The sequence below is a fragment of the Nomascus leucogenys genome, chromosome 3 (genome assembly GCF_006542625.1).
Source record: "Nomascus leucogenys isolate Asia chromosome 3, Asia_NLE_v1, whole genome shotgun sequence".
In the NCBI taxonomy this organism is placed as follows: Eukaryota; Metazoa; Chordata; class Mammalia; order Primates; family Hylobatidae; genus Nomascus; species Nomascus leucogenys.
Genome location: NC_044383.1, coordinates 136,127,171 through 136,271,349, shown reverse-complemented (window position 1 = coordinate 136,271,349; position 144,179 = coordinate 136,127,171). Strand labels below are relative to the sequence as shown.

General features: G+C 44.0%; 1 protein-coding gene and 1 non-coding gene across 2 annotated transcripts; both read right to left on the bottom strand.

Moving 5' to 3' along the window:
• Window positions 1–28,858: 28,858 nt before the first annotated feature.
• On the bottom strand, window positions 28,859–139,078 carry PPP1R14C (protein phosphatase 1 regulatory inhibitor subunit 14C). The gene is made up of 4 exons (XM_030809832.1): window positions 138,130–139,078; window positions 70,779–70,862; window positions 68,730–68,762; window positions 28,859–30,504 (listed from the first exon to the last, which is right to left on the bottom strand). Exons 1-4 carry the CDS (start codon window positions 138,433–138,435, stop codon window positions 30,430–30,432), a joined length of 498 nt encoding a protein of 165 aa, XP_030665692.1. The 5' UTR covers window positions 138,436–139,078; the 3' UTR covers window positions 28,859–30,429.
• On the bottom strand, window positions 118,778–118,880 carry LOC115834577. Its single transcript, XR_004029517.1, has one exon. It is a non-coding gene; the product is annotated as a small nucleolar RNA U13 (small nucleolar RNA).
• Window positions 139,079–144,179: the final 5,101 nt, after the last annotated feature.

The window sequence follows — 144,179 nt, the reverse complement described above, 5'->3', positions numbered from 1 at the left end:
GAGGTTACAGTTAGCTGAGACAGCACAACTGTACTCCAGCCTGGGTGACAGAGGGAGACTCTGTCTCAAAAAAAAAAAAAAAAGAAAAGAAAAAGGAAAAAAATGAGGAATTCTGCGATCTACAGTCTTTAGCAAAATCTCCTCAGGAGTTGGAAGTGAATGCCTCAGACTCACTCACCACCTCTTCTTTTGTTCTCTATAGTTTAAAGTCTTTGGAAAAGCTGGTAATACAAAATAAAATAAAATGTTCTAGTACAGCACAGAGGGTAGCACTCTAGAGGCTGTCAACTTATGGCAGCATCGCTGCGATTTATTGTGTGCAGGCAGCAGAGAACAGCGCTGAGGGTGTCATGTGGGCTCTTTCCCAACTACTATGCAGTTACTGTGGAAAGCAGCTGTGAACAACATGTAAACAAATGAGCGTGATCTGTGTTCCACTAAATATTTATGGACTTTGGAATCTGAATTTCATATCATTTTTACATGTCACAAAATGCCATCATTCTTTTGCTCTCCCCCCACAATCATTTAAAAAAGGAAAAATGATTCTTAGCTTCAGGACTCTACACAAACAGACAGTGGGCTGTATTAAAGGATGATTTTTTTTTTTTTGACATGGAATCTTGCTCTGTCACCCAGGCTGGAGTACAGTGGTACGATCTCAGCTCACTGCAGCCTCCGCCTCCCAGGTTCAAGCAATTCTCCTGCCTCAGTCTCCCAAATAGCTGGGATTACAGGCATGCAGCACCACACCTGGCTAATTTTTTTTTTTTTTTTTTTTTTGTATTTTTAGTAGAGACAGGGTTTCACCATGTTGGCCAGGCTAATCTCGAAGTCCTGACCTCAGATGATCCACCCGCTTCAGCCTACCAAAGTGCTGGGATTACAGGTGTGAGCCACCGTGCCTGGCCCTAAGGATGATTTTAAATAAGCAGCTGTATCAAGACATTAGCAAATTGCATACCTAAAGCATCCCTATGTCTTGTAGAGCTCCTGGTGACATCATCTCTGCATAGATCAGCAAGGGTTTAGGGAAGCCGTTTGGTCTCCTCTAATCCTCCCCTTTCCTGGTGCAGTTTGCAGCATTTCACCCCCGCCCTTCAATCTTGGCTGCTGTTTCAGACAGCAGTAGGGTGAAATTCAGAAATACTCTTAATCACTCTAAACTGAGGCAGTTCTGGGCTCCTGCCACCATTAAGACAAAGCTTCTTTTTAGCTTCCTGGCTGTTGCCAGAACTTGAAGAGCTCAATTCAGTTGCTATAATTCACTTCTCTGGCACCTTCCAACTATGCAGGTCTTTGCAGTAAAGGAATCTGTAAGCTCCCAGCCTCACAGAAAGGGACTTATTATACACTGTGCTTGAGGAGAGTGGCATGTAAACAACTGAGAATAGAATACCATATAGTAATGGCATGCTCACAATTAAAATCAATTTTGATTTTGTAATTGGGTCACTTTACATGTTAAAACAGGAGTTTTGAGCCGGGCGCGGTGGCTCACGCTTGTAATCCCAGCACTTTGGGAGGCCGAGGCAGGCAGATCACGAGGTCAGGAGATCGAGACCACGGTGAAACCCCGTCTCTACTAAAAATACAAAAAATTAGCTGGGCGTGGTGGTGGGCGCCTGTAGTCCCAGCTACTCGGAGAGGCTGAGGCAGGAGAATGGCGTGAACCCGGGAGGCGGAGCTTGCAGTGAGCCGAGATCTGGCCACTGCACTCCAGCCTGGGCGACAGAGCGAGACTCCGTCTCAAAAAAAAAAAAAAACAGGAGTTTTGAAATTAATAATAATAACCACAGGTGCTGCAGTTCACAAGCTGATGCAAAAATGAGGACCAGGTGCTGGAGGAAAAGAGGGAGAAAAAAGAGAAAGGAAACGGGAACCCACACTCCTTCATTAGTACAGAGCCCCAGAAATGATCTGGAAGGTCAGTCCATTTCGCAGAGCAGGAGACGAGACCAGGGAGGCCAGTGGTTGCCCAAAGTTTATAGCTAAGTAGCGGCAGCGCAAAGGCTGGCCCCTCAGCCTCCCCTGGGCTGAGAATTACATGGCAGAAAAATACATCTCTCCTCACTCCTCTTATCAAACTGGCCAGAGCCACAGGGTTTATCTTCATTTACACTGACAATCTCATGTTTCTTCTCTTAAGAAAGTGGGCGTTAGATTGAGTGCCCAGGACAGTCTGGTATACATTTTTATTCAATTCAACTGCATCCTTTTCACTCTCAACATTATGTGGTTTGAATAATTATATGGTCATCCTAGGGTTTAGCCTGTCAAACAGGGTGAAGGAGTGAAAGTGCGGGGCAGGACTGCTAGCATCTGCTGGGCCTCAGGGACAAATACAAGCTAAGGTGTTTCAGGATCTGCTTTAAGACTGCAGGTCCGCATTCGATGGCTTGAAACGTGTTAATAATGCACTGGTCTGGCCGGGCGCGGTGGTTCACACCTGTAATCCCAGCACTTTGGGAGGCCAAGGCGGGCGGATCACAAGGTTAGGAGATCGAGACCATCCTGGCTAACAGGGTGAAACCCCGTCTCTACTAAAAGTACAAAAAATTAGCCAGGTGTGGTGGCGGGCGCCTGTAGTCCCAGCTACTCGGGAGGCTGAGGCAGGAGAATGGCGTGAACCCAGGAGGTGGAGCTTGCAGTGAGCCGAGATTGTGCCACTGCACTCCAGCCTGGGCAACAGTGCAAGACTCTTTCTCAAAAAAAAAAAAAAAGCACTGGTTTTATTCTCTAAGCCATTGCCATAGGTATCGATGAAGTTCAAAGGGTCTTTTGTCATTTGAACTCTGCAGTGATTTTCTCTGTGCACACAAGGCTCAGTGCTGGTTTCCAGTCCGAGCAGCTCAGCAGCAGCCTCAGGGCATGAGCTGGCACCTTCAGCACATCTGTACCCACCACTCTAACAGCCTCAGGGCCCAGAGACAGTGATGCTGCATGGTCTAGAGAAAACCCTTGCCCCCTCGGAGGTATGGCTTTGAAATGAATTGTTCTGTGAGAAAAAGAAAGGCTAGAAATGTCTACTCGGTGCTGAAAAACAAGGATCTAAGTCTCACGAGAAGACTTACCCCACACACTCTTGAGTGTGACTCCAAGCATTTTAACATCTACTTAATAAAAGCAGGAAAGAGGAGGAGGGACACATTGTGAGCAGATTTCCAAAAGCGTGCCCTGGGGATGGGGTGGGGACAGGGGCTGGTGAAATGCAGATTCCTGATCACCACCTGAGATCCCCTGGTCTTCGAGGTGGCATCCGTACAGAGAAGTCCAGGTGATTCCAGCACACACCGCACATTTGGGAGACTGACTGAGGAACGTTTTTCAACATACTCTGACCATTCCTGTCTCTTCCTGCCTTCTTTACTGCCTTGTGGTTGCTTAATGGGCTTTCTTCCCAGAGCTGAAGGTGAGATCCTTGAGGACAGATTTGATTAATGAAAGAAAGAATCAATCAACCAAAGAAGGGCAAAAAAGGAGCAAGGAAGGAAGGAATCAATTACGTGAACATGGATCCCGAGAAGAATTTCAAGCTGCTCTCGCTCAACAGCTTCCCCACTTTCCTCCTTAGGTGATGCAGGAAATTCACATGCATCCTGGGTTCACATGATCCGGAATCACACGTCTCCACCCTACATTCTCCCAATAGGTTCCAAGTCGAATCTCTCTGTGGCCTCGCCGTCTATCTGCAGCCTTGTCCATATAATTCCATAGCACCTTCAGATGTCTTTTTCCACATGTGCCATGAAGTGGAAATTAGGAAACACCAAGATTATTCTGCCACAGACATATTTGCTAGCCTTCTCTTTAATTGGTTGACGTGGGGGAAAGTGCTTTCAGTTAGCTTGCTATAGAGTGGGACAAGAAAGCCAGGTAGTCATAAACACGTGCCTTTTAAAAATCAAATCCTACAATCAGTACGAGCCTGATGGATGCAACATCAGCGACTGCTCAATGGCTTCTCTCTGGAAGGTGCTTTGTGTCCCCAGGCGGCTGAAGGTCATAGCATTAATCTGTTCTCCAAACCCTCAATCTTAGGCCCCTCTCCTCTCTTCCAGTTTCTTTCTTTCCCGGCTCTGTTTCCTGGATGCTCTGACTGTCAGCAATAACAAGGACAAAGGTAAGGCAGGGGACCTAACAGGATGAAGGGGTGTGGAGGAGGAGGAGAAGCGCTGGGGTGGCTGTTTCACCTTCAGCACTCACTCCAGGCTGCTCTGATGGAAAGACCCAGGAAGGCCATTCACTGCAGACTTTTCTCACCCTGCCAAGTTGGACAGCTTGAGAACAGGCCATGGAAGTGGTTTCTCCCCTGAGACCTTCATTTCAAGACCTATTTGCCCTTTGAGGCTACCCACGTGTGACCCTGGAAGATGTGTGTGGCTATATTTCACCTCAAACCCTAACCTCAGCAGCTGTGCTGTTTGGTTGCTCAGCCGAGGAGCAGCGGGCGGCCTTCTGCTGTTACCCATGAAGGGGTCAAGCTAGGCCAGGCCTGCTGGGAGCCCAGTGAAGATTTACTGACAGTGATGCCTCCAACACTTCTTTTTCCAGAGCGAGAGCAACAGCAGGTAAGGCAGCCATGCCCAGCCTGTCACTTTTCCTCGGGGAAAGAGAAAGGAAGCCATATGCTGACCTTCTGTGTGCAGAAGTAGCACAGTCAGAGCATATGTCCAGGAGATGCAGAGACGGTGTACGCATAGCACAGCCTTTGTCCAAACACTTTTCCAAGAACAAAAAGACTTCATTAATGCAGTGCACTCCCTCACGCCCCCCAGACGCCGGCTAGCCTCTTGATGATTTTACCAGCCAGTTTCTTTGTTGTCTGGAGAAGGTTGTGGGCTCTTCTGTCTATCTTCCAGATAGTGGAGGCCAGATGGGCAATAGACTAAGAATAGGGGCTAGCACTGCAGCGGTTTTGTTAAGTTAGCTATACAAAATAGAACTTTCTGGCTGGACACAGTGGCTCACGCCTGTAATCCCAGCACTTTGGGAGGCCAAGGCTGGAGGATTGCTTGAGCTCAGGAGCTTGAGACCAGCCTGAGCAATAAAGCGAGGCCTCCATCTTTACAAAAAAAGAAAAAGAAAAAAAAATTAGCTGGGCATGGTGATGCATACTTGTGATCCCAGCTACTAAGAAGGCCGAGGCAGGAGGATCACTTGAGCCCAGGAGTTGGGGTTGTAGTGAGCCATGATTGCACCACTGCACTCCAGCCTGTGAAACAGGGCGAGACTCTGTCTCAAAAGAATAAGAAATAAAAATTTGCTGATGGAATAATGAATATTGCGGTGGAAAGTAATGATGTTGTCCAAGGTTGAGTCTCCGCAAGAGAATAGATCTGTATCTGCAAGATGAGGACCTCGATACCATGTATGTAGATGTGGACAGACAGGCTGACTCATGCTTAGGGTGTTTTTAAACGCCTGTGGCTTTAGGGGGAAAAAGACAAAAAGAAGAAAAAGTGCCCAGATTTGACAGTGTGTGGTACAAGTTTAGGTGAGTTTTTTCTTTCTTCCTACAGGATAGATTTTCCAATATTCCTATAGGATAGATTTTTCCAGTCTCCTATGGCAAGCATTTGTTACCATCATAATCAGAAAGAAGATGACACAGTGTCCCAACACTGGATATACTAATAGTCTACACCATGCAAATGAATTAACTCAGTGTCAGATGCCTCATCAAAGGTGGGGGAGAACAGGCATGGTGGAGTCATTCCCACAAATCAAGCAGTTGGAATCCATGAAGAAACTCTTCCACAGCATCAGAGCACCTTCCACCAGGAATGTGCCTGAACCCACCTGGCCCTGGAGGTAAAGTTTAGAAGCAGAGACTGGTTAGGAACCAACCAGCCACACTGAGACACCAGCTAAACGCGGGTTTCCAGAAACCTCTTTAGGAGCTTAGGAACTTCAATTTTATTCACCACCAACCATCCAGTCTTAGATAAAGGGTCAGGGAGCAACATTTGAAGAGGAAGAAAGGGAGATGAATGGGCTCCCTCTGGCCCATCCGATTCTGTGCCTCTGACCCAGAAAACTGGTCATTGTCAGCTCTTCTCTTGGGGCTTGCCCCAGCCTGGATTAGCAAATCATTTCTGCAAACTGTGAATGCCTTGAGTACAGATTTGCTGGGATGTGGGGTTTAGGGAGGAAGGTAGAGTAGAGGATGCATGCTCAGACCTTTCTAGGTAAATATATTAAATCATGTCTACTTAAAATAGAAAGCTAGTGAGAATGTTCCCTCTTGCCAGCTTCCAGCATTGATCTTTAACGGCCCACACTAAACAAGGAATATCTAGGTCTTCTTCAGGGCAGCCAGTATTGTTACCAGGGCAGCCCTGATGAAGTCACTGGGGAAATTCCTTTTTCTGTTTTCTTTTAGTCCCTTTATCTACAGGCACAGCTGCTTAATGAAACTAGAAGGCCTGGGATGGCACCAGAGCTTACTGACCGTTGACTAAAGAGCAGAGGAAGATAAGACCCCACAAAACCAGCACAAACCGGAATAGATGACCCTTAGTTGCCTTCAGATCATTAACATATCATTATAATGCTAAAATGTCCTCCCCCAAAAGAAAATCTCCACCATTTTGTGTACAGGTGATATATGAACATATATATTTATGAATTAGGCATATCTGGAGTCCCGCCCTGCACATGCAAACACGCTTCTCCCACCCTGCACCTGGTGCTTAAAACCCCACACCTTCTATTGTTTGGGAAGAAGCTACCTTTCGAGTGAGAGCTGGCTTCTGCATTCCTTGGCTAGTGAATAAAGCCTGATTGCTTTTTCCAGCTGGATGTTCTTTTTTTGTGACTGACACAAAGTGGTGAAAGAACCCAGTTTATCAGTGACAATATGGTAGCTCTTTATCTATCCCAACCTTCTCCTAAGGGCTTTCTTATATTGCAAACTGAATATCCCAGACTCTCTTGCAGCTGAGGTTTCCTTGTGATTGTGAATGGCCACCCAAAGGCACTCATGCAGCCTTGAATTAGGAACTCTTTTAAGTGGAAAGGGAGGCTGGGCTCACAGGAGGATTTGTAGCCAACAGGTTTGGTGTTAGCTTTTGATCCCTGGATCACAGCTGGGGCAGCGTGTTCCTGGAACCAGCATTTGCAATGGCTTATTCCTGGTTGGTCCTTGGAGTGTGGCTAAGGAGTAGGACCCTGGAGCCCTGCAATGGTGCAGTGGCTTGCTGATCCCCAGATTTCTGGAGTTCCTGGTCACTACACCACTGGGAAAACTAATCTGCCTCTCTTCCTCTAGAGAGCTCAGAAAAATAAAATAGTTCTCTTGGGAGCAAAGTGGGGCTCAGAAGGCTTTGAGATATATATTTAATCCACTCAAGGTCTATGTTTCCTCATATAGAGTAGTGTATTTGACCAATGAAAAGGCCTTGTCAGCAGCTGATCTGAATATACTATGAACATGGATAAATATTAATACCAAACTAGTGCAGGGAGACACATGGCTCTTAAATGAATGGAGATTTTTCTAGTTGGAATTCAACGGGCCTTGCTTTTAAAACAGACTCCTCTCTCATGCACCTGTGAGTCTCTCCCAGGGACTCTTCTTAGACGTCGTTTACTCATCTGGATGCTCCCAAGACAGAAACGCCAGGCACATGGGGAAAGCATTGTTAGATCAAGTTTAGCCTAAAGCTTCCTCCTTACATTTTTAAGTTCAGCCAGGTCTCTCTGTACATGGGGAACTGTAATCTAGCTGGCTGTACACAACTATAACCTTTGTGCCAAGCGCTGAGTTTCAGCCAGTCACAGGTGGCCAAGTGTTTGAACCACGTTCAAATAAGGCAAATGCAGAGCTGTAACCCATCCTGCTGTTTCTGTACCTCACTTCCGTTTTCTGTTTATCACTTTTCTTTCTCTGTTCATAAATCTTCTTTGACCATGTGGCTGGGCCAGAGCCTCTCTGAATCTATTCTCGTTCAGGGGCTGCCCAATTTGTGGTTTGTTCTTTGCTCAATGAAACTCTGTTAAACTTAATCTGTCTAAGGTTTTCCTTTTAACAGCATCGCAACTCTCTGATGCCATCAGACAGTCATTCATCGCATTCTGCCGATTGTCAGCCTTCAGAGGAGAAGGATGTCGTGGACTTGCTTGTGTGCCAAGGCTGAGGTAGGCCCCATGCCCACTGCCCCTTTAGATGTCCAGCATGCCTCCCCTTACACAGCACTCAACACACCCAGGGGAGTCTCACGACCATCCCAGGCACATCACTTCCCTCATTTTTCTAATGGAAAAAAGAAACGAACTAACCAAACAACAGCAAAACCCAAGTCCAGAGTTAAATACCTTGGCCAAGATCACACGGCCAGGTACATTCAGAATCTGTCAACTCTTTAGCAGCCCCCACTTCCTGCAGGATAAAGTCGTACCACTTAACTTGTGTGCAAAGCACTTCATGATCCAACCATCCAGCTTCCCCTCCCCATCACTGGCCCCCTCCCTGCAGGCTCCAGCCCTTGCTGGAGTCACTGATGTCTGAGACTCACTGTGCCCATTCTCAGCCAGACGCTTGACTCATGCCATTACCTTTGCTACATCATCCTCCTCCCACCTCCAACTCCACCTATGCCTCCTCATGACTCATGCCGCTCAGCCTTCGGGTCCCAGCACCTCATTACATTCATTGGTCAGTCCATCCACAGGCATTCTGCTAGGCTTATTCTGTGTGCACGGTACCAGGTGCGGGGAAGGCAGCAGTGAATGAGCAGACCTGCCCCTAAACCACCAGAGCTTCCAGCTCAGTAGGAGATGCAGTTAAACGGGCAGTGCTGAGATGCTGTAACAGGCATTGTGATAGAATAAGAACAGGGTGTGCACAAGTTGTACCCTCTCCAGGGTAACAACCAATAGGAGGTGTGTGTGTGCAAATAAAGCGATTCATTATAAGGAATTGGTTCACATAATTATAAAGGTGGGCAGGTCCCAAGATCTGCAGAGGGAGTCTGCAAGCTGGAGACCCAGGAAGAGCAGAGTGGATGCTTCAGTTCGAGTCTGAAGGTAGAAAAAAAAGCTGATGTCCCAGATTGAAAGCAGCCAGGCAAGAGGTCTTTTACTCACAGGAGGTTCAGCCTTCTATTCTCTTCAGGCCTTCAGCTGATTGGGCAAGGCCCACCTGCATTGGGGAGGGCAATCAGCTGTCCTCAGTCTCTTAATTTAGATGTTAAACTTGTCCAAAATCATCCTCACAGAAATACCCAGAATAACATTGACCAAATATCTGGGCATCCCATGTCCCAATCAAGTTAACATAACATTAACCATCATAGGGTGCTGGGGGGACACACAGCTAGAACTCCAACTTTGGAAATGCTTTCATGATCTCCCTGCCCCCACAAGACTCCATCCAGTGTCTTTTCCTTGTTTCCATAGCCTCATCACAGGCCATATGATATCATTTCATTGTATCATATCACATCATCATACCATATCATATCATATCATCATACCATACCACATCATCATATATCACCATACCATATCATATATCATCATACCAAATCATATCATACGTATCATCATATATCATATGTCATCATATATCATCATACCATATCATAGCATATCCTATATCATACTACACCACATCATCATATATCATACCATAGCATATCATATATCATACCATACCATCATATATCATACTATATCATATAATATATCATATATCATCATACCATATCATATCATACATCATATCATCATATATCATATGTCATCATATATCATCATACCATATTATCATATCATATCATACCATTTTATCATATATCATACTATATCATACCATACATCATACCATATCATATCATTACATATCTATCATACCATATCATATCATCATGTATAATCATACCATGTCATATCATGTATATCATCATACATCATACCATACCATCATATCATATCATATATCATCATTCCATACCATTTCATCATATATCATACTATATCATACCACATCATATCATCATATATTATCATACCATATTATATCATATACCATATCATATCATCATATATCATCATAAGTCATTATACCATATCATATTATATCATATATCATCATTCCATACCATTTCATCATATATCATACTATATCATACCATATATTATACCATATCATATCATCATATACCTTACCATATCATATTATCATATCATCATACCATATCATATCATCATATACCATTATACCAGATCATATCATATATCATATCACATTATCATATCATACCATCATATCATGTCATATAATCCCAGCTGGCTTGTCTCTCTCTCCCACTGCACCGTGAACTCCTTGATGTCTTTGCAGACAGACCGACCTCGGAATCAGACCAACTCTGATTCCAAGACCTGAAGACCTTACTCTGGAATCAGACCAACTGGCTAACATCCTGGCTCTCCTGCTCTTAGCTGTATACTTAAGCAACTTCTTTATGTCCTGGAGCCTCAGTTTCCTTCTCTGTGAAAAGGGACAGTAGCAGTACTAGTACCCACCAGCCTCACTGGAATGTTGTGGGAATTAAATGAAGTAATGTGTATGAAGCACTTAGTGCTGGGCTGGCACATTGTAGCTCCTCAGGAAATAGAAGCAATTCCTCTCATTCCCCGCTGAACTCCAGCCTCAGCACACCTCCCTGCCTAACAGAATCTTGATTAAATGCCCACAGCACTACTCTGTCCTGCCAGTAACTGGATGTGTCTGTACCCAACAGAGACTCAGCACTTCATCCTTCCAGAACTCTGCTGGCACTGCACAGTTCCCTACAGACAGGCTCAGGGGAAGGGAATGTGTCTGATCATGTCTGCAGGAAGAGGGTGACAAGATGGTCAGACATTTGTGGAAAGCTGGCGGGGGACTTAGAGCAGCTGGCCCAAGAACTGTTCCCAGCAGGGACAGAACCAGTCGTCTTTAGTGACCTGCACCATCTGGCTTGATCTTTAGTTAATGGCAAGGCTGACTTCAATCAGGCAATTGATTTCTGGCCAATCTCTTTCAAAAGGAGGAGACCTCAGGACAACTCGTGGTCAGGCATTTGATCTCACTTCAAGGAGAAACATTGCAGAATGGATCCACAGTGGGTAACTCCATCTTTTCCCACCATTAAGGATTTTGCTATCTTTCTGAGAACTTTGGAACCAGCTCCTTGAACACTCTGAACTCAGTATTGTACACATGGAAGGGTTCTATTGTTCTCCCACGCTCTTCCACCAGAGGCCATGGCACAAACAGGCCCTGCCTCTTACTAGCCTCTAGGCTCTGTGTATCTCAGTAACTGCATCTACTTGATATAGTGACAGTTGCCTCCCTATACATTTCAGGGTGATATCTCAGGAAATGATGTTTCATCCAACGGAGCCATGTGTGAAGATGTGTGGGCGGGCATGCAGCATTCCATAAGTGCTGAGCTGGAGTGTTGCACCGAGGGACTCAGCCCGAAGTCCTTGTATAACCCAAAGTCAGTTTTACACGGAAATAAATGTAAGGAAAGGAAATAACTTCTCAGAGCGTGTACATCAACCACCATGTAATAATGCTTTGTAAAAATTATTTTGGCACTGTCTCTGATATTTCACGGAGCCTCCTCTCCTCTGTAATAGCATAGTGTCTGTCATGCCGTTGGCCTTCATCATAGCTTTTTATTTCTAGTTTTATTTCCAACCCATATTTTCCCACTAGCATCACCAACTAAATGAGGGCTTATTGTAAGATATAAAAAAGATATTGAAATATAACAACAGTAAATGTTAAAATAACAGCACATGGCCCTTAACATTAGTCAGCTGGAGTTCCTCTGCACATAAACACCTTGAAACCAGGAATTTATTCGTCAGTTAAAGGGCATTACTTTGGGGCCAAGATATAAGTACAGTTTACAGTTCACTGGGCCCAGTATGAAAGCAGGGTGTTATAGGTTGAACTGGGTGCCCCCAAAAGATGTTGAAGTTCTAACCCCCAGCACCTGTGAATAGGACCTTAATTTGAACATAGTGTCTTTACAGATGATCAAGTTAAGATGAAGTCATCAGGAAGACTCTAATCCAGTATGACTGGCATCCTTATAAGAAGGGGAAATTTGGACATAGAGACAGACACTCATGGAGGAAAGACGATGTGAAGACACAGGGAGAAGACAGCTCTCTGCAAGCCATGGAACGCCTGAGGCTAGAACTCAGAGAGAGGCATGGAACAGATTTTCCCTCAGAGCGCTCCAGGGGAACTAACCCTGCCAACATCTTAATCTTGGGCTCTGGCCTCCTGGACTATGAGACAATAAATTTCTGTTGTTTAAGCCACCCAGTTTTTGGTACTTCGTTTATGGCAGCCTGCAAACTAATACACTAGGCTACTCATGATTGTTTTACTTTGGAGGGATTCTTTTCCAGAAGGCAGACTCTTATTAATTATATATTTATCAATCTACTTCCAATGTGTACAATTATTCCTGGTAACCCAGGAATCTGGAAAATATCTAAGGAAGAACAATCTGTGAAGTCTGGATTTCCTCCAAGTGAAGAATGCGGGGCTCAACACAAAAGAATTTAGGGCATATGTGTACATAATAATAGGAATAATAGCTTACATTTATTGGGTATTTCTATGTGCCAGGCACTGAGTGAGTTAAGTACCTCATATGAATCAACTCATTCAATTTGCACAACCGCCCTATGTAGAAACAATGATCACCTCCATTTTTCAAATGAAGGAAATGGAGCACAGAGAGGGTTAGGTACTCGCCTAAGGTGGCACAGCTGGAAAATGGAGAGGCTACACTTGGAACCAGACAGTCAGTTCCAGAGCACATCTCTTATGGCTGGAAAGGCCTGGCAGCCACTGTTTTATAAGTTATGGTTAATTCTATGATGAGCATCTGTGAGATAATAAGGTGGGCTTAGACATATTCCTTGGACACATGGTTACTGATGACCTACCATAGCCAGGCACTGTGCTGGGTGCTGGGATCCAAGGCTGAATGTGATGCAGACCCACCTTCAAGGGACACATTGTCAATGGAATACAGACCACTGCAGAAATTTTTAGTTTCACTTTTATCCCTCTATGTGTTCATTCTTACTTCTGCCAGCCACAAAATTGAGACTTTTTTTTTTTTTTTTTTGAGATAGAGTCTCACTTAGTCACCCAGGCTGAAGTGCAATGGTGTGATCTCGGCTCACTGAAATCTCCACCTCCTGGGTGAAAGCAATTCTCCAGCCTCAGCCTCCCAAGTAGCTGGGATTACAGGCACCCGCCATCATGCCCAGCTAATTTTTGTATTTTTGGAGACAGGGTTTCGCCATGTTGGCCAGGCTGGTCTTGAACTCTTGACCTCAGGTGATCCACCTGCCTCAGCCTCTCAAAGCGCTGGGATTACAGGTGTGAGCCACCATGCCTGGCAAAAATTGAGACTTTTACTAGGAGAATTTCTATGGTGTAGTTGTGGTGGTTAGCTTTATGAATCAACTTGGCTAGGCTATAGTACCCAATCATTTAATCAAACACTAATCTAGGTATTGCTGAGAAAGGACTTTGTAGATATAGTTAACGTCTATAATCAGTCAACTTTAAGTAAAGGAGATTAATCTCAATGACGTTGGTGGGTAGGCCTCATCCAAACAGTTGAAGGTCTTAAAAGCAAAAACTAAAGTTTCCCACAAAAGAGAAATTCTGCATCAAAACAGCATCATTAGCTCTTACCTGAGTTTCCAGCCTCCCAGCCTGCCCTACAGATTTTGGACTTTCCAGTCCCCACACTCACATGAGCCAATTCCTTAAAATAATACATTTTTATAAATACACATAAATGTGTGTCTGTGTGTGTGTGTGTGTGTGTGTGTGTATATGTGTCCTGTTGGTTCTGTTTCTCTGGAGAACCCCGACCAATACAACCCATAGTCTAGTTAAAAAAAAAAAAATCATAGGATTAAGTAATTTTTAAGATTTGGGCCTGAGTCTCAGATTTATCACGTACCAGCTCTAGGCCCTTCAAAAATTTCAGGAAGGCCTAAAATTGTCTTTGAGCTTTAAATTCTTCATCTATAAGGGGATAATAAATTTAAAAAAAAACAATATTTGCTTCACCTGCTTCACAGAGTTGATGAGAATATCAAATGACTTTTAAAAAATTAAAACAATGAAATGCCACACTAATGTCAGTTATTAAATGTCAAAGGTATGTTTTTTTACAGATGATAGCCAAGGATTTCTTTTCCTTTCAGAGTTTGCAAAATTGGCCTCCAAGTGGAACAATAAAATGAGGTGCTCATCTTCAGGTGGACTGAATGCAGACCATGCCCAGCTCGCGGACACTGTGGGCCAGCTCAGGAGGTAGTCACTATACTGCCACTGCCTGGGCTGTCCTTGCCCCTGGCACATGGAGGACTAAGGAAGACAGATACAGGGACCCATTCCTGTTAGCTCACTGCTGGCATGGAGACAGAAGGAAAGGAAGTATTTTCCATTTGTCCTGCAACGTCTTTAGGAGGTGAGTGACCCGAGTCATCATGGCTACTCCTCAGTCCTGTGGTGGAACTGTGTCCAAAACTGTGGCTGCACAGAATATGTGTCTGGGGCTGTTCCTTCCCAGCAGCTGAGCAGGCCACTGAGTGATTTGAGAGGCAAGGAAGGAACCACCTGCACCTTCCACATATCCTGAAACAGGCCTTCAGAGATGTGCATGCTGTTTGCTGAGGTAGGCACAGTGTCATTTGGGAGAATTGGTACCCAAATGGTGCCTCCTTGTAGAGGAAAAGATGTGGGGAAAGTCAGAGGCAGATCCAGAGCACAGAACGCCAGTGGAGTCAGCAGAGTATGTGCCTGTGAGTGTGGCATCCTATGCATACAGCATCCTGTTCACACAGAATTCAGTGCACAAAGCATCCTGTGCATGCGGCATCCTGTGCATGCGGCATCCTGTGCATGCGGTATCCTGTGCATGCGGTAACCTGTGTATGTGGTATCCTGTGCATGCGGTATCCTGTGCATGCGGCATCCTGTGCATGCGGCATCCTGTGCATGCGGCATCCTGTGCATGCGGGTATCCTGTGCATGTGGTTATCCTGGTGGCATGTGTGGTATCCTGTGCATGTGGCATCCTGTGTATGTGGCATCCTGTGCATGCGGCATGCTGTTCATGCCCCATCCTGTGCACATGGCATCCTGTGCATGCTCCATCTTGTGCATACATGCGGGGGTGCAAGATAGAAGGGGTTGGGTGTAGGCCAGTTGTGTAAAGCTGTCAGGCAGCAAGCAGCCCTCCTTGCTGTGTCTGGGACTTGCTCTAGTTATCTCCTTGTTTACACGACCCAGAGGCCAAAACTGCCGATTTCGCCAAGTTCCTCTGGTTGTCTGGTGGTGACTTTCCTGTTTGCTCCCACCTCATGCAGTACAGGGAGCTCAGCGGCCATTGTTGTCAGAAGCCTTTGTGGTAGCAGCCTCCAGTCTACCCCTTTGCCTTAATGAAACCAATGACAACACACCTGTGGGGCCACGGGGCCATGCCACATTTCCCTGGTCTTCCAGGATTCCAGGCTTTATTCAAGCCAACAACTTGATTTTGAGAACAAAGTGCTTTCTTCTCTAATCCAAACAGAGCCAACTCATTCCCCTCCTGTTATTCTAACTTAAACATTGTCCAGTGTGACTGGCATGAGCTTGTTGGAGGCCCCACTGCCAACGACCTGGATTATTTCATTTTTTGAAAGTTCCTGACTATATATTTTTCCTTACAAATAGTGATGCTTTATTCATGGCTTTGTCAACATTTCCTTTTTTTTCAGGACTGCCTCCATTGCCCATACATTTTCTACCCTAGATAATCATAAAAACCAGAAGCCTTAATTAGCATCTCCCAAAAATATGCCAAGGAATTCCAGCATGCCGTGGCTATGTGTTCAGTGAGAGCTGTCTGTCACATCTGTCCTGATAACGGCATCTGTTCTGGAGCTGAAACTCCTGGGGGGAGCACAGTTCCCACACTGGACAGCCTGACAAGGCCACACAGGTTTCTGGAAGCAGTGATGAGCTCATTGTAGAAGGATTTTTTTTTTTTTTTTTGACATGGAGTCTTGCTCTGTCATCCAGGCTGGAGTGCAGTGGCACAATCTCGGCTCACTGCAACCTCTGACTCCCCGGTTCAAGCAATTCTCCTGCCTCAGCCTCCCAAGTAGCGGGATTACAGGCACCTGCCACCACACCCAGCTAATTTTTGTATTTTTAGTAGAGATGGGGTTTCACCATGTTGGCCAGGATGGTCTCGATCTCCTGACCTCATGATCTGCCTGCCTCGGCCTCCCAAAGTGCTGGAATTACAGGTGTGAGTCACCATGTCCAGCCCATAGAAGGATTTTATAAGGAGAGAGTGACTGGCATGCTGCTCCTCAAACATAATCAATAAAAATCTGAGTTCAGGCAAGAAGTGCTTATACTATAAAGAAATGGTGCAATGGGCAAACTGCATATCAAAAAAAGGCAGAGAGCAGTGGGAAAAGTGGTCACAGACGACCAGGAAGAAGAGGCAGGTGACAAACTTTGCAGCTATAAAATCACCTGGGGGTATCTGACAATATCTAGTCAATGTACGGACATGGAGTGTCTCACCTCAGCAATTCCCAGAGCAGGGTGAGCACACCGTGCCGGCCCGATCCAGCCAGCAGCCTGTCTTTGTATAGCACTACAGTTAAGAATGACTTTTTAATATTTTACAGGGTTGTGAAGAAGGAGGGTGGGGAAGGGGTGACAGAGCTCGGATGAGACCAAAAGCTTAAAATATTTACCATCTGGCCTTTTACAGAAAGTATTTGCTGTGGAGTTTCCCAAACTTGCAAGGTCATCTTAAGACTCACCTGTGGGCACTGAATGGCTCGTGGGTGGTGGATCTACCACGGAGTAGGCTCAGGGATCTGCGTTTTTAACAATGCCCCTCCCCACCCCCACCACAGGGGTCCTAGGATCAGGTGACTTTGGGAAGCACTGCCAGAAGGCAAATTCTCACTGCTGTGGACACAAGGCATCCCGGAGGCCCGTCCTAGCATGGTGTTAGAAGAGGCCAATGCATCCATCCGGGAGAGATTAGGCCTCTCCCTTAGAACAGAGAAGGTGGTCACAATGTACAACACAGAAGACTCACATGTAAAAAGCAAGGTGCTCGGGCACATAGAGTATGATACTATTTTATGAAGTTTCAAATGCATAGGTATGGACCCTTCAGAAGGAGTTAAAAAAAAAAAAGATGCATGGTAAGGATTCATATCAACTTCAGGTTAATAGTTACCTCTATGGAGAGAGAGGAAAGGGTCAGGGACAGGTACCAAGAGGCTTCTGTCTCATCTCTAATGTTTCATTTCTTAAGTGAAATGTCAAGTAGAGAGAAATAGAGACATCTTTGAATATTATTTCCTAGATTTTTCTGTACATCAAAAATATTTTATTATAATAATTTTTTAAAAATTACTGCTTGCCAGGCACAGTGGCTGTAGTCCCAGCACTTTGAGAAGCTGAGGTGGGAGGACTGCTGGAGCCTAGGAGTTCGAGACCAGCCTGGGCAACACAGCCAGACCTAACCTCTAAAAAAAACATTTTTAAATTGGCCAGGTGTGGTAACATGTGACTGTAGTCCCAGCTACTCAGGAGGCTGAGGGGGGGAGAATTGCTTGAGCTCAGGAGTTTGAGGCTACAGCGAGCCATGATCATACCACTGCACTCTGGGCAAAAGACCAAGACCCTATCTCAAAAAAAAAAAAAAATTACTGAGTAATTTTTAGCTGTTAATTGCAGGAAGCTGGAGTCTTTTAGGGGTAATATGTGGATTGCTGGAAAGAAGCTCCACATTTTCTGGTGTCTTTTTAAATGATTATGCATGAAGTGATGAAGATTTTTTTAAATCAACTGACTTTTGCTAATTGACTTGGAGGAAGGATCAACGGGGGAAGCATCCTCTATCTCCTCTGCAAGACCTCCTCTTAGATTATAGGAGGGAGCATCACTTCCATAAGGTTCTGGAGGACCGGGAAATGCCAGTCAGCATCTTTATGAAATACCATGGACAGGTGGAGGCAGATTCAGGGGAATGGTAGAATATCCAGGGGTGGTGAGAAGCAGGCGGTGGTGATTTAAGAGAGAAAGCAGGCTCTGCTCCTAGTAGCAATCTCAACAACAAAGACACATCAAGAAAGGAAAAAAATATGCACCCTGAGACAGCACGGGAAGAAACAGTAGAGCAGGTACTTCCAGACAAAATTGAGCAGATTACAGCTACCAAAGAATGGTGAGACCTGCAAATAAAGCCTCAGGGCCAGGAGCAAGGATTCTGCTAATTGGAATACAGAATTTAAGAGGTGAACACAGCACACAGCCCCAAAGGGACTGACTGCAGGTTTAATTAAAGATGATCTTCCATAACCTTGTCCTTGATTTAACAAACAGTGTCTCTGAGAAATGCTTGAAAAAAAAAACACATGTGCCTCCGTAGGTGGGTTTCTTGTCCTCTGAATCTTAGATATGGTGGGCCATTTTCCCACCTATAATTTGGCCCTCTGGGATGGCTATTGGATTTAGGATTCTCGCTCAACTACCATTCCCGCTCCCTGGCCAAATATGACCCCAAGAGGGAGAAACAATAAAAACACATTTCAATATCAAAAAGTAGAAAGTGTAACACGCAGACAACAAAGATACTTAAAAAAATTTTATTTTTCCAGATCCTTCAAACTCTTGACTATGGAATGTGAGAGCTTGAGAATTCTGGGATAACGACATCTGTCCTAGGGGACAGATGCTCTAGTCCTATTTCTAGAGACATCTAATCATGGCGTCACAGACTTAAGGTGTGCCATCAGCTTCACTGAACTTCTGCTGGTTTCACACTCATGGTTTATCAGATCAGATGAATGACAGAAACAGCCCCAGAAGGACGAACAGGAGAAAAAGGAAGAAGGTACTTAGTAGTCATTACTTTTCAAACTGGATATGAGCAAGAAAAGTATTCTAAGTAACTGCATGCAGGATCTTCCTAATTATGTAAGAGTAGTAAGGTGCTTTATGTATCTATGCACTTATATACACATGAACTCTAATCTTGCTGTTGTTTACATTTTACAGATGAAGAAAACAAGGGGCAGATACCTAAGTCAGCACTGGGAACCACACAGAAAGTAAAAGCAGAGCTGGAGCTAGATTCAGATTTTTTTTTTTTTTTTAAAGATAGGGTCTCACTCTGTTGCCCAGGCCAGAGGGCAATGGCATGATCTCAGCTCACTGCAACTTCCACCTTCTGAGCTCAAGTGATTCTCCTGACTTAACCTCCCCAGTAGCTAGAACTGCAGCTGTGCGCCATGGTGCCTGGCTAATGTTTGTATTTTTGGTAGAGATGGGGTTTCACCATGTTGCTCAGGCTGGTCTCAAACTCTTGACCTCAGGTGATCCACCTAAGCCTCCCAAAGTGCTGGGATTACAGGTGTGAGCTACCTCGTCCAGCCCTAGATTCAGATTTCAAGATCACTGCTCTTGACTGACTGACTGACTGACTGATCGACTGATTCATCAATTGGCACCACATCTTTGTAGCTACTTAAGTTTCCAAACTAATGAACATGACCTTTCCCCTGTATGTGTTTACACTGTGCCAAACCTTTTCACATTAATTGCTCATTTGAGCTCTTCTACCCTGTGGAATTGTCAGGGTAAGTGTTCTTAAGTTTATAGATAAAGAGAATACCAAGAAGGCCAAACATATTAAATCACTTGCTCAGACAACAGGCTGGGCTATAATAGGCCCAAGTATTCTTTTCACTCTGTCAGTCTCCTGTAGTCCACTAGAGGCCCACAGAAAATCACAATGAAGACAATACCCTACTCCCCTGCCCCTAACTCCCTTGCAATGTGCTCTGGGCAAGACCCTTCCCTGCAATATATTTGCATGGCTTGATTAATGTGTTCTGTGGAGGAAGTATTCAGATCAGTGTACCCGAACCACAGACTGCTTAATCTAGCACCTAATTTAGGGCTTGCCTTAATACATATATGTTTTATGGTTTGGCTGTGTCCCCACCTAAATCTCATCTTGAATTCCCACGTGTTGTGGGAGGGACCTGGTTGGAGGTAATTTCATAGAAGCAGGTCTTTACTGTGCTGTTCTCGTGATAGTGAATAAGTCCCATGTGCTCTGATGGTTCTGTAAGGGGCAGTTTCCCTGCACAAGCTCTCTCTTTGCCTGCTGACATCCACATAAGACGTGACTTGCTCCTCCTTCCCTTCTGCCATGATTGTGAGGCTTCTCCAGCCACGTGGAACTGTAAGTCCATTAAACCTTTTTTTCTGTATAAATTACCTGGTCTCAGGTATGTCTTTCTCAGCAGCATGAAAACAGACTAATACAATATACATATCACAAGATAAGAGGCAAAAGACATGATCACCCATGCCTCCCTATCCCAGGTAACAGTCTAACTTGGAGTCTAAGTTCCATGTATAAGCACTAGCTATACACAGTTTAGCAGAATTGGCTTTGTAATCAGATTGCCAGCCTTGAAATAGAAGCTTTATCATCTGCTGAATGTATGACCTTACAGTACTTACTCTCTCCAAGCCTCAGTTTCCTTATCTATATAGTGGGAATGACAATCCCCTCCTGAGGCAAGTGTAACTATGAAGATTCTGTGGACAATAAACTCAAGTGCATGGTACGTGGCACGGTAAGAACTCAATAAAAGGTAGCTGATGGCCCCAATACTTGCAGCTTGAGCTTGCAGATTCTTTTCTCTTTTCTTTTCCTTTTTCTTTTCTTCTTTTCTTTTTCTTTCATTCTTTTTTTTTTTTTTTTTGACAGGCTGTCTCTCATGCAGGCTGGAGTGCAGTGGCATGATCACAGCTCACTGCAGCCTCAACCACCGGGCTGAGGTGATCCTCCTAGCACAGCCTCCCAGGTAGCTGGGATTATAGACACACACCACCATGCTGGTTAATATTTCGTATTTTTTTTGTAGAGAAGGGGTCTCGCCATGTTGCCCAGGCTGGTCTCAAACTCTTGAGCTCAAGAAATCTGCCCACCTCAGCCTCCCAAAGTGTGGGACTATAGGTGTACACCACTGCCCCCGGCTGGGAGGAGATTCTTGATTAAACCTGTGTGTAGTCATGTGAGCTGGACAGGCTGAATGGGCGCTGCATGGGGTCATCCAAAATTAATAGTAAGAGGGAGACCCCGGCCCTTCCTGGGCCTGTTCTTGCCACAACTGCTTTGGACCATTCTGTGGAGAAAAACCAAACCCGGCCCTTTTGTCAATATATTACAGAGGGAAGCCAGTTCCACCCCAGCCCCTCATTCTTCAACATATTTTTATGGGTGTATTTACCACTCCATGCTGTCAAGGGCCACCCTGATCCTTCCTGCTGGGGCTAGATAGTATATTTGTCCTATTTTTTCACATTCCCCAGATCCACCCTTGTAGATCAAGAGATTGGGTTCCCAGAGGCTGCGCCTCAAGCCCTGTGGCTACTAAAACCTCATCCTGTGGGGGCCTGCTGACTTCATCACTTCTAATAACCTGAGCTCATTTCCTCAATGAGGAAAGTCAGTGGCACTACAGCTTGGCCTTGGGACCACAATTTAAAAAGAGTCGGGGCCAGCACTTTGGGAGGCCAAGGCAGGCAGGATTGCCTGAGTCCAACAGTGAGACCAGTCTGGGCAACATGGTGAAACCCTGTCTCTACAAAAAATACAAAAATTAGCCAGCATAGTGGTGCACGCCTGTAGTCCCAGCTACTCAGGAGGCTGAGGTGGGAGGATTGCCTGAACCTGGGAGGCAGAGGTTACAGTGAGCCATGATTGCACATTTGCACTCCAGCCTGGGTGACAGAATGAGACTCCATCTCAAGAAAATAAAAAAATAAATAAATAAAAAGGGTCAGGGGAGAGATGGGGCTGCCACAGCGTTATTACAAAAACCTGGAATGCAGCATCATGGGCAAGCTTCATCCATCTCCTTGAGAAGACTCCTCTCTGACAGCTACAGGTAATTTGAAAGCTTTTATGAAGCCTTGGCTGGAAAACCAATGAAACTTCCAAACTCAGGCAATGCAATAGACGCGTCTGAACAGTTAGTCATAAAACATTCTTTCCTAATCCACAGAAGACATTAACGTTTATTTTTCCAATTACCAATGAATAATCCTCAAGGGCTTTTCCCTAAAACTGACAACACAAAAATAATTACTCTCTTAGTAATGAAGTGAGTATCCGAGGGAGACGGTTGGGTTGATGAATGATGATCATTTTAAAGCTCCTTCATTTCTGCGTGGTTTTTGCCGGATTAATTGTCATTGAACGAACACTGAGTTTATTTGTTGTTGGCAACAAAATGGGAAATTCAGCTCTTGAAGGGTTTCTGCCTTCAGGCTCTGGCCTCATTAGAAACATGGCTTTGTCTGTTTCATCATATGGTTGAGTCATTCTTCATCTCAGGTGGTGAAAGGGTGAGCGGTACTTAAGCAACAGCAGTTTCTGTTCCTAAGGTTAAATGTGCAACCTACTTTCTCTGTACAATAGCCCTAAGAAGTATCTTTAGTGTTTCTTCCAAATAAAAAGCCCAAGTTAAGGAGCAGTATCTTGGATCAAATGACTCTCATGATAAGACACGAGGAAAAAGAGGAAAAAGAGCAATTGCCTTCCTTCTAAAAGTTATATTTTAAGGATTTTACACTTCCAGCCCAAATAAAATGCAATAGCTTTGTTTCCTTGCACTGCTATGATGCAATAAAAGAATGCACGAAGTGTTTTGTTAAGGAACAGGGCATCATTCTTACTCTTCCCGCCTTCATTGTTTCCTGGGGATAAGACGACAAAGTATGGGCTTTCCTCCCACCCATTGCTCTGTGTTGCGCAGCAGTATTCACATGTCTGTCTTCATTTGTTTGTCTGAAGCCTAAACAACATGATGGAAGCACAAGGGAGTGGGTTAGGGCATTGGCAATTGAAGTTGACGTGATGCTGAACGGGTTGGAGGCAAAGTTACACCAAGGGCTTGTAAGCATGAGAACCCACAGGCGAAGCAACCCAACATGGAGTGCAGGGAGGAAGGAGGGAGCTGGAACCCACCTCCTGAACAAGCCAGTGTGTGCCTGTGAGCGGGTGGGGATGGGCCCGTGCAAGGCTCCCTGCCAGGCAGGCTGTTACTTGCTGCTGGGGCGGTGTCCTGGGGAGAAGTGATCATCTATGGAAGGAATTCAGCGGAGTGGATGATGTGGGAAGGAAGGAGACCAGGAAATCCAATCAAGGTGAAGGCTGAGGCTGAGGATGGGAGGCAGAACTTGACCCTGGCTATTCCTGGGACGCCCGAGCCCTGGCTCCCTGGGTGGCTGCAGTCTCCTGTGGGCCTGGGCTCCAAGGCTCTGGGTCCTGGCTCTTCACCTGTTCCAGGTATGGACACTTTGAGACCCCAATGTGGCATGGACCCTCCCACACATGTTCATGCCTGTCTGCTGCTCTCTGGCTCTCTTCCTTCCAGCATCCTGTCTTGGGATCACCATCTCTCTCTGTTGCTCTATGTGTGGCTCACCTCAATCTGTCTCTCCTTTCTCTCTCTGTAAGTTCCATCTCCTACACAGTTTCAGAGATTATGAGGACCTCACTAAGTCCACATGAACTATAATTTTAAGACCTCCTAGATTAAAGATTTAAGTAGGGAGTTTCCCAGCTCTCAAATAAGCACAGATGTTTGAGATAGAAAATAAGATTAGGAGAAAAAACTATGCTTTTTTTTTTTAAATCAGTTTGAGAGGTTTTGGTTAATTCTCTCATCACCAATTACAGAAAGAGGTGATTCTCTATGGCTCTGGGGTATTCTGTGAGGACGAAACACTATAGATTACACATATTGATTCCCCATGTTGAGATTACAGCCAAAAAGAGCAAGGTGCTATCCTAAGTGCTGTAGAAAGATATTTAAGAAAAGACAAATAAGCTTATTTGTCCCTTATCCATGAGCTATCAGAAAGGAGGTCTGAGTTAGAAATGTTCCCTTTTAAAAATCTAATCAACACCAAAGGAGTAATTTTGTGCTACTAACAACAGAAAACCAAATAGTAAATCATTCACCCTCAAGCGTCTTGTGACCCCGAGGGTGTGTTGGGTTACACTTTATGTGAATCATTTAGCAACTTGAATAGAATCAATCTGGTAGCCTCAGATATTCCCTGACTTCAATTTCTATTTTTGGTAACCACTGGGCGGGCTGTGATACTGCAAATAAGTTCACAAAACTGCTTCTAGAGATTAACTGGGGAACTTCAAAATAGCCAGTGATGATGCACCACTCATATTATGTAGATACATATTCTAAACAGAAAGATTCGAGGCAAGAATCTTTGCTTGTCTTGTCTGCCTCAGTCTACGGGGTACTTTGCTGTAAACTCCCAGGACAGTCCAACTGTCCATCTCTCTTTCATGAGCCTTTTCACCCCAGGTAACATTCGCTTCACGTTGCTAACAAGGAGGAAAAGAAAAGGTGGCTTTTGTGAAATTAAATTCCTTCCACAGAACAACCACTTCCAGGCATGAAATCTCTTCAAAGGGAACTTCCGACCCTATGCATTTGAAAATGATTAATCAATCAGAGTCTAAATATAAGAAAATGTCTATTAATTACAAAAATGATTCAAGTCCTATTAAAAGAGACCAAGACAACTGACCATTGTCAAGACTTGTGTAGAGTCTAAAGTTTTACACTACTGTAAGCTAACAAATTAGCCTGTCAGTTTCATAGATGCTGGTAGAAGACGCTACACTCCTGAGTTAGAGAGGAAGGACAGTTATAGCAATAGCAGTGGCTAGAGTAGTGGCACTTCTCGAGCCCCACTTCTCCTAGGGTGTTGCAAAGAAGGACAGATGACACCTGCGCACGCAGTGGGTCGCATCCCAGGAAAGGGGCTTGACACTTAGGGAACCCAAATCTTTTATAATAGACAGCTTTGCTCTGCATGGAGACACTATCTCTAATTTCTAAGGTTGTTTGCTATACATATAAACATTCTTGGAAAGAGGGTCTGGAACAAAGGCAGTCTCTACTCACAAGACATGCAGAAACATGAGACCCATGTAGAAATGTCTCCTAACAACTTGAACACTGAATTACGACTAAGTCTATACAGCGCCTAAGTTTAGAATGCACTCTTCTTTACCCTCTGTGCTTGCTGGAACTAATTACCTCCTAGAACCCACTGGAACAAGGTGAGCCCAAAGAAGGCCACCCCGCTAGTTTCATTTACACCCCACCTAGGAGACTTGAGTGTGAAGGAAACACACACCAGACACTAATCTGCCCTTATTTATCCAATTGACTCAATAAAACAACAGAAAAGCAGGTTTCTCAAGGACTTCATTTGTAGCTGTTCTAGTATTAGTACCTTATTGAAATGTCTGCTAATGTGTTGTGATGGGAACACCCAGAGAGTCACGGGAGGTAGAGAACAATCCAGTCTTAAAAGAACAATCCATCCCCAGGCAAGATGTGCCAGTCAACAAGAGAGAACTGGCTGGCCTTCATGGCCGCACAAGAAGGCTATTGGTGAAGCATTTCCAGCATTTGTTTCTGAGTGGGGTTGGGTGGGAACTCCATGAAGCTTGCACTGTTCTTTCTCACTCATAGAAGACTGAGAAGCCACTCCATTTTTCACAGGCAAATTACAAACACGCAGTGGGTTGTACCCCAAGCCCTCAAAGAAATGAGACTAGTTCTGAGGAATAATTCTCCAGGACTATTTTGGTTAAAATCAATTCAAGCAAAGAGAAACCAGTAGGGGAAAATAGTGGTATGCTTGTGTCCAATTTGAAAATGGCTTTCAGAAAGTTCCAACTACCCGATAGGAGTTTTGTTTTCTTAGACAACAGACAAGGGTCCCTGCCACCCACAGCACTTCTCTCTTAGGTTATGTAGCAGCGTTGAAGGGTGCTGAGTCCTTGACTCTGAGCACCCAAAGACAAGAGTCAAAGGAAGTAGATAGGGGCCATAGAGGGACAGATATGACTCACGACTACACAGGCTCACTCTCAAAGTGGCTAGATTCCAGGGAAGGTTCCCAGGAAGCAGAGGGAAGCCCCAGAACCTCTCACTCAGAGGCAAAAATGGGGTGGGAGAGTAGGGATGGGGATGTGTCCAGTAGCTGTGGGCCTGCCACTCTCTTGCTAAACAGCAGTCATGTCAAAAACAGCTTAGGTTTCCAAAAGCTGATTTTGCACGCACACAATCTTTTATGGAGACTTTAGTTGATTGTCTTAGGCTGTTTGTGTTACTATAAAGAAGTACTTGAGGGCAGGTAATTTATACAGAAAAGAGGTTTATTTGGCTTGTGGTTCTGCAGTCTGTATAGGAAGCATGGCACCAGCATCTGCTTTTAGTGAGGACCTCAGAAGTTTCCAACCACGGCAGAAGGAGAGCCAGCTTGTTACAGGGCAAGAGAGGAAGTAAGACAGAGAGGGAAGGAGGTGCCAGGCTCTTTTTAACAACCAGATCTAGAGGGAACTAAGAGTAAGTACTCACTCAATCCCAGGAGAATAGCAACAAGCCATTCATGAGGGATCTGCCCCCATGACCCAAACACCTCTCACCTCCAACACCGGAGATCAAATTTCAAAATAGGATTTGGAGAGGACAAATATCCAAACTATGTCAGTGATAAATAAGTAAAAACCTGTTTAATTCCTGCGTTTCAGGAATTGAAAATCGCCTTGTCCTGAGCTGCTCTTTCTCAGGAAACCGATGTCTGGTCCTTGCTCAGCTGCTAAGCCCAAGTCCAGGAGCTTTATGTTATGGGGAAAAGGCAAGAGGACTCTGGAGAAGGAGGGCCAGCATCACAGGGCCTGGCTGCACTGCAGACAGGGAGCAGGGAGCCCCTCAGTTCCCAGGAGTGAGGAAGAGCCCCACATGTGGCTGGGACCTCCTCCATCCACAAAACCTCCACAGCCACCCTACCAGCTCAGGGACCTGGCTCACTTTAAATGTGGCTTCTGGGGTTCACTCTTGTGAGTGGGACTAAGAGTAACTCTCTAAGAGTGGCAAGAAAGCCTTATGGTTATGGGACTTTGGAGTCAAATAGATTTGGGTTTGAATCTCAGTGTTGTAGCTGTGTGGACTTAGGTAAGCTGCTAAGCCTGAGTTTATTTTCTTATCTGTAAAATGAGAATAATGCCACCTGCCTCATAAGGTTAAGGTCAGGATTAAATGAGGTAAAGCATGCACTCAGAACAGTGCTTTTATTATGATCATTATAAATGGAAGCCACTCCATGAAGTTTACATTGAGATTTCCCAATGTTCAAGTGAGCGCGGCACTAGAAGTTGGATAATTTGGAGCCATTGCCCTAGTGAGAAGACTCTGTATGAGAAATAGCAAATGTGCTAACGTCACAGCTGCCACCTGCTGTAATAGCATAAACATGGAGAGCTGAGGTCAAGCTAATGCATCTGGCCATCCAACGGCACAAGAGTGACCCAATGGCCCAGTGATGCACAAGCTGGAGAGCTTGAAAACAAACACCCCAGCTCTTGTCCTGGAGACACTGATTTAACTGGTCAGAATTGACTGAGGCCCAGGCTTCCATTGTTTTTAAAGCTTCCCAGGTGATTCAAATGTACACTCAGATCTAAGAACCACAACTCTAGCTGGGAAGAAAACAGTGGAGTTTTCTTGAATCTGTTGCCATTTTCATTCAATTGGCAAACACAATCTCTTTGATGGGCCCAGCCTAGGACCAGATGCTTGGTGAAGTCCAGATCCCAGCCTCAAGGATCCTAGATTCTAACAGAAGACACCAACAAATGGATAGACAATAATGATACTGTGGATGCGTCTACAATGGGGTATAGGCTGGAGCTGAGGGGGAACACACCTAGGAGGGGATCTAACCCAGCTCTCTGGATAGAGCCTGTTGGCAGAGGGGGTGTTCCGGGCCAAGGCAACAGATTTTACAAAGCAGCAGAGAACACATAGAACACGCCAGAAACTCCAAGGAATTTGGCAGAACTGGGCACGAGTACAAGGCCAAAAGACGAGGTGGGAGAGGCAGAGACAACATTTCTCATAAGGTATGCAGAGGGTTTGGGTTTCAAGCAGGGGGTGGAGTTATCAGACTATTCTGGCAACTGGGTGGAGGATGGATCAGAGGGAGACAAGCCTGGACATGGAGAATCTGATCCCAAGGTGGTGGCAGCCATCCAGGAAAGTTGGACACAGGATAGATTTGAGAAGTATTCACAGAGGACAAGCTGGGTGACTGGGAGCATACTGGGGAGTCAAGAAAGAGGCCCAAACTTCTGGCTGGCGCACTCACGAGAATCAGGGCAGGAGGAAAGGTGGGGAGGGGGTGTGTGGTGGGAGCAGAGGCCTTTGGAGGGGGTGTGTAGTGGGAGCAGAGGCCTTTGGAGGAAAAGTCAATTCTTACTTCATCTGAGACCATCACATGGGCTGGTCAATTAAGCCTAACAGAAATCCTGCCCATTCTGTATTTTTCTGACTTCCATGGTGCAAGGCATTCTAACAGTAAGTGGAATCGTTCACTAATTTGAAATGTTTTTGAGGGTTCTTGTCAGACGGCAAAGGGGAGTTTTAATTAAATGAAAGGAGCATGGCCTAGGAGAGTGCCAGGCTGAGCACACAGAGCTCGTCTTCTTTTTCAGCCCAAGAATGTGGCCTAGCTCCTTCGCTTTCACCACCTGATCTGAAGATGCCTGAGGAGAGAGCCAGGATTACATGCCTAGAAATACCTTGAAAATGAAATGAAATGAGGTGAGGTGCTTGGTCCTCGCCTCTGCAGAGAAACTGACAAAGCAAAACCATCAGGTTAACGTGTTGTGCAAGCCACACATGTCAACAGGCTTGTAAGCAGCTCCATTTATTTGAGTAAATATCTTGTAAATAAATCATTGGTAAACAATACAAAATTAAATACATTTTCAAAAGCTTGCCAGTATACGCAAAATTCACAAACAGTTTTTTTAAAAAATAAAATATGTTCAGAGCACCCTTGATATAAAATGCCTGACCCCCATCCTTGGACAAGGCCACCTGGAGACATCTTACGGTAGGTGGGTTTCTGTGGGAGGCAGCAGGGGCCTCCTGGAGGGAAGGAAGAGTTTCTACTCTCACCTATTACCCATCCCACATCCCATCTGAATTTTGATCCTTCTCCAAAGAGCTGGTAACTGAGAGGGCTAGAGCACGCCACCAGGCCTAGCTCCAAGCACGGGGATCAGGGTGCACAATTAGGGCCAGGAGCACCCAGAGTCCTCAACACAAGCCATTGAGAGAAGCCAGAAATGCAATCTCCACACTTCCAAACCAGCAACATCAGCTCCTAGAGCGACTGTCTAGAGAGAATGTGAGGCTTTCTCACCCTGACACTTAACACACGGTTTACTCCCACTAGTCTGATGCTACCCAGGCACAGAAGCTACCAGAACCTATTTCTAAGGAAGAAGACACCCAATCTGCTAACTTTCTTTTGATCTGCTTTCCTGGAGAGAGAATAATACACAGTACTCGGTGGAATGCAGACAATTCATTGCTACACAGTGCTTCCTTTTTCCAATGCAAAATGCCACTCAGATAGTGTGGATATTTCTCTAGAAATCAAGTTAGTTCTTCAAAGTAAGGGTTCATACAACTTTAAAAGACTACAAATGAGACAATAAGCACATGACCTGGCAAAGCATCCCAACCAATGAAATAATAGAAATTCCATAAATTAAGCCCTTGACCAACTTAACATTTCTGTAGTGTAGCGCATTAAAATAACGGATACACTGAATTCTTTCACTTTGGTGCGTAAAGTGAGTGTTGAAGTCAGCAGCACTCAATGAAGAATGCCTAGTGGCCTCTTGAAAACACATGTGCTGGGACCTCCAGTTAAAGGACGACCACAAGTTTATTCCATCCATGTGAAATAAAACTCACATCAACATTTTAACTTAGTTGTGTGTAGATATATACAAGTATGAGAAATTTGACAGCTGAGTCAAATATACAACTTAAGAAAAAAATATTACCAAACTACTTGTAAGAAAACTATCTTCCCTGTATCATAAGGTACTGAACATCTGAGTCCTTGCAGAAAACGCAGCCTGGCGCGGCCCTTCCTTGAGTGTCCACCTCTTTTGATAATCCTTGGTTAGGCTGTGGCTAGAGTCATGATATCTTTGCTATTAAAATATTACATTAACAAAACCTTTAAAACCAAAAAAGGAACACTCTTGAATAAATGTCTAATAGAGCCCCCCACCTTCACACCAAAAAAAGAAAAAAAAAAAAAAAAACGTTGCTCATAAGGACACCTATTCTTTCACAAAAGTCTTCATGAAGTACAAATCCCAGGACCTTTCTTCGTCTCTGGGAGAGTTTCACCCTGTGCCAGAATCATACACTCTTCTTCTGCGGAGGGCTCAGTTTCCTCATGCCTCTTATCCGAGAAAGCAGCTCTTTGATAAATTCCTAAAAGAGATCAGAAGAAGTTAATATGAGGGTCACTATTAAAATTATGTGTTTAAAAATCTGCTTAAAGTAATTAATGTCAACTGCAGTTAACCTTAGTTGATGAATTTGGTTGAATGTGTTAACCCCCACTGGTGTAATACAGGATTTTTTTAAACAAATCAAGAATACTAAAACTTCACACCACAATGCCTTCTTATTGTTCTACTTTCTTTTTTTTTATTTTTTTATTATTATACTTTAGGTTTTAGGGTACATGTGCACAACGTGCAGGTTTGTTACATATGTATCCATGTGCCATGTTGTTTTGCTGCACCCATTAACTCGTCATTTAGCATTAGGTATATCTCCTAATGCTGTCCCTCCCCCCTCCCCCCACCCCACAACACTCCCCGGAGTGTGATGTTCCCCTTCCTGTGTCCATGAGTTCTCATTGTTCAATTCCCACCTATGAGTGAGAACATGCGGTGTTTGGTTTTTTGTCCTTGGGACAGTTTACTGAGAATGATGTTTTCCAGTTTCATCCATGTCCCTACAAAGGACATGAACTCATCATTTTTTGTGGCTGCATAGTATTCCATGGTGTATATGTGCCACATTTTCTTAATCTAGTCTATTGTTGTTGGACATTTGGGTTGGTTCCAACTCTTTGCTATTGTGAATAGTGCCGCAATAAACATACGTGTGCATGTGTCTTTATAGCAGCATGATTTATAGTCCTTTGGGTATATACCCAGTAATGGGATGGCTGGGTCAAATGGTATTTCTAGTTCTAGATCCCTGAGGAATATTCTGCTTTCTTTAGGGGGGAAACCAGGCTACTTTCACTACTGACATGACCTACTTGGCCCCTGAGGCATTTGTGTTGAGATCAGAGCTATTTAACATTACCATGCAAATAAATTACCTGGTGATCTCACAGACTCTGAGTGAGCCTGTCCAGGTTGGGGTCTGAGATTCTGCATTTCCAACTAGCTCACAGGTGATGCCAGTATTAGTCCCTGAACCTCACCAAGAATGGCAAGGCTGGACTAGTGTGCCTCAAATTTGAGTGTGCATCAGAATCACCAGAAGGACTGCTATGGTTTCAATGTGTCCTCCAAATTTCATGTATTGGAAACTTAATCCTCAAATTAATATGTTGATGGCATTTGGAGGTAGGGCCTCTGGGAGGTAGTTTGGATTAGATAAGGTCATCCGAGTAGGGCCCCCAAGTTGGGACTGGTGACTTTATAAGAAGAAGAAAGTCCTGAGCTGGCACACACTTGTCCTTTCACCATGTGATAATCTCCACCATGACATGATGCAGCCAAAAGGCCCTCTCCAGATGCCAGTGCCATGCTCTTGGACTTCCCAGCCTCCAGAACAGTGAGCTAAATAAACCTCTATTATAATAAAATACCCAGCCTGTGATATTCTCTTATAGCAACAGAAAATGGACTAAGACAGGGACTCATTAAAGGACCACACAGTGCTGGGACCCACCACCAGTGTTTGTGATTCAGTAGATCTGGGTAGGTCCCAATAAGGTGCATTTCTGACAAGCTCCCAGGTGACACTAATGCTACTTATCACTGGAGAATACTGCACACCACTGGTGTAGATCACACTAAGAGTCTTTGGACTTTTTTGACAGCAAACTATAGATAAAAAAAGCAAAACAAAACAAAAACACACTTTATGTTACAATCCAGTACCTACAAACACACATCTGAAATTAAAACTTACAGGATACTTACTACATGCCATGCACTCTGGTGTTTCTATTCTACTCTAATTTCATTTACAAAGTAATGCTAGGGAAGACTCACTAAAAGGATTTCATGACCTGTAAATTGATCAGAACCTAAAGATTGAAAAATGATCCAGAATGGTTCCCACTTTACACAATCAGGAATCTGTCATTGTTGCCTCCTGTTTTAAAATGTTGGGCCACCAAATAAGTCATATTTATTAGGTAACAACTACCTGGTCTTCCTGTTTTATATTTGTCAAATACAAAGCTAACAGCCAGTCAGACTTTCTGATCAACAAGTGACAGATAGTAAGCGACAGAACTGAGCACATCAGGGACTATCTGAGAGCAAAAACACCAAGAAACTTTGCTGTCCATGGAGCCATCTGAAAAACAGCTCTCAATCTCCCTTATCAATTATAACCCTCACTCATGAGCTCCTAGACTAAATGAGCCCTGCACTACTCTCTGGCTCTAAAGCACAGTAACCCTAAATATTTAATATTTTATTAGCACCAAAATTTCTTTTATGAATAATCTTTTCCCTATTATAAAAGTAGTATGTGTTTTTTCTAGAAAACTTGGAAAATACAACCAGCAACAATGCAGTCCTCAGAATTAACTACTATTAATGTATTTTCTTCTATGGATATTGTTTTCACCTAATTAAGACCATACCACATAAATATACCCTTTTTCTTCACTTAGCATTATGTCAGATGCTTTTTCCCACATTAAACAATCTTCCTAAAAATTAATGTTAGTGGTTATATAATCTTTTTGTAAGGATGTTATACAATCTGCTTAATTCCCCCCACCACTGGATATTTGGATGGCTCCTGCCTTTTCAAAATTATAAACAATGCCATAACTAATGTCTTTGTGCATAAATCTTTGTCTGTAGCTTGGATTATTCCCTTTGGAGAGCTATCCCAGAAGACTGTAAAGTGACTTAAATATTTTAATCACCACCATTTCTGAACTTGTACAGAATGAAATACAAGTGAAGTAAAATGGAGGCCTTATTTTAATTTTCTGAACACTAGTCTGATTTAAATAATTTCCTAGGATAAAATCATGCCACATTTTCCTATTTATATTCAATTTTCATTTTGCAAATGTAAATGCATTTCCTATTGCCTCCTGTGTTATGTAGTTTAACCAATACATAGTATTCTGCACATACAGTTTCAATTTTGTTGTTTTTGGAATCTGTTATGCATATGACTACTACAAAAAGTTTCAGTATTGAATGTAAGCTTGTTTTTTTTCTTTAAAGCAAAGGTCAAAAATCACACACCCTATATTTTGTTAATAACTGGTAATTTTTCTGCACTATTTCAATAACACATTTTCAAAAGTAAGGACTAAAGACTAAAATTACATAAGGAATAATCGACCCTACAGACCCTTTCTCTTCAGGACAATCAAATTTAAATTTGGATAATTAAAATCAAATTTGGTAACCTAAATCAAATTCAAACTTTCTCACAAAGCTAACCATGATGTACATAAATCTCAGAGATTAAAAAGTGTAAATGCTATTTGCCTTGTGCATATGATATATTCATATTAATGAAATACTCATTTTAAATTTTATATTAACATAATTTATACATCTATATCTTAATACACTATTGTGCATAATATGCATATTTTAAACTGTTCATTAAATTTGCATAATGGGGTGCTCAGTCGAGTAAGTTAAAAAATAGCAAGACCAATATTTATTCTCCATACAGAAACTTGGCAGTATCACTTGCACAGAAGGATTTTGTTGATTACAGATGATTTGCAGAGAAAATTCAAGGATCTCTAGTCAAGAATACTTTGATGGCTCTTGGCTCCTATTACTCAAAAGCACTCTATTTCAGTAACAATGTATCTCATTTACTCCTAAAATACTATCACTCCGACTTGGGTTACAGACACTGATTTAGTCAGAGAAGTGCTGCTCCTTTGAGGAAATCACCTCTGAGTTAAGACGAATTAACAGAGAGGGGCCATCTTGGGAAGATCTGGGGGGCTCAGGTCACAGCACATGTGCAGAGCCCTGAAGATAAATAAGCAAGGAAGTGGAAGTCCCTGGCACAGAATGGCCAGGGTAACTGTGGCGGAGGGCTGGGCCCAGTCACCAGGGCCTCATAAGCACAGTAAGGTGACAACAGAGCATCACAGTGGAAAGCTCTTGGAGGCTCTGGAGTAGGGCAGCAGCAGCATCTGATTTATGGCTTTGGAAGATTCCTTTGGCCACTGTGGGTCTTACAAAGATAACAGTGAATCACAGACCAGTTTAAAGCTACGGCAGTACTCCAGGCAAGAGATGCCAGGGGCTTAGAGTATGTTGATAGAAACCCAGATGGAAACAAGTGGGTAGACCTGGGACCCATTGAGGAGGCAGAGCCAACAGACCTTGCTGCTGGACTGAGTGTGGGAGTAGGGTGTGGCGGGGAGGGGGCACAGGAAAGCAGAAAATTAAGGTCACCGTTCCGCATCAACTGGAGGAAAAGATAGTGCCATTTGCTGAGATGTGGGAAAACTGGAGGGAAAAACAGCAGGCCTACAGATTTGTGATGAGATGTCAGGATGACAAACATGACTTTGGGCCTCAGCTCATGGTTGAAAACATTAACGCGGACATCATCGGCATCTAGATCAGTGCCTTTCAACTTACATACAAAACCAAATGAAAGAAACAACTATGTGTGAGCCCTGGAGATACCAGCCTGAAACAAATATTTTGTGAAAAACAGAACTTATTTTATTCTGAAAAAATAAAAATCAAGACCAGCAAATGTGTTCCCACCCACAGTTTGTAAACATACAGTGATCTAGACCTGGACTATTCAATACGGTAGCCACTAACCATATGTGGCTATTTAAATTGAAATTAAATAAAATAAATAAAATTTGAAATTCATTTGTTAGTCATGCTAGCCACATTTCAAGTACTCCATAGCCACAGATGGCTAGTGGCTGCCATGTGGACAATGCGAATAGGGACTGTTTCCATTATCCCAGAAAATTCTGTTGGGATGTACAGATGCTGCTGCTTTAAATTGCAGGACTAGGTGGGATAACCTTGGAGTTGAGTAGAGTATAAATAGAGAGGAAGATAGGGTCAAAGGCCCTCTAACAAATGAGGTTTGCTAGAGGAGTTGGAGCCACAAGAGCTGGGGGAAAAAACGAAGAGAATGTGCTGTTCAGAAGCCAAGAAGGAAAAGTGTTTCTAGCAGAAAGAGGTGCTCACCTCAGTCAAGTGCAATGAGAAGTTAAGTAAATCAAGGACAGAGACAAATATAAATATTTGGGCAAGAAAGGGCCAGTGAGTCTTAGATGAGAGAGGTTTGAGTAGAATGGCTGGGGAAGAAGCTACAAGGTTCCCAGTGAGTTGTTTTTTGTTTGTTTTTTTTTTTTTAACAGCTTTATTAAGGCAAAATTGAAATGCCATAAGCCGAACATATTTAAGGCAGACAACCACCACAGGCATACTATCTGCATGATCTAACATCATGGATACATTCAACACCTCCAGAAGTTTCTTCTTCATGCTTCTGTGCAATCCTCCTCCTCCCATTCCCAGGAAAAAACTGACCTGTTTTCTGTCACTCCAGATTAGTTTTCCTTCTCGAGAGTTTTACATAAATAGAATCATAACACGATAATTTTTAGTGTGGCTTCTTTCACTCTGCACTATTATTTGGAGATTCAGCTACACTGCTGCATGGATTAATAGTTCATTCCTTTTTTGTTGCTGAGTAGCATCCATCATAAAGAGGTACCACAATTTATCTATCCACCTGTTGGTAGAAATGCGGGTTGTTTCCAGTTTGGGGCTATTATAAACAAAGTTGTTTAAAACATTCATGTACAAATCTTTGTACGGAATATGCTTCCATTTCTTTTGTGTAAATATCTCTGAGTTGAATGGCTGAATCACTGATCTATTTATTTGTCTATGTTTATACCCATACCATATTGTCTTGAAAAGTACAAATTTATTTATAGTAAATCCTGAAATCAGGTAATGTTAGTCTGCCAACTTTGTTGATCTTTCTCAAAATTGTTTTGGCTATTCTAGGTCCTTTAAATTTCCTTAAGACCTTTAGGGCTGGGTGCGGTGGCTCATGCCTGTAATCCCAACACTTTGGGAGGCCGAGGTGGTTCAATCACCTGAGGTCAGGAGTTCAAGACCCGCCTGGACAACATGGTGAAACCCTGTCTCTACTAAAAAAATACAAAAATTTGCCAGGCATGGTAGCAGGTGCCTGTAATCCCAGCTTCTCAGGAAGCTGAGGCAGGAGAATTGCTTGAACCCGGGAGGCGGAGGTTGCAGTGAGCCAAGAGTGTGCCATTGCACTCCGGCCTGGGTGACAGAGTGAGACTCCATCTCAAAAAAAAAAGGAATTTTAGAATCAGCTTGTAAATTTCCCTGTTGGGGTTTTGACTGAGATTGCCTTAAATCTTAGATCAATTTGGGGAGAACTGACATCTCAACACTAATGAATCCTCTCACCCATGAACATGATTTATCTCTACTCTCAGTTAAGAACTAACTTATCTCAGCAATGGTTTATAATTTTCAGTGTACAAATATTGTTCATCTTTTGTCAGATATATTCCTATCTAATATTGTTGATGTTATTGTAAATAGTACATTTTTATTTCCAATTGTTGCTGGTATAGAGAAATACAATAGATTTTCATATATTTATCTTGTATCCTGCAAGCTTGCTGAACTCATATTAGTTCTAGGAGATTTTTTGTAGATTCTACTGAATTTTCTATACAGTCATGTTGTCTATGAATGAAAACAACTTTACTTCTTCCTATTTAGAAGCCTTGTATTTCTTTTTGGCCTAACTGTACTGGCTAAAAGCTGCAATACTGTGTTGAATAAAAGTGGTGAGAGTGAATACCCTGACCATGTTACTGATCTTAGCGGGGAGCATTCAGTTGTTCACCAGTAAGTATGTTACCTGTAGGTTTTTTGCAGATATTCTTTATCAAGTTAAGGAGGTTCCCTTCTATTTCTAGTGTGCTGAGTGCTTGTATCAGCAATAGAGGCTGGGTTTTGTCTAATGCTTTTCCATTACTGACATGATTAGAGGGGGTTTTCCCCCTCCTAGTTTTTTTATGTGGTGAATTACATTGATTTTCAAATGTTAAACTAATCTTGCCTTCCTGGGATAAACCCCACTTGATCATGATGGCTTTTTTACATATTGTTGAATTCAATTTGACAGAATTTTCACATCCATGTTCATGTAAAATACTTGTCTGTACATTTCTTTTCTTGTAATATCTTTATCTTTAGTATCAGGGTACTGCCAGCTTCATAGCATGAGTTGGGAAGTATTCCTTCCTTTTCAAGTTTCTGGAAGAGTTTATGTAGGGTTGATAGGATTTCTTTCTTAGATGTCTGGTAAAATTCCCCACTGAAGCCATCTGGGCCTAGAGGGTTTTTTGTTGTTGTTGTTGTTGTTTTGTTTTGTTTTGTTGGGTTGTGTGTTTGAGGGGAGGTTTTGAAAGGTTGTACCTATTAAGAAATTTTCCTGTATGAGACAGCAAAAACAAAACTCTCTTTCCTACTCCCACACTCAACACAGAATACTTTATGTCACCAAAATATGGGTGGGGGGTTTCCCCACACATCAAGTAATCCTCCAGAAGACATCAACAGAGTGTCCTACAATTCAATTCAATTCTGACACTTTTTTTTTTCTTTTGAGACAACAGTCTCACTCTGTCACCCAGGCTGGAATGCAATGGCATGATCCCGGCTCATTGCAACCTCTACCTCCCGGGTTCAAGTGATTCTTGTGCCTCAGCTTCCCAAGTAGCTGGGATTACAAGCATGTGCCACCATGCCCAGCTAATTTGTGTATTTCTATTCGAGATGGGGTTTTGCCATGTTGGCTAGGCTGGTCTCGAACTCCTGGCCTCAAGTGATCCGCCCGCCTCGGCCTCCCAAAATGCTGAGATTACAGGTGTGAGCCACTGTGCCTGGCTGATTCTGACACTATTTACCTGGAGTTGGAGTTAGAGTTAGATGCCACGGGTTAAAGTATCAGGCCCACAAGCCTGACTCCAGCTTCAGATGCCAGTTCTAGGTCCCAGGTTGTCACCTATACTTCTGGCTGACCAGCTATGAATTGTTCTCATGACCCTCTCTGTGGGTACAATAATTTGCTAGAGCAACTCTCAGAACTCAGGGAAACACTTATATTTACTTATTACATTAATAAATGATGTGATAAAGGATACAGATGAACAGCAGGTGAAGAGACACACAGGTCAGGGCTTGGGGGAAGGAGCATGGAGCTCTCATGCCCTCTCTGTGCCCCTCTCCCGGCACATACATATGCTCAGCAACCCAGAAGCTCTCTGAACCCCATAGTTCTTCAGGGATTTTTATGTGGGCTTTACCACATAAGCATGATCAATTATTAACTCCATCTCCAGCCCCCTTCTTCTTTTTGGAGGATGGGGGTAGGGCTGAAAGTTCCAAGTTTCTAACTGTGGCTTGGTCTTTCTGGTGACCAGCACCCACTCAGGCACCCACCAAGAGGTTCCTCATTAGAACAAAAGACACCCCTATCACCCAGGAAATTCCAACAGATTAGGAGATCTGGGTCAAGAACTGAGGTCAATGATGAAATATTAGAACAAAAGATGTACACAGCAACGGATTGCTCAGGAAATTGTAAGAGTTTTAGGAGTTCTGTGCCAAGGACCTGGAGCAGAGAGCAAATATGTATTTCTTATTATACTACAATGTTGAGGCAGGAGAACAGGGTCTGGAGGCAGGGAACCTAAGGCTGATTTGCACAGACTGACTAGAAGTGAATCAAAAGGAAAACCCTAACTTTCCACACTCAGGTAACAAAAGGATCAGAGGCTGTTCTCTTTCCAACCCTCCCACTTTCTGCATTGCAGATGCAAATGGAAGGTACCTCTGATAGGTCCTCTCCCGCAACCAATCAGACTGGTCACAGGCCTAGTCTTCATCTGCACAGGGGTGTAACTTTGAAAATTCACTTCAGCCTCTGATTGGTCACCTTCTGCAACCAATCAGACTGGTCGCAGGCCACTACTTCATTTACATAGCGTCTAACCAAGTAACCAATGGGAAACCTCTAGAGGTTTCTGTAACCAGCACTCTTGAGCCACTTGCTCCAGCCCACTCCCACTCCGTGGGGTGTACCCTCGTTTCAGAAAATCTGCTTTCATTGCTTCATTCTTTCATTGCTTTGTGTGTTTTGTCCAATTCTTTGTTCAAAACGCCAAGAACCTGGACACTCTCCACTGGTAACAATATCAGGCCTATTTCAACTAAGTTGTTGGATTTACTGGCACAAGCTTGTTCATAATATTTATAGAATCTGTAGTGATGTCAGCTCTCTCATTCCTAATATTAGTAATGTGTCTCCTTTCCTTAGTTCCATTTATCATTATAGCTACAAGTTTATCAATTGTATTGACCTTTTCAAAGAGTCGGCTTTTGTTTCACTGATTTTCTTTATTGGTTTTCTTTTTTTTTATCTTCTTTTTTTGAGATGGAGTCTCACTCTGTCACCCAGGCTGGAGTGCAGTGGCACAATCTCGGCTCACTGCAACCTTCACCTCCCAGGTTCAAGTGATTCTCCTGCCTCAGCCTCCCGAGTAGCTGGGATTACAGGCATGCACCACCACGCTCAGCTAATCTTTTATATTTTTGGTAGAGATGGGGTTTCACCATGTTGGCCAGGCTGATCTTAAACTCCTGACCCCAAGTGATCCACCCGCCTTGGCCTCCCAAAGTACTGGGATTACAGGCGTGTAATTACACTGTGCCCAGCATGTTTTTCTGTTTTCTATTTCACTGATTTCTGCTTTTATCTTTATTATTTCCTTTCTCCACCTTGCTTTGGGTTTAATTTGCTCTTCTTTTCCTGGTTCCTAAGGTGGAAGCTCAGGCCATTGCTTTGAGACCTTTCCTGATGCAAACACTTACTGCTATATGTTCCCCCACCCCCAGCAGCACTAAGGATTGCTTTAGTGGCATCTCACACATTTTGATATGATCGGCTTTTATTTTCATTCAGTTTAAAATAGCTTCTAATTTCCCTTTTAATTTCTTCTTTGGACTGTGGGTTAGAAATGTGTCATTTAGTTTCTAAGGATTTGGAGATCTTCCAGATAATCTTTCTGTTACTTATATCTAATGTAATTCCACTGTAATCAAAGAACACACTTTGTATGGCTCGAATCTTTTTAAATTTGAAAATTGCTTTCTGTCCCAGAATATGTCTGTCTTCATAAAAGTTCTGTGTGCATTTTATTAAAAACCAGGCTGTCTCCAAGCTGATGTTTCACCACTACCTTTGTACAGCCTCCTTCCACGTAACTTGTACATACATTGAACATGCTGAAAGAAAGGATGAACACACGTGTTCCCCTGTTGCAGGATATTCAAGTGAAAATGATATGTTATTTAAGGCAATTCTTTAACCATAAAGGACATGATCTTTTGCAATATTCTAAAAAGGGAATCCATTCTTTTTTTGAAGTTTCAGTCCCTGGCTGAAAGGATGGGTGGGGATCAATGAGGAACTCCCTGGTGGATGTGGTTTCTGTATGGGGATCTGACATTGCTTACGCTCGACTGCCAAAAAAAAAGAAGGAAACCCTGATTGAAGGCCTCCTCTGTGTGGCCTCTTTACATGTTCCCGTATTTAATCCAATGTAGTAGAGGTTTTACAGATCAAAAATACTGATATTCTAGTTCATTACAAGTATTGCCTAAGATCACAAAGCAAATATTTGAATCCAGGCTTCTTGATGCCAGCTGAATTTGATAAATATGTACTGAGCCCATGCTCTAATTTAAGTAGAGTGTATGCCAGACTCTACTCAAGTGCTGAGATGCAGAGCAGAAGGTGGCAGAGGCCCTGCCTTCCAGGAGCTCCCAGGCCAGCTGGGAAGGAAGACACAGAAACACAGGCCCTGCCAACATATGGCATGAGCTGCAGCTGGGGGTGCACGGGTGCCCTGCGGGCAAAGGACAGCCCCTGTCAGGCCACTTCAGGCTCCTCCCATGCTGCCTCTCACAGCCAAAGACTGCAGAAGGCAGCCAGAGCTCTGAGAGGCCTCGAAAGACCTCTGTGTTCATTTAAAAGCCACAGAATCCGGAAATGACTGCCCTGGAAGGGCCAGCTCCCTCCCCTTCCTTCCTCCCTCCCTCTCCTCTCCTTCCCCCATCACTCCTTCCAGGGAAATTTTTATTAGCTGACTGCCTCTCCACCAGTTTCTAAGATCTGGCCATTCTAGTTTCCTAGCAGTTGAAATACAATTTCAGCTAACTGCCATAATTTTTAAAAGACAAACATTTGCCTTGACCTAGCTTTCAAGACAAGCAGTATCTATTTTCTACACTGCATCGGTAGCTTTTTTCCAAATACGTCTCAAAATACTACCTAAGAGATCCTGGGTCCACACCTTAGAATTTACCTCTCAGCAGAAGCATTCTCTGTGGGCTGTTGTGCTCAGCCCTGGGCAGGGACAGAACGGCAGGTGGACAAATTGTCGCATGTACTGCTTGTGATGAGGCTGGGGCCCTGTGTCCTGAGGACTATGGATCGTATAATGATGCAAGAAGGAGAGAAACAGAAGAAAAAGCTTTGGCTTACAAATAAAGGAGGACCCTTTGAAACAGATGCCTAAAAAAACCTAATGGGTTTGTTCCTGCCAGGAAGGAGTCACCCAATATACACACACACGGTAAGAAGCAGTGTAGCCACATGCCTACGAGAGGGACTCTAGAGTCAGATGACTTGGGTTCAGATCCTTCTGCACCACTTAGAAATGAATCATTTTCTCCATGCCTCACCTATAAATAGGAGCAATGACAATAAGACCTCACCTCAAGCATGCTGTAAGGATTAAATGATGAGATGAATTACTGTATGTTACATGTTTGGAAAAGTGCTTAGAGAGTAGTAAGTGCTGTACAAGTGCTTGATACTGTCATCATCATCATCATCAGACTATGCTGAACTTTCCAGTCTACAAATTCAAATCAAGAATATGCTACTCTGGGCCAGGCATGGTGGCTCACGCCTGTAATCCCAGCACTTTGGGAGGCCGAGGCAGGCAGATCACCTGAGGTTGGGAGTTCAAGACCAGCATGACCAATATGGTGAAACCCTGTCTCTACTAAAAATACAAAATTAGCAGGGCGTGGTGGCACATGCCTGTAATCCCAGCTACTCAGGAGGCTGAAGCAGGAGAATCACTTGAACCCAGGAGGTGGAGGTTGCAGTGAGCTGAGATCACACCATTGCACTCCAGCCTGGATAACAGAGCAAGACTCCGTTTCAAACAACAAAGAAAAGAATATGCTACTCTGACCACACGAAGAAAAATGTAGCTTATATCCCCCCTGCCCCACCCCTGCCCATTTTCGCCATGGGAAAGGTTTGACATTGAAGACAGAGGAGAAGTATGTTGTGTGACACCAAGTGAGACCATGGGTGCTCAGGCTGGGGCACGGACGTCAGGCTGGGTGCAGCACACATGTGTTTCTTCTGAGGAAGCTGTCAGTGTTCCGCCAGTTTCTCCTTCAGTGATGGCCAGTTTTCCCAGCTTAGACAACGGAGGTTCTAACCGCTGAGAAAATCCACAGTAGGCTCTCCGTCCCACCTGGCCAAGGGCCACAGTCCCTGTAGCTCCTTCCTCAGATTCCTGCCTGGGACTGCTCCTCCCCACAGCCTGAGCAACAGCCCAGGACCAAAATCAGCCACTCCAGAGCCACCCAGACTGTGCGATTTCCCCTCTCAAGGGACTACAAAGGAGATCGTATTTATTCTTCACATCAGGAAGTGCTTGAACTGCACTTGAAAACATTCCTTAAGTGGCATTTCCCAACAGCTCCCTCCTGGCTAAACACACACACACGCACACGCACACACACACACACACACACACACACACAGTGGCACCAACCACCTCCCTCCACTTTCAGCTCCTCCTCCTCATGCTGGCTCCTCTGAGTCTTTGGATGTGGCCGCTGTCACACTGCAGGTGAAGTTTTACCCTCCCACCGAAAATAATGAAAAGGTCCTCTCTTCAGTAAACTCCTGGGCCCCCACCTCTCATCTCAGTCCTGGGCACTATTTTGGGATCTGAGAATGCACCGCATGGACCTTTTTAATGCATTCACTCACCCGAGACTATTCTTTCCAATGTGTGTGCATTTCTAGTTTGCTTGGCACAGTACAGTGCTCTCACAGGTACTGAGTATCTGTCAGGGATTCAGATACAGCACATACTTACTGGGCACCTTTCATGTGACAGCCGCTCTGTTTATTTTCACATACTGTCTCATTTGATCATTACAAGTATTATAAACCAGGTACACAAGGATTTAGAGGTTTGTCTGGGGTCACACAGCAGCTCAATGGTCAGACCAAGATTCAAACCGTAGGTTAATATAAAGGCCAAAGGGACCTGGGATGATCACCACCCTGGGGTGGAGGGCACAATTCCCTTTGCACCATGCTGCCTGGGGTGAGTAGTCTTTATTATTAAGCAACCGGGTTAGGTAATTGTAGTCTAATTACAAGCTAAACTAAAATGACCAAAAATGCGTTATGATAAACACAACAATCTTTCATTTTCCAGTATGGGAGGAGGGACGAAAGACATGCAAAGGTCAGTGTCCACAGCTAGACTGGAAATTCTCCCCTGAGTACGACTAACCTTTTCCTCCAGTTCTGTCCGTAGCCTCTTCCCAAGGGGACAATAAAAATCTCCAGAGCCCTCTGTATCTCCCTCCTTTTCTAGCTGTCTTATAAATTAGAAAAGAAGAATTTAAAATGGAGGCAAAGCAGGGAAAAAAAGAAGAAAGAAGGAGGGGAAGGAGGAAAGGAAGAATAGAGTGCGTGGAATGCTGACTTTTCTGCCCACTGAAATTCTACCCAGGCAGCCCCCAGAATCATCAAGGCTCTCCTCATTGGCACGTCCAGTGCCCCCAGCCAGGTCCCTTGACACTGCTAAGGACCCCTATCTTTCCTTTTCTCTTTAAGTTATCAGCTTCATTGAGGAATAAGTTAAGAACAGTAAACTGCATCTATTTCAAGCGTATCACTGATGAGTGGCGACAATTGGTTATACCCAGGAAACCACCAGGAATATCAGGATGCAGCACATTTCCGTCAGCTGGGTGCAGTGCCCCACATCTGCAATCCCAGCATTTTGGGAGGCTAAGGCAGAAGGATCACTTGAGGCCAGGAATTCGAGACCAGCCCCAGTAATAAAGCGAGATCTCATCTCTACAAAAAATTTAAAACATTGGCTGGGTGTGGTGGTGTGCACCTATAGTCCTAGCTACTCGGGAGACTGAGGCAGGAGGATCATTTGATCCCAAGGATTTTGAGGCTACAGTGAGCTATGATTGTGCTCCTGCACTCCAGCATGGACAACAAAATGAGATCCTGCCTATTAAAACAAAACAAAGAAAAAACATTTCCATCACCACCGAAGATGTCTTATTCCCCTTTAGAGCTCATCTGGTCTCAAACCCAGTTATCTGTCACTATAAATTAGTTTGCATTTTATGTAAATGAAATCATTCCTCTTATGTATTCTTTTTTACTTGGCTTCTTTCATTCAATATTTCTGAGATTCACCAATACTAGATACTATTGTGTTCGTCTATAGTTTGATTCTCTTTTTTTTTTGTTTGTTTTTTGAGACAGAGTCTCACTTTGTTGCCCAGGTTGGAGTTCAGTGGCGCAATTTCAGCTCACTGCAACCTCTGCCTCCCAGGTTCAAGCGATTCTCTTGCCTCAGCCTCCTGGGTAGCTGGGACTACAGGTGTGCACCACCATGCCTGGCTAATTTTTGTATTTTTAGTAGAGACAGGGTTTCACCATGTTGGCCAGGTTGGTCTCAAACTCCTGACCTCAAGTGATCTGCCTGCCTTGGCCTATCAAAGTGCTGGGATTAGAGCGTGAGCCACCAAGCCCGGCTGGCTTGATCCTTTATATTGCTGAGTAGTACTCTATTGTATAGCTAGACCACTATTTGTTTATCCATTCATCTGCTGATCAATGTTTGGGGTTCTTGTCATTGCAAATAAAGTTGTTATGAATATATTTGTACAAGTATTTTTATGGTTTTTGTTGTTGTTGTTTATTTCTTTTGAGCCCATATTCAGTAATGCAATGGCTGAGTTGTGGAATGTGCATGCTCAACTTTTTCTGAAACCCCCACACAGTTTTCTAAAGTGATTGTACCATTTTACACTCCCACCAGCGGGGTACGAGAATTTCAGTTCTTCCACATCTTTCCCAACACTTGGTGTTGTCAGTATTTTTCATATTAGTCATTCTAGTGGGTGTATAGCAGTAAAATTTTGGGGGTAGTTTTTCAAGGAGCTCACTTACTTCCCTCTGCAGCAGGGCCTCCAAGAACATTGGTTTGTTCCACGTTGTTTTGATATAAGGTTGGGGAAAAAAATAGATTCCCCCCAGAGCCACTGTCTGTGTGGGAGTTCACACACTCTCCCCATGTCTGCCTGAGTTTTATCCCGATCCTCTGGCTTCCTCCCACATCCCAAAGCTGTGTGTGTTACATGAACTGCCATATCTACAACGTTCCAGTGTGAGTGAATGTGGGTGCAGGTGTGAGCATGCCCTGCAATGGGGTGCCTTCCTTTGCAGGGCTGGTTCCTGCCTGGTGCGTGCTCTGAGCTGCCAGGATGAGCTCCAGCCACTAGCAACACTGAACTGGAAAAAGAGGGGTGGAAAATAAATGAATACAAATTATTATAAAACAAAAATCATAAAGAATATGATGATCACTCAAAGGCATGGCAATAAATAATGCAGTCCGAAAGTGCCTGGCCAGCCTCCCATACTGGTTACTGATTATTTTGGAACCATGTGATGGGAGGGGGGCGCTCCTTACAATTTTCACTTTGCACACATTTATTCCTGTATTTAACCCACTGCCACTATGATCACTATCACTCACAGATTCACCACAAACGGGGTGACTAATTATCAAATTTGATTTTATTAGTCTTTCTTAAATGTCTATATAGCTCACATTTATTTCAATGTTTAATATTAGAAGTGTTTGGGGGTCTTTATTTAGAAGTTTCGAAATGTTTTTGAGACCAGAAATATGCCGTAGGAACTTAACTCTTGTGTATATCAATTAGCCTATGGTCAAATTGGTTTTGTTTATATGTAGTTTCATTTAAAATCTCATTTTCCAGGAACCTACCAATGATGTTAAGTGAAGACTTGCTGTACATTCTTTTTTTTTTTTTTTTTTTTTTTTTATTTATTATACTTTAGGGTTTTAGGGTACATGTGCACAATGTGCAGGTTTGTTACATATGTATCCATGTGCCATGTTGATTTCCTGCACCCATTAACTCGTCATTTAGCATTAGGTGTATCTCCTAATGCTGTCCCTCCCCCTCCCCCCACCCCACAACAGTCCCCGGAGTGTGATGTTCCCCTTCCTGTGTCCATGAGTTCTCATTGTTCAATTCCCACCTATGAGTGAGAACATGCGGTGTTTGGTTTTTTGTCCTTGCGATAGTTTACTGAGAATGATGTTTTCCAGTTTCATCCATGTCCCTACAAAGGACACGAACTCATCATTTTTTATGGCTGCATAGTATTCCATGGTGTATATGTGCCACATTTTCTTAATCCAGTCTATCGTTGTTGGACATTTGGGTTGGTTCCAACTCTTTGCTATTGTGAATAGTGCCGCAATAAACATTCGTGTGCATGTGTCTTTATAGCAGCATGATTTATAGTCCTTTGGGTATATACCCAGTAATGGGATGGCTGGGTCAAATGGTATTTCTAGTTCGAGATCCCTGAGGAATCGCCACACTGACTTCCACAATGGTTGAACTAGTTTACAGTCCCACCAACAGTGTAAAAGTGTTCCTATTTCTCCACATCCTCTCCAGCACCTGTTGTTTCCTGATTTTTTAATGATGGCCATTCTAACTGGTGTGAGATGGTATCTCACTGTGGTTTTGATTTGCATTTCTCTGATGGCCAGTGATGATGAGCATTTCTTCATGTGTTTTCTGGCTGCATAAATGTCTTCTTTTGAGAAGTGTCTGTTCATGTCCTCTGCCCACTTTTTGATGGGGTTGTTTGTTTTTTTCTTGTAAATTTGTTTGAGTTCATTATAGATTCTGGATATTAGCCCTTTGTCAGATGAGTAGGTTGCAAAAATTTTCTCCCATTCTGTAGGTTGCCTGTTCATTCTGATGATAGTTTCTTTTGCTGTGCAGAAGCTCTTTAGTTTAATGAGATCCCATTTGTCGATTTTGGCTTTTGTTGCCATTGCTTTTGGTGTTTTAGACATGAAGTCCTTGCCCACGCCTATGTCCTGAATGGTATTGCCTAGGTTTTCTTGTAGGATTTTAATGGTTTTAGGTCTAACATATAAGTCTTTAATCCATCTTGAATTAATTTTTGTATAAGGTGTAAGGAAGGGATCCAGTTGCAGCTTTCTACATATGGCTAGCCAGTTTTCCCAGCACCATTTATTAAATAGGGAATCCTTTCCCCATTTCTTGTTTTTGTCAGGTTTGTCAAAGATCAGATGGTTGTAGCTATGCGGCATCATTTCTGAGGGCTCTGTTCTGTTCCATTGATCTATGTCTCTGTTGTGGTACCAGTACCATGCTGTTTTGGTTACTGTAGCCTTGTAGTATAGTTTAAAGTCAGGTAGCGTGATGCCTCCAGCTTTGTTCTTTTGGCTTAGGATTGACTTGGCGATGCGGGCTCTTTTTTGGTTCCATATGAACTTTAAAGTAGTTTTTTCCAATTCTGTGAAGAAAGTCATTGGTAGCTTGATGGGGATGGCATTGAATCTATAAATTACCTTGGGCAGTATGGCCATTTTCACGATATTGATTCTTCCAACCCATGAGCATGGAATGTTCTTCCATTTGTTTGTATCCTCTTTGATTTCATTGAGCAGTGGTTTGTAGTTCTCCTTGAAGAGGTCCTTCACATCCCTTGTAAGTTGGATTCCTAGGTATTTTATTCTCTTTGAAGCAATTGTGAATGGGAGTTCACTCATGATTTGGCTCTCTGTTTGTCTGTGATTGGTGTACAAGAATGCTTGTGATTTTTGTACATTAATTTTGTATCCTGAGACTTCGCTGAAGTTGCTAATCAGCTTAAGGAGATTTTGGGCTGAGACAATGGGGTTTTCTAGATATACAATCATGTCATCTGCAAACAGGGACAATTTGACTTCCTCTTTTCCTAATTGAATACCTTTTATTTCCTTCTCCTGCCTGATTGCTCTGGCCAGAACTTCCAGCACTATGTTGAACAGGAGCGGTGAGAGAGGGCATCCCTGTCTTGTGCCAGTTTTCAGAGGGAATGCTTCCAGTTTTTGCCCATTCAGTATGATATTGGCTGTGGGTTTGTCGTAGATAGCTCTTATTATTTTGAGATACGTCCCATCAATACCTAATTTATTGAGAGTTTTTAGCATGAAGGGTTGTTGAATTTTGTCAAAGGCCTTTTCTGCATCTATTGAGATAATCATGTGGTTTTTGTCTTTGGTTCTGTTTATATGTTGGATTACATTTATTGATTTGCGTATGTTGAACCAGCCTTGCATCCCAGGGATGAAGCCCACTTGATCATGGTGGATAAGCTTTTTGATGTGCTGCTGGATTCGGTTTGCCAGTATTTTATTGAGGATTTTTGCATCAATGTTCATCAAGGATATTGGTCTGAAATTCTCTTTTTTGGTTATGTCTCTGCCAGGTTTTGGTATCAGGACGATGCTGGCTTCATAAAATGTGTTAGGGAGGATTCCCTCTTTTTCTATTGATTGGAATAGTTTCAGAAGGAATGGTACCGGTTCCTCCTTGTACCTCTGGTAGAATTCGGCTGTGAATCCATCAGGTCCTGGACTCTTTTTGGTTGGTAAGCTATTGATTATTGCCACAATTTCAGAACCTGTTATTGGTCTATTCAGAGATTCAACTTCTTCCTGGTTTAGTCTTGGGAGGGTGTATTTGTCGAGGAATTTATCCATTTCTTCTAGATTTTCTAGTTTATTTGCATAGAGGTGTTTGTAGTATTCTCTGATGGTAGATTGTATTTCTGTGGGATCGGTGGTGATATCCCCTTTTTCATTTTTTATTGCATCTATTTGATTCTTCTCTCTTTTCTTCTTTATTAGTCTTGCTAGGGGTCCATCAATTTTGTTGATCTTTTCAAAAAACCAGCTCCTGGATTCATTAATTTTTTGAAGGGTTTTTTGTGTCTGTATTTCCTTCAGTTCTGCTCTGATTTTAGTTATTTCTAGCCTTCTGCTAGCTTTTGAATGTGTTTGCTCTTGCTTTTCTAGTTCTTTTAATTGTGATGTTAGGGAGTCAATTTTGGATCTTTCCTGCTTTCTCTTGTGGGCATTTAGTGCTATAAATTTCCCTCTACACACTGCTTTGAATGTGTCCCAGAGATTCTGGTATGTTGTGTCTTTGTTCTCGTTGGTTTCAAAGAACATCTTTATTTCTGCCTTCATTTCATTATGTACCCAATAGTCATTCAGGAGCAGGTTGTTCAGTTTCCATGTAGTAGAGCGGTTTTGAGTGAATTTCTTAATCCTGAGTTCTAGTTTGATTGCACTGTGGTCTGAGAGACAGTTTGTTATAATTTCTGTTCTTTTACATTTGCTGAGGAGAGCTTTACTTCCAACTATGTGGTCAATTTTGGAATAGGTGTGGTGTGGTGCTGAAAAAAATGTATATTCTGTTGACTTGGGGTGGAGAGTTCTGTAGATGTCTATTAGGTCCACTTTATGTAGAGCTGAGTTCAATTCCTGGATATCCTTGTTAACTTTCTGTCTCGTTGATCTGTCTAATGCTGACAGTGGGGTGTTAAAATCTCCCATTATTATTGTGTGGGAGTTTAAGTCCCTTAGTAGGTCACTCAGGACTTGCTTTATGAATCTGGGTGCTCCTGTGTTGGGTGCATATATATTTAGGAGAGTTAGCTCTTCTTGATGAATTGATCCCTTTACCATTATGTAATGGCCTTCTTTGTCTCTTTTGATCTTTGTTGGTTTAAAGTCTATTTTATCAGAGACTAGGATTGCAACCCCTGCCTTTTTTTGTTTTCCAGTTGCTTGATAGATCTTCCTCCATCCCTTTATTTTGAGTCTATGTGTGTCTCTGCATGTGAGATGGGTTTCCTGAATACAGCACACTGATGGGTCCTGACTCCTTATCCAGTTTGCCAGTCTGTGTCTTTTGAATGGAGCATTTAGCCCATTTACATTTAACGTTAATATTGTTATGTGTGAATCTGATCCTGTCATTATGATGTTAGTTGGTTATTTTGCTCGTTAGTTGCTATAGTTTCTTCCTAGTCTCGATGGTCTTTACAGTTTGGCATGTTTTTGCAGTGGCTGGTACCGGTTGTTCCTTTCCATGTTTAGTGCTTCCTTCAGGAGCTCTTTTAGGGCAGGCCTGGTGGTGACAAAATCACTCAGCGTTTGCTTGTCTGTAAAGTGTTTTATTTCTCCTTCACTTATGAAGCTTAGTTTGGCAGGATAGGAGATTCTGGGTTGAAAATTCTTTTCTTTAAGAATGTTGAATATCGGCCCCCACTCTCTTCTGGCTTGTAGAGTTTCTGCTGAGAGATCAGCTGTTAGTCTGATGGGCTTCCCTTTGTGGGTAACCCGACCTTTCTCTCTGGCTGCCCTTAACATTTTTTCTTTCATTTCAACTTTGGTGAATCTGACAATAATGTGTCTTGGAGTTGCCCTTCTCGAGGAGTATCTTTGTGGCGTTCTCTGTATTTCCTGAATCTGAATGCTGGCCTGCCTTGCTAGATCGGGGAAGTTCTCCTGGATAATATCTTGCAGAGTGTTTTCCAACTTGGTTCCATTCTCCCCATCATTTTCAGGTACACCAATCAGACGTAGGTTTGGTCTTTTCACATAGTCCCAAATTTCTTGGAGGCTTTGTTCATTTCTTTTTATCCTTTTTTCTCTAAACTTCCCTTCTCTTTTCATTTCATTCATTTCATCTTCCATCAGCGATACCCTTTCTTCCAGTTGATCGCATCTGCTACTGAGGCTTCTGCAATCTTCGCGTAGTTCTCGAAACTTGGCTTTCAGCTCCATCGGCTCCTTGAAGCCCTTCTCTCCATTGGTTATTCTAGTTATCCATTCTTCTAATTTTTTTTCAAAGTTTTTAACTTCTTTGCTGTTGTTTTGAATTTCCTCTCGTAGCTCAGAGTATTTTGATCGTCTGAAGCCTTCTTCTCTCAACTCATCAAAGTCATCCTCCATCCAGCTTTGTTCCGTTGCTGGTGAGGAACTGCGTTCCTTTGGAGGAGGAGAGGTGCTCTGTTTTTTAGAGTTTCCAGTTTTTTTGGTCTGTTTTTTCCCCATCTTTGTGGTTTTATCTACTTTTTGTCTTTGATGATGGTGATGTACAGATGGGTTTTTGGTGTGGATGTCCTTTCTGTTTGTTAGTTTTCCTTCTACCAGACAGGACCCTCAGCTGCAGGTCTGTTGGAGTTTACTAGAGGTGCACTCCAGACCCTGTTTGGCTGGGTGTCAGCAGCGGTGGCTGCAGAACAGCAGATTTTCGTGAGACCACAAATTCAGCTGTCTGATAGTTCCTCTGAAAGTTTTGTCTCAGAGAAGTACCGGGTTGAATGAGGTGTCAGTCTGTCCCTACTGGGGGGGTGCTTCCCAGTTAGGCTGCTCAGGGGTGAGGGACCCACTTTAGGAGGCAGTCTGACTGTTCTCAGATCTCCAGCTGCGTGCTGGGAGAACCACTGCTCTCTTCAAAGCTGTCAGTCAGACAGGGACATTTAAGTCTGTGGAAGTTCTTGCAGAGTTTTTGTTTGTCTGTGCCCTGCCCCCAGAGGTGGAGCCTACAGAGGCAGGGAGGCCTCCTTGAGCTGTGGTGGGCTCCACCCAGTTCGAGCTTCCTGGCTGCTTTGTTTACCTAAGCAAGCCTGGGCAATGGCGGGCGCCCCTCCCCCAGCCTCGCTGCCGCCTCGCAGCTTGATCTCAGACTGCTGTGCTAGCAATTAGCGAGACTCCGTGGGCATAGGACCCTCTGAGCCAGGTGCGGGACACAATCTCCTAGTGTGCCGTTTTCCAGGCCCGTTGGAAAAGCGCAGTTAGGGTGGGACTGACCCGATATTCCAGGTGCCGTCTGCTTCCCCTTTCTTTGACTAGGAAAGGGAACTCCCTGACCCCTTGCGCTTCCCGAGTGAGTCAATGCCTCGCCCTGCTTCGGCTCGCGCACAGTGCGCTTCACCGACTGTCCTGCACCCACTGTTAGGCACTCCCTAGTGAGATGAAACCAGTACCTCAAGCAGAAATGCAGAAATCACCGGTCTTCTGTGTCGCTGGGGCTGGGAGCTGGAGACTGGAGCTGTTCCTATTCGGCCATCTTGGCTCCACCCCACATCTGTTTTTTTTTTATTTTCCCCATGACCAACTGTTACCAGTAAGAACACTTCTTTTGCCAGCTGGCTAGTATACTGTGGATTAAATGTGTATAGTTTTGAAAAAATACTGCTTTATAGCTTTAAAAATATGCATTACTCAAAATTCCACTTCTATTACAGAAATTTATCCTGAAGAAATACCGACTTGCTGTACATTCTTTACCTGGGTCTCTAACCGCCCCTCCTCACTCCCCTTTTTGCACGCCCACCCACAACCTGCTGATTAAATGCTGGCCTCCAGAGCTCTGTTCCCAGGCCCCTTGGGGCACTCTCTTTTACCAGCCACACTAGTGACTCAGATCTCATCTTTAGCTCTGGTTTCACCCTGAGATTCAGACCCAAATTTTCTGGGGCTACCAAAGATCTCCATGAGATGTCCCATGGGCAGATCAGTCTCAAATGACCAAAAGTGAACTAACTCACTGTTACCCATCTGTTCCTCCAACCTGTCCCTGCCCTTCAGGAAGTTATAGTGTCCATTTTTGTGTGTCCTGAACAAATCATCATCAATATCTCTTCTCTCGCCAAATTAACCTATAAATTTAATCCAATTCTAGTCAAATACAAATGTTCAAGAATAGTCAAGACACTTTGAATAAGGAAATTGTAGGCTTATTGGACCTTTATTAAGAACTTATTATAAAGCCCTAGTAATTGAGACAAAATGCAGGGGTAGACAAATAGTCAGAAGCAGTCCCTACTTATAAGGAAGCTTGACATACAACAGAAGTAGATTACAGAGCAGTGAGGGTACACTGAACTGACTGCTCAATAAATGGGACTGGGACAATAGGCCAAAACATTAGATCCCTACCTTACACCATACACAAAAACAAATTCAAGAGGGTTTGAATACCTAGGTGTAAAAAGTGAAAGTGAAAGCTTTCAAAGCCAAATATAAGGAAGACTGTATTTAAGACCTTACGGTCATGAAAGATTCTTAAACAAGCTGTTTTTTAAAAAGCACAGGCCAAAGATGTCATTAATAAATTTGGCTTCAATTAAAATTTAAAACTTCTGTACACAAAAGATAACACAAGTGAAAATAAGCTCCACAGTTTGGGAAAATAACTTTGCAACCTATATCAAGGTCAAAGGATTGTCATCTAGAATATATAAATAACTCTTAAAAATCAACAAGAAAAACACCAACAACTCAAAAGAAAAGTGGGCAAAGATTTCAAAATGGAAATTCCCAGAGAAGGAAACACGAACACCCAATAAGCAAGTAAGAAAAAAAAATGTCTCAACCTTACCAGCAGTCAGGAAAAATTTTGTTGAAACAATGAAATAGCATCAGATTGGCAAAATTTTTAACACTTAGCAATACCAGGTGTAGAAATCATGAGTTCAATAGGGAATTCTTATATCCTGTTGGTGGGCATGCATGCTGGTGCAAACATTTAAGAGCAACTCCATTTCTTATATATTCTTGGAGAAGGTGTTGTACACAAGGAAGGCAACAGGTCAATAATAGTTATTTTACTGCACTACTGTTCATAATAATGAAAAACTGAATACAGCCTGAGTATCAACAGAAGAATGGATAAATACATTACGGTATATGAATAGAAAGAAATACTATACAGTAATAAAAATGAATGAATGACAGCTTTCTGTATTAACAAGGATAAATGTCAGACACCTAATGTTGGGCAAAATACACAAGCTGAAAAAGATTTGCAAAATATTCTTCACACAGTTACAATGCATACAAAATAATCCATGTGCATACTTGTCACCCCCACATGATTCCAAAATTCTTACTCATCTTTGTCTTCCTAGCATAGTGAGTGCATAAGAAATAAGAGGAGCTGCTCAAAGTTTTGCAGAGTAAAGGATTGTACAAATGAACCGACTAATTCCTGTAACTCTGGCATAAAAGTGAAGAAAAAGAGAGAGGAGACACTGAAATATTTAAATGTCAACTGAGTGAGGAAAAAAACTAGACAAAGTGTCAACTGGCCCAGCAACTATGAAGGCTCCAGACATGCCCCTTCGAGCACTGGAAGCTAGCCAGACTTGGGGGGTGAGGGAAGACACAGAGCATTAGGGGAAGGGTGGGCCTTGGATGTTCCTTCATACTCACACGTACTAATACAGAGGAGACATCGAAGAAGCAATAGAAAGACAAGCAACATTTCCAGGGAGCTTGGAAAACTGACTTTATACAACATGCTGCTGAGAGACTTCTAAGAAAGAAAGAAGTCCAAACACATTTCAGAGGGGATGCAGCAGCGGCCATGAAAACACAAGGTCCTTTCTCTCCCCCTGGAGTTTCTACCACGTGTCTCTGCCACAGGGGCATGGTAACACAGTGGCCACGCTCTACTCTGAGCTCTGCCCCCTGCACTAGTTCATCTTGGGGCCCATGACTTTCATATTCCACCCCCAGCACCCCACCTGCTCTAGCCAGTACCAGCAGCAGCAGATGGACACACATTTTGTAATTATCACCACAGCCAACTATCTGGTAGCCTTCCCTAGTCATTCAAAGTAATTCATCTGTTCCTCTCATTGATGATAATGTGCTGCTTTAAAAAGATGGGCCCATTGGAAAGTAGGAAAAGGGGAAACTACAGCATCACTGCAAATCCCTGTTCTGTGCATTACCTATACTTATGTCCTTCTTTTAAGCATTTTGAGCCATTTAAAAAGCTAAACGAGATAAATGGATATTATGCAGTGGCCCTTGGATTGGAAGTGTTTCCTGACAAAAGAAGAAATGCTCAAAATCCCTGCTCAGGAAACAGTCTCACCAATAGCAGTGATTGTGTACATTACACAAGCTCTAATAAAGGGTGCCCAGAAGAACTGCGGATGCTCACCCAGCTTTTCCAAAAACAAACAAACAAACAACAACAACAAAAAAAAAACCCATCCACTCCCTATGCAGAGGGTGGGGGGACACGGGAGAGAAACAGCAGATGAGGATTCCAAAGGCTGGGATCCACATGGGTCATGCAACTCCCCATGTGTTGCCTCCTCTTTGTGCCCCTGACCAGTTACTTCCTTCAAGGTGCACATTCACAGGGGCCATCTGCCCCGGGCCTAGGGGCTGGCTGCCAACTTACAGCAAATTGAGTCAACTCCATGGTGACTTTCCTGTGAAGCAGCTACCAGACACTTCTTCCAAAAAGCCTGACATTGGCAGGTGGGTGGGAATCAGGCAAAGTGTGAAGCGGGTGGTGGGAAGGGAAGAATTTCCAGATCCCCAAAGTTTAGATGAGTGAGGAAAATGGGCAGGTGGTGTGTGCCTCTTGGAAAAGGTGAGGATAACACCTGCAAATTGTTCCTAATGGCAAAATGTCCTCACCCAAAGAACCAGCTAAGCATTTAAAAACCACACTGAAAACTCCTGGATGAGGCCAAACAGGCAGGCAGTTGAATCAGTACTGATGAGCTCAGCTTTGGGGTGTTCCCCAACTCAGTGTGACACAGGGATTTGCTCCTGGAAGTTACAGGCATGAATCAGCTCCACAGCAAGCCCCCTCACCCACCATCACTCACCACTGACACATTTAATTTCCCCCTTCTTTTTGGGGGTCAGGGGTTGTTTTTATCTTTCGAGATGTTCATTTGCTGGCAGGGCACACCAGAACTGATCCTATTTTTCATTATCTGAAAACAGGCTTATGGATCTGTTATGGGTAAGGGTTTGTGGCTGCCGTTGTTAAAATGACTTCTGCCAACATAAATTCCTGAAGGTCTTAACTACATCCTGTTTTTTCCCCCTCTCCTTTAACTTAAAACCACTGACACGATGTTGTCCATTTATTTTCTAGACTACCTGCCTTTAAATAGTAATTTGTTCCACTGTGAGAGAAGTCCCATTAATCTATTTTATATATTCAGTCCATTGTTCTTGGGCTAATTTATTTTTTTACCCAAATTCCAACCTCCATTTGTATGCAGCAGAACAGTTCATTAACCCTCCCCTAGATTCAATCTTACAGCATTTAATTCTCCCCTCACTTACTAACTGGTGTCTCAGAATCTTTACATTTTCAATTTGGGCAATGTAAAATAAAATTCACATATATCATCCAGCCACAGTAGATAATCAATGGAGTAAATTTGGCAAAATTATAATCTCCCACTTTAAAATCACTGAGGAACTAAAGTATAAATAACTTCACCAAGATTCTCATTCATTGTCAATGAGGGAGTGTATTATTTGCTACAAATAACTGAATTTTGCCTAAATAAAAGAAACCCATTTCCTGACTTTTGGGGACTTTTGATTATAACTCTCTTTGTTATAGACATAGAAATTAAAGTCATGTGTCGCACTGTTTTTATTTTATATTCTTTCTTTTGTCTAGATAAGTCTAAGTACAGGAAGAGAGTGTAGAGCTGTTTTTAATACAGGGTTGGCCATTCTCAGTTTAATGAATAAGAAAAGGCCATAAAATCACAATCAATCATTTGAAAATGCTAACCGGGTCCACTGCCCTTTAAAGCTTGTGCCTCCTCTATTGTGTCTCTTATAAAAATAACAATTATTAATTATCAAGAGAAAGAAGGCACTCAAAAGCAAGGCCCACGTGGCTTTTCCTATACTGCCATCTAATTTCTTCACTATTATTATTATTGTTATCATCACCATCTCATGGTCATCCTGCTTCTAAGAGTGTAGAGTGAAGAATTTAACTTGCCCTCACCTCCTGAGAGGTGAGCTCTAAGCCCCTAGAATATCTGCCTGGAAAAAAAAGCATCTTCGTTTACTTGGGGTATGGCGCCAACTTAGATAGTCTAACAATGTGATTTAGAGTAGACACTTTGGGTCATGTGGTATCAGCTGGAGACAAGGTCAGCCACATGGGTAGTCAACTATGTCTATGTGATTAAGCCCCAGTAAAAACTCTGGACACCCAGGCTCAGGTTAGCTTCTCAGTTTGCCAATACTTTCTGCATATTGTCACACATCACTGCTAAGAGAATGCTGTCCATTCCACAGGGAGGAATTCACATTTGCCGCTTTCCTGGACTCTGTCCCACGTGTCTCTTCCCTTGACTATAACCTTTCCCTGTAATAAACCAGAACCATGAGTATAAAATATTTGAATTCTTCTTGCAAATTATCAAAGCTGAAGTTGGTTTTGAGGACGTGTGAACTTGTGATTGGTGCCAGAAGTGAGAGCAGTCTTTTGGACAGTTCCCTAACTTTACAAAGAGTGCTGAATGAAGGCCAGGAAATAAATGCAGAGTTTTGCTTCATGACTGCGTGTCTTCAGCAAGCTTACCTAACATTTCTGGGTTGATTTTCCTCAATGAAGATAATCTTAATCAGCTTTATAAATATTCTAAAGTAGAGCTTGTGCTCAATCAGTAAAAATTCAGAAAAAGGCAGTGAGGAGTTGACAGAGCATAGGATTTGGACTCAAATGTGGGTCCTATTCCAGCTCCAGCACGTACGGCTCTTTTACCTTGAGCAGATGAGGTCTGGTGCATAGAATCCTAATGAAAGTATGTGAGCAACTGTAATAATGGGACCAAAATCCTTTGGGCTATTAAGTAAAGCTACACATGTTTCTGGCTAATAAACCCCAATCCTTTAACACTTGCCTGCCCAATGACACTAAAACATTATAAGGCTTTTGTAGCCAGTGGCTACAGCCACTAAAATGTAGTTTTCATCTGATTCTGGTCTGTCCTTCTCAATTCCTTCTCTATTCAGAAACATTGTTCTAAACGTGACAACTTTTTAAAGGTGTCTTTTCAACTCACGAATCTAGCATTCAAGCTCTGTTCCTCATCCCAGCCCAAGACTGCGGTCTTTTTCGAGGAAACCCCATGAGAAGCCAGATGAAAAGGGTCTGACATAAGAAAGGAGTTCCCTGCCTATGGACACACACTCAGACCCATTGAAATGAATAATATGACTGCTTCCTCTAGCAAGTGCAGATGCCCTAAAAAGCACATTCTGTCAAGCAATTTGGTTTCTAACTTAGAGAACCATCGAATACGCTGACAGCCTGACATTTCCGTCCTTTCATTCCTAAATATTCGTTGAACATTTAAATTTCCACCATGGTTTACTGTGGCCTTCCAAGAGGTTGCTTTAAAAATGGATGTAGAAGTCCCCTGCCAGGTCTCAGTTCCTAGATTAGTTACAGGCACACAGATATTCCATACACACTTGTTGAGCAAATGAATAAAGAAAAGATTGTAAAACGCCAAGCTGTGTCTTTCACATGGTTTTTCTGTATTGTAAATACCATTTATATTCTCTCTCCACTGTAAACAGCTCAGTGCAAAAGGAATGTACTTCCATGTATCCATAACTGAACAATGATTTTAAAAGATCGGTTTAAATGCTAAATAAATGGTTGAAAATGGCCATCACCAAAGCTAGTCAGAAAGTCAGTTACCATGAAATCATGGCAGAAGGAAACTCTGCCTTCTTACTGCCAATACGAGAAGAACAGCAGAGCAGGCCTGCCTTTTAGAAAACACTGCTCGATTTCTACTTACAAACCAGATCACCCATGGCTTTCTGGCACCAGTGCATGTCCATGACATTTCCATTACCTGGTAGATTACTGGAACCCAGAAATGCCTCTTGCCACCTACTCTCAGACTTAGTTATCCTGGATGAATGGATGCCTATCAATGTATAGGCTTTGATATCATTGTATAATTTGATACAATGATAGGTTCTCTCAAAACCTCTAGTTCAAAAAATAAAATAAATGCATGGAAAGAAAAACCTGATGTGTATCAAAGAGCAATGGTAGGTATCTTCAACTATAAAAAGAAATTTTTTTAAAAAGCACATTGACTAGACAACTCCCCTAACAGACAGTAAGGCAGATGCCCTCAAGCCCACATTAAATGCATTTTCTGTTCATCCTCCCAGTACAATGGAGGTTCTATTTTGTAATCCCAAAATTGGAAACTGTGCAAAGATAGTGAGAAAAAGGAGAAGCAGCTCCTCCTATGTCTGGCTAGCAGGCTTCCAGACCCCCCATCTCTGATTTTCACCATGTCCACTAGGCTAACACTACTGAGCATGCAAATACAAGTAATATGCAAAATAAAATTACTCTTTTGCCTCTTGCATTATATGGAAACATCCTTTTGCTACCTGTAAGTCCGATCTATTTTAATATTCACTACATTAGAAATGACATTTACTTAAGGAAAAAAATGAAATCACCATTCTTACTAATCACACACTCATACATTAGTGAGGTGCCCACAATTATACTGCTGTGTTTCCCAGCAATCAGGAAGATTTACATGACGAGAGTCCGCAGACTGAATATGAATCAGTCAGGTCAGCTATGGATTTGGGGGGAAAATGAATATGAATCAAAACGGGGGCACACAAGTCCTTTCCCTATTGGTCAGTGGCCCATATAGGATGAAGCCATAGACCCAAAGTATATGACAGAAGGTGACACACCAAAAACAATATCACTTCTGGGAAATTAGCAGATTCTTTAAAGTCAACTCTTTAAATTTAATAATCCAAGAATATCATTATTGGCAAACTTGGACATCTTGCATATTTAACATGTGATAGGGAAGCATTACTTTATACAGAATCAGATTCAACTAGCATACTAAGGGCCTACTATGTGTGAAGCTTTATGTCACGTGCTTTAATACATAACCTGACTTCTCCACTCATTAACTGTGTGAATTTAGGCAAATTACAGAACACTTCTATGCCTCAAATTCCTTAACTGACAACAATGGTGTCAATCTATTAGCTTTGTTGTGAAGATTAAATGAGACTTCCTGTTTCCAGTCAGGTATGTAAGAAGTTTGGAAATTTCCATCCCATCCTAACAAAAGTAAAAAGCTGAACAAACTCAAAAATCCACAAGTCTTTTTTAGATCCCCAAGGGAAGTGAGGTCACTGAGCAAACAAATGCCCCCAAAGTAGAGGGACTGACAGGTGAATACAGAAAATCACAACTTCCTGGAAGAGAAACTCACAAGGAACAACCTTTGTGGGAACCAAAGGATGAGTAGAAAAACTTGAACAGGAATTGACAAATTGCTAGTCTCAGAGTGGCCAAGTTTTAGAGATAAAATTTCCATGGGGATCCAGTCACGGGCGGAGGTGGGAGCATACCTTTGTATGAGTTTTACCTCTAAGAATTCTACCAGGTCCTCACAGTGAACACTGGAGAAAAATTCCCTTAACTTCCAGCAGGATGAGATAAAAAAGAACCATTTTGAAATACACCAGAGCATTCTGTTCTTCTTCTTCTTTTTTTTTTTTTTCCAAGGTCTAAAAGTTTATTTAACAAGATCTGTCCTGAGGAGAAACTATTTAACCAGAGCCTAACCTGACAGGGTTTTAGTAGAGCCTAAGTGACCTGAGGGAAGGGAAATACCAAACTCCAGCTGGCTCTAGCTATCCATTCCATCTAAAGGGGCATGGGGGCGAACTGAGAAGCACTTGTGAAGTTCACAGTTCAAGGACACAGGCTCCCTATATGACTGAGAACTAATCACAGGACTGTGGATGCTTCCCCTCTCCTCACACCTTACTACCACACTATTTAAGGACCATTTACAGCAGTTCCTTTTACCTAGTTCGTCATGTTCAGATATCAAAAAAATAATTTTATATATATATATATAAAGCACACAGTAAAAGGCAAAAAAAACACAGTTTGAAGACACAGAGCAAGCATTAGAACCACTCAGATACAGCAGGAATGCTGGAATTATCCATCCAGGCATTTAAAACAACTCTGTTTAATATGGTGAGGGCTCTGATGGATAAAGTAGACAGCATGCAAGAACAGATGGGGAATGTAAGTAGAGAGACGGAAATTCTAAGAAAGAGAAATGCTAGAGATGAAAAATACTATAACAGAAATAACGCCTTTGATGGGTTCATTAGTAAACTGCGCACAGCTGAGGAAAGAATCTTTAAGCTTGAGGATATCTCGACAGAAATAAATGGAGAGGTATTCTATGTTCATAGATAGGAAGATACAATATGGCCAGTATGTCAGTTCTTCCCAACTTGATCTACAGATGGAATGAAATCCCAATAAAAATCCCAGGAAGCTATTCTGTGGATATTGATAAACTGATTCTAAGGTTTATATAGAAAGACAAAAGACCCAGAACAGCCAACACAATGTTGAAGGACAAAAATAAAGGTGGAGGACTCACACTACCAACCTCAAGACATACTTGAAGCCACAATAATCAGGACAGTGTGGTATTGGTGAAAGAATGGACACAGAGATAATTGGAATAGAATAGAGACCAAGAAACAGACCAACGTAAATATCAACTGATCTTTGACAAAAGAGCAAAGGCATTCAAAGGAGCAAAGGTAGGCTTTTCAACAAATTATCCCGGGACAACTGGAAATCCACGTGCAAAAAAAAGAACTTGAACCCAGACCTTACACTCTTCACAAAAATTAACTCAAATGGATCACACATGGACCTAATGTAAAATGCAAAACTATAAATCTCCCAAAAGGTAATGTAGGAGAAAAATCTAAATGATCTTGTGTTTTATAATGATTTGTAGATACAACACAAAAGGCATGATCCATGAAAGAAAACACTGATAGGGTGGATTTCATTAAAACAAAAATTCCTGCTTTGTGAAACACCCTGTCAAGAGAATAAAAAGAGAAGCCACAGACTGGGAGAAAATATTGCAAAGAACATGTCTGATAAAGGCCTATTATCCAAAATATTCAAAGAACCCTTAAAATTCAACAAAAAGAAAACGAACCCAATTAAAAGATGGACCAGAAACCTTAACAGACCCCTCACTAAAGAAGATATAGATGACAAATAAGCATATGAAAAGTTGCTCCAAATCATACGCCACCAGAGAAATGCAAATTAAAACAATAATGAGATACCACTACACACCAATTAGAACGGCCCAAATCCAGAACAATGACAACACTAAATGCTGGTGAGGATGTGGAGCAACAAGGAACTCTCTTTGCTGGTGAGAATGCAAAATGGGACAACTGCTTTGGAAGACAGTTAAGCAGATTCTTACAAAACCTAAACACACTTTTCTTACAATACAGTAATCCTACTCGTTGGTATTTACCCAAAAGACTTGAGAACTTATGTCCACACAAAAACCTGCTCAGGAATGTTTATAGCAGCTTTATTCATTAATTGGCAAAACTTGGAAGCAACCAAGAGTATTTCAGTAGTTGAATGCATGGATAAACTCTAGTATATCCAGACAATAGAATATTATTCAGCACTGGAAAGAAATGAGCTATCAAGCAATGAAAAGACCTGGAGCAAACTTAAATGCCTATTACTAAGGAAAAGAAGCCAGTCTGTAGCTGCTAAATGTTGACATCAAATTTTTTTAAAGCCATTTTGGGCTGGGCACGGTGGCTCATGCCTGTAATCCCAGCACTTTGGGAGTCTGAGGTGGGCACATCACCTGAGGTCAGGAGCTCGAGGTCAGGAGCTCAAGGTCAGGAGCTCAAGATCAGCCTTGCCAACATGGCGAAATCCAGCCTTTACTAAAAACACAAAAATTAGCTGGGTGTGGTGGCACACGCCTGTAATCCCAGCTACTCGAGAGACTGAGGTAGGAGAATCACTTGAACCCAGGAGGCAGAGGTTGCAGTGAGCAGAGATCGTGCCACTGCATTCCAGCCTGGGAGACAAAGCAAGACCCCACCTCAAAAAACAAAACAAAACCAAAAAAAGCCAGTTTGAAAAGGCTACAAATTTTCATGCTATGGCTATTCTGAAAATAGAAAGGCTATATACGGTATAATTCCAAAGATATGACATTCTGAAAAAGGTAAAACTATGGAGACAATAAAGAGATCAGTGGTTGCCAGGGGTGAGGGGGGAAGGAGAGACGAACAGGCAGAGCACAGAGGATTATTAGGGCAGTGACACTACTCTGTATGATGCTGTAGTGATGGATACATGTCATTATGAATTCAGTCAAATCCATAATGTACAGTACCAAGAGTGAATCCTAATGTTAACCGTGGTCTTCGGGCGATAATGATGTGTTAATGTAGGTTCACCAGTTCTAACAAATGTACCTCTCTGTGGGGAGATGGTGACAACTGGGGAGGCTGTGTACATGTGTGAGGTGGATGGGAGTGAGCATATTGGAAATCTGTACCTTCTAGTCAATTTCACCGTGAACCTAAAACTGCCCTAAATAATAAAGTCTACTAAAAATTTTCTCTTAAAAGCTATGAAGAATTTAACAAATGTTAAAATTTTTCTGAAAAAAAGATTAAATCTGTTAATACATGAGATGTGATTAGATCAGCGACTGGCATCTACTAAGCGCCCAGTGATCTTTTAGCCATTATCATTGCTGTTGTTACCATCGCTAAATTATCACTGTGGGCCAGCCTTGGTGGCTCATACCTGTAATCCCAGCCCTTTGGGAGGCCCAGGCAGGTGGACTGCTTGAGCTCAGGAGTTTGAGACTAGCCTGGGCAACATGGAGAAACTCTGTCTCTACAAAAATAACAAAAATTAGCCGAGGGTGGTGGTGTGCACCTGTTTTCTCAGCTACCTGGGGGGCTGAGGCAGGAGGATTGCTTGAGCCCAGGAGATTGAGGCTGCAGTGAGCTGTGATTGTGCCACCACACTCCAGCCTGGGCAACAGAGTGAGCCTCTTTCTCAAAAAATAAAAATAAATTTTAAAAATTATCATAGCAAATAATCCTTACCAATATGCAGAGACATGGTTATTATTACCTCCATTTTATAGAGGAGGGAAGGGAGACTCAGAGAGGTTAAGAACATTGCTTAAAGTCACACAGTTAGTGCTAGCATTAGCATAAGACTTTTGACTCAAATTCCAATATTCTTCCCACCACTCACCCTACCTCTGCAATGAGGGGTTCTAAAATAAAAGTATCTGAATCAGCAAAGACATCTTCCTTACATTTCTAACTTCCAAGTGGCATAACAATTGTAAGTAAAATAATTTTGATCAATAACAGCACCTTTACAGATCCCTACTTAGAAAAGAACACCATTAATTGATAGGCATTTAGTTCAGACAGGGCAAAGTCCTATAAAGTTCTAAGCCTCTTGCTGAGTCAAGTAGCTTAGGAAGACTGGCAGATTGGAAAGAAAGAGCACAAGATCAGGTATCAGAAACTCGGGTTGAGTCCTGACTCTCTTGCTCACTGCTCTGACATTACGGGCAAGCTACCCAAACCCTGTCTACTTAAAGTGACAATTGTGAGGATTAAATAAAGTAATGTATGTTAGTGCAATGTGAACTACAGAGCTCTGGAAAAATATAAGCTATTAATTGTCATTATCACAATCCAGGTGCCAGTAAAATCTGTTTCCTATGAACATATGCTCAAAGGCAAAAGTGTCCAGCCTTTTTGAAATGATCCATTAACAGATAAGTGAACTGGAATGAAATTCCTCAGCATTTTACATCATTTCTCCATTCCTAGAAATATGAGCTAAAAAAAGAACACAGAGATGTTCAGTTAGAGACTCTGGCTCCTTTTTCTGCTTTCGGAACTCTGAAGAGTGTTCAAATATTACATTCTTTCATCTCTGACCCTCCATATAGAAACCAGATGAGAAATATTTTTGCTCCGGGGACAAGACCCACCATTTTCATTGAACGGCACGGCTCTCAACTAGTGTAAATATTGGTTCCCTAGACGTTATAAAACCTAGGGACAGAACGGGCTCATTTCCATTAGAAAATGCAGTGCTTTCACTGTTGGCTACGAAGCCAGGCAAAAGAGAAATCTGCAAGTCCAAACTCTCTCACCCAAATAACCAAAGCATGCATTTCTTCACTCAGGTGGAGAACTGAAGAAAAAGGGATTGATGAAATGAGTGAATGCATGTCTGCAGCGACCAATGGGGCTTCCTCTCTGCAGCAACCCCTTCCACTCCCATATTACATGCTCATTCATCTGCATCATTCATCATTTTTCTTGACTATGATTCTATTATCCTTGTCCAGCCCATCACACAATTTAAAATCACCTTCCTATATTAATTCCCCAACTACCTATAAATAAAGAAGCTTTAGTCCCCAAAGAGCTAAATGGTAAAGTCTCCTGCCTTCTCCTCTCTGCTTCCAGAAGGCCTAAAGTCAGACCGTCAACCCTCATGTAGGGAATTTGAGGGTCAAACTCTAAAAATCCTAAATCTCTCCAGAGAAAAAGAACCAAACATTGACATTTTTGAGGAGCCATCCCCTTCCACACATAACAGATTAAGAAAAAAAATCTGGCTTGCAACTTGGTCACTCCATAGTGAGACCCAGCAATAGCCAAGCAGTCTTGGCCGGGCACAGTGGCTCTTGCTTATAATCCCAGCACTTTGGAATGCCGAGGTGGGTGGATCACTTGAGACCAGAAGTTTCAGACCAGCCTGGCCAACGTGGTAAAATCCACCTCTACCAATAACACAAAAATTAGCCGGGCATGGTGGCCCACGCCTATAATCCCAACTACTCGGGAGGCTGAGGCATGAGAATCGCTTAAACCTGGAAAGCAGGTTTTGCAGTGAGCCTACATGGCGCCACTGTACCACAGCCTGGGGTGACAGAGCAAGACTCTTTTCAAAAACAAAAAAAAAAACAAGCTGTTCTTATACACACAAATGCAAATGAGCTTACTGTCTCCCCATATTCAAATGTGACTATGCTACCAAAAATCAGCAAAGACATGAAAATAGGCAGAAAAAGGTAAGATTCAGAGAAAACAGAGACAATGCAGAGAGCAGAATAATTTAAAACATAAACACAAAGAAAAACTTCTCCAGATTGTTGTATAGGGGCTCCAGGAGAAAAGTCTGGGGGCAGGGGTATGGTAATGATGTAACTGAACAGTCAGGAAATATATTACATGTTTGACAAACACACTGGAGAGTTCAACAAAAAATACCAATTTGTATTAGACAAAACTAAAGACAAGGGTTATGGCCAGGCACAGTGGCTCATGCCTGTAATCCCAGCACTTTGGGAGGCCGAGGCAGGTAGATCACCTGAGGCCAGGAGTTTGACACCAGCCTGGCCAACATGGCAAAACCCCATCTCTACTAAAAATACAAAAATTAGCCGGGCTTAGTAATCCCAGCTATTCAGGAGGCTGAGGCACAAGAATGACTTGAACCTGGGGGGCAGAGGTTGCGGTGAGCCAAGATTGTACCACTGTACTCCAGCCTGGGTGACAGAGTGAGACCCTGTCTCAAAATAATAATAATAATAATAAAGGCAAGGATTGTCAACTCCAAGAGAAACAAAGGGCTATACAAAAAGGAACCATGATCATATTTCACTGTTGCCTTAACAGTGAAAAACATTTGTTTAAATCATAGTATTATAAACCTTGACTACTAATTTAACAAAATACTGTTAAATAACTGATGAGGGCATAGATGAAAAGGAATTGTGTGGAGAGTGAGACAGTGATCATCTTTCTCCTAAAGTCAATAAATGAAAAAAAAGTAGTAGATGCATATTTAAGAATAAAAGAATAAGTAGGCCAGGCACAGTGGCTCATGCCTGTAATTCCAGCACTTTGAGAGGCTGAAGCAGGAGGATAGCTTGAGGCCAGGAGTTCAAGACAAGTCTGGGCAATATAGTGAGACCCAGTCTCTATAAAAAAACAAAAATAATTTAGCTGTGTGTGGTAATGCATGACTGTAGTTCTAGTTACTCGGGAGGTTGAGATGGGAGAGTTGCTTGAATACAGGAGTTCGAGGCTGCAGGGAGAGTTATGATTGCACCACTGCACTCCAGCCTGGGTGACAGAATGAGACCCTGTCTCTAAAAGAAAGAAAAAGAAAGAAAAGAGCAAATAGCAAGGAAGGGAAACAGCCAAAAGTGCAAAAGTGTTGCTTATGAAAATATAGAAATATAATACATAAATACAATATAAAATAGGGAAGGGGCCTGAAAGGTGGAGAAAGTCACTGTTACCTTTTTAAAATAAGCCTCAGAAATTTTTTTGGTGGGGGGAGTTCAGATGTATTAGTATGTATTTGTATTACATTAATTTAAATATATATATATAATTTTTTTTTTTTCTTAAGAGACGGGATCTCGCTATGTTGACCAGGTTGGTCCTGAACTGCTGGGCTCAAGTGATCCTCCCACTTTGGCCTGGGATTACAGGTGTGAGCCACCAAGCCTGGTCTAAAAGTATAGATTTTGATGGCTAAAATTAAAATTAAAAATCTCTATGACTGCAAGATGTAATCAAAGCTGGAGGTTGGAAGAATAAAGCTCAAACAGGTAACTAGTCCCAAACCAAGTCATTGAAATCAGACACTTGTAAAAGCATGCTTTCCTCCCTCCTTTTAATTAGACCTCTTCAAAAATCAGAAGTCTTATCACCATTGCTTTGATGTTACAAATAGACTTCAAAACATCTGACGGATCTTATTTCTCCAATTTATCACAGGAACAAAGTACTTCTCTTGCTAATATTTTCATAACTGATTAAAACCTTAATTTCTATTATGTGCTGTCAGTCATGAGAGTCTACATTAAATGCTTTAGTCTAATCACATTAATGCCTATTTTTATGCTAATATTTATACATTATACTTAATAAATATCTAAACAAGGCATAACATTTTTCCCCAATAAAGGTAACTCTTTGGAAAGACAGAACTGACTTTACGCTTTTAAAACATACATACCAATAAACCAATAGAATATATAAACCAGTTATAAACCTAAAACTAAAATGATTCCAAACCCTTTCACAATTTCCTTTGAAGTTTGGCTTTTATCTAACACAAGCAACACACTCTGCTCCATTAATTTTAAGTATCTCTGAACTAGACACGTTTAGGCTTAGAAATAATGAAGTTAGAGCTATTCAAACATATGCACTCATGGATAATAATTGCTAATTAGTATATACACACTCAAACCTACTTATTGTAGTTTGCTTTAAAAATAGACAAATTAATTTAATAAAAACCAGCTCACATATGGCATTTAGGAAGTGATTTGCTTACCTCTGTTGGTTTGTAGCAGTCTACAAGAGCTTCCTAGAATTAAACACACAGAAAATCAGTTTTATTATTTTAAAATTCAGTATTATTTTTAAGGCAAAATTAAAAATCATTTTATATTCATAGTGTTATTTTATAATGGTAAATCAAGATTTCATACTATCTAGAAACACACTTCATTTCAGCACCAATTGGTGGTCTGAAGATATAAAACGTTTAACCTTCATAAATTCTTCAACCTGCACACACATGTGCTACATGAAAAGCTTTTTGAACAGGAAAAGATTTATGTTTTCTTACTACCATAGCATTGAAAACAAAATATAACCCTTGACCAGTTTTTCTTGTTTGTTTTGTTTGTTTGTGTGTTTGCTTGTTTTGAGACAGAATCTCGCTCTGTCATCCAGACTAGAGTGTAGTGGTGCGATCTCAGCTCGTTGCAACCTCCGCCTCCCGGTTCAAGCGATTCTCCTGCCTCAGCCTTCCGAATAGCTGGGACTACAGGTATGCACCACCACGCCCGGCTAATTTTTGTATTTTTAGTAGAGACAGGTTTTTGCCATGTTAGCCAGGCTGGTCTCGAACTCCTGACCTCAGGTGATCCACCCGCCTTGGCCTCCCAAAGCACTGGGATTACAGGCGTGAGCTACCATGCCCGGCCCCTTGACCAGGTTTTGAATGCCTTGCTGAGGAAAAAAGCTTCTTTTAAAGGACAGGGATGCTCAAGCATCCATTAGGTTGCAGACTTCAGAGAGATGTGGACTAACTTAGTAGCTCAAATCCAGGATGGCCTTCCACAGGAACCAAATCCCCCTCTCCAGTTTTCCTTCAATTAACTGGATATAACTCGGCAGGATCCAAATGGTTTCAAACCCACTCCTCTGGTCAATGACTTTTTACCTCCTCTGTATGCACACGCGCATGCACACACCTTTCCTTTGGCTGCCAACTTGGTGGATATTCAAGTTGAGCCAGCCTGTGCAAGATGGTGGCACCCACACTGCACTCAGGACGCAAGGAGTTTAAGTGCAATGCAGCCATAAACCAGCTTGGGTCCTCACCTGGGAACTGCGGGGTGGGGAGTGATGATAGCTTAAGACTCCTTTCAAGTTCTCAATTTTAAGAAAACTCTGCTATGTCATTACATTTTCTATAGAACTGATACCTGCGTTATCTTTTTAAAATTTTAAAACTAGGATGCTATTGTCTCCCAGCTAAATCTACCAAGAAGAAATAATGGTCGTAACTGAGACTGTTAACCACTCAAGGGACGCTAGTAATGACTAATGCATTAAACACATTAATACATTAAAATGTGCCCTTTGGTTGCCGTAGTGGCCATTTGCCATTTGTGGTCACCAACAACCATTAACAGTAATTGTCAGTGGACATTAAGAACAATGGCAAGTCAAAAGTTAATTGGTTTTAGAAACTCCCAAAGGCAGATTTAAAAATGATAGATTTGACCTCCTGTGGGAAGAGAAATAAGTACTGTACTTTATTGCTGTCCACTAGGGAAATAGTAGACATCTCAATATCCATCGTTGTACTGGAATGCTAAGAGGTGAGCACTGTCTATGAAGAGATCATCTACTAAACACAATTATGTCATAAGCAATCATATTTAGAAATTAATTTCATTAATGATACAGTCCACAACTGCGAGACCAGAGCCCTGGGCTTGGATATTCCAGCGCTAGCTCAGTCCCTCTCTTTCTCATACAGCTGTGGGGTATCACTTCCCTTCCCCGGCAACTGGATCTTTGGAAGCAGAATCAGCTGTTTCTCCCAAGAAAATGGGGCTGGAGAAAGTTACACCTATAAGGCGCTTTGAAAATGGACTATAGTCAAGAGCTGCTTTATCCTCAGAGAGGCAGTTTAAGATGGTGAACACTTAGCAGCCCACTGCTTTCCTCTCTGCAAACGGCCATGGCCCAGGTCCTGGTGCCAACACAACCACAGGGCGGAATCAGTTGATGCCAAGCACTGGAGACCCAAGTAGACTCTCAAGTGTCCATGATTAGAAGGTTCTCAATCTTGGAAACTGCTTACCTGTAATTTTGAAGCTCTCTCTTCATCACTGTCTGCATCAAGAAGATCATCAATGTCAATTTCTACCTCTGGCATTTCTTCTTCCTGGGGGGCAGTGGGAGGATATGAAGGCATTTAGTTTAGTAAGAAATCTAACTGTACCCCACCAGTTAGGTTAAGTTGAACAAACAACTAGATCATCAATTGAGAAGGGCTGACAGATAAGCAGGGGGAAGGAGAGGCTAGGGGGAGAGGAGGGAAGGAAAGAGAGGAAAGGGCAAACAGCATAAAGGGGTAAAGAGGAGAAGAAGGGAGAAGACAGGAAAAGGGAAGGGAGGATGGGGACAGATGAAGAAGGGAAATGAAGGAAGGAAGGAAATGGAGAGTAGGGGAAAAGAAGAGAAGGAGGAGGGAGAGCAAAGGAGAATTAAGAGTCACTAAGCCATAAACGTAATCTTTCAAAAAATGAGAATTTTCTACTTTCTAGCATAAAGCTGCATCTGTAAGTATATAAGGGGAGACTGGCAGATGATAGAGCCAGGAGATGGCAGTTTCCTGTCTAACAGCCACCCTTTGCTGGGTGATTACCCCAATCTTTATTTGGGGGTCCACATCTTCCTTCATAGCTCTGGGTCTATGGAAAACCTGATTCCACCATGGGATTTGGGGCATCAGTATGGCTTTAGCCCCAGTTACTGATTTAAGAGAAGACACGTGGTCCAACTAAGAACTAAGGGGGCTCTGGGAAAAGGTGCTGTTTTTACACGAACGTCCCCTTCACTCCCTCTGAACCGAGGAAGTGTGGCACCGGAAATTACCGGTGGCTACCATACAACCCTGAAGAGAGGCTGAGTTTTGGATGAGGCTGACTCCACAGTGGGCAGAGCTGAAGAGAGTAAGAAAACAGGGTTCTAGATAAAATCACCACATCCCTGCGTCAAACCACCTCTGAAGCCTGCCTATCAGTGAGTGAGTCAACCCCTTTCATTGTTGCAGCCAATGTGGGTCTAGTTTAATATTCCTGCCACCAAAGACCTCTAGCCTGAAAAGAGAGAAGAAGGGCCAGCTGGATTTGGTGAAAGACCCCACTAATTTGGAATCTGAACTTCAAAGGAGATCTTGGCTATTTCTCATCTCTTCTGTTACCTAAGTCTTCTCTATACCTCTCAGAACAGCATTTTAAAATGTCAAAATAAAAGAGCATTTAAGAGAGTCCTGCAATTTTGCATTTCATCAGGAGTCACCGCAGCCCAACTCCTTCCAGCCACAAGGATGGCTGAAAAGCATCTGCAGGAGCTAGAGAGAAAGGTGTGCATGGGGACACTGGGGACACCTGGGCATTCCCTGGGTGTGGCCTCTCTGTGTCTTGGCTCCAAGAGCTGTTTGTCTTGGCTTCCCAGTAGAGGCTGACTTTCTGAATGTTTCCTTCCTACTAAAGTGCATTTATTCAGTAATAGTACTCAACCTCTTGTGTGTGTGTGTGTGTGTGTGTGTGTGTGTATGTGTTACAACACAAAAGTGAGGACCCTAGTATACTGAAGAAGTCACGGAATATGATACACTATCCTTGCTGACATTAGCTCCAAGAACAGGCCCTCGATGGGCAGGAAAATTCCAGAAACAACCTCTCTAGTGATTTATTCCTGTTTCTGTGGAGAATTTCCGTTTTGATCCTTTGCTTGGCTCTCAAGGGGAAAAATCCACTTCAAAAGCAGTATTTATCAATGTGAATGTTTTAGATCTCATCTGTGCGGTTCTGCCTAATGGAAGAAAGATTTTGTACTCCTCAACATAATTTTCATATTTGTACTTAACAATCATGTAGCTATTAATAGAAGCGGATGATGTAGAAACAGGAAGTTGAAATGCTTTGATGATAATAAAGCTGAAGGATGACCTTTCGATGGCTAGGAGCATCGTTGTGCAAACATCACAGAGTGAATTTACACAAACCTAGATGGCCTAGCCTACCATACACCCAGGCTGTATGGCACAGCCTATATTGCTCCTAGGCTATAAACCTGGACAGCATATTACCATATGGAATAATGTAGGCAACGGTAACACAGTGGGAAATATTTGCGCATCTAAACGTAGAAACAGTACATTAAAAATAAGGTATTATAATCTTATGGGACCACTGTCATATATGCAGTCCATTGTTGACTGAAATGCTGTTATGTGGTACGTGGCGGCACTCGCAAGCTACACCACTGTGGCTCCTTAAATCACAGCTAAGGGAGTTTGGTGTCTGCTATTTTTAAAGGAAATGAAAGAACAATTAGTAACTAATGCCCTCCTCAGAACAGCACAGCAATGGGTTTTTCTACAAATATTATTCAAATCGTTTTGATGCCAGCCAAGTTTGGCCAAACAGGCTTTGACTTGCATAGCAGTGTAGAGCCTCGCCTTACGCAGGAGGCGTCTTCAATTAGGCATCTTCCCCTTAGGACTGTGCATGGCTGTCTGTTAGGTATGGCACTGACCCATTTTCCCCAACCCCTGAGATCTGGGCTGTCCCATATGATAAGCATATGTGGTAAGCACATTTGAAAACATTAAAATGAAATACAATTCAGTTCCTCAGTCGCAATGACCACATCTCAAGTGCTCAATAGCTACACGAGGCAAGTGGCTACTGCGCTGGAAAGCACAGATGGAGAGCACTTGCATTGTAGCAGAAAGCTCTACTGGACAGTGCTACCCTGGAGTACACTCGCCCTCTGGCCCAGAAGTTGGGAAGCAAAGCCCCTTCCCCTCTCTCAAAGGGGCTTGGCAGGAGTAAAGAGAAAAAATGCCAGGCATCTCAAGGTCACTCCCACTACCCAAGGGCATGTGATGAGAAACCCTGAGCTTGGTTTTACCAGCCAGAAAGCTGATGCAAACAAAGCCCAGATCTCAAGGGTTGGGGAAAACCTCAAGTGACTGAGTCATCATAACAGCCATTAGGCATCTACGCTTTTGACCAACCTATGCTGCTTCTCAGAAATCCCACCCTGATTTATCAGAGGCATAGGAGGAGAGAGGCACCTGCTCCCAGCTCAGCATGCGCCCCGGGTGTCCTGAATGCCAGCGAAGCTGAAACAAAACCCAGGTGAGAAGAACATAGGGACCCGGAGGCTCTTGAGGGAGAGTCCTGGAAAGCAAAGACAGCACCTAGTACAGAGTAGGGAATCCTGTAAATTGGTACTTAATATTCTTAATGAGAAGTATGGAAATATTCTAAATTTGATTGAAGTTCTATTGAACTTTATCTTCTGCATGCTGATCTTAGAGCAGTATCACTGAATGACCTTAGTGATAGATCAAATCACTTACGAAGGAGGGAACACGCCCATGGCCCACCATGATGTCCCAGAGCTTAGTTGTGTTTGGGCATTGTCCCACATTAAAGATGTGTCCCTAAACAGTGGCTCTGGTGACAAAAAGTGAAACAACTGTCTTCAGAGCTGCTGGGGAAAGTTATCAGCTACACCCTGCCCCACATTAGTGAGAGGCCCTCCTGTTGGTACCCATAGCACGAGGCCCTGGATCACCTCTACACATCTTTCTTGTCATACATTTGTTGAGAACCCACAGTCCACAGCGTGCAAGGCACTGTGTGTCAGCCACAGTGAGGCCCTGGCACTGGGGGACGGGCTGTATAAACACAGCTCTGACAAACACAATGACATGCAATGGCCCCAAAGCCACAGACAAACCTGAAGTGCTTTAGTGATTCAGGGAGAGAGAAAACTCCACCAGGTGCAGGCAGGGAGGTTGCACATAGGAGGGAGGAGGTGAACTGGCCTTGTGGAATGACAGGATTTGAACAGGTTTAGAGGGAAGGGAGAGCACTCCCAAGAGGCAAAATGGTAGCAGGAGGCAAAAAGACAAGATGAATTCTAAATGTGGGTGTAGAAAGGTCCTTGGCCAGGAAGCCAGTCAGCTCCGGGCTGCAAATATGTCCTGGGGGCCAGACAGGTGACAGAAATGGGGCAGGCTGAGGGGCTATACGGTAGAGTGAGGAGTGTGGCAAACTGGAGAAAACATGGCCCAAGGGAAAGCAACAGGGAACATGCCATTCCCACCTGTCACCTTCTAGGAATATGTGCTCAGTGCTGCTGGATTTTCTACGTTTTCAGGAATAACTGAAAATAGAGTTTTTTAATGTAAAAAAATTCCAAATTTTAAAGCTGTCTGGCAATTTCTTAAAATATTGTGTAGGACAAACAAAACCCATTGGCCCATAGGCTGCCGGTTCCCCTTGTCCTGCAGAGACTGTCACCACTGAAGGCTCCATGGCTCCAGAACAAGACAGGGGAATGACAGAAGGAAGAGCTGGCCCCACTGCAAAGCCCTGGGTAACAGGGAGGAGGCAGGAGGCTGTGGGAAGGCCATGTATCAGGTGCGAAGCAACAGGGCTTGAAGATGATCCTGGCAAGAATAAGATTTTAAAACAGCGATAATAGGGAGGAATAAACAGATGGAGTTTGGAGATGAACTGGATGAGGGACAAGGGGGAAAGAAAAGGTAAAGATAAGATCCAGGTTCTGAGGCTGAGAGGTTTTGGAAAAGGACAGTAATGATGGGAGCACACTGGGGCCCTGAAGTCACCTCACAAACCAACACACAGTGCAGTCTTGGCCATCACCAGACCCCCTGCCCCAACTTGCAAGCAGCAGTGGGACCCCACACTGCCACTACACTGGGAAGCGCTGCAGAACCTGGCGCTGGGCATGCCACGGATGGAAGCTCAGAACAGGCTCAGGTACCAGCATGCAGAAATGCAAGCAAAGCAGGGTCCTGAAACACAGCTGGCCCGCAGTGACAACACACACACACACACACACACACACACAAATATATACACAAACATACACAAATATATACACAAACATACACACATATGAATACACACAATCCACACCACTCATACACACACATGCACACACATACACAAACGTACACACACACATACACAAACATACACAAATATATACACACACATACACAAACATACACAACATGAATACACTCCACACCATTGAATACACTCACATCCACACACACACAAATATATACACAAACATACACACACATGAATATAAACACTCCACACCACTCACTCAATGCACGCACACACAAATATATATACAAACATACACACATGAATACACACACTCCACACAACTCATACACTCACATGCACACACACACAAATATATATACAAACATACACACATGAATACACACACTCCACACTACTCATACACTCACATGCACACACACACAAATATATACACAACACACACACACACATGAATACACACATTCCACACCACTCACATGCATATACACACACACAAATATATATACAAACATACACACAGATGAATACACACACTTCACACCATTCATACACTCACATCCACACACACACAAACATATACACAAACATACACCCACAAATACACACTCCACACCACTCATACACTCACATGCACACACACACAAATATATACACATACACGTGCATGAATACACACACTCCACACCACTCACATGCACACACACAAATATATACACAAACATACACACACATGAATACACACAGTCCACACCACTCATACACTCACATGCACACATACACACATACACAAACACACAGATATATACACACACTTCTAACTAGCCAGAAAGTTAACACTGTCAGCCCTGTCCGATGTCACGTTAGCTTTTAAAAAATACAAACGTTCACCGCTGCCCACAGCAGTGAAGGGAGCGGGCAAGAATGTTCAAGCTAAAACTTCACCTGAAAATGGATCATGGTCTCCAAGCTCCAGGAGACACAGCTTAGCAGCTCCCTTAAAATGACTGTGGCTAACAGCTCTCATCTGTCTCAATCTCAAAATAGGGATGGCAATGTAACATGGGATTAAACTCCTGTGCAAATTGTGGCAGCTGATGGAGACACGTGGGGTGGCAGGGGTGGGGAGTGGCAAATGCCAGCTTATTATGGCCTGTTCAAACACTCATCTGAACAATAGCCACAATTTCTTATAGCTCATCTTTCTATAGGCCTATGGGAGAAAACTGGCATAGGAAGCATATAAAAAGAACTGAATCCTTCGGATTATGTGAGCTCTCTATGAAAACATTTACATCTCATGTTTTCATTGTAATGACAATCCAAAATAATTCCTGTAAGCAAGCACAGTCTAAGAATAGTCTGGACAGCCGTGCTATAACCACGCTGTGCCGGGCTGCTCTGTGTTTACACATTGGCATCAAGCAGAATTATGTTAATTGTTGTGGCTAATGAGAAAAAAGCCACAGGGTAGATTTAATACATAAATGACTCATTCATGCCAAGTGAAGCCAAACGCTATCACTCAAAGGACACTGAGCGACAGCAATCTGCACCTAATTCCTGTGACAAAAGGAGTGAAGCCAGCCATCACAGCAAAGGGATGTTGTGCATTTGAGTTTCATTAGCTGGGTACTTTACGTTTAATTTGCAATTTGGATGTGATTTTTATAACCAAAGCATAAGGAATTTATACCCAGTTTTAAGTGGTACACATTTAAATAATATAACATTAAATATTTAAATCAGCCCTGGAATCTGCAAAAAAAAATGTTCCCACTTAACAAGGGGCCCAACCTACGCTATGACACATCGCTATACAATGTCAGAACACTGGGGATAAAGGGAGGATCCTGGAAGCTTTCAGAAGAAAACCAGCCACACATGGAAGACAGAGAATTAATGTCAATGGGTTTCCCTATAGCAACAGAGCATGGAAGCCAACAGCAAGGATTCCAGAAACCCGAGAGGAAACCATTTCCTACCTCAAGGCCTACATCCTCCCTGCTATGGTTTGGACGTGGTTTGACCCCTCCGAAACTCAGGGTGAAATTTGGTCCCCAGGGCAACAGTACTGAGTGAGAGGTAGTGGGAACTTTCAGAGGTGATTAGGTCATGGGGGCACACTCTCACGCGTGCATTAACACCGTTCCCTAGAGACTGGGTTGGTTCTCATGAGGCTGGTTGTTATAAAGTGGGTCGGCCCCCTTTGCCCCATCTCTTTTTTCAAGCGCTCGCCTGCCCTTCCAGTTTTCTGCCATGCTATGACACGGGATGAAGGCTGTCACCAGAAGCCAACCAGATATGACCCCTCGACCTTGAACTTCCCAGGCCTTGAGGTTGGAAATTGTTTCCTCTTGGGATTCTGGAATCGTTGCTCTTGGCTTCCACTGGGAAGCCTGCTGACATTGATTATCTTCCTCCAGAACTAAAAGAAATAAGTTTATTTTCTTTATACATTACCCAGTCTGTAGTCTTGTCACAACAACAGAAAATGAACTAAGACATTCCCAGACTATCTATCGAGAGTAGAGAAAAAACCATAGACATTTTAAGACACATTAGGTCTTACATCTTCATGTATTTACCTCCTATTTTGGGAAGGAGTGCTCCAGCAAAAGAGAGAAATAAACTTTGATTTTCTTATATCCTCTACAGTTGTGGCTCATGAAGGCCAGAGGGCATGTCCCCAAATCCAGACTGAGGAAGGTACATGGGATGCCAGAGTGAAGAACAAAGCAGACAGAGGCTTGACAAGCTGGGGAGCATGCAAGGCATGGAGATGAGCCTGCCTGATGTGAACCAAGGGCCCAGCCCCACCGGGCACCCATCTGCACAGGTGGCCAGGCCATTTAGAGTGGCTGGGGTAGGATGGCCTCACCTTGGGCCTTAGACAGAAGTAGCATGGGTAAACAAGCATATGCCTTTCCAGTGGGATCCCATATTACCAGTATTTCCCTAATACACATTTGTTTTTAAAGTTAAACAAATGGCTAAAGCTTGCTTAGAGCCAGAGAGCAAAGTCCTCCCAAAGCCCTTTTTAAAAACATCAAAATAGGCCGGGCACAGTGGCTCACGCCTGTAATCCCAGCACTTTGGGAGATCGAGGCAGGCAGATCACGAGGTCTTGAGTTCAAGCACAGCCTGACCAACACCCAGAAGAGCAGGTCCTGACCTACCTATATCCTACGAAGGTTCACTTCCGGGGCACTGACGCAGATGCAAACAACAGCTGCGGCAGAGAGGAGAGCTCCCGGCAGGGACCATCCCCACGCCCCATATAGAACACCTCCCTTTCCTCCTGCTCATGAAGACACATTCCAACACAAGTGAGCAGGAGTGGCATTATCTCACAAATCAACACTGCAGAACAAATACCAGCGCTCACACATGAAGATGCACATCAGATTATTCTAGAACTAGGCACATCTACATCAGGATCTCAGAACACCAGGCAAACCCCTGCAGCACCGATCTACTAAGCACCTACTACCTGCCAGGCACTGTCCTAGATGCCAGGGTTAAGGAATAAACAATTGACAAAAATATTTGCTCTCGTGGGGATTAAACTCTAATAGGGGAAGACAGACAATAAACAAATAAGTAACAATACGTAGAGTGGCAAAAGTTGATAAATATTTTGCAGAAAAATTAGGCAGGGGAGACGGAGTACGGGGGCTGGAATTTTAAATCGACCAGTGACAGGATAAGGCTCAGCGAGAAAGGTGTCTGATTAAAGACACAGCATCAAGGGAAAACACATAATGCCAGGCTGTGTCTAAGAAGCTGCCAGGAGCCCGGGGTCACTGTAGCAGAGTTGGGGCCATGGGGGGGAAGGGACAGAGCATGTGGAGACTCAGAGGCCCCTGTAAAGCCTCTGACTTGTGCCGTGAGCAACAGAAAAGCCATTGATGGGTTCTCATTCTTTCAGAGGCACGATGGGTTATGGTTTACCTGTTAGAAAGGATGGCACACGCGAAAAGACCAGTTAAGAGGCCACAGAAATAAGCTGGGAAGAGAAGACACTGGCTTTAACTAGGGGGTAGCATGATATATATTTCTTTTTCTTTTTTCTTTCCTTTTTTTTTTTTTTTTTTTTGAGATGGAGGCTCGTTCTGTCGCCCAGGATGGAGTGTAGTGGCGCTATCTCGGCTCACTGCCATCTCCGCCTCCCAAGTTCAAGGGATTCTCCTGCCTCAGCCTCCCAAGTAGCTGAGATTACAGATGCCTGCCACCACACCCAGCTAATTTTTGTATTTTCAGTAGAGACAGGGTATCACCATGTTGGCCAGACTTGTCTCGAAATCCTGACATCAAGTGATCCGCCCACCTCAGCCTCCTAAGCATGATATATATATTTTGTTCTTACAAACGAACTCTTATCTGGGTCACTGCTGATCCAAACCTCAGAGAGCAAACTGGTGTCTCAAGGGCTCCACCGGGTGCTGTAGTTGGGTGAGCCATTTAGCACTTTGCAAGATCACAAGCACCAAGCTCACACCTATGCAACAGCAGCAGCAGGCCAGTGTGATGGGGGTGTGAGCCACTGACGATGCAGACCAGGTGGTAAGAGAAGCACCCAGGGGCTCTTGGTCGCAGAAGTTCAGTGAAGCTGCTAGACGCTGACTAAGCCCAGGCTGAACTGCCTGGGGGCGGCGGCAAAGCAACAAGGAACTAGGCTGAGGAGGTCTTTTCTAGGTCCTGAACCCACCCACCAGGCAGGTTTCTCTTTCCCACCCACCAGGGAAGTTGCCAGTATCACTGGCACCCAGGGCAGGCTTAGTTCATGCCCCCAAATCTCTCCCCTACATTTAGCAATTCATTTTAGCAAATGAATGTCTCTGGAGAGATTATCAAAGTGCTCCAGACACAGTTTAACAAAAAAAAAAAAAAAAAAAAAGGACTGAGTTGGAGCAGAGGTTGTGTTCTATGCCCAGCCTTGATCTCAAAGGGCTCAAGAGGCCAATTCCTCCTGTGATGGGAGGACCCTAGGGAGTCTGGTGAACAGAGCACAGCATGGGAATAAAGTGACTGAAGCCTCCAACTTCCCATGTATGCCCCAGGCTGCCCTGCTTCTCAGCACAGAGGAGGTCCCTTGGGTAGGGGCCAAGTGGTGTTTTGCCCAGAGCATGGAGTTTCGAGAGAGGCAGGCCCAGGTTTCAATTTCATCTCTGCCTCTGACAACCCATGAGATGTGGGGCAGGGTAACACATCCCTTAACCCTTAGTTCCCACACTGCTAGCTAATTCTCGGGGCTGGATAGAAATCTGGCACAATCGTGCCCAGGCATGTTGTGCAAACTCAACAAATGGCGACAGGACCTCAGTGGGTGCTAAGTTGACTGGGCACATCCAATTCCTATTCAAATAAATAAATATTCCATGTAAATGTCTCTTCCAGGGAATCTTGTACTCCTGATGCCTGAAAATCGTTAAGTGAAGACTTATCACATTACCAATTTGTTCAAGACCACAGCATTCAAAGAGAAAAAAAGAAAAGAAAATGTCAGCAAAAAAACCCAGATGCAGAGCTTCCTGGAGACAATCACACTTTGCTCTGCATATGAACACTAAACACGCACAGCTGGTCGTTAACAATGCCCCAGTGACGAGAAAGTCGGCAGGTTGGTCGTCATAAGGCAAGTGAAAATAAGTGATAGCTGAGACAGTTGATAAAGATGGCAAGGACAATCTTCTAAGGAATGGCATAAATGAGGACACTGAGAACACCTTAAAAGCACTGGATACAGTGGCCAGATGGCCACCACCCTCATGGCTCCTGTGCTGACAGCAGCCTCTCCTCTCAGGACCCTTCTTTCCCTGTGCAGCACCTACATGAAGATCCCCGGAAGGGAGAGGAACACCATGCAGAAGCTACAGACTTGGCGCTGGTCCTGGGCTACAGGCAATGGATAAGAACACTGGGAAAGAATAAAGGAAGGGCTGGCGCCACCCGAGGACAGAGCAGCAACAGTCCAGCCTGTCTCTAAGAAGTCACACCTGTCTATGTCTTGCTTCCCATTCATTTAGGGATTGAGCCTGAGCTGTCTCTGATAGAAGATGGTCCACATCCAGATTTGCAGTGGAAATGCTGAGGGCCAAGCAGAATTCTCCTAAGACTGGAAACACTCAAATTACCTGATGATGGAATAAAAGCAGTGGGCAGAAGCCTGTTCTAGCCAATTCTTGGAAAGAAGACAGTTCCCCTGCACTATCAACTGCTTATGAATGAGGCATTCGGGGTTGCTGCAGTGTTAGATTTTCTAACACAGAGCACGAAATCCAGACCGTTTCACCTGTTGCCTTGGGAAGGCTCCTAGATCAGCAATGGCCAAATATGTCCAGTACTGGCAGGTGCACAGAAGCCTGAGAAGATGATACGGAAAGGCCGCTTGGAAGACACTGAGAGGAAACTGTGAATCCCATCGCAAGGCCTCCAGCCGGTGAACAGACACACTGCACTTGGAGTATATAAAAGACCATTGCTGATATGGGCCATCAAGCATGAAAAGACACGAAGGACCCTTAAATGCAGATCCCTAAGTGAATGAAGTCAAAATGGAAAGGTGCCATATTGCATGATTCCAACTACAGGACATTCTGGAAAAGACTAAAATATGGAGATAGTAAAACCATCAAGGATTGCCGGGGCCAATGAGGAGAGAGAGATGACTAAGGCAGAGCACAGGGCAATTTTCAGGCCAGAAAACCTGTATGATCTTGTAAGGGTGCATCTATATCATCACACATTTGTCAAAACCCAATTAGAGAAAAATGACACACAACCCCAGAACTCACAGGATGTACAACACAAAGAGTGAGTCTGAATGGAAATGATGAGCTTTAGCTAATAATAATGTAGCAAGATTGTCTCAGCAATTGTAACCAAGATACCACACTAATGCAGATGTTAAGAAAAAGGGCAACCGGACTGGAGGGAGGAGAAAGAAAGGGGTAGATGAGAATTCTCTGTGCTTTTGGCTCAATTTTTCTGTAAATCTAACATGCTTTAAAAAAATTAAGTGATTAAATTAAAACAAAACAAAACAAAAGACTAAGACTAATGTGTTGGTAGTGGGAAGGTGAGGGCCAGGCCTTCCTGTGACTGGCTCTTCTGGTTCTTCTTACAGCCGAGGGCTGGGCAAAAGGTCCAGATGTGAGTCACACAATGACGTTCGGCCAACTGAGGCACACCCAGGTCCTCAGCTTCAGCCCTGAGACCAGGCCAGGCTGCGTGGGAGGGCACCACGGGGAGCCTCCCAGAGAAGAGCCTGCAGGGCTGCCCCAGCGGCAAAGTCGGCGGAAGCCTCTTCTGCGCAATGGGGACTCCAACTCCTAGTTGAGAGGAGCCAGGGTTGCTGCTGACAAGACACAGGCCTGCCCCAAACCTAAGAACAGCAAGGGTGCCAATGAGAGAGGGACAAGCAAAGCCAGGTGCCAGGACAGCCTGAGGCAAGGAGGTGTGGGCTTGATTTGGGAAAAGCCAGCCGGAGCCAGGCAGTGCCTCTTCCGTGGGGCCCAGCCTGCGTGACAGAGTGGGGGTACAGGGGAGGGACACAGAGACTAACAGAGACTCAAGGCCAGCAAGCCTTGTTGCGGGGTGGGCACCCACCAGGGATGTTCTGCATGAGGATGAGAAACTTGCTAGAACATTCCTTGTACTACCTTCCTCACACCACACAGCAGAGAGGGGAGGGGGAGCTCACGCTTGATGCAAGGCTACACCAGGGTCAGAGGGCAGGCCCCCTGGGCACACAGGCCCAGCTGCCTTTGGTCTTAGGGAATGAGGCCAGTCCAAAATAAAAAGTCATTTAACCAGAGCTGCCTTGTGAAATGAGCAGACCAAAGGGCATGCTTCTTTGTAAATTATTACCATAATAGTTTACGTGTAATGCGTGTTTATGCAGGCAATGTGACGGTTCATGGAATACTTCACTCCTGACCCCTCCTCTCCCTGTCCCCACCATCCAATCCATCACCATAACTATCAATTCTATGGCTTACTGTCTCCTGAACCTGCACTTTGTACCACCTCCACTGCCCCCCTAGTGAAAGCTAAATCATCTTTTGCATAAGCTGTAGCAGGAGCCTCTTAACTAACTTCCATAAACTCACCCTCATTACTCCTCCATCCCAGTTTCCACTGAGTAGCCAGAGTAGCAACTTTAAAAACAGATCTGTCATTCACCAGCTTAGAACTCATGGGTGGCTTCCTACTAATGTTGAGACCAACATTCTTACCTCCACCTGGAAGGCTTCCCCTGCTGGGCTCCCGGCCCCCTCTCCATTCAATGCCTCACCCCAACTCCCTGAGCTCTAGCTCTGCTGGTCTCCTCCGATCCCTCAGGACACTCCACAGCCAGGCCTCCACAGGGCCTTTGCACGTGCTGGGTGCATGTGTAGGACACTCGTCTCGTTATCTCATGTCAGCCATCACTTCCTAAAGCAAAATGTCTTCACCAGACTTGTGATGACATCAACCTCCCAGCCCTGGAAACTCAGAATGCCCTGCACCTCTCTTCCGCTGCACTTTCCACACTCTTCCAATTCACATTTCTCAGTCTCCCTCCCCATACTGGAGGACCAAGAGCAGTGCCTGGGACAGCGCCTGACACATGGCCCTGATAATCATTTTGTAAATAAAATAACAAACGATTCCCTGAGGTGGGTATTACCATCATCTCTATTTACAGATGGAATGTCTGAGTATCCTGCCCAATAGGGCTGATCGCTTCCTTAGTTCCAAACCTGGACAATCTGACCTCAAAATGTATGGCCCCTACAACTTGTGCTATGTGCCTTTCAGGATGCAGCATGGCTGGGGAATGATTTCTCCCTTTTGACTTCCGTGACTTTTGGAGCAGCAAGGGAGGAGAGCAGAGCCCTTCAGACATGCAGCTCCAGGCGCCCAACACATTCAAGCCCTGGTATCCACAGCCAGCTGGAGCCCGGGAAACTCCACGGAAACTTAGAGGATGAAGACAGCTTTCACACACTCAGGGGACCACACTCCTTGTGAGGCAGATATGAATGGATTCAGGCTCTCAGTGAAGACTTGGAGGAAAGAAGCAAGTTTGGGAGTAACTAGCCATTTCTGGAGAACATGTTAATCCCTCAGCTAGAGGTCTGGGCCTCTCCTGTTACAAATGTAGGAGATATGGCTGCTTCTAATCTTGCTCTTCTGCAGATCTGTTACAGAGGAGGGCACAGCTGCACCTCGGGGTGTGTCCAAAGGGAAGGGAGCCAGGGGCAGGGCCATGAGACGCATCACTGTGTCTCCTGTTCCAGTCTCCGCTCAGCAGTGGAAAAGGAGCACTCCCCAGGCTAAGAACAGGAGCCGGCCGGTTCACCTTAGGGTGAGGACGAACCTAAGTCTGCAGACTTGGTTAAGGAAGGGTTGGATGCAAGATCACAAGGGCGGGAGAAAAGGGAGCTGTCCCAGATAGGCAAGTAATTCAGACCCCGGCACCATGAGGGGTAGCCAAGACTACTGCCAATCTCCAGGGCTCAGATAGAGTCTATTTAAAATCCTGTACTTCGGAAAGTTAACTGGTTTTTCATTGTACCTGCTACAGGTGTGTGTGTGTGTGTACGTGTGTGTGTGTATATATATATATCCTATAAAAGCCCTCAAATATTAATATATCAACTGGTTTCAATAATGCTACCAAAAATGTAAGGTGTTCTTCAAGATTAATGTTAAAGTGTACCTAGGGGATTACACGAGGTGTGACAAAAATTAAAGTGTGAAGCACCCCAGGTGTAAGAAAGTGGAAATGAGACAGAGTAACCTTCCTCATTGTTTATTCCTCACTTGGAAAATCCATTTCCAGAGCATATCTGACTTAGTCCATCTGCGCTGCTCTAACAAAATACCAAAGGCTGGGTAATGTATAAAGAACAGATTTTTTTTTTTTTTTTTTAGAGACAGGTTCTGGCTCTGTCACCCAGGCTGTGATACAGTGGCACAATCATAGCTCACTGTAACCTTGAACTCCCACGCTCCAGTGATTCTCCTGCCTCAACCTACTGAAGAGCTAGAACCGCAGATGCATGCCACTAAGCCTGGCTAATGTTAAAAATTTTGTAGAGACGGCATCTCACTATATTGCCCAGGTTGGTCTCGAACTCCTGGGCTCAAGCAATTCTCCCACCTTAGCCTCCAAACAGCTGAGATTACAGGTGTGAGACACCACGCCAGACCATGAACAGAAATGTTTTTCTCAGTTCTGGAGTCCAAGATCAAGAGGCTGGTGGGTTTATTGTGTGGTGAGGACTAGGTATCTGCTTCCAAGATGATGCCTTCTCGCTGTACCCTCCAGAACACAGTGTCCTCACACAGACCAGGGGAAGGTGAAATGGAATGCTGCATGAAGCCTCTTTTACAGGGACCTTGATCTCATTCACGAGGGAGGAGCTCTCAGAGCCTAATCACCTCTTTAAAGGGCCACCTCTTAATACTATCACATTAGCCATTAAATCTCAACACCCGAATTTTGAAGGGGACACATCCAAATGATAGCCGTGCCTCAGCTGAAAGCCTGTTCTTTTTCAAGTTATGATTCACATTCACGAAATACCTGCCCCAGAATCACCCCCATGAACTTGTAAAAATGCAGATTCCTGAGAACCCCCTCCAAGCCACTGATCCATCATATCTGAGTGAGGTATCACAAGTCGTCATAGTTGGGAGCCACAGGCATTAACCTCTGAGAGCCACTGCTTCCAAAGGTGTTGAGTTTAAGTAAAGGATGCCATTCCATTATAGATGGTGACAATAAAAAAGGAAAAAGAGAGAAGGCCACCGCTTCTGTCTGGTCACTGATTTCTGCACATCTTTTGCAGAAAACAATCATGCGTGCTGTGTTTCCTGGCTATGTTACCCCTACTGCATGCAGGGCACTGTGCTAGGTGCTGAGGATTCAAAGATCTGCAAGACATAAGAACTACCACTTGGCAGGTAAGACAAAATAATCACAAGTGATGATGAGCAAGGCAGATGGCTGCTACAGAAAGACACCCTTTTCCCTGGCTGTGGAAGCCAAGCTCAGCAGCATGAGTGCTGGCGGGGCTGCCCGGACTATGTCAGTGGCACCATTCCTCGGCCACTGCTCATCTTTGCTTCTCCTGAGCCCCTCTGAGAACAGATGGCATTGCTGAGGTCCCTCAGTGTTTCTCAGCCCCTGCTGGCACCTCCATTGCAAACAAGACCGTCAAGAAAACCATCTTCCACAACTTTTGTAATCATCCAGGTCTTAACCCATAGAATGTGGCAAGACTGGTCAAAACGTCAAGGAATGGGACATTCTGGCAGGGGAACAAGCCACGCACACCCTCCCTCAGCAAGGGGCAGCTCTCCCCTCCCTGGAGAGGATGGTCACCTGACAATCCCGCAGCCAGAGCAGGGGCACACAAAGCTGGGCATCCAGGCCCTCCTCCACCATGGTGGGCAGGGACACAGATGTCATGGCCAGATTGCCTCCACATTGGAAAACAGGAGGCGCTTTCTTTCCACCCCGCTACAGCAACCTGGATACCCACCACCAGCCTTCCCACGGCAGCCTGGAAATCAGCAATGTGCCAACCATAAAGCATCCCATTAGCTTTTACGCCACCTGTTCCCTTCTCACTAATCTCACCAACCCCAGGCCGGCAGTGAATATTCAGTTCAACTCAAACATTTCTTACCTCTCCATGCAAGACAGGTGGCCTCTGGAGCCAGAACTCTGAGGCCGCCTCCAGGGAGTGACTGTGGTGGGTAAGAGGCCCACAGTTTAACTTCCTAGACCAACGACAGTGGCTAAAAAGTCCAGCTGTTCCCACGAATTGGACCTGTGGCAGGTGCAGGGAAGTGCCGCAGGTGGGAGCTGAGTCTCTCACACTGGGCTTCTCCCTTAGTTCTTTCCTCCTCGACAAAGACTCCCTCATCCCCCACCTCTGGGAGGCCTGAGGTAGGCAGGAGCAGAGACAATCCTTGTAACCTTCTCCAGTCCTTCAACAGAGACTCCAGCCATCTCCCAAACTCGGGATCTATAGAGGTGAAGCAAGCAGCAGCTGGAGCCTGAGGGGAGGGTGGAAGTTTGTGTTTATTGGAGGGAGGGAGAAGGAAGGACGAGCACATTCCGGCCTTCCTGAGACCCAGGAAGTTCTTGGCATCTTCTGCAAATGCCATTGGCACTGATTAGGCTAGATTTTCACCTTTACGACAACAGCTTTGTAGCTTAGACTCCAGACAAGTAGTGTAGAATAAAACTCCAATTAATTTTAAAAACCCCAATTTTGTTATTCTGACTTGGCCATGAAGTAAGTTTCCATTGAGGCAGTAAATTGTTGTCTCATCTACCTCTGCTGCTTCTGCTACTAGAACAGACACTCAAATCAGATCACAAGTCACGGCAGATGGACAGGGAGAAGGAGAGGCCGTGCTTTAATTTTAACGAATGAAGTGATTGAACCACATCTTTATTTTTCAAAGGAAAAGCGGTGGCAAATACTAATGGGACAAGTTCTTGATGCTGATCTATGTTTCCATTCCCAGAAAGAGGTGTTAAATGGTACATGATTAAATGGTTAAGCCTCTCCCCAGAGCTTTATTTTCTCCTGAGCAGGGAACAATTTGGATTGAGGAGGACATACTCAAAACAACCTTAGAGATTCAAAAAAAAAAAAAAAGTCCTTAGAAGAAAAACTAGATCCAAGAACTGGATGCCTTGCTACTACTTCTGCTAAATATTGACATAAAAGAAAGGAGAAACAGAACGTCTCACACCTAGTGGGCGGTCCATAATTATCTGCCGAGTGACTGACTGATTTACTTTGAGTCCCAGTGGCTCTGAACCAGCAAGCTTACACAGATGCTATAAAGGCAAGCAGGGTTGAAGGTTTATTATTGCCCCATTGCCCTCAATGACCGTAAATCTTTGCCAGTTTCTAGGCTGTTCCAGGCAGTCCAGCTAGAAGCTCAGAAGGCTTAACAAGAGTGTATTGCAATGACTTCCTTTGGAAGGCCCCATTGATGCTCCTATTTATAGAAAGGGGTGAAAGGTCCAGTAGGACTACAGTTTTAGTCTCTCTGACACAAGAGAGTAGAATCCCTGTTCCCCACTCACTGAGACAGGTTCTTCAGCCCAGACAGCAACCAGGCTGCAGAGTGGCAGGTCTTCAGTCCTCGGACACAGCACGAGATGGGCAAGGGGCATTCAGGCCAATCACTGCCCGTGACCTGACACTGCCTTAGCACTGGGAGTTTCCTGTCCTGTGGCCTCCCATAGCTCTGTGGTCCCAGGCATATTAAAACCCACCAAGAATGGGTACAGTGTCTCAGTTTGGGAAGATGAGAAAGTTCAGGAGATGAATGGTGGGGATGGTTGCAAAAAAAATAGCAAATGTACTTAATGTAACTGACCTGTACACTTAAAAATGGCCAAAATGTTAACTTTTATATTATGTGTATTTTACAACAATAAAAAAACAAAACAAGGGGCTCAGCATGGTGGCTTATGCCTGTAATCCCAGCATTTTGGGAGGCCAAGGTGGGAGGATCACTTTCAGCTCGAGACCAGCCTGGGCAACATGGTGAAACCCCATTTGTACAAACATACAAAAACTAGCCAGGCATGGTGGCGGGTGCCTGTAGTTCCAGCTACTCAGGAGGCTGAGGTGGGAGGATAGCTTGAGCCCAGGAGGCAGAGGTTGCAGTGAGCCGAGATCGCACCACTGCTTTCTAGCCTGGGCAACAGCGACACTCTATCTCAAAAACAAAAAACATCAATCAAGATGTGTATCAGTTGTCTCCACTAGCAAACTAAGAGCTCCTTGAGGGCAGGAACTCCATTTCATTTATTTTTTTTAGCCCCCATGTATAACATGGTATCCACACATACATATACTGCAATTTGTTATTGAGTGAATAAATTGGAGCTCTCTGCCATGTAAAATGCTTAGGCTTAAAACTACCATAAAACGCATTTTCTGAAATGTTCAAGTTAAGAATAAGAGTAACCCATATAATTGCATGAGTATTTAACTTCCTCTTGAAATTGACACAGATTTGAAGATGGTCATACAGGTTATATTAAAAAGGCTACAACTAGTAACTGCTCTAGGTATGCAAAAGCAGACACACATTCTTTTTATAACTTTTGCCTTTATTTATCAATTTATTCCGGATAGAATGCCTCCTGGATCAACTGTCATATTTATGAACTGAGTCAATCTCGCCTTTAAATCAGTGTCAGTAACTGTATTCAACATGTGTAAGTACTCAAACAAGTAGACTTCCCCTGTACTCACTGAGATGCTAAAGAATAACAAACATCAACCCCCAAGCAGTGTTCAAATAAACAAAACAGGGTCTTAAACTATGCAACAAATTATAAGAGCCTCTTTTACATTTTATAGCAGAACAAGCAAATCATTTTTATCAGGTTCACCAAGGACAGAACTGTTTGTGCTAAAGGCGAGGTGAGTTAGGAGTAGTCAGAAGCCAAGGTGGTTTAATAAAATGTAAAATATTTTAAATAAAACACTACTCATTTTTGCATCCTACTGGTAGACAATCAAAGAGCTACTCCTTTAATTAATGGAAAAGAATGATTTATAATTGGCATACAAATTGTGGTAGAACATTATTTGGTTCTCTTCACTAAATTACACATGCCACTTAAAATCCTGTTTACAGTATCATTTTATACATACTCTCAAGAGACAAAACAAACAGGGGTTGCCAAAGAAAGATAAATCTTGGCTCAAGCTGTGTCCAAATCCTTATAAGTGTTTTGAATTTGTTAAGTAACCATTTCTTGGGATAAGTGGAAGGTAATAGAAATGGAAGCAGGATTTAGAGAAAAAACAAAATAAGAAAACCATGCCCACTGTATTAGTCTGTTCTCACGCTGCTGGTAAAGACATACCCGAGACTGGGTATTCATAAAGTAAAAGAGGTTTAATGAACTCACAGTTCCACGTGGCTGGGGAGGCCTCACAATCATGGCAGAAGGCGAAAGGCACTTCTTTCATGGCAGCGGCAAGAGAGAAATGAAAACCAAATAAAAGGAGTTTCCCTTTACAAAACCAGCAGATCTCGTGAGACATTCACTACCATAAGAACAGTATCAGGGAAACCGCCCCCCATGATTGAATGATCTCCCACAGGGTCCCTCCCACAACACGCAGGAATTATGGGAGCTACAATTCAGGATGAGATTTGGGTGGGGACACAGCCAAACCATGTCACCCGCATTAGGCATTCAATAAATGCCTACTGAAGAAATGGATGAAAGCCAGGATAAGCAGGCTTAGGACAGGGGCCTCCAGAGCCACATGCTATGAATGGCAGAAGGAAATGGGGAATGAGCTTTTATCAAGAGCAGCTGTTCAAAATCAGAATGGGCTTCCTTGCAAGGACATTCCAGATCTGAGTGACCCAGCAGAGGCAGATGTCATCCCCTCCCTCCTCCAGATGTATACAGCTACCTCCCACCCCTCCCTCCTCCCCTTCTCCCAGCCCTGGCCCTCCATCAAGGACTTCAGCATTTACTCATTATCTGCAGGATGCAAGCCAAGTCCATCTTCTCATTTCCTATCTCTTTCCCGTCGTAACTCTCTTCTTCTTCATCTTCCTATCTCTTACTCACTCCTGGAATTTCTTTTGAAAATGCAGACTCTGATACAGACATCCACATGCTCCAATTCTAATAAAGAAAATATACTTTTTTTCTTGTTTTCCTGTTTTTCTGAGTAGTGTGGCATTTGGGGACCACTGACATAGCCAGCTTTCCACCTAGTGTAGCAGTCTCTGAGATTTTCCCACACGTGAGACATCCTTGTCTCCTCCTCCTCTTTTTCCTCTTCTTTTTCTTCTGCCTGTGTCCTGGAGATGCTGATTAAACAAGGCTTGAGTGACTTTTTAAAGCTCCCTTGGTGATTTGGATAATCAGGAGATTTGGGAAGCACTGGTCTTGGTAACCTCTAAACTTCCTTCTCTCTGTGAATCAAAGCTTGGCCCATATCTGCCAGGAATAGCCTATATAAAAAATGATTTATACTCTGTATTTAAACAACAGAGTAAGAAAAAGATAACTGGGAAAAGAGAACTGATCACTCAGAATATTCCAGGGTCTATCTCCCTCCCACTAAAAGGTCAGCCAAATGTGTGACTGTGCCATGTCATCCTCTAACACGGGGGTGCCAAGCCCCAGGCCATGGACTAGGACCAGTCCTGAAAGATGAGAGGCCCTGAAAGATGAGACACTGTGTGGAAACAGAGAGGGCAAGAAGCCAGGCCTGTAGGTGAAGGAACCATTGTGGAAAACCAGCCCAGTCTAGTCTTCAGATGATTCCGGAGCCAGCCACCATCTGACTCCAACTGTGTAAGACAGCCCAAGAGGGAACCACCCAGCTGAGTACAATCAACCCCCAGAACCATGAAACATAATAATACATATTGTGTTAAGCTACTGAGATTTGGGGGTGTTTTGTGGCATGCAACAACAGACACCTGAAGCAGATAGGTAATTTGCCAGTCTGAATTTCCTTTAAAGCATAGTGGTACTGGTCTGTGGCCTCTTTGGGACCAGGCCACACAGTAGGAGGTGAACATGGGCGAGAAAGCATTACCGCCTGAGCCCTGCCTCCTGTCAGATCAGTGGGAGCACTAGATTCTCATAGGAGTGCAAACCCTATTGTGAACCACGCATGAAAGGGATCTGGGTTGCATGCTCCTTATGAGAATCTAATGCCTGATGATCTGAGATGGAACAGTTTCATCCCGAAACCATCTGTCCCCAACCCCCTGGTCTGTGAAAAAAATTGTCTCCCGTGAAACCAGTCCCTGATGCCAAAAAGGGTGGGGACCACTGCTCTAGCAGACTCGAGTACAACACAAATAATCTGGGCCAGGATTTAGAGACAAGAAAATAACCAGGCAGCCCAGCCAGCATCCGAATCAAGCCCACAGAATGAATAGGAAAAGTCAAAACGGACCAGCCTAAACCTGCAGCCAATCAAATCTCATGCATGGAATTTCATGCTGTGTGAGGACTCCGAGAAGAGGATTCAGTAGTACCCTTTAGGGAGACATTGAGAAACAAACAGAATCTGGAATGGTGCTCATTCCCAGATACTGAGTCAGCAAGCTCCAGCCTCTGAGCACACAGTAATCTTACCTGGAACCCTCTTCTTTCCCCATCTACACCTCAAATCCCAGTTCAGAGACCACTCCGGTGCCTGAAACCATTTCCTTCATGAATAGTCAGCAGGGTAAGGTCTCCCTCTTTTAAAGTCTCACCTTTGAATTTCATGTCAATAACCACATTCGATGTGCATAAGTACTCAAACACGCAGATTTCTCCTATACTCTCTGAGACGCTAAAGAATAGAAAACATCCACTACCAAGCAGTTAAATATACAGGTACTATATTGCCTCCAGCATAAAAGATGACTTGATACTATATTGCAGATGAGACTAGAATATTTCCCCAATCTTCCATAAGGAGAGCAGAATGTTTTCCAGATTCAATCAAGGATCTGTGGTGCTTAAATGAAGATTCTAAGAGCAGGTGTTATGGTCTTTGCCCTCTGTCACACTGTTGCGGACGCTCTGAGAGACATACACACATCTGATGTACTTGTGTCTCTCCCAATTTCGAGAACTGTTCTTTGCACACAGTCAATAAAAAACATCTGGTGGATAAATTCACTCCACAGATACTTATTGAATGTCTGCTATACGCCAAGCATTGTTCCAGATGCTGGGAATAGAGCAGGAAACAAAATTGACAGAATCTTTGCACTCCTGGCTTTTAGATGTGCAAAATAATGTTAGCAGGAGATAAGTGCTATAGGGAAAAGCAACGCAGGAAAAGGAGCCAGGAAGTGTGGAGGCTGCTGCCGTTTCAACAACAGTTGATCCTGGAAAGTTCACTGGGACCCTGACGTATGATAAGGTCCTGAAGGAGGTGAGGGAGGGAACCATGTAGAAGAACGTTCCAGACAGAGGGAACAGTAAGCTGCAGAGCCCAGAGGAGAAAACGTGTGAGGACCAAGGAGGCCAATGTGGGGAGCAGAGAGAGTGAAGGGCAAAGAAGTAGGGGATCAGAGAGGTAACTGTGTGGGTAGGGTCGGGGAGTCAGATCACACAGGTGGTACAGACCAATGTAAAGACATAGCCACTGTACACCATTTGACTTATATTAACAGGATCACTCTGGCATCTGGGTTGAGGATAGAGAGCAAGAGAGGAAGAAGGGAGGGCAGGAAGGGGCTTCAAAAGTAATACAAGCAAGAGAACTTAGTGGTATGGACCAAGGTAGAGGAGGCCAGACTCTGGGTCTATTTTGAAGGTAGAGCCAATGGGATTTGCTGACAAATTCACTATAGAATGCAAAATATGCTGAGTGTGGTGGCTCACCGCAGTAATCCCAGCACTTTAAGAGGCCGAGGACATCATGGCCAACGTCGTGAAACCCCGTCTCTACTAAAAATACAAAAATTAGCTGGGCGTGCTGGCACGCACCTGTAGTCCCAGCTACTTGGGAGGCTGAGGCAGGAGAATCGCTTGAACGTGGGAGGCGGAGGTTACAGTGAGCTGAGATCACACAACTGCACTTCAGCCTGGTGACAAAGAGAGACTCCATCTCAAAAAAAAGAAGAAGGCAAAATACAGAGATCTAGGATGACTTTAAGGTTTCTGCCTTGAGCAACTGTTAAGATAAAGTTGCCATTCCTAACATGCATAAAGTGGGGAGGAAGCGCCGTGGAGAAAAGTGGGGTTGAAGATCAGGGGCTGGGCTTTGGGCATACTGAGGCTGAGCTTCTTACTAAGTGTTCAGGTGGAGACGTTGAAGAGGAAGTTGGAGATATAAGAATAAAGTTTCATAAACGGGTCCAGGCTAGAGATACACATTTGTGATTCACCAGTATATAGACAGCATTTTAAGCCATGAGACTAAGAACCTCAAAATATAGCATGTAGAAGGATAAGAAAGGTGACATGGCTTGCCCTGGGTCAGGCATCAAGGGAGAATTTGGCCAAAACCATCCTTTTCTTACCTTTAACTTACAAGTTGGAATCAAGGGCAGGCTATGCACCTAAGAAAGCCTTGCTGAAGGGTGACGATCAGCTTTCACCTTCCTGTAGATGCCTGGAGGGGTTCTGTGTTTGGGGGGTTGAGGGACAGATTTATGTGACTCATTTAAAAGAACAGAAAGGTGAGTAGAAGCTGCTGGATTCAGTTAGAACTACTCAGGGTCAAGATTCCCAACCGTGGCTGTTGGTGCCAAGGAATCCACAGTTTTATCCAGAGGTGTGCTTGATAATAAAGCACTCTATATCAGTCTGAAGAAAGGTTTCGAAGGTTTCAAATGGGAGCAATCCTAGAATATAAAGTCAGAAATGTTCCCTACTGAAAGAAAAGCAAAAGCAATCAATATCAAAATGATGAGTTTAGCCATCAACAGAAAGCCTCCAACATAAAAGATGACAATACTATATTGAAGATGAGACTAGAGTATTTCTCAATCTTCCACCAAAAAAAAAGCAGAATGTTTTCCAAATGCAATCAAGGATAGCCAGGTGTCTTCCTTATCCAATCAAGAGGCTAGACTCTCGCTCAAATCCAATAACAGCGGCCCTGAGAAACGGGACTAGAATGTAGAGCAAGTCATGAAGGAACACTAACATCTGCTCTATTGCATTAGGATCCCTGTCTGGGGTGGCGCTGTGTCAACAGAAATAGATTAAGAAATGGGGTGTGAGGGGTGGAGAGTGCTATCAAATAGTTTAAATGCATCACTGTTCACCTGGTGCTTTCGAGGAGAAGGGAGTACACAGACCCTCACGGATTGATCTCAGTGCCGTCCAGAAAAAAGAACTTACAAGAAGGAGGAATTTAGTGAGTGAACAAAGGTTAATTACAACATCCTGTAAGGGCCAGGTCCGGTGTCTCATGCCTGTAATCCCAGCACTTTGGGATGCTGAGGAGGGCAGATCACCTGAGGTCGGGACTTTGAGACCAGCCCGACCAACATGGCAAAACCCTGTCTCTACTAAAAATACAAAAATTAGCCGGGCATGGTGGCACGTGCCTGTGATCCCAGCTACTCAGGAGGCTGAGGCAGGAGAATTGCTTGAACCTGGGAGGCAGAGGTTGCAGTGAGCCGAGTTCGTGCAAGACTCTGTCTAAATAAATAAATAAATAATAAATAAATAAATAAATAAAAAATAAAAAATCCTGTAAGAAAAAATGTCCCATAAGAAGGTAATTCCTAGCCGGGCGCGGTGGCTCACGCCTATAATCCCAGCACTTTGGGAGGCCTAGGTGGGTGGATCATGAAGTCAGGAGATCAAGACCATCCTGGCTAACATGGTGAAACCCTGTCTCTACTAAAAACACAAAAAATTAGCCGGGCGTGGTGGGCACCTGTAGTCCTAGTTACTCAGGAGGCTGAGGCAGGAGAATGGCATGAACCCCGGAGGCAGAGCTTGCAGTGGGCCAAGATCACTCCACTGCACTCCAGCCTGGGCGACAGAGCGAGACTCCGTCTCAATAAAAAAAAAAAGAAGGTAATTCCTGTTCTTCTGTTCCCACACCTATCAATCTTCTGCAGGACCCGCCCATCAGGAAGGCATGCTCTAAGCACAGAGGGGTCTTTTTAAAATTCCAATTCACCTTCGACCTCTTCTGAACAAAATGTATGATTTTAGAATGTGTTGTATAAACATTTGTCTGATCATTTAATTAAGCTAGTACCAAAAGAAGATTCATGAAAATACATTATTTCACCATCAAACCAGCAAATCTAAAGAGGACTAATTAATCTAGAAGACTAATCTGTTCTAAATTAGAGATTCTTAATGTTTTAAGCACATAAATACAAAGTTAAATTTGGACAAAACAACAAATTAGAACAACCACCTAATAAAATAAAGAAACCCTGATAATAAACAGAACTTTCTCCAACAGTGACTAAAACTATGTTAGAATATAATATTCTACTTCAGTTTTTTTACATTGTTGAGTCTTCTGTGTGAGGGAAAAAATATGGAAAAGGATCAGATTAAATGTGATGTGGTTATTTGGTGTAACATATATCTTTGGGATTAAAACAAATATTGTGAAAACGAATCAGTTGTAGAAATACAAATCATGCCAAGAAGTAAAGCATGTAAAAAATAAAAAACAATGACTAAGTCAAGTACTGCTTAACTGTGGTCAAGGAATGTAAATCTTGTCAAGATCCTGTAGTCAAAAAATATAAATTGTTCTATTATAAAGACAGTGCACAGGTATGTTCACTGCAGCACTATTCACAATAGCAAAGACACGGAATCAACCTAAATGCCCATTAATGATAGACTGGATAAAGAAAAGTTGGTACATATACACCATAGAATACTACGCAGCCATAAAAATAAAGAGATCATGTCCTCTGCAGGAACATGGATGAAGTCGGAGGCCATTATCCTTAGCAAACTAATGCAGGAACAGAAAACCAAATACCACACATTCTCAAAAGTAGAAGCTAAATGATGAGAACACATGGACACATAGAGGAGAACAACACACACAGGGGCCTTAAGGGTGGAGGGTGGGAGGAGGGAGAGGATCAGGAAAAAATAACTAACGGGTGCTCAGCTTAATACCTGGGTGACAAAATAATGTGTACAACAAACTCCCATAACAAAAGTTTACATATATAACAAACCTTCACTTATACCCCGAACTTAAAAGTTGAAGTTAAAAGCATGCAAACACACACACACACACACACACACACACACACACACACACACACACAGAAAGGCCAAGATGGGCAGATCACCTGAGGTCAGGAGTTCAAGACCAGCCTGGCCAACATGGTGAATGAAACCTTGTCTCTACTAAAAATACAAAAATTTGCTGGGCGTGGTGGCAGGTGCCTGTAATCCCAGCTACCCAGGAGGCTGAGGCAGGAGAATCTCTTGAACCCAGGAGGCGAAGGTTGCAGTGAGCCAAGATCGCACCATTGCACTCCAGCCTGGGCAACAAGAGTGAAACTCCGTCTCAAAAAAAAAGACTAAGTCAAGCATAACTTCAAAGAAAAGTCAAACCTGACCACCCCACACCGCTGCTTCCATGGCTCCTCACTGAGCTGAAAATTCTGACTCCCTGGCTTGGCCCACAGGGTCCTCCTGGTTGGACCCTAGCAACTTCTCCAGCTTTGCCTCATGCTTAGCAGCCACCCCTACGTGGTATCCATTTCCTGAATTTTCTCCCCCTTTCTTCCCCAGGCTCTCAGTGCTCAGTCTTTGAGTCGGCCACCTACTGGCCCAGGCTGTCCCCAGTTTCAGGTCATCCCCCACCTCAGGCCCTGACCCCACCTTGGCCTCTAGCAAACACTGTTGGTTGGCTTCTCCCTCTCTGAGCCGCCATGATGTTTATCAACCACTCTGGACCCCCGGAAGCCCAGGTCCTGACACAGTGTGCTGAGGCGCTGCTCCCCAAAGCTTTTCCGGCTTCAGGTTGTCAAAATCTAGTTGACAGAATGTGGAGCTCACCTATGCAATGACAAGCCTATGGATCAGTCAGTATTGAAGGTCACATAAAGTCCAAACACACGGCAGGGCTCAGCAAAAGCCCAGTGGAATAACTGAGTTCGCTGAGGGGACTGTCCGGTAACACACTCCTCTCTGAGGCCCAGCTCTAAATTACGCAGGGCATTTGCTCTTCAGACAAACAGTGGAATTATATCCTTCAAAGTGGATGGGAAAATTGCTCCTGAGGGCTTTTGAAGACCATACCAAGAGGAAAAGCCTGTTTGCTAAGCTTCCTGGAATTAATGTCTTTTCTCCCTGATTAAATAAAACAATTAATTATCTGAACTGAGGGTGGAGATGTGGCAAGGGGCATTCCTGTTTAGAAGCCCTGAGAGTAGTGGGGCCCCACTCCATTTATCGCAAATCCATCCTTGGTCACAGGACACACTGAAGACCAGGCACGAATATTCTGGTGGCCTCCTTCCAGCAACACGGTAGGGCTGGGCTTTGCTGTCCCTCTGAAGTTGGGTGTGACTAAGGGACTTGCTTTGGCCAATGAACTCTGACGCGAAGTGATGTGTGCACTTCCTGGTAGAGGCTTTAGGAGCCAATAGGTGACACCCTGACCCTTGCCTGCCTTGCTAGTCATGGCCACATGTGTCTACACAGAGCCTCAGCAGCCTAGGTCCCTGAGTGATGGTGAGGGTAGAACTCCACATCAGCCAATATAAGCTACACGGCACGAGTGAGAATGTGACTTGCTCGGTTTAAGCCACTGAAAGTTTGGGTCACTCCTGAGTGTAACATAGCCTCTCCTATCCTTACCGATACACAGAGCTGATTTGTCACTGCTTGCTGGAATGATAAATGATCATCAGCTTCCTAATACAGACAGGGAGGCCACAGAGCTATTATGCAGAGGTAGCCTTCACTCTGTGGAGCCCTGAGCCCTGCATCCAGCAGCAAGGGTAGGCAGAAACATAGCATCTTCCAATCACACACATTATCTGTCAGACTCTATGCTCAGTGCTAGGAATATGGTAGTGGACTGTTGCTGGAAATTCCTGTGGTTAATGCAAGGACGGTCCCCGTGGCAAGATGAGCAGTCAGGAAATCGACGAGGTAGCTGGGAAGAGCAAAGAGTTAAGGGCAGATTGCAGGGGCCTTGCAGGTCTCTGTGACTTTCATGAGATATGGTCGGTGTCAGGCTGACTACTGCTAGGCACTTTTGTAAGTGTTTCACCTGCATTTAACCCCTTCGTCCTCACAACTACCCGTAAGAGAGGCAGTACCATTGTCGACATATTATAGATGAGGAAATTGATACAGAAAGAAGTTGAGTAAATAATGGACCCATTGCAACCCAGCCAAACTGAAAAGCAGGAAGTGAGAATGCTACTACATCAGAAATAGAGGACAGTTAATAACATCCGGGAACGAAAAGGGGGAAAGACCTGTAATTAAATGTGATAGCCAGGAGCCAACGTTTAGGTGAGAAGGTCCTGGCTGCCCAACCATGGGCATGAGGGAGTGAAGGGAGAATCAGTCAATCCCACTGCCAACAGATGAATAAAGCCATAACTTATGATCAAGCGTATCTCAGCCAGGCTATGCAGCTACCCATGTGTGTCCAGCTTTGGTTTGTTCAAACAGATAATTTCATTCATTCACCAACCCACTCACAAATCTTTTTGGGCACCAGCCCTGTGTAAGGCACTGTGTCTTACACTCCGGGACACAACAGTAAACAAAATTGTGCGGTGGCTGCTCTCAAGGAGGCTTTCAATCAAGGGGAGAAACTAGACAGACTGGGAGTAAGGACCCACTGAGGGCAAAAGAGAGGCCACTTGTTCAAATTTTTGGCAGAGAGAAGTCCAAAATATGCTTAAAAAGTGCTGTCTCCAAGATATAGGTATAGTAACGACAAAACACACCATATGGCCATGAAGAGGATAGGGTGGGGGAGGGGACAAAAGGGCTATGTTCTGAGAAATGCATCCGTAGGTGATTCTGTCATTGTGCAAACATCATAGAGTGAACTTACACAATCTAGATGGTACAGCCTACTCCATGCCTAGGCTGTAGGGTATGGCCTATTGCTCCTAGTCCACACACCTGTGCAGCATATGACTGTCCTGCCAGATACTATCTACCAGGAGGTGGCTGGATACCCCCTTCCAAGGGAAGTCAGGCTCGCCTAGGAGCAAGAGGAGGTGGTATGATGGAGACGGCCCCTCCATACTCCATTTGTGCCTTAAAAGCACAAAGACATGATTGGTCACAGGCTGAGTCCCTCCTATGCTCTCATCACATCCTACCTGGGATACTCGTTCTCCACACGCACTTGGATGTGTGACTACACCTGCAAATTAGTTGCTAAGGAACCCACATATTAACTTCTGAATCTATGACAGAGAATAAAATAACATTCAACTTGCCTGATTAGCTCACGGGGTTGTCACAACCAATCCTTCAAAAACCAAAAGAATCACTCACCTGCTATCAATAGGAACTCCTTAAAACTTGGGAAATGTGTGAACAGTCGGAAAGTAAGCGTTACACCATAGCAAGTCTCTGCTGTTTCTCTCAGATGTTTAAAATAAACATGCTTATAAATATACATCAACATGAGATTCTATATAAACCACTGAAACTTTTGTTTCACTTGCTCATCTTAAGAAATGTTCCAGTTTGGGCTGGGCACGGTGGCTCACACCTGTAATCCCAGCACTTTGGGAGGCTTGGTGGATCAGGAGGTCAGGAGTTCAAGATCAGCCTGGCCAAGATGGTGAAACCCCATCTCTACTAAAAATACAAAAAATTAGCCAGGTGCAGGGGCAGGCGCCTGTAATCCCAGCTACTTGGGAGGCTAAGGCAGGAGAATCGCTTGAACTCGTATGGCGGAGGTTGCAGTGAGCCGAGATCGCACCATTGCACTCCAGCCTGGGTGACAGAGTGAGACTCCGTCTCAAAACAAAAAAAAAAATGTCCCAGTTTGGTGACTTGGTAGAACCCGCAGTCAGATGTTAACCAGGTTCATAATAACTTTCTCTGTACTATGACATTTGGAAGCATTTTTCTGAACACTGAATTTCCCTGAAGTCCTAACACAAAATATGTTTATTTTTTATTCTACTTCCTTTTTGTACAGGTGGAGCAATAAAGTTGAATTTACATACCCATTTTCACCAACTCATTTCCTCTTTATAATTTCAGGGATGACTGTACTAAAGAAAATTCAAGTAAACTTTATGACTAACATCAGCCAGAATTGCTTGCTAATAGTCAAAGATAACTCACTAAAAAAAAAAAAAAACCCTTCAAATATGAAAAGCCTAATTTGCCATAGCAATCATGAACGATAGAATTAAAAAACAACAGAATATTTATACTATTTGTACCAAGTGGATATTTATGGATTTCCAGCATAATAATATTTCCACCAACAGTGGACCACATATACAACAGTGGTCCCATAAGATTAAAATACCATATTTTTACCGCACCTTTTCTGTGTGTAGATGTGTTTAGATATACAAAGGCTTCTATTGTGTTACAACTGCCTACAGTATTCAGGATGGTCACATGCTGCACAGGTTTGTAGCCTAGGAGTAATAGGCTGTACCATAGAACCTAGGTGTGTCGTAGGCTGTACCATCTAGGTGTGTGTAATTCATTCTGTGAGGTTCACAAATCGACAAAGTCACCTAAGGATGCATTTCTCAGAACATATCCCCATCACTAAGCAAAGCACGGCTGGCTATTGTACCTACTTGGTGACAGCCACTATACTGTGCACCTCACATGTATTATCTCATTCAATCTTCACAACAACCTCATAAGGTAGGTCCACATCTTTATTATCCCCATTTTACAGTTGAGCAAATAGAGAGTGCTACTATGGACTGAGTGTTTGTGTCCCCCAAAATTCACATAGTGAAGCCCTAACCCCCATAGTGATGACATTAGGATGTGAGACCTTTGGGAGGTTATTAGGCCATGAGAGTGGAGGCCTCATGAATGGATGATCTCTATCTTTCCATGTGAGGATACAGCAAGATGACAGCCATTTGCAAACCAGAAAGTAGGCCCTCACCAAACACCCAATCTACTGGCATCCTGAAATTGGACTTCCCAGCCTCCAGAACTGTGAGAAACACATCTATATTGCTCAAGCTACCCAGGCTATGGTATTTTGTTATAGCAGCCTGAGGCAATCAAAACAGAAAGGTTGAATAATTTGCCTCAAGGTACACAGCTTGGAAATAGGGAGGCCAGATTCAAACCTGGCAGGTCTGGATACAGAGTGCATGCCCATGACCACTACACAGACTAAAGCTGTTCTGCTGACCATAACATGAAAATCTATAAATGCATACCAACTTCATGAAAATGGCTGAACTTAGTCAAATGACAAGATTAAGTTTTATGGTTTTTAAATATCCTTTACACACAAGTTAGTTAGCTATATAGTCAATTTGAAATTTGGCATATCCAAAAAAACTAATTCTTATTCCACCACTGAATCCTATTTCCCACTTCAACTAGCAGCTGCTACGGACGAAGAAGAAGGGGATAAACATACTGCAAATCATTTACTGCAGTAAGTAATTCTATTTCAAGGCAAATTTAAGAAGCAATGAAAAAGAAAACCCGTCGTAGCTCAAAATCATAAATCAAGTCACATTTAATGAAAGATCTTAACACATATACACAAAAAGTATGCTATGTTTGTCAAAAAGATGGCTCACACACTCAAAGCAAACCTCACAGCTTAGCTCTGCAACAAGGTACAATTAAGGGGAAGGACAAAGGCATCTTACTATGTATAGAAACAAGAAGGCTAAGCGCAGAGCTGACATTTTTCCTAATTAAGGTATCAGCAAAAAATTTTTTAAAAAAACCATTATGTGCAAGGAGGCAATTTGAGAAGTAGATTACCTGGGGAACAGGAAATAAAGTAAGCAAAGAGACAGGGCAGCAGAAAAGAACATTGATAGCTAACAGTTAAATATTCAATAACTTTTTTTTAATGTTCTACCAGATTATTAGAATTTCTCCCCTAAGGACAACCTGAATCCCAGAGCAGAAATGCCCACCACTGTCCACCAGCTTCCTGAAAAACACCCTTGAATAATAATAACCTCTACAGAAAGATTAGCTGGGTGTGGTGGTGTGTGCCTGTAATCCCAGCTACTCGGGAGGCTGAGGCAAGAGAATCTTAAACCCAAGAGGTGGAGGTTGCAGTGAGATGAGATCGCTCCACTGCACTCCAGCCTGGTGACATAGTGAGACTCCAAGCCAGGTAATCCTTACCAAGAACACCTCATAGAATGCCAACTTAACCTGAAGCCCCCAGCCACTACGGATAGACAGACTAAAGGGGGGATAAATACCACACTTCCAAAGGCAGCTCCACTAAATTTCACATTTTAAAAAAGACATCGGTAACCACTCAATTTAAATCTGACCTGAGGGAGGAGCTGTAGTTTCTCTACCTTTCTCTCACCCAAATAAGCCTACATTTTGACACTCTGTCTTTATTTTGGATGCACTGTAAGAAGAATGTGGACACTAATTTTTCCAGTAACTATGCAGATTTGTACCAGATTGTCTCTTATTTTGTCTAGAGCCCCCCTTAGACCTGCTGATGTAGTCCAGGGTCATCATTCAGCAAGAAAAAATCATCTCTCCAAACAACTCAGCACCAGGCTCCCTTCAAAGTCACACAATCTGAGGCTTTCACGCTTCACTCGCCCCCACCCCCGCCATGCTCTTAGGGAGCTTCACAGACTGCCTCTCCTGTATCACCCACTAAAGTGACCACAGGAAGGACCTCAAGACACATGCCTAAAATAACTCTTCCAAGAACAGCTATGACAACACTGACATCAGAGAAAACAACTGGAGGCAAACCGAGGAGCTCATGAGGTGTACCCACGTGTGTAGAGTTCCTTATACAATGCTGGACGAAACATGGAAGTATTAAATCTTACAGTGCTTAGATTTCATTAAACTACTTTCCCCAAGCCCTGCCATGTATAGCTCTGATAGCCACTCTTTCATGCAGAGGCAACTAATATCCCCATCTTACAGATGAAGTAGCTGAGACTCAGGGGCTTATTTGCCCACAGTCACACAGCTAGAGCTGAGGCCAACACTTGTACCAATCCATACTATACTGTCTCAAATATAATAATAGCTAACATCCACTGAGTGCACCCTATCTACCAGACACTATGCTAAATGCTTGACTGTATGGATCATCTCAGTTAATTCGTTTTTGTTTGTTTTTTGAAATGGAGTCTCGCTCTGTCACCCAGGCTGGAGTGCAGTGGCACAATCTCGGCTCACTGCAACCTTCAGATCCCAGGTTCGAGTGATTCTCATACCTCAGCTTCCTGAGTAGCTGGGATTACAGGCGCATGCCACCACTCCTGGCTAATTTTTGTGGTTTTGGTAGAGACAGGGTCTTGTCATGTTGGCTAGGCTGGTCTCAGACTCCTGACCTCAGGGGATCTATCCCCCTCGGCCTCCCAAAGTGCTGGAATTCCAGGCTGGAGTCACCATGCCTGGCCCATCTCAGTTAATTCTTACAACATCCCTTGTGTTACCTGTTTCCCCAAAACACACCTTACAAATGAGAAAACCAAACAACAGAGTCTAAGTAACTTCCCTAAGATCACACAGTCAGTAATGTGGCAGAGTCGAGACTCAAACCCCTGTCTTTCTCACTCATTCTATGCATGGATATAATTGTTCAGTTTCGTCACAGCTGTATTTGGAAAAAAAAGTTATTTATGTCACCTGTGTAAGAGAGCCATCATGGATATTATCCAATTTTTTTTAACAGCCCATGAACAAATGGCAGAGATTTAACATGAGAAAGGTGTTTGGGGATTCAGATTCTAATGAAGGGCAAGTCTGCAGAGTTCATTTCCATTTAAAAACATAGGCCAACGCGGAAAAATCTAGACACTTATCTGGACTCTCTACACCTAGGCTGTCTGTTACCCTCGCTATATAGATAAAGGCTTCGTGGCTGACCCTCCCTCCCTCCCTCCTTTCTTTCTCTCTCTCTCTCTCTCTTTCTCTCTTTCTTTCTTTCTGTTGGTGTCTCACTCTGCTGCCCAGGCTGGAGTGCTGTGGTGCAATTATAGTTCATTGCAGCCTTGAACCCTTGTACTCAAGCAATCCTCCTGCCTCAGCCTCCTGAGTAGCTAGCACCACCACACCTGGCAAATTTTTATTTTGTATAGAGACAGGGTCTTACTATGTTGTCCCAGCCGGTACTGAACTCCTGGGTTCAAGCAGCGCCCCCAACTTGGCCTCCCAAAGTGCTGGGACTACAGGTATGAGCCACCATGCTTGGCGACCACAGTCTCCTTCCTCCCTGGGTCTCCCCTGGGCCCTCCCAGGTTGGTTCTAATCTCAGGACAGGCAGACACCACAGTCCTCCCTTACTCCCAAAAGGAAATGCATTATAAGGTATTTTAGGAAGTAGAACAGAGCTTCAAAAAACACTTTCATATTCGTAGTGACAGGGAGAGTATAGAAAGCAAACAAGTGCAGCCATCGAACTTTCCCTAGAGAGCTCCATTCACCTCCAGCATCCGTGTATTGAGCCGGTCATCTAAGAGCTACACAGATCCTGTTTATTTCCTCCTCTGCAGATGAAGAAATTAGTCCCCTGTGAGATCTGAAAATCTACACCTAGATGTTTCCCTATTTCAGACAAACCAAGTCCATCTCTTCACCTTAGACTGTCACTTTCATTCCGAGTAATGAAATAAACAACAGTATAAAGACCCTCGTTACTATTTCTGATGCAGTATTTTATGTCATCATGACAGTTGTGATGGCTGGGAGTAATTTTATCTTTAATGATTCCAAAAAGCAAAGGGAGAAATGAAAATAGTTGGAGCTATGCTTAGGTTGGAGATAAACATCTCTTTGGTTGAGATACTTCCCACAGGTCTATAGGTCTAGAAATCAATCATATTGACTTTACCTGAACTGAAGAAATGAACTTCAAAGGCTGGCCCTGCATATTAGGAGAGGGACACAACCTCACCTGCTGTGACCACCCTCCTCTCCAATCACACCCACCATCCCCTGACATGCTCCAGCTGGTCTTGCTCCTCAGTCGGCCCACAAAGCCAGCGTCCACTGTCCCCAGGGGCCTCTGTGACAGGCTCCTCTGCCTGCACTCAGGGTTTCCTCTAGCCTCTTACACAGGCTAGATTGTGGGAAAGACCTACTGGACCCCTAGGTCCAGACCTACTACCATTGCTCCCAGATGGGCCCAAGAAAGGTCACGGTAAACCCTGCTGAGGTGGCGCCAGCAACTGACGACAAGATGCAGATGGAGTAGGAGGGCACACACAAGGGCAAGGCTCTGCACAAAAGGCCTCACGGAGGCTGCATGGGGGGTGAGGGCCAGCTGCGGCTCCAGGAGACACACACACAAGCCCTCTAGGAGACTGTAACTATGACACACAGCTGCCTGGGAACAGCACATTCTCATGCAAGGTAAAACATTAACCAGTGAGCAGCTGGACAATATTTATATCCCCGCTGGGACTAACCACACAGTGACGAGGGAAAACACACATGCCACAGGGAAGCCCATCTTCCTCGCCTGATGACGGGGCCTCAGGAGATGGGTCTGTCCTGGCCCCTTGTTGGGACAGTCGCTGGGGTTCTGCTGCAGTCCGGACTGGCCCAGAGTAAGCGGCCCAGGTCCCACTCCCTGCCTCCCCGACAGCTGTCCTGAGTTGAACCCCAGGCCTCACAGGGTGCTGAATCCAACTGGTTTCCAAGAAGGACACAAGATTGTGGGACTCTGGGGACAACAATGAGGGAAAGAAGACTGACTCAGAGCTGCTCATGTATTTGCGGCCACAGATATGTGTATGTTGAACCCTACCGGGGAGAGAGAGACAGAGAGGGACTGAGGGGGAAAGGAACGGTAAGGCTATCTGTGACCACCAGATCTGCATGGAAGCTCCACAGGCCCCAAGACCAGGCCTGAGGACGCGCTACCCATGACCCTTCACTTGCCTTCTCTGCTGTCAACAGACAGGTCCCAGCCTTTTAGTCACACCAGCAAGAATTTTCACTTCTTATCTACCAAGATAGTTCCCTTCCCAATATAAACCTGGCCCCAACACTCACTCCATTAAGTGAGGCCCATATATGGCTCCGAAACTATCACTTCGTTTTTTCCCTCTCTTCTCCCCAGATCCTTTCACAGAAACAACAGGTAAAGACAGTCTACCTTAGTTTTTTTGGAATTGACTAGTGCACCCCTGTTTTCAAATGGCCACACGGTGCAGGGAAGATCTGTGCTGCTTCCACTCACAACAGAGACTGGCTGAATGGTGCCCAGAGAGCGTTTCCGTGTCTACAACATCCGCCACAGAGCTACACAGCAAGACATCTCTCAGGAACCAGGGCCAGGCTGAGCCGTGGGTATTAGGATTTCTGGTATGGGGAAGGCAGCAAACAGGACGTGGAGTTACGACACAGGCAGCCAGAAGGTAGGGAGAGACACACAGGGGGAGGCCGGATCTCTGGCATGTGGGACCGGCCCTAAATAACTGGCCCTTCCTCGTGATCTCTCCTCCCTCTTCCTTGAGTGGCCTCATCCGTATAAAACCCATCTCCTTGCCCACAGGGTCTCCCACACGATGAACAGGATTGTCCTGTTTGAAGCCACTCCTTCAGGCCCTCTGCAAACCCAGACACCTGCAGCCACGGCAGGACACTGCCCTTACCTGGGCCTCACTCATTGTAACAGCTCAAAGGAAAAAATCTCACTTCTGTGATCTAAAAGGGATTTGTTTGAATGTGGATACTTGAGGATAATAACAAAACTCTTCTGGCCCAGGGACGCCAATCCACAAATCCACCAAAATAGCAGTAGAAAGACCCAGATCATGAATTAGAGCAACAGCAGTTTCTTCAAATAAGCTAAGGAAGGTCTCACCTTTATTGAACCCTGAACTTATCTGGTATTTCAAGTAAGACAGCAACAAGATGTTCCTTCTCTGTCCTCTCTTTGACGCTGAGACATACAATGAAGGGGAAAGTTCAGCCTAATCCTAAAGGCATTGACTGGAAGCAGGAAACAAGACAAGAGGTTAGTTGCCAAGGAAGCCAGACACAGATTGTACCATGGGCACCCCGCCTCCAACTAGATTGTTAGAAGCAATTCCCAGCTTGGTAACTCATGGAAGCCATGGGCACTCCCGCTGAGAAGACGGGAATCCCTCCAGGGCTGGCCTGCCCAGATAGCCAGTAGGGCTGGCCGCAAGTGCTGCCTGGTTCTACTGCAATGTCCCACACTCCCTCACCCCGTGGTACCCACTAGGGCCCTCCTGTTCACCCCAATTATAAGAACACTCTCTCTCCAAAAGACAGGTAATTAATCAAGGGATAACCCCCAAGAAAGGGAAAATAACATAAGATCACATCAGCTCACTGTTCTAAGTGTCCCCAGTGGAATTCTGAATTCTCCTTTAGTAGAGTCACTTATGACAGGTGTGGCCAGTTTAGAGATCCTGTTACCAGGGAGAGAAGTACAAGATATTCAGGGCCTGCTGAAGAAGACTGGCCAAGCAAACAGTGTTATAAAACACCACAGGTAGATTGCGCTTGTGGTTCAAACTGCATCTTCCCAAACAGGCCAGACTGGGGTATGACATCTAGGTTTTATTTTAACTGGTTCTGTTGAGAAAAACACCAACCTCATACCTGGTGACCTCATACAGTCAAGAGCCATGGGTTATGTTACCCAATGACACTTGGTGAGATGCTGTCAAATGATTAAGCCTTTGCCTAGGGAAGTCACACAGAGCAACAGTTCTGGTAATTACCCATCGTCTGTACCTGGGCTGACCAAGGCACCACCAGGGAGATGTCAAAACCACTTCCTTGCATTTGGAAACGCCCTCACCAGCCCCATGCTCAGGAGTTCACTTTTATTTGTGCTTTTTATTGTTGAAGTAATATTTTACAAAGGAAATTACTAACTAGTCATAAAGAGCAGGGAGTTAAATATTTATAAGGACTCATAATATTAACAGACTCACTTTCCCAAAAACATTTTCAACATATCAAAGCTCTGCATCCTTAGTAAATGACCACTGTAATTTCACACACACAAAGAGGCAAGTGCTTGGGCCATGTGTCACCTCTGCTGAGAGATCCCACTGAAGCAGATCCAAGAGACCCAGCTCAGAGGGGCCTTCCAACTCCACCACCTTCCCACGGCTCTCAGCAAGTTCATGGACTTCTTCCTGCCTGGTTCCATCGCTACAATGGGACCAGAAATAGCATCCACCTCACAGTTAAGAGGATGAAAGGAGTTAACGTGGGCAAGCCTTAGGACAGAGCCCAGCACATAATAAGTACTATGTAAGCTACTACTGTTATTGTTGTTTCCGGTTTTATTATTTGGTCAACACGGATTAAATGTCATAGTGGTATCATAAACAATGTTCAAGCCAATTGATCATATGTTTCAAATACGAGAGCAAAAAAGAAACATCCTCTTCAATACTTTTTTTTTTTTTTTTTTTGAGACAGAGTCTCCCTCTGTCGCCCAGGCTGGAGTGCAGTGGCGCGATCTCAGCTCACCGCAACCTCCGCCTCCCGGGTTCAAGCAATTCTCCTGTCTCAGCCTCCTGAGTAGCTGGGATTACAGGCATGCACCACCACGACCAGCTAATTTTTTGTGTGTTTTTAGTAGAGATGGCGTTTCACCGTATTGGCCAGGCTGGTCTCAAACTCCTGACCTTGTGATCCATCCACCTCGGCCTCCCAAAGTGCTGGGATTACAGGCATGAGCCACCGTGCCCAGCTTTCACTACTTATTATTAAATGATCTTCCAGGAAATTATATTTATTTAAAACACACCATTGAACACTGAATATCTGCCAGGCTTTCCAGAGGACAGAATATATTATAAGCCAATGTTCCTACCCTCTAGGAGCTTACAGTCGAATTGAGAAGATAAAAATGCACACACGGCCGGGCGTGGTGGTTCACGCCTGTAATCCCAACACTTTGGGAGGCCAAGGTGGGCGGATCACGAGGTCAGGAGATCGAGACCATCCTGGCTAACATGGTGAAACCCAGTCTCTACTAAAAATACAGATTACCTGGGCGTGGTGGCGGTCGCCTGTAGTCCCAGTTACTCAGGAGGCTGAGGCAGGAGAATGGTGTGAACCCAGGAGGCGGAGCTTGCAGTGAGCTGAGATCACGCCACTGCACTCCAGCCTGGGCGACAGAGGGAGACTCATAGCATTTCTTTGTAATTGATTTATAAATACCAAGAAGTATGGGTAAGTTAGTAAGTGTTCTCACAATTTAGAAAACGGTAAGTATGTGAGGTGATGAATATGTTAATTAGTTTGATTTAATCATTTCACAACGTATGCACCTATCAAAGCATCATGTCTGTACACTGCAAGTATATATAATTATTATTTTTCAATACTACCTTAATAAATCTCGGGGGGCAGGGAGGGAGATGTGCTGAGCAAGCAAATTGATTTCAGCCTAAAACAAAAGACCTCATGGAGATGGGGTTCAAGTTGGGCTTTGAAGGATGGGCAGGGCTAAGAGAGAGGAAGTTTTGAGGATGGGGGATCCCGGGAATGGCGTGAGCAGAACGCACGAGGCTAGCCAGAAGTTGAGATGAGAGAGTGGGGTGCCTAAGAGCCTCAGGTCTGCCGTCTTGGGCTCCCATGTCCTGGCTGAGTGACCATGGGCCAGTTCCATAAGCCTCTGCGGGCCTCCCTTCCTAGTACTGGCTGGCATCGACATTATTCTGAAGACTGAACAAGATAAAGCATGTAAGGGGCCAGGAGTGGTGGCTCACGCCTGTAATCGTAGCACTTTGGGAGGCCGAGGCGGGCGGATCATGAGGTCAGAAGATCGAGGCAGAGGTTGTGGTGAGCCGAGATCGCACCACTGCACTCCAGCCTGCGTGAGAGCAAGACTCTGTCTCAAAAAAAAAAGAAAAAAAGAAAGGGAGAAATTCTGACTGCTGATAAACATTTGTTGATTTTACTTAATGACATGGTTCTGTGATCTTTAAATTCATCCCTACTTAAATAAAATATGTCTTGTGCTAAATTATGAAATCAGAAATCAGGCTGTTTGCATGAGAATAAAATTCGAGAAGAACAAGAGAAAGAGATGAAATTCCAGTTCCAGTTTGCAGCCTGAAGAAAATCCCTTAACTTTCAAATGTGTGCATCAATCACGGATTCTGTGTGGAGACGTGAGAAATCTGAGCAGCAGTGGCCCTGAAAGATCCTTTTACCACGCTATAGATGGAATCAGTATGTCAGGCAGAGAGGTCAGGACAGAAGATCTCTCGGGTCTCTTTTAAATGTGAGCTTCTGGGATTCTCCTTATAATAGAGTTTAGATTGTTGTTATGCTCAAACAAAATTACAGAGAATCCCTCAACTATAAGATACCAGGTATGTGCAATGGTGTGCTGGATGGAGCTGGCTTGTACCAGCTCACTAGAGACCACTGTTAAATTTTCAGGAATTTTATAAGCCAGCTGTCAAACACAATAACAAGAGAATGTTCAGGTGAGTGGAACTCCTCTGTAAACTACCATGGTAGATACATGTCATTACACATTTGTCCAAACCCATGGAATGTACAACACCTTGAGTGGACCCTCATGTAAACTATGCACTTTGGGTGATAATGGTGTGTCAACGTAGATTCATCGATTGTGACAAATGTACCGCTCCAATGGAGGGTCATGCGGGGGGAGTTGGTGGGGAGGCTGTTTTGGAGGACTGGGCAGAGAGTACATAGGAAAGGTACCTACCTCTCAATTTTACTGTGAATCTAAAACTGCTCTAAAAAACAGATTTAAAATTTTTTTAATGTATTTTGAAAAAAATGTTAAATAAAAGTTAACTTTTATAGTCATAAAAAATAATAAGACCATATCACTTCCCTGCATAAAACTATCATACTTGGAAACAAAATTCAAATTCCTTACCATTGAAAAAAAAAAGAGTTGTACTGTAACCTGCAAGGCTCTGTCTGTTTCTTCTAACCTCATCACCTATCACTCTTCTCTCTCATTTCCCTAGAATGTAAAACCCACAAGGAAGGGAAGTGATTTTTGTCTCTTTGGTCTACTTCTGTATCACAGGTGCTTAACAGGTAACTAGCAGCCGGGTGCGGTGGCTCACGCCTGTAATCCCAACACTTTGGGAGGCCAAGGTGGGCAGATCATGAGGTCAGGAGATCAAGACCATCCTGGCTAACATGTTGAAACCCTATCTGTACTAAAAATGCAAAAAAAAAAAATTAGCCGGGCGTAGTGGCGGTCTCCTGTAGTCCCAGCTACTCGGGAGCCTGAGGCAGAAGAATGGCGTGAACCTGGGAGAGGGAGCTTGCAGTAAGCCGAGATCGCACCACTGCACACCAGCCTGGGCGACAGAGTGAGACTCCATCTGAAAAAAAAAAAAGTAACTAGCACATGACAAAAGTGTAATGAGTATGTGTTGAATTCAGTTCTCGTCACCCATATTTTCTTATTCTTTCTTGTGTGGCAGATTGTATTTTCCAAAACTGGCTTCAACACTATTTCCCATTCCACTTCCCTTCCTCACAAGGTGATCTCACTTGACTTTCCTCCCATCAGAAGGTAAAATCTATGTTCCTCTTCCTTGAAGCCTTGTTAGAACTGTGACTAGAACAGAAGCAATACTATGTGACCTCCAAGGCAAAGTCATTAAAAGCAATACAACTTCTTCCTGATTATGTTGAGATGTTTACTCCAGAGCCCAGTCCCCATACAGCAAGGAAACCGAAATAGCACATGGAAAAGCCTGTATGCTGAAGAGTTGACACAATGGCCCATGGCCCCAACAGTTTGCTGAGTAAGTCATGTTGAAAATACATACTCAGGCCCTAAGTTTGCCACATCAATTAATTCCCCATGAGGCAGAGATGAGTCACCCCCAATAAATGATGCACAAATCAGATTTGCAAGCAAAATAAATGATAGTCATTTCTTAAGCCACTAAGATGTGGGGGAGTTTGTTGCATGGTACTGGTAATTAGTAAACCTTGGTTCATTCTACTTTCAGCTTCTTCCCGCTTCGGCCTTTTCATATTCAATTTCATCAGCCTAGAATTTTCTTCATTCACAATTCACTTGTCCTGTGCCTTCACCTTATGCAGGTCTCTGCTTTTGACACCTTCTCTTTTACTCAACCATTGGGTTTAGCTGCATGTAACAACAACAACAACCTTTTAACAGCAGTTCAGAGACTAAATATGATTTTTTTTCTGCCATATACAGAGAAGTCCAAAATAGTTGGATATTGGCATTTGTTCAACAGTTCAAAGACGTCATAGGTAAGTTCTTATTTTATTGTTTCTATTTTTAATTTTTTTTTCCTCTTCTACTTACATTTCAGGAAGTAAGGAAAAAGACAAGTTTCCCATGACAACGGAATCAGTTACCATTAAATTATTATTCAGAAACTCCATGCAGTGAATTCATTTCACTGGTCAAAATTTATCATAGGATCACCTCTAACTATAATGGAAGGTTATATATTTTTAAGAAGTGTAAAATATCTTACTGATAATTTTATATTGAGGCTGGGCACGGTGGCTCACGCCTGTAATCCCAGCACTTTGGGAGGCCACGATGGGTGGATCACCTGAGCTCAGGAGTTCGAGACCACCCTGGGCAACATGGTGAAACCCCATTTCTACTAAAGTACAAAAAATTAGCTGGGCATGGTGGTGCGAGCCAATAGTCCCAGCTACTTGGGAGGCTGAGGCAGGAGAATCATTTGAGCCCCGGAGGCAGATGTTGCAGTGAGCCAAGATCGCACCACTGCACTCCAGCTTGGGCTACAGAGTGAGACTCTGTCTCAAATAATAATAATAATTTTATATCAATCATATGTTAAAATAATATTTTTGATATATCGAGTTATATGTTACCAAATTTTTAAATTAAATTATATAATTGTATAAGAAGAGTAATTGTATAATAAAGTTGTAAATACTCAAAACATGACTTTCTAATTATTTGATGACATCTTCCTATTCTTATGCCCTTAAGGTTACTTCCATCTCCTGCATCTGTATGGAGGAAGTACTTGTCCCTGCTCCTCCCCAGGGACTTCACAATGGTCACCTGAAATCAACCATGGCGAGGACGTACACTAAGGAAACTGGGCTGCTGTGAATCAAGGGAATTTTTTTGTTTGTTTGTTCGTTTGTTTTTTTGAGACGGAGTCTCGCTCTGCCGCCCAGGCTGGAGTGCAGGGGCGCGATCTCTGCTCACTGCAAGCTCCGCCTCCCGGGTTCACGCCATTCTCCTGCCTCAGCCTCCCGAGTAGCTGGGACTACAGGCGCCCGCCACCACGCCCGGCTAATTTTTTGTATTTTCAGTAGAGACGGGGTTTCACCGTGTTAGCCAGGATGGTCTGATCTCCTGACCTCGTGATCGGCCCACCTCGGCCTACCAAAGTGCTGGGATTACAGGCGTGAGCCACCGTGCCCGGCCGAATCAAGGGATTTTTTTCTCTCATAAGAGCCAGTTGTTAAACTTTCACCAGCAACTCACTGCATATTTGTGAACCTCAAAGAAAAAAAAAAGGGACACTGTATTGTGTTAGGGAGGAGTAGGGGAGAGGAAAGTAAAAGGGGAAGTGAAAATGGAAAGGGAGAGAGCAAGGTGGGGGAGGAGTGGGGGGAGGAGTGGGGGGAAGAGTGGGGGAGAGGAGAGTTGGGAGGGGAGGGCTGCAGAAAGGGTGGGAGGAAAGCAAGCAAGGGGGAGAGGAAGAGGGAAGGAGAGAAGAAGAGAAAGAGGGGAGGAGAGAAGGGGAGAAAGACGGAAGGAGAGAAAGGGGAGGAGAGAAGGAGAGAAAGGGGAGGAGAGAAGGAGAGAAAGGGGAGGAGAGAAGGGGAGAAAAGAGGGAAGAAGGAGGAGAGAAAGGGGAGAAGGAGAAAGGGGAGGAGAGAAGGGGAGAAATAGGGGAGGAGAGAAGGAGAGAAAGAGGGGAGGAGAGAAGGGGAGAAGGGAGACATGGAGAGAAAGGGGGAGTTATTTTATGTGTTTAGTATCCCAAGGAAAACAAGGGCTCTATATATGTAAATTATTTCAGATAACTAGGATTCAACTATTTTTCCTCAAATCTCTCTAAAGGGATTCCTCGTGTGCCTGCCTTTGGGGTCTGAATGGCTCAGGTCACTCCTGCGGCCAGGCGTCCTGCCACACTGCCTCTCGGGACACGCTCAAGGCTGCAACAGGCTCAGAGCTCTCTTTGCCTTATACAGTGTATAAGACGGCTCGGGTCTTGTGAGCTTTTTATAGATGCTCTGTCTCCTCCCTTACTGTCAGGCTGTCAGCTGTCACTTCTAGATGTTCTCCCAGAACGTATACCTAGCAGCCTAGTTTGTTGCTTCTAAATCTAGTGAACTAAAAAAGTAGAAAACCAAACTTGTTAGAAATATGGCTAAAGTAAGAGCACAGAAGCTCTACATGGAAGCCCAAGGACCTCTGTAATAAATCAAGAACATACCCCAGCATACCCCAAAATATCATATCTCTTTAGGGTCTCAAAGCTACTCTTTCTGTTTTTTCTTTTTTTCGAGACAGAGTCTTGCTCTGTCACCCAGGCTGGAGTGCAGTGGCGCGATCTCGGCTCACCTCAACCTCTGCCTCCTGAGTTCAAGCGATTCTCCTGCCTCAGCCTCCTGAGTAGCTGGGATTACAGGTGTGTGCCACCATGCCCAGCTAATTTTTTTGTATTTTAGTAGAGACAGGGTTTCACCATTTTGGCCAGGCTGGTCTCAAACTCCTGACCTCAAGTGATCCGCCCGCCTTGGCCTCCCAAAATGCTGGGATTACAGGCGTAAGCCACTGCGCCCGGCCTGTTTGTATTTTTAGTAGAGATGAGGTTTCACCAAGTTGGCCAGGCTGTTTTTGAACTTCTGACCTCAAGGGATTCGCCCGCCTCAGCCTCCCAAAGTGCTAGGATTACAGACGTGAGCCACCGTGCCCGGCCTAATGTTTGTATTTTTAGTAGAGATGAGGTTTCACCATGTTGGCCAGGCTGTTTTTGAACTTCTGACCTCAAGGGATTCGCCCACCTCGGCCTCCCAAAGTGCTAGGATTACAGATGTGAGCCACCGCGCCTGGCCTCTTTCTGCTTTCCTTTACGTTCCTTCACTCGGTTCCAAATGACTGGAGTTAAAAAATTCATGACTTCAAGGTTGGTGAGGTTTCACTAAATATATAAAATATTCACCTGAGACAAGCTGAAAATGAAATTGGACATGTTATTAACTAAATAAGAAAGAGAATCACAGTCCCATCACAGAAGTAACATTCACAAGCACCAGCCGCCCTGTTCCCTTAGCAATCTGCTCCCGCCTCCTGAGGCAGGCCAGCTACAAGGCTGCCTCTCCCAGTGGCCTCAAAAGGCTTCAGAGCAGCTCAAACTGCAGCCACCAGACATGGGCAGTGGTGGACAATAAGTGCTGGCGGAGGAAGCCCCATTTTCCAACAGCTACTGCCTGGAGCTGGCCCGTTTGGGGATCTGCTCGTCCCCTGCCCCTCTTTGTTCACATCCCCAGAGGAAAGGAGGAACAAAGAGACCCTAGGACATAACCCCAGACCCTGGTGTCACCAAGCAAGATGGCACCATGGGAGAAGCCTCTAGGACTCTTTTGTTCCCCAGAGGGCAGTTACCAAGAAGAGCAGCATTTGGCTGGGCGCGGTGGCTCAGGCCTGTAATCCCAGCACTTTGGGAGGCCGAGGCAGGCGGATCACGAGGTCAGGAGATCGAGACCATCCTGGCTAACACGGTGAAACCCCATCCCTACTAAAAATACAAAAAATTAGCTGGGCGTGGTAGCAGGCGCCTGTAATCCCAGCTACTCGGGGGGCTGAGGCAGGAGAATGGCGTGAACCCGGGAGGCAGAGCTTGCAGTGAGCCGAGATAGTGTCACTGCACTCCAGCCTGGACAACAGAGCGGGACTCAGACTCCATCTCAAAAAAAAAAAAAAAAGAAGAAGAAGAAGAGCGGTATGCAGCATATGACACATGGTATATGGCACATGGCCCACTCACAATGCGATCTGGTGTACTGGCACTGACTGGCACATCCAGAGTCCACACCAACCTCCTGAAAATGCATTCCTCTATTTTTCTAAACTTGGTCTTTGGTCTGGCACTAAATTTTGAAAATGAGAAAAGTACTTAACTTCTCGCTGAATTCACCATGTGAAATACTGCACTTCACATTTATTTTCATCTCTTTTTCTTTGTAGGGTTTTGTTTGAAAATAGTCTGATAGCAACATAAAAGTTCTAATTCTTAGGCCTGTTGCCTGTTTATCTAGGCTGTCACACACAAAAATTTTAAATAACTATAATAGAACAATAAAGCTACCCCAGAAATAGAGGAAAATTCTCAAAATTACCCTCCTTGCACTGAGTGTTTAACTTGTAAAGAAAGAAACAACAAATGTTCTAAAATTAAAAATAGAAACTCCAGAAATAATCCTATTATTTTAGTTCTACTTTATGACTGCCACATAGTAGGCCCATAAAAGATATTTATTGCGTGACTGGCTGGGTGGTTAAATATATTCATTACTGGCAACTAGACAATCTGAGGTCAACCAGCCTTCCCCAAGGACTTTAGCCAGCAGAACTGGTCCAGAAACATATTTGGGCCTAGAGAAGAAATGTAATTAACTAGGCAAGTCAAGTCTTCTCTAACACAAAATCTGAGTATCTTTTCTTGCACTGGGAGCCCAGATATTTTAAAACTCTTGCCTAAAGGCAAGTTCAGACCTGTCCACCAACCAGTTGATATTTATTGAATATTTACAGCACAGGGGCCATTGCCAGGAAATGCAGATGGAGTATAGTGAGCAAGACAGAAAGGCTCTACCTAATATTAGAACATACTCACTAGAATTTATATAGAGCCAAACATACAAGGTCTCCTGTCTTAGTCAGTTTGGGCTGCTTTAACAGACTACCACAGACTGGTGGTTTAAACAACAGAAATACATTTCTCACCATTCTGGAAGCTGGGAAGTTCAAGATCAAGGTACCACAGATGCTATGTCTGGTGATAGTCAGCTTCCTGGTTTGCAGATGGCTAACTTCTCAATATGTTCTCCCATGATGGAGTGCAGAGAAAGGGAGCTCTCTTGTGTCTTTTATAAGGACACGAATCCCATTCACGAGTGCTCCACCCTCAGGACATAATCACCTCCGAAAGGCCCTTCTCCCAATAGTATAATACTGGGGCTTAGGATTCCAACATATAAATTTTAGGGGGATATAAACATTCAGTCTACGGTATCCCCTTTTTTTTTTATTAATTTTTTTTGCACACAAAAACAATAAACATTTTCTAAAAATACATACAAACAAAAAGATGCGTATCAAACATATTAGGAAGGTTACACATGGGAAGTCGGGGAATAGAAATGGGGGGTGGGAGTTAAAATAAATGAGAGAGGGACTTTATATGTATCCCCTTATTTGTAACTACAGTGCAGTGAGGGAAGATGATCTTTAAATGAATGGTGCTGGGTCAACTGGGTGTTCCAAATTCAGGTCAGATGGGTCATGTGCCAATGTTGTAACAAGGTTCAAGGCTGGCACATTTCACACATGCATGTGAACACCCAATCATCATGCTATGAACTACAAAAGGATCATGAATCGTAATCTCTACATTATACCACACATAAAAATGAATTTCAGATGGATTACAGATCTATATATAAAAGGTAAAATAATGAAGCATCAAAAAGGTAACATAGAAAAACATTTTCATGACCTTGTAGCAGACAAGGGTTTCTTAAATAGGTTGAAAATGTACCAAATATAAAGGAAAAAGCTGGCAAATTGAAAAATATTAAGATGAAGAACTTCTGTGCCTCAAAAGTCACCATTCAGAGAGTGAAAAAGGCAGTTCACCAAGTGGGACACATATTTCTGACAAAGGACTCTCATATCTAGACTGTAAGAGATCAATGTCCAGGATATATAAAAGACAACCCCACCCCAAAGTTGTTGTTTTTTCTCTTTGAAATGGGCAAAAGAATTGAACAAGCACTTCACAAAGAGGATATCCAAAGGCCGGTAAACACATGAAAAGGGGCTGGACTTGACTAGTTATCAGGTAAATGTAAATTCGAACCATAATGCAACACCACTGTATTACATAACAGACAGCTAAATGAAAAAGTCAGAAAATAGCAAGTGTAGGTGAGGATGGGAAACAATCAGAACTTTCATATAGTGCAGCGGGCATGTAGATTGGTGCAATTACTTAAGAAATTATCTGACAGTACCTAGCAATGCTGAATATATACATACTCTATAAGCCAGCAATTTTGCCACTCTGTATGTAAGCCAACAGAAATGCAGATACAGGTTCACCAAAAGACATATGCAATAATATTCTCAGAAGCTCAATTCAGACTAGCTCAAAACTGAAAGCCTCCCAAATGCCCATCAAAAGTAGAATCAATAGGCCAGGTGCGGTGGCTCACGCCTGTAATCCCAGCACTTTGGGAGCCGAGGTGGGCGGATCACGAAGTCAGGAGATCGAGACCATCCTGGCTAACATGGTGAAACCCCGTCTCTACTAAAAATACAAAAAATTAGCTGGGCGAAGTGGCGGGCGCTTGTAGTCCCAGCTACTCGGGAGGCTGAGGCAGGAGAATGGCGTGAACCCCGGGGGGCGGAGCCTGCCGTGAGCCGAGATCTTGCCACTGCACTCTAGCCTGGGTGACAGCGAGACTCCATCTCAAAAAAAAAAAAGTAGAATCAATAAAAAACAACTGTGGTGTATTCATACATGGAGTACTATGTGGCAACTGAAATGATCAAACCTCAAATGACATGCAACAATGTGGGTGTATCTCACACATCTAATGTTGAACAACAACAAAAAAAAAAACAGACATAAAAGCTTTTAAGAAGGCAAAATTAATCAGATGACCTTGGAGGGAGGGCAGGGGGCTGATAATGGGATGAGCACACACAAGGGACCCCTGCAGTGCTGGCACTATTCCATTTCCTGATCTGGAAGGTGGGTGGGTTCAATTTGACAAAATTCATCAACTGTGCACTTACACTTGGGTTCTGTGTACTTTGTATGTTATACTACAATAAAAAGTTTTTTGTTTGTTGTTTTTTTGTTTCTTTTTTTTGAAACGGAGTCTCATTCTGTCGCCCAGGCTGGAGTGTAGTGGCATGATCTCGGCTCACTGCAAGCTCCGCCTCCCAGGTTCACGCCATTCTCCTGCCTCAGCCTCCCGAGTAGCTGGGACTACAGGCACCTGCCACCACGACCGGCTAATTTTTTTGTATTTTTAGTAGAGACGGGGTTTCACCATGTTAGCCAGGATGGTCTCGATCTCCTGACCTCGTGATCCTCCCTCCTCGGCCTCCCAAAGTGCTGGGATTACAGGGCATGAGCCACTGTGCCCGGCCTACAATAAAAAGTTTTTAAGAAAATACTCTCATTCGTGTCTTTACCTCACAGTACTTTCTGTTCCTAGTCCCTTGGCCATGCCAAGATTCATCCTGCCGGAGGGTGTTTGCATTGACTGAGCCCGGTATGTCCCCCCAGGGCTTTGCACACCACTAGTGCCATCTCTCTTCATGCAGGCCCAGATACAAATGCAATGAACTTCCTCAAAGAAGTCCTTCCTGGCCCCACTAACCTGGCCACAGTCTCTCACTCATTATCCTATTAGCTTTATTTTTTTCTTAGCACTACTCGTGAGCTGAAGCCATTCTGATTTATTCATTTGCGTTTGTTTTTAAGAGCACAGGGACTCTTTCGCTGTTGTATCCTAAGCACCTCTGTCCCTAGCACCTAAAAGTACATGTGGCATTTTGACCTCACTAATTTCAAACTTATATCCAAACAAAAGTCCACCCACACGTGTTTATACCAGGCTTTCTCATAATCAGCAAAAACTGAAGCAACCAAGATGTCCTTCAAGAGCCACGTGGATAAACTGTGGTATGTTTATACAATGGCATCTTATTCAGCCATAAAAAGAATTGAGCTATCAAGTCACAAAAAAAACACGGATGAATCTTAAATGTATATTGTGTAGTGAAAGAAGTTAGTCTGAAAATGCTGTATACTGTATGATTTCAATTATATGACATACTGGAAAAGGCAAAACGATAGCAATAGGAAAAAGATCAGTGGTTCAGGAAGAAATGGCAGAGGTTGGCCTGGCATGGTGGCTCACACCTGTAATCCCAGCACTTTGGGAGGCCCAGGTGAGCAGATCACCTGAGGTCAGGAGTTCGAGATCAGCCTGGCCAACATGGCGAAACCCCATCTCTACTAAAAATACAAAAATTAGCTGGACACTGAGGCACATGCCTGTAGTCCCAGCTACTCAGGAGGCTGAGGCAGGAGAATCGCTTGAACCCGGGAGGCAGAGGTTGCAGTGAGCTCAGATCACACCACTGCACCCAGCCTGGGTGACAAACCAAGACTCCGTCTCAAAAAAAAAAGAAAAAAGAAAAGAAACAGAGGGGGGTAAATGGGTAAACCACAGGAGATATTTTAGGGGGTGCAACTGTTCTGTATGATACTGTAAGGGTGGATACATGACACTCTGCATTTGTTAAAGTCCATAGGACTGACTGCACAAAGAATGAACCTTAATGTACAATGTACACAAATTTAAAAAGTCATTTAGGAGATTGGGGGATCCCAGGATGGAATGCAGAATGTGACAAAACAATCTATCTATATTACAAATGTATGCAACAACCTCACTGAAGGGGATAGGGGAAAAGGGTACTGACCTAAGTAACTAGAAATAAGTAGAGTCTGTTAAAATCAAATGTAAAAGGAATGCATGTAAGCACCATCTTCTAGTTGATAAAGTTGTTTCCCATAGGGATTGAGTTAACAATTCTGATATTGCTGTGCATGTATACTACAACTGAACAATTAAGGGAATGGATGCGGGTGGTGGGAACCACAAGTTTGTTGGAGTAGGAGTTTAAAGATAGGCAAAGAAAGGGGGCTAGCACGACCCATGTGGTAATACATTAGAATCAAAGGCATCAAATGAGCTGATGTTTAGCTTGGTATAGATGCTGATGGTTACATATGGAAATATTTGTAGCTATCTATATGCAAATTAGAATACACACATATATTTTCTTGCTGTCATGTGAGAGATCTTAGAAACAATGACATTTCAGTAGCAACAAGTACACTTGGCATCTCTTATCTTGGTTTCTTTTCTTTTCTTTTTCTTTTTTTTTTTTTTTTTTTTTTTTTTTTGAGACAGTCTTGCTCTGTCACCCAGGCTGGAGTGCAATGGCATGATCTCGGCTCACTGCAACCTCTGCCTCCTGGGTTCAAGCGATTCCCCTGTCTCAGCCTCCTGAGTAGCTGGGATTACAGAAGCATGCCACTACGTCTGGCTAATTTTTGTATTTTTAGTAGAGACAGGGTTTCGCCATGTTGGCCAGGCTGATCTCAAACTCCTGACCTCAGGTGATCTGCCCTCCTTGGCCTCCCAAAGTGCTGGGATTACAGGCATGAGCCACCGCACCCGGCCATATCTTGGTTTGTAATACCATTCGCTAATAAAAGGAATCAGGGCTCCTTGGAGAAATGGCTGACTCTGAATCTGGGGCAGGAAACATACAAGATGAGACTAGAGTATTTTGTAGTGCTAGAAAGTAAATAAGTATTAAATACATACACACACACGATCATGGGGGTATGTCGAAGGAACACAGGAACCAATAAAAAGAGCTCCCAATAGCCAAAGCTGGAATAATATGGGCCACAAAATAAAGTAATATTGAATTATAATCCAAAACAAACAATAAATATACATGATCCATACTGACATAAATAAAGCAGACTAAATAAACAAATGAGGAAGAAGAGACAAATCTCCCATGCAAAAGAATTCCATATAAATTATGTAGCTACACAGTGAGGTGGAACATAACTTCCCATTACTTAAGAATGAGCTACTGGGCGCGGTGGCTCACGCCTATAATCCCAGCACTTTGGGAGGCCGAGGTGGGTGGATCATGAGGTCAGGAGATGGAGACCATCCTCGCTAACATGGTGAAACCCCCGTCTCTACTAAAAATACAAAAAAAAAAAATTAGCTGGGAGTGGTGGCAGGCACCTGTAGTCGCAGCTACTTGGGAGGCTGAGGCAGGAGAATGGCGTGAACCCGGGAGGCGGAGCTTGCAGTGAGCCGAGATCGCGCCACTGCACTCCAGACTGGGCAACAGAGTGAGACTCCATCTCAAAAAAAAAAAGAATGAGCTACACATAGTGATTTTCTTCCAAAGAATACAGTGTGGAATGGGAGGGAGTAGCTGTACAGTGAAGAAGCCTGACAGACACTATCTCAACCTGGTGTGTGACCAAATTTGCAATCAAGGTAGAAACTCCACCAAAATTATTCCATAATAAAAAAAAAATCTCATAAGCCTCTGCCCTCCATTGGGTCAAAGAACAACCTTTAATTTGAATACGTAGATTAACAAGGCAGAATTAGTTATAGCAAAAGCATAGTAGATGTTGCTAATAATACTTTCATAAATATTCTGAGCTTTGGGGGGATGGTTTTTCATGTTATTAATCCTCAAAATTTCTCTGAAAGGATTAGATCATTTAAAAGTGGAAATTACAGTTAGCCAAGGATGATGACTGAAATCACTCTTAATAAAGGTAGTCAGTGGGCAGCCTGCTCATCCTTCTAGACAGACCAAGCCAGCTCCGCCACCCCAAGAAGATGGGAGGGTCTATCTTAGAAGGCAATGTCTCTGCTATGGTTTGAGTGTCCCCATCAAAACGCACGTCGGAACCTTAATTCCCAGTGCAGCAATGTTGGGAAGTGGAAACTTTAAGAGGTGGAACTCAATGGGAAGAGCTTGGGTCACAGAGACTCCGCCCTCTGGGCCTAGGTGTCGTGGTGCAGTTCTCACTACAGTGAGTGAGTTCTTGCTCTTGTGAGACTGGATTCATTCTGGAGGTGACAGATTAGTTCCCTCCAGGGCAGGGTCTGTTTTGACCCTTCACCTGTGTCCACTTCCCCTTTGACCTTCCATCATGTTATGACATGGCATTAGATTCTCCCTAGAAGCCCAGAAGCCAAACGGATGCAGTGCCATGCTTCTGGGACGCCCCAGCCTCCAGAATCATGAGCCAAATAAGCCTCTTTCTTGATAAATCACTCAGTCTCAGGTATTCTGCTACAGCAACACCAAATGGACTAAGACATCCTCTCAATCAGGGCATAAAGGATATGAAAAGAACCTGTGAGTGTAACCAGTAGGCATCTCTGAAATGAGATAATGAGACAAACTGTTTCTCACCACCAGTAAGAAGCCATACTTAGGAGCTTTTCTGTTTGTTTTGATTTTGTAAAGTGGGGCTAGAGTTAGGAAGACATTCACAAGCATGGATTCCTGGAGCAGAAGGCTGAGGTCCACACCCACTCCACCCCTTCTGTGTAGACCACACTCTCTCACATCCTCGGAGTTGTGGTTGTAACAGCTGACATGAGAATTTCATTTTACTAAATATTTTATACATTTTCTGTATCTCATTCTTTGCCCTCCTTCAGAGTTTACGGTAAGGTGTCAGTAGTTAACTAAGTAAACTAATTCCTCATTTTCTTCTTCAGAGTGATGAGTTAACTCAACCTTGGGATCATTCACCATTGAATGCAGCCCATCACCTCTTTGAACCCCCAAAAGCGTTCTTAATCTAAGTCTAACATGGGATGTTCCCAAGGTTTAATGCATGACTCGCAGCTAAATGCTTTGGAGTCTCTGGCTAGTTCAGGTGACAACCTTTCCATTTACCCAAGTACAGACAAGTTTTCATTATCTAAACATCTCTCCATGTAAACTGCTTCTGGTATAAGATTAGTAAATGCTGAACCATCTGGCATGATGAAGAAATGGAATATCTTAACATAACAAAAGGCACTTGTCTAACAGAGATAGTACGTGTTGTTTTTTAGTTTTAATATTTCTAGGGTGCTTTCATTATAGCAAGCATAATCATGTTTTAGCACCAAATCCATTACTCATTTTCTTTTGACTTGTCAGAGAGCTGCCACACCCCAACACAAACATGAGAAAAACCAGTTGACTAATTTGAATCGTTATGTAGAGTATTAGCTCATAAGAACCAAACAGAAAAGCTACCTCTGCCAATCTGAAAACTCAACACCTCATCTACCTGGCTTGAAACAGATTTAATTCCATTAATATTAGCAGAAATGAATGAAATGGCTTGACCAATGTGTGCACTATTGACATACAAATATAAGAGAAAAATTCTAACAGATGATTGGCAGCAGCAGCTAAGGACTTGAGTAAAAACATCATTTAGCATAAGCAAACCAAGTTATTAATAGTTTTTTACATTGTATTTAGAAAAAGCATTACTTTACTTCTACCATATCAATGATAATATCTGCTGCTTTCAAATATGTAAGATAAAATATATACTCTGTATCCCTTGCCTTATTTAAAGTGAGTTTCTAACTTTTAACCTCAAAAGAGATCGAGCATGGAGTCAATTCCATCTAAATAGATAGACCAAGAGCACGAGGACTCCATGACCAACTGCTCATGCAAACCTGGCAAAGAAAGAAAGAAGTAGTTCACTCACTGGGGTGTCTACTTCAGAGATAATGGATTTGAATTTTTTTCTTTTTTTTTTTTTTTTTTTTTTTTTTTGAGACATTCTCACTCTGTCGCCCAGGCTGGAGTGCAATGGTGCGATCTCAGCTCACTACAATCTCTGCCTCCCAGGTTCAAGCGATTCTCTTGCCTCAGCCTCCCTAGTAGCTGGGATTACGGGCGCCCACCATCACGCCTGGCTAATTTTTGTATTTTAAGTAGAGACGGGGTTTTACCATGTTGTTCAGGCTGGTCTCAAACTCCTGACCTCAAGTGATCCCCCGCCTCAGCCTCCCAAAGTGCTGGGATTACAGGCATGAGCCACCGCGCCCAGCCAGGATTTGCATTTTTCTTAAGAGATGGCTGACTCCTGTAAATGGTTCACTTGAGAAATAACAGAATCCTGTAAACTGTTCAACTAAGATGAAGCATATTTGAAAATGTATCAAGTAAATCAAACAAAAAAGATTTGCTCAGTGTATTGGCCAAACATGCTAGAATACATGGAAGGTATCTGGGGGGAAATGGTGCAACTGATGTTCACAGTTTCCAGGAAGCAAGTCTTCCTCTTGTTACTGGCAGTTTAAACTTGAGCATGTTACTAAGACTCTTGGAGCCTCCCCGTTTTCTCATTTTAAAATGGAGTAGCTACTTATATCACAGAGTATTTATGTGGGTCAAACGGGATTATCTGATGGTGCTTTATGATTCTATCATCATACCAAATAAACAAATATTACAAAGAATAAGTTCGGCTTTTCACTTCCTGCCAGAACTGTCCATAAAAAATCTTAAGTTTTTCTTGTTATCCCATCCTGTTAGTCCTAAAACTAACTATAAGGCGACATTCCAGGAATAAACTCCCCAACAGAAAGTAATTTGCTAGTATAGATTTAGTCATGCTCTTTTTCAGGCTAATTTCTACATTTCACCTTGTTAAATTTTACTCCTGAAAGCTGCTGTGATTTTCCCTCTCAGATTCTCATTTCATATCTCAAAATGAACCTCCCTCAAGTTAAAATAAATACCACCATTAGTTAATTATGAGGTGCCAAGATAAAGGACAAATAATAAGAACAGAAAAGCACCCCCCAAAGCCAATATTATAGGTTATATGCCTAAAAATCTTAAGTCAAACATGCCAGTTCTTAAAGGTTAACCTAATTAAATGCAAAGAAAAAGCAGCTATGGTGGCTGTAAGTGTCTGTGCTGTCAGATTCCAAACTTAGCTTGAAAGCCAATAGTTAAGGAGAGGTTTCAGAGGAGGAAAAGATGAATTTAAAAAAAAGTTATTAATCTAATCCTTACGTTCTAGTCCCTACCCAAACCACTCACACAAGACATCATGCCCAGTGCAGGATGGATAAGCTCCCACTTCAGCTACAGGAAATTAGCTCTGCAAATTCGATGGCCCTTTGGTGAACTAGTCTAATCCTTGTCTCAGGTTTGCCTTGAAGGGGAAGACACTTCTATTTCTCCTGCTTTCAATATCACCCTTTCTTTGATACATCTCACTTTCACCAGTGCAGCCCTGGCTTTAGCATAGAACATCTAAAGGTTAGAGCTAGAAAGCCCCAGACCGCCCTCATTTTTTTCAAATGAAGAAAGAAAACCTGAAAACAAACTCTGTTGGTGAAAATGACTTGCCAAGCTCATCTAGCTGGTCAGCGGTGGCCCAACTAGGATGGAGCTCACAGGCAAGGGCCATTCCCACTACCTCACACTGGGAACAGCCTACAGGAATTAATCTCATAGGTGCCAGCAAGGTTCCCACAGCCACAAAGCATACATCCTGCCCTGGCTTATTCATTCCTGAAGGCCAGCTCTTAAGAGATTACTTTCTCTTACTTAAGATCTGACTTCCTATTAAAATGAAAGATAAATTGTTTTTAGTCATTTCCAATATAATGTCAGTGAATTTATCATATCCTTTCCTGAACACAGACTTTGAGTAAAGAAATGTGCAGCCACTATGTACTAAATAACTGTACTGAATATACTAACACAACTGTGAACAGGACAGAGTCCCTGCCCCAAAGAGCTTTCAATCATACGGTCTCCTCCATTCTTCTGCCATAATGGGAAGTGTTCATTCCTTTACTTTTTCTACTTTTTCCCTTACACAGTTTAAAAGGGTGAAGCTTCTTATAACCCCATTCCTGCCCTATGTTATCTGTTGAACAAATGAATGAATGAATGAGTGAATGAATATTCCAGCCCTCCACAGCTCCTTCCACAGTTTTCCCCATGGATTCTTTCAAAATGAAGAAGCTGTTTCTTAATCATTTTATTCCTCAACCATAAAGTGATGATTTAGAGACCCACCCACGCTCTTGTCTTCTCTTTTTTCTAAGCTTTTACTCAGTGGAACAGATTTCCAAAATGCCAGTGCTGACTAAGAAAAACCTAGTGAGAATGTATTGGCCCCAACTTTTAAGCAGAGGCAGGAATCCAGGCTTTCATTCTTGTTCTATGAAGACTTGTGTGAGCCTGTTGCTCCAAGTCTTATCCACAGATGGAAAAGCACTTGCTACTTCCTTGCACAAGCATTTCTACTCACATAGAAATAAGCAATTCCTGTGCAAACAAAATTCTTGGACATGCTGAAGGCTTAAATTTACAGAGAATGGCAGTAACTCATGATCCCTTTCTTTGAAGACTTTCATTACCCCATACATCTATGCCTTATGCCACAACTTCCTTTTAGTTCAGAGGTTCAAAGGACTCCACAGTTATAATTTATAACCAGGAAAAAGAACCATAACTTCAAGTTGACAGTGAAAGAGCAGGTTTTCAATACAGGCAGAGCCAAATTATACTCGTGTGTTTAATTTTGGGAACACATTTCTGAAATGCACATCATGAAACCAGAAGATGCAGCCACTGTCACTCACTGACAGTCAAATAAATAGCACAGACCGAGTGGCTCAACAACAAGCATTTCTGTCTCCCAGTTCTAGAGGCTGGAGGTCTGAGATCAGGGTGCCAGCATCCTCCTGCTGGTCTACAGGTGGCCGTCTTCCATCTTCTTGCTGTGCTTTCACGCTGCACCCTTGCATGGCAGTGAGAGTGAGCTCTGGCCCCTTCCTCCCCTTTTAAGGGCATTAATCACATCACAGAGCCTCCACCATCATGACCTCATCTAACACTAATGACCTCCCCAAAGTCCTCCCTCCAAATACCATCACTCTGGGGACTGGGGTTTCAACCTATGAATCTGGGGGGACACAAACATTCAGTCCATAGCAGGGACACCCAAGTGCAGCCAGGTGTGTGAGAGTCACCAGGGCTGCAAAGGTACAAGATTCTGCCTTCAGGAGGCTGCAGTGAGGGTGGGAGACAGGATTACAGAAAGAGGGGCCCTGGAAAGGCCCCAGAGCCAACCTGACAGCAGGAGATGGATCAGAGAAGCTCCCGGGAAGGCACTGCCAAGTGCCAGGCTAAGAACAGGTGCGAGCTAGACAGCCAGGGGGTGGGGGCAGGGGAGGGGGTGGAGGTGATTATGGCAGAGGGGTTCCTGATGAGCTGCCTTAGGGACTCAGCTGCCAGCTGAAGCAGCAGGGCTGGGGGTGGCCAGAGACAAGTCCAGAGACTGGGGCAAGGAAACCCCTGAGCCCTGGTCATGTGCTAAGGGGCTCCTGCTTTATCCTGAAGGCTGTGGGGAACAAGATCCTACCTGGATTTTAGAAAACACACCAGCTGCAGCACATGGAGGTGGCTCTGAAGAACCGTGGGGAGCTGGAGCAGGGACAGAGCGGGAGGCCCAACCCAGGAACCACAGACCCTGCCACCTGCCAGCCATGTGGCCTCTGATGGGGGCCTGCAGCTCAAGCTCTCTGTACTTCAGTTTCTTCGCCTACCTTGCAGAGTTACTGCGAGGATTAAATTAGCACCTATGAAGGACAAGGTTTGCAATCAGCACTTCTTAAACGGAGCTATTGGGAGCAATGGGAGCATCATAGCTAAGTGACTTTGGAATCAGTGTGAACCTGGACAAGGACAAGCAACGACTTCTCAGATCTCAGCTGCTTCCTCCAAAAAATGAAGAAATGAAGATAATACCATCTCCTTCATAAAGTTGTTGGGAGGACTGATGGTATGAGGTAAGATGCATAAATCTCCTGGCTGTCACCTGAGAGCTGGGTTAGTCCCAGAAGTAGTAGAAACAATAGCAGCAGTGGTGGAGGGTGCAGTAGCAGAAGGAGTGGTTGCCGTAATTTGAAAGAAACTGGACTACAGTGACCATTGCTATTATACAGGTGAGAAGTTACAAGGAGCTGGATTAAGGCAGCGACAGGGACCAGTGGGGACTGATATTCCAGAGCTGTAGGAGCATCTATAAGACTTTGTGACTCCTGGGTGTGATAGCAAGGAGGAGGCAAGAGATAAGCATGCCACGTAATCTTGGGCTGGGACAACTGTGGACAGCAGCACCTGCTGCCCGCTGAGGGAAGTGAGGAAGAGGAGCAGGTTTCCTAAGGAAGATGAGAAACTCATTTTCAGACCAGTTGAATATAAGGTTTCTCTGGGGTACTAAGTGGCACTGTCCATTTCAAAGTTGTCTGAATAGATCTGGCACTCAGAAAACAGATTAGGGGTAAAAATATGGAGTTGCACGTTGTCCGCATATAGACAGCAACTAAAGCCACAGGAAGGGTCCTATCATCCAAAAAGAGCACGCAGAGTAAAGGAAAAACAAACAAACAACAACAACAACAAAACACACACACACACACACACACACACACAGAAAAGAGAGCCAGGGCCTGAAGACAGAGAAATGTCATCGTTGAAGAGCAGGCAAGAGAGGAAAAATCCAGAAAGGGAAGGAGAAAGACAGGGCGGCACATGGTGGGGGAATACGGGGCGGAGGAGGGGAAGCTATTTGTGTGGTAATGGGGGATGGCAGTGGTTTAAACAGAAGTGAAAGACTTCAACTTGTGTATATGCTGAAATGAATGGGCCAGAGAGGTTGAAAACTCAGCCAAGAAAGGGGTGTCATAAATGAAGTGCCTAGAAGGTGGCTGGTCTAGCTTGCAGAGGAGGAGACTGGGAAGGCAGAGAGCAGAAGAGGTGCCTTGGAAAGACAGGCGAAGGCTTGAACTAGCCCAGTGCAGGAAACAAGAGCAAGAGCATGCACTACAAACTAAACCATGTGGCCAAAGCATGTGCCACATGGAAAATAAAATTCAGATTTGATTCTTCTCTCCATCTAGAAAGAGACTTCTTGACAGAGAGCTGTGGGCTAGGCAAGGGAGGCCAGAGGCTGCCAGGTTGTTTTAGGCTGGGAGGAAAAGGACAAACAGAAGACAGCAAAAGCACACATGTACCCACAGAGATGAGAACAGCAGGCAGAACTAGTGTAGCAGGGGCACGTTAGGAGCAAAGGAAAAGGCAGTGGACGGGACTCAGGGAAGATCACATTTGCAAAAGAATTCCGTCAACCTAAACTTCAAAGTCAATTGGCTACCATTACCACCTTTCAGTTCCTGTTTGGAGCAAGTAAGTCAAGGAAGAAAGGTGTATTTTCCAACAGCACTGACATAAAGCTGTAAGGTTGCAAGAATGTGATATGACTATAGTAACAAAAACACAGATTGACTTTTTCCCTAGCCATGTCTATGATAAAGGAATACCACCAACTAATTCAGATACAAAAACATCAATGGCTTTTAAACATTTGCTGAACATTGATCCTTTTTCATTCATTCAAGCAAATGCTTAAAGGTTGAAGAATTGTGTCCCACTATGAACTTTTAAATGATGAAAATTAATACAGTTCCTTGCCTTCAAGTTGTTATAGTCTAACTTCCCTGCACATATGTAAAAATCCACCAAAACATAGAGAATGAGGAAGGCTCTAGAAACAAGAGGAATAGTTTAGATAATATTTGCCCATGTTCAAGTTCAAACATAAACCAACACCCCGACCCTAAAGTAACCATATACTCTTCTCCAAATTATTGCACCAAATAGATGTGAATACCTTGTTTTCTTCACCCCTTTCCTCTGTCTCCACATCACAGAGAATAACCAACAGTTGGCGGCAGCTTTTGGCTCCAATAACAACACTGACGTGCTATGTCCTAAGTACTATGCTTGGTGTCTCACCCATCAGTCCTCCTGACAGCCCTGCAAAGTCACCAGGATGATTTCCTTCGACATATAGAGAAAGTAGCCGGGCGCGGTGGCTCACGCCTGTAATCCCAACACTTTGGCAGGCTGAGGCTGATGGATCAATTTAAGCCCAGGAGTTCCAGACCAGCCTGGCCTACATAGTGAAACCTTGTGTCTACAAAAAAAAAAAAAAAAAAAAATAGGTGGGAGGATCACTTGAGCCTGGGAGGTCAAGGACGCAATGAGCCGTGATAGCCCCACTGCACTCTCTAGCCTGGGCAACAGGAGTAAGACTGTCTGAAACATATATATACACACACACACACACATATAGAGAGAGAGAAAGTGAGGCTCAGAGGGGTGAAGGAAATTGCCTAATCACATATACCCACTGAATGACAGAGCCACATGTGAATTCAGGTTCATCTCACTTCAAAGCACACATTGTAACCACTGCTTCCACCCCACATTTCCCTAACCACTGTTCCAAAGGGAATGTGTTAAGCAGTTTTCTTTTCTTCCTTTGGCAATTTAGAATTCTTTTATCTACTGACTTTTCTTTTCTTTTTATTTGAGGCAGGCTGCTGCCCAGGCTGGAGTACACTGGTGTGATCTTGGCTCACTGCAGCCTTGACCTCCCCGGGCTCAGGTGATCCTCCCACCTCAGCCTCCTGAGGAGCTGGGACCACCGGCACATGCCACCATCTTTGGCTAATTTTTGTATTTTTTGTAGAGACGGAGTTTCATCATGTTCCTCAGGCTGGTCTCCAACTCCTGGCCTCAAGCGATCTGTCAGTGCTGGGATTACAGATGTGAGCCACCATGTGCCTGGCTTTATCTACTGACTTTTGCATGTGTAATTTATTCCTTAGTAGTTTACAGGTTGAGTTTATGGAGTTTTTTGGGTTTTGTTGTTGTTTAAAAGCCCATCCTCAAATACCTGAACAAACGGGGATTTACCAAACAATCCACATGAGGAGTTCTAAGCAGCAGTTTCTACCTTCCAGCTTGGGCACTAATAAACTAGCAAAGCCGGCTGATGTGATACTGTACCTGGAAGAGTCTATGGAAATCCAGGACCTGCACGTAAAAGGAGAGGCCTCATCCAGGTACAAGAACTAACCTGCTAACAGTGGTGTCCCCCACATGCACTCATAGTCCATTTACAAGGTACAACAGCAGCATCTGGGAACAGGCAAACCATGGGGTTCACATAGGTGCCAGGCTCTGTCCTGTCTCAGGAGGCAGGACAGGGCATTCATTAAGGTGTGCCTGACTCCCTGGCCACAGCCTTGTTCTGTCACATCCCAGCTGAAAGTCCTGGGGCAACTTCTTAACTTCTCTGTGCCTGATTCCACCTCCACAAAATGGGGGTCTCAGAGTTGTTGCCAAGATTACATGAACCTTGCCTAGTACATGCTAAGTACTCAGCCAGTGTCTGCTAACTCTATTACACATGTTTAGGCTTCTCCCTTTTAGAAGCAGTATTTTTAAAATTGCAGGTCACAACTCATAAATGCATTATGAAACAAATTTAGAAAAATCATCATTTTTCAGAAAGTGAGGAATAAAACATTGTATTTAAACACTAATGACGTTAAGTTTCAGATTATTTTAAAATATTTTTCCTTAGCATACAGTAAGATTGAGTGGTGCCCTATGACTCTGTTTCTCTGTATCCATGTGTCAGGCAGCAATCTATATATCCAGATGTATCAGGCAGCAATTAACAGGGTATTTCTTTCTGTGTCACCACCATCTCTCAGAAGACAGTTTTTATAAAATGGGGGTAACGGGGAGTCAGGGAAGACTGAAAGGTATAATAAGTCAGGAACCATTTTATAAAAAGCAGACACTGGAAGCAAAGGGAAAGACCTACTAAGGTGACAGTCAGAACAACACAGCAAGTACCTGAGGTACACAAGTCTGTTTATGGCTAGGATGCTACGGGCATTGCAATCATCTGAGCTTAGTAACATGTTTTTATTTCCAAAGCAAATTGAATTGCAAAACTGGAAGTACAGATGTTATCTTGATGCTGGGCAAACTTGGAAATATTCATATGACTTATCCAGTAAGTCATCTTGCAGTACTTGTTAAAGTAGATACTATGCCAGATTTCAAATGCTCTTAAAAACCACCCGGGTTGGCTGGGCGCGGTGGTTCATGCCTGTAATCGCAGCACTTTGGGAAGGTGAGGCAGTCGGATCATGAGATCAGGAGTTCGAGACCAGCCTGGCCAACATAGTGAAACCCTGTCTCGACTAAAAATACAAAAATTAGCCGGGCATGGTGGCATGTGTCTGTAGCCCCAACTACTCGGGAGGCAGAAGCAGGAGAATCGTTTGAACCCAGGAGGCGGAGATTGCAGTGAGCTGAGATTGCGCCACTGCACTCCAGCCTAGGCAACAGAGAGAGACTTCATCTCAAAAAAACAAAAACAAAACAAAAAAAAAAACCCACCAGGGTTTGGAAGAGATAAAAAAAAAAGTCTTTAAACAGAAATCCTTAAATGTGGATGTAGATGTAGATTTAGTCTAACGGTCACATTATAATCAAATTCCTAGCTGAAAATTTACCTGTATAAGACTTCCCAAGAGAAGATGAGATGGAAAAGAACTATAAGCACATAACAAATCATTTTGGAATCCAATAAAAGCACTTTTCTATGTATTCAAAAGGCTGTTTGACACGATATTTTACAATGCTGCCCTTAGATTGGGTAAGAGGGGACCACATCTCTGGGCCCCACTCCTGCCATAACCTGTCTTCCTGAAGACTTCCTACGACAAAGTGGACCCATCTATCCAGAACCAGTGTCCCTCCATCTGGTTTTAGTCTGTGATCCAGGTCCCCAGAATTCCCTTCTCAAATCCCAAGTAGCTTCTAGGGCATGAACAAGCTCCTCCCAGATGTGTTCTGCCCAAGGGGGACATCACCACTGGTGTGTGCAGAGGCATCATGGTCAAGGAGTGGCAGGTGCATACCAAGACTGGGCGTGCGAGTGGACACAGTGTCCTTCACCAGGTGGGACTGTACCAAGGATGGGAAGCAAAAGGGAAGAAACCCAGGCCAGGGCAGAGTCTCCTAAATGCATTTCAGCTCATGACTCTGGGAAGTTACATTTTGAATTCAAAATGCAAACCTAGCCTTCCAGGTCATTATGAAGACGTAGCTGTCAAGATCAGTGGACAGAAGAAATTTTATACAAATGTTGTTAGTTTAATTCATAAGTTTTAAACATTTAGACAGATGCCTTGTAGACCTACATTTGTTCTCTTGCACAGTACAGACAGGTCTGGTGGTTATACAGTGGACTCAGATTCCAGACTGGGTTCATCCTCAACGCCAACCCACCCACCAACTACATGAGCTTGAAGAAGCCTTTTAATCCTCTCTGAGTCTTCCTTGTTTACATTTAAACAATGATAAAAAGAACATCTTCTTTATAGGGTTGTTATGAAGACTAAATGAATTAGCCCAAAGTACCTAGAAAAGCACCTAGTCACCTAGTAGGTAGGTAATAAATTCCCCTATGACATTATTCTCATACAAAACTGATTAGTCACTGCACACTTCTAGAAAAAACCACAGACAGAAAGTGGTTCTGTGTATTTCTTCTTTCCTCTTCCTCTTTCTAAATACATTGCTTTATGCCACTCCAAGAGATCCTTTTCTATTCTGAAAAGGTCAAGTCATCTGACTCCTGACCTGTCTGGGTCAAGTTCTTCTGAAATTAAAGATGTGTTCATATTCTACCCCAACTCAGCAGATAACTCAAGCCTTTGGCAGGTTTGAGGTTTGAAGCCTAGGAAATTGGCTGTGTCACTTTCATGGGCTAAACATTTGAAAGAAATACCACTTTTAGGTATAAAAAGGATATTTCCTAATCTTCATATGCATGAGGTTCGGAGCTGTAAGCCAGGGTACGTCCTTCTAGATTCACAAACCAGAGGCTGAAATACTTGAAGCTATCAACAAAGAAAGGTTACTCAACAAGAGAACCCAACGCTAAAAATGGAGCACTATCAGCAGAGAAATAGATGCAAAGAGACAAGCCTTTATTTGGCTACTTATTTGCCCATGTTTCTTTATTATTAAATGGAGGTACACCACTAGCACAGTGATTACCAATTGCCAACAACCTTCTAATTATTTATATTCCTTCAGCCTACAATGACTGAACAAACAACTTGAAGAAAAATACTTGCCACATGTTAATAACATGGAGGTAGCATATAGAGCATCTTGTATTATTTCACCACAAAAACCTCCCTTTCAAATGTCTAGCTGTTTGCTATGGGTTGAAGATTTAAAACCCAAGAAGAAAAGTACAATACAAGGGAAAGATTCAAGCTCATGTTTACCCTTTAAAATATATACCTAACCTACATGTTTCACACAGGAAACAATCAAACCTCCATTTTTTCTAATTATTCTGAAGAATTTTTTAAATATATTGTTTATCAGCCTACTCAGTGGGTAGACCTCTTTCTAGTTTCCCAATCTACGCCTAATTAGTCTCCCACAAAAAGAACCATGCTGGGGCATTGTTAATTTCAACAATACTTTTTCTATTAATTCAAATCTTCTCCAAATCCCAAATGGAGAAATAAAAACAGTATGAAATAAATGAAAATTAACTGGATTCTACAGAGGCAGGACTGAGCACATCCATTCATCCAACAGTAATCCCATCTACATCAAATAATGTTGTTTCTTTACAGAGTTTTGCCAACTTCCTATAAAAATCTCATGAACACTTCTTATGTTTGCCAGTTTTTATTTATGCAATTAAATTGGCTTTTTGTAAGAGCTGGGCTGGAGAAACAACACATTTTTACAACCCCATTAGTCATACACTCAAGCTTCATTACATTATAATCATTCATCAGTAGTCCGTAATGAGTATGCTGTTTCCTTGTGCAATGAGAGTGTTTAAGAAAATGTGTCTTCACAACAGGCCATGAAATGTGTCAAATACAGAATACCCAACATTAGTGGTAAAGCCTGTGAGTTCATCTGGTTGTCATCTCTGTTGAAGAGCACAACAGTTGAATGAACACAAACCTAGCTTTAGCTTAGAAGCCACATTCTTAATTATTAACCCCTTCATGCTTCCACCCTTTCCAAACTCCACTCCCTTAAGAGGAGGTGACTTCGTTTAGAATTAATTACTGTTATTCAAGATGCTCATGAGAGATCATTTTGGCTTCAGTCGTTTTGCTGCAGTTTATTCTACATATTTCTCCCCACATCAAATGTATACACGTCCCTGAGACTTGTGTATGACCTTAGTCCCTGGACTGTGGGAAGTCACGATGTCGTGGAGAAGAGGGGAGCTGGGAGCCTGAAGCTGGCAGATTCCGGGATCCCGCAGGCCCCCCGCAGGGCTCCCGCCCTTCCACCGAGGCACCCGTCGAGGTTGCCCCAGATGCTCATCCTGCGCCCATCAATGGGAGTAACTGAGCTTAGAGAGGAAAAAACTATGGCTTCAACAAAGCACAACGTGTGCAGCTCTGATAATGCAGGGACGAATTATGGAGACACCGTCGGGGCTGGCTGGAAAGGGGAAAGCGTTCCATCTCAGGATTTTCACGAGGAATTTCAGGAACCAAGGGGGCCTCTGAGATCCCCAGAACCTCTCCTTTCCACGAGGCAGCAGCTTCCTTCCTTCCCTGCTCGTTCTCCACAAAAATCAGGGCTGCCGGGATCCCAGCAGTGAGCGCTGCTCTCTTTGGCTGCTGTATCCCCAACCGCTGCTGAGGCGCAGCTGGAGTGAGCCCCTCCGAGGCCCGCTTTGCGCAGCTGCAGCTGGAGCCCAGAGGCGCCCGGAGCTCGGAGAAAAGCACTGTGCTCCGCAGGACCCAACCCTCCCCCCACGGCCACCAAGGGGGCCCGCAGCTCCCCGGGCACCGGCAGCCGAACCCAGACAGGGGCGTCCCAACAGCTGAGCCCGACGCCAGAGGGCACCACGGGGGAGAGAAGGCGCCGCGCCTCGCTCCTGGCACTTGGTCCCCGGGAGTCAGGGACGTGCGCGCCCCAGAGCTGGAGCCCGGGAGAATTCCTGCGCGGGCACAGAGGAGCTAGACAGATCCCCGACCCTCCCAGCCCCGCGCCCAGGTACCTCGCAGCCGTAGAGCTGACCCAGCTGCTCCACGATCCACTCTTCCAGCACCAGCCGCTTCCGAAGCTCCTTACGATCGTATTTCACTGTCACTTTTCCCTGCTGGTGTCGCCGCTGCTGTTGCTGCTGAACCTGCCCTGCAGCGGCCGCCGTGGCCACGGGCGCGGAGTCCTCCCGGGAGGAGCCTGAGCCGCTGCTGGAGCCCGGGCTGCCACCGGCGCCACCCCGGGGGCTTTGGAAGAAAACCCGCGCGCCGCCGCCGCTGGCCCCGCCGGCCGCCTCGCTGCTGCCCGCCGCCACCGACATGTCCCCGCGCTCCCGAGCCTCAGTGCGGCCCGGAGGAGGGGCGGGCGGAGCGCGCCCGGCGCCGCTACCACCTCCGGCCCGGCAGCCGCATGCGAAGGGCTCCCCGGCACCTGCTCTGCGCCGCGCGCGCCCAGCCGCCCTGCTGCTCTGGGAGGGCGGGAGGAGCCGCGGCGGGAGGGAGGAGGGCGGGGAGGACGGCGGGGCGGGGACCGCAGCCTTAAAGACGCCGCCGAGGACCCTCTCGGTCCAGCCCCCGGAGGCGGGATCTGGCGCCTGCGGCGGAGAGGGCCCGGGGCGTGGGAGTCTCCGCGGGGCGGGAAATGTGTGCGCCTAGACACGGGAGGTCGCGGATGTGTAGACTCCGGGGGTACCAGCGTGGGTGGGGTGCCAGGGGATGCTCCTGCGCGGGTGTCCGTGGCCTCTAGTCTCGGAGACAGGGACTCGCGATTCTCCCGCAGTCCCGGAGCGCAGGAAACGCGCCGCCTCTCGGGGCCTCCCCCTGGCGCAGCCCCGGGCAGGACCCGCAGCGAAGGGGACACAGGAAAGGTCCGCGCCGCAGGCTCCCCGCGGAGGTTTTCCTAGCCCCACAGTCTTCTCGGATGGCTGGGTAGTGTCCCCTCCCCTCCCAGCCCCGCCCCGCGGCTCCAAACACACATTCCTATTCATGCCACGATGGATGCCACTTCCTCTCTGGATTGTGAGAAACATCGAAGAGGCGATGTTTGTGCAATAAGGCAGTCACGGCGCTTGAGAAATTATTTCCAGACCAGTGTTTTCTTTCCTTACTAAGCATCTGCTTAATCATAGGCAGAGCATTCGGATATCTTCATATCCAAAGGGCAGAAAGTGTGACGGCGCTCAGGCAAGGCGGCTGGGGGCATCCAGACAGTAAACATTTCTCTAAAAGGGTCGGCGACAGGGTCCTGGTTTCACATTTCTAGTGTTGCGTCCCCTGCACTGCCAGCTTTCTCTCAATCCCAGTCCAAACAGCCCCTTCCACCCAGGAGGGCAACAGCACTGCCTAGTAGTTACACATGAAGGAGCTTCTCAAAAGGGTTAGGATAATAAGGTGGGGAGGGAAGTTGTAAACAGAAAACTGCATGTGTAAAATTAGGGAGACACTAACATGTTCTTCTTGGACATAACAATACATTCCTGTTTAGGAACTGAGAAACCACAGAGACGTCCGAATGAATACAAGTAAGCGGCTCTTAGTAACGGTTTTGTTTTGTTTTGTTTTGCTTTTTGAGACGGAGTCTCTCTGTTGCCCAGGCTGGGGTGCAGTGGCGAGATCTCGGTCACTGCAACCTCCGACTTCGGGGTTCAAGTGATTCTCCTGCCTCACCCTCCTGAATAGCTGGGATTACAGGCTTTCGCCACCACACCAAGCTAATCTTTGTATTTTTAGTAGAGACAGGGTTTCACCATGTTGGTCACGCGGGTCTCTCCTGACCTCGTGATCCGCCCGCCTGGGCCTCCCAAAGTGCTGGGATTACAGGTGTGAGCCACTGCGCCTGGCCATGAACTTTTTTTGTTTGTTGTTGTTGTTGTTGTTGTTTTTAAATAAAAGAGCCCTAAAGGTTACTGGCAGCTACTCAAAGAAGTTTCTCAGAGATAAAATAGATACCAAGTCAATTTCCCCGGAACACTTTCCTATGATGGAGAAGATCCTGTATGGGGTTCTAGAATGACACTTATAAAGACAGAAAATAAAAGGAAGTAACCAGCAGGTTTCTCCTGGCGCTTCAGGCTCTGCGATCCACCAGTGCCCAGCTCTGCTCTACCCAGGCTTAGGATCGATCGCCTTTGTTCCCTCAGTCTGGGGTTTTCCAGTGAGAGCCTGAATAGGGATTTCCCAAAGTGTTCCACGCCTGCGGCTCTTCACAGGGACATGTCAAGCCTCACAATGTGAAGGGGAAGATTCTGTGGGGGTTGAAATAGGGTGGCTGGTGTGGGGCCCTGGACTCCTGCCATAATTACACGCGGGTCAAAGTTGAACGATCTCTGCCCGCTAGAAGAGGCCAGCTGTCCTTTAGAAGACAGGTTTTGCACCGAGCCTATCAGGGACAAGGGAAACGAATTACCTTGATTGCCCCTAGAGACCGATGACCAGTCTCTGCACCACCTCTGCCCCTCTGCCTTTAGGGTGCGTCACTGTAAACCCCGAACAGACAGCCAAGAGGGTGACCACCTCAACAAAATGGAACTCTGTCTGCAAGGAGGAAAGGAAGGGAGGGTGGGAACCAGCCCCAGCGTCTCCCACACAGAATCAGCTTGTATGGCTCCAGACATCTGGCCAAGTCCTCGCTAGCACCAGCTTTGACCAACTGCACTAATCAGGAGAATGCAAATCAAAACGAAAACAGCTTAAATGTTATTAACAAAGGAGAAACTACATAAAATCTCTACCTCATTCTGGCCCTGGGACTTGACGATACCTATTGTTTTAAAAATTGTGCCTGCCATCCTGCAGTTTGGCAAAATCTGGGGAATTCCAACTCCTTACTTTAAGTCTTTGGACAATGAAATCAGTCATTCAAGGGTAACGTCAAATAATTTATAAAAATTCACTAAGTTCTTTCTGAGAAATTCTGATGTCAATTTTTTTCTCACTGCATAAGATGCTTTTTCCTTTATGCTTAAAACTCAGTTTTCCCTTACAACTCCAAAAATGATAGATACTACAAGACATGGGTTTTAAGCATCTTAACTCACAGAATATCCAGGAAATAGTCTCTTTCCACAGGTACGCTGGCCTTCAGATGTTCAAGTGGGTCACCCTGACTGGCAAATAGAGTTGAACCAGGGTTCCTCTTTCTTTAAATTCATTTGCTCCACCCAGTACGTAATTTATATTCAAAGTGAACTTCATATCATCTCCTCTACCCCCAGACACACACACTTCATTCCAGGTTTGAATAATTAAAACTTAATGGCCTCATTTTGACAGACAGAAATACTGCTTTTGCGGATTTCAAATATTGAAGCCAAAATATTTAGGAATAAAGGAATTTTTTCCTAGTCCAGAGACCCTTTACATAGCTGACTAAATTCGGCAAAACCAGTGATATTTCTCATCTACAAGACCAATACATACATTTGTTCAAGGAAAACACTTTTATTTCGAGCCTATTTAGTCAAGTGTTTTTAGGTGCTGGTTAATCTAAGACAATGAATAGTTTTCAGTGAATTGAATGGTCTGGAATCAACTTTTACCTGAAGGCAATTACTCCCTGCTATGAGAGGGCAACCTAAGGATGTTTCATTTGTCAGTATCTTCGTAGTTTTATGTTTTCTTAACTTGGGTATGTTTTACTTGCTTCCTGAATTGGACAAAGATTTTGTTTGTTTAGGAATTATATAGGTCCTTTATCTCTCAATATGATCTTTATGCCCAAAGGTTGTTAGACAGGATGAATGACTTAATCAGGAGTCCTGGAACTTTTGTCACCCCCCAGGAAAATAATTAAATACACATGTTTATATTCAGATGCAAATTTCCTTAAATGTCACAATAATTATGCAACACCTGGTAATCTACTTTGACAATGTTATAATTACATCGTGGAGGCCCACAAACCTGAACGTAATCTTCTTATCTTGAGGAATAAATGTCAAATGATAAGGTGCCTATATCCGAATTCTCTCCAAGATTTGATAAAGCAAAAAGATAAATCAAGAATAATTTTCAGTCTGGTTTTCATTATAAATGTTGAAGAAACTTAATCTGTCCTTTGGGATTCCATTGGTTACCCACAGCATTTTCCATTCTCATTCCAATATTTCATTGTTCTTTACAGAGCGATAACAGCACAGCTGTTGACAGTATATCAATGAAGTTTTTCTTTTGGCTACTGTTTCACCCTGTATTTTTTCTCCTTCTAATTCTGGACCTTTGATTGTATCAGGCTGGGATCAATTTAGGATTGTAATTCCAAAATAATTTGGCCATTGCTTGCATTAAAAAAAAAAAAGCAACCACAATCATTGTTGCAAGTCTAAAATTTTGTCTCAGAAACTAACAGAAGTTCTCACCTCACTGTTCAGACATGATGAAAAATGGGTGAAAAAAAACCATAGCTTTATCCATCCCTTTTAACAAAGATTACATATCTCTGCCCATTTCAGTAAGCCTAACATGTGGGTTATATTGTCTCCTTCTGAAAAACTAAGTTCAAATTTGTTTCTAGAGGAGCAAATTATCCTCCCTTCTAGCCAATGGCCTCTTGTGCTCTTTGCTTTTACCACCAAACATTCTGGAGGAAGTGTCCCTTCCCCCATGTCTCTAGGTCTTCCCATCTCATTGTGGAGCCCCTTGCCCTCACTGAGGTCACCAGCCAGCTCTGTGTTGCTCAAGCGCAGGTGCGCATTTCAGCGCTTATGTAACTGGACCTTCTGCCACATTTAACAATCTTGAACCTTTCCTCACTATTCAAACTGTCTCCTATCTTGGCTTCAGGTACCAACACCCTCCTGATTTTCCTCCTACCTCTTTATCTATTGCATCACAGTGAGTGTTTTTTGTGAGCTCTTTTTCCTACACTCCTGCCCTCAAGGTAGGTGGTTCCCAAGTTCTGCCCTGGGCTCTTTCCTTGCTCATTCACAGCCTCCCCAGGTGCTTTTGCTAGAGCTCCAACTTCCTGCAGCTTTGACTCCCACCTACCTGCCACAGACCCCTCAAATCATTACCTCAAGCAGATCTACGGCCAGAGCTTTAGATCTGCGGCATACCACATACCGTGCCAATGCACTCTACAAACATCTTTATATTTAAAGTATATCAGTACATAGCTATAGCAATTCATGAGAAAACAAAACATTACAGTCTATATATATATACATATATTTTGGTCATGGGTGGCTAGCACAGTAAATAGTACTCAAGCCCAGTGTTTTTCAAACATTTTTTTTAACTACAAACCACAATAAATACATTTTATGTCATGACCCAAATATATATCCACACGCATACACTTACCCATTGTATTAGTCTGTTCTCACACTGCTGTAAAGATACTACCTGAGACTGGGTAATTTGTAAAGAAAATGGGTTTTACTGACTCACAGTTCCGCGAAACTGGGGAGGCCTCAGGAAACTTACAATCGTGGCAGAAGAGGAAGCAGGCACCTTCTTCACAAGGCAGCAGGAGAGAGAATGAGAGAAGGAGGAACTTGCAAAACACTTATAAAACCATCAGATCTTGTGAGAACTCAATCACTATCACAAGAACAGCATGGGGTAAACCACCTCCACAAACCAATCACCTCCCACCAGGTTCCTCCCTCAACACCCAAGGATTACAATTCAAGATGAGATTTGGGTGGGGACACAAAGCCAAACCATATCACCCATATTTCATGTGATACACTCTGACACTTCCTACTCAATCTACTCTGTGTCTTTATGTTTAAAGAATGCTGGTCCCAGCATACTAAAGTTAGTCCTAACTCACTAAAGGATTGCAACTCATTCTTGCAAAAAGCCCACTGTTCAAACCACCGCTGGCAGCCATCAGTGCACCTGTGAACACGAATCCTGGTTCTCCTTCATCTTAATGGCACACTCCAGGGTGGTTATTGATACCCTTGACATTCTGGGTTTTTTTCTTTTTAATTTTTTTTTTTTTTTTTTTGAGACAGGGTCTTGCTTTGTCACCTAGTCTGGAGTACAGTGGCTTGATCATATCCCACTGTAGCCTCTAACTCCCACGCTAAAGCGATCCTCCACCTCCCAGCCTCCCAAA

Excerpts from the sequence above, each read along its gene's own strand:
- PPP1R14C (XM_030809832.1), bottom strand. The coding sequence starts at position 138,435 with ATGTCGGTGGCGGCGGGCAGCAGCGAGGCGGCCGGCGGGGCCAGCGGC. Across the intron at positions 70,863-138,129 it reads GTCAGCTCTACGGCTGCGAG|GAAGAAGAAATGCCAGAGGT; the intron begins GTACCTGGGCGC and ends ACTGCCCCCCAG. Across the intron at positions 68,763-70,778 it reads AGAGAGCTTCAAAATTACAG|GAAGCTCTTGTAGACTGCTA; the intron begins GTAAGCAGTTTC and ends GTTTAATTCTAG.